Source organism: Pteropus medius, unplaced genomic scaffold, assembly GCF_902729225.1.
Source record: "Pteropus medius unplaced genomic scaffold, Ma_sr-lr_union100, whole genome shotgun sequence".
NCBI lineage: Eukaryota > Metazoa > Chordata > Mammalia > Chiroptera > Pteropodidae > Pteropus > Pteropus medius.
Genome location: NW_024349803.1, coordinates 7,350,754 through 7,489,702, shown reverse-complemented (window position 1 = coordinate 7,489,702; position 138,949 = coordinate 7,350,754). Strand labels below are relative to the sequence as shown.

Sequence of the window (138,949 nt, the reverse complement as noted above, 5' to 3'; positions counted from 1 at the left end):
CGCCCTCTGGATTCGAGAATCCCCTCCTTCCTCTTTCCCGGAAGCTTCTGGGTACTGTTTTAGGACCCCAGATTGCCTTTGGTTGCTTCCATTTCAGCAACTCTGCTCCACCGATGCTTTAGTTTTTTTGGTTGTTACTTGCTGCCAATAAAATCAGGTAAAAACCAATGGCTCTCCAGGGCTCTAACAGCAAAATCCAAACCCCAAGGCGACTTTCTCTCCCGGTTTCCCATCCCGTGCACAGGGAGCCGGCCTTGTCCTTCTCTAACGCTCCTGCACCCCTGGGCCTCCTCCTAGGCTGGTGCCTCCGCAGGAATCTCCCACCCTTGAGCGTCATCTCTCCATGGGCACCTTCAGGACCAGAGACCTAGATGAATGAGCCTCAGGCCTCACCCTGTGCCAACAAGGTGACTTACCGTTGCTCCATTGAGTCTTTACGTTAAGGAAATGCAGCCTGTCCCTAGTCTCTGTGACCCTGGGTTGAAATATACAAGAAAATGGGTCAAGTAGATCTGTACATTGGTCCACAGTGGAGAAATCACTATTGCTCCATGGCAAGGAACACTGCTACTGTTGGGAGTTGAGGCCCCCAGTAAGTTGAAAGCCACTGGGCTGAAGTTTTCTACATGGCGTAGAAACCCTCCACATTACATGCATACACACAACTGCACCATCATCAAAACACCACTGAAACATGTAAGGAAAATATAGTTTTACCCTGTGGATGAGAAAAGGATTTCTATGGAAAGTAACCTCACAGGATCATGATGGGTAGTCACACTGCAGGCATATAACTTTTTTAGTAAAGGTTTTATCTTTGCCTCGAGCAAGCTGTGCCCATTGTTTTTGTGCATTTAGGTTAGCACGCCTTCAAAATAACCACCCTCAAGAAACCGCATAATCTTAACTGTCCTGTAATGTGTAATCCAATCCCCACCTCGCTTTCTCCCACCCTCATGTAATATTTACCTTCGCTCCTTAATCTCAAATGTATAAAAGAAACTGCAAAACTATTACTCTCCAGAGCATTTGAGATCTTGCTCCCCAGTATATGTTATCAGTTTGGGCTCAAATAAACTCTTATAAAAATTCTCTGCAGATTTGGACATTTCTTATGTCGACAACCTCAAACGAGTACTGGGCTGTACCTGTTTAAGTGACTTCCATGGGGAATCCCTTGTCTCCATGGACTTAAAGGAGAAGAGTGTGTACTGTTTATTTCCTCCTCCATGAGGGGACAGGCAGCTTGTCTCCCCAGGTACCTGGTCACCAGGAATGTTGGACAGTGCCAGAAAGGCCTGGGCTTCCACCCATTTTCTGAGCTTGTTAACATTTATCTATTTATCTTTCTTAGTGGGAAAGAAGCTGCAGCCTAACAGTGTTTGCATGTGGAAGTTTGCATGTTTGTCAGCCCACAACCAGTTAGGACTTACCCTGTGGTTAAAGTGACACCTGAGAAGTCAGTAATGAAACAAGGCCTACCTGGAATTTGCATTGCTCATCATTGGGAAGGGTGGTGAATGTTGCCAGGAAAGGTGGGAAAGCAGAATCCAAACTCTCATTGGCTGAAGACTTGGCTGCGGGAAAAGGTGGGGAGTTAGGAGCTGGGTTGGAGGTTGGGCTTGATAGCTGGCTTACCTTGCTTGTTTGGTTTCTTGGCCTCTAAGAGGAAGAAAATACAACAGTCTCTTCCTACCTGGCAGGGGCGTTGCTCACAACATCTGGAAGTAGGCCCAGCGTGACAAGGTGGCAAGAGGCCATGCAGTCCTTGTTTGAAGTTGCAACCCTGGCTCTAGGTCTGCCTCTACTCCATGACACAGAAAATGCAAATTCTAGATATATCATACCATCCTGGCAGTTCAGCAAATGGCAGTGCCAGGGCTCTGTCTCAGTGGGGTATCAGGGTGCTTAGGTGCTAATGACTAAAATTAGACAAAAGAGAAGCCCCAGTGATGAGCCTATCTATTTTATAACCCTTTACTGAACCCAGGCCCTGCCCTCAAGAGGCTTACTGTCCACTGGGGGAGGCAGACACCCACTGGGCCAGTATAATGCGGTGTGATAAATGAGAAAATAGAGACAGGTGCAGGATATAGTGGGAGGACTGAGGAGAGGTGCCTGGAACAGAGCGTGAGTATAATGGGTCCTGTGGAAGGGGCTGTTCTCCAGTGAAGTCCTGAAAGGGTTGGGACTGGCCAGGGGGAGCGGGGCAGGAGGAAGTCTCTGCCAGAAGACAGAGCTCTAATTCTTGCCTCTTCTCCAGAGTCCTCTTTAGTGTCTGAGGCCACCATGCCATTATAGTGATTTTTTTAATCAAAGAATCTCTCTGGATTTTGCTTATCATGTGGCTGGCTTGGCTAGTCTTGAAGCCATGAGTTCTGAGATCACTTTCTGAAGATGAGTAAGACTGTAATTCCCACTGGGCCCAGGTGGAGATCTACTTTCAAGATGAATTTGCCCTAGAAATTCACCCCTTCCCATGGAGTTACTTCACACCAGGGTACTTTTCACTAATGTGTCGAGTGCTATCTCACTTCCCACAACCCCCTGTGTGTCCAGTATGTGTGACAGAACTGGGCAGGCCTCCCTCCCCACTTCCATCTGCTGTTAACGTTCCCTTGCACTTAAGTGAATAGCTGACCCCCTCTGAGCCTCACTCCACCCTTGTGCTTAAAATCAGTAGAAGGCTGCCAGTCCCTACCTTTTCCATATTAAAACAATGAATTGAGATAATAAACCCTTAGAAAAACTAGTTTTCAAACATATCATTCTTCAGAGTAATGTTTCTTAAACGTGGGTGTGCTTCAGAATCATCAATTGGTGGGTGGTGGAGGAAGGGTTTGTTCAAGATGCATTTTCTTTAGCCCACTCACAGTGTCTGACTCAGGAGATTGCAAGTGGGGCTCAGGAATCTGCTAACAAGTCATCCTAAGGACTCTGGATGCCATTGGTCTTTGGATGGCACTTTGACAAGAACTGATACAGACAACCTTACATCTGAGCTCCATAAGTTCACTTAAATGAACTTCCTCTGTCAAGATTTGAACAAATCCCATGAGATTTTTTTTTAATCTCTGCCCCTGAAAGGAAGCACATAGGGAATCGAGGCTGAGAGGGAGGCCCTGCATTGCACAGGATGGGGAAATGTGCAGTAAACCAGGGTGGACTCTCAGGAATCCATGAAAAAGAGCACAGCAGAGGGGCCACCTCCTCTCCTCCTGTTACAGGAAGCAGACTAAAAACAGAATCTAGATCAAATCCCAAAAGGTCATAGTTCCAATGTCTGGCACTTGATCAGTGTCAGGTATAGTCTTCACAAAACCCAATGCTTAGGCCTTTGGCTCACAGCGAACTCAGAATTGTCAGGACAGGAGGGCTGAACTGTTGGCAGTGGCACATACCAGTGATCTCCAAACTCTTTTGATCTGCACCTCAGCCTCCAAACATGTTTTTGCTTGCACCCCTGATATACTTACTATACAGTTGTACTCCTTTCACTAGCTACTACTGACATCAAGGCACAGCTGTTTTTGACATTATAGTAAGGCTCATCATAAATGATAATAGATATCATTTCAAAGAGTATTGACAGGTTTGAATTGGGGAGGCTGATGTCTTGTCAGATCTGTTTAGATTGTCATTGTTTTTATGTCATAATGCAACTAAGAGCTCATATAAGGAGTGGAGGTGACAGCTAAGTCATTTATCCATCTCTGATTCACTTGTGCAGGCACTGTTAGTATTACCCTCAAACCTTGGTTTCTTTATAGGAACCCTTAGAAACTACTGTTCATGCTGTAAGGATTACTTTAGTTAAATTATGTAATATACTCTATAAGTTCATTCCCACAGGAACACTTAAACCGTGCTAGGCCCTGTCACAGCGCCCCCAATCTAGTCTCAGAAGACCACACATACTTGACTGACACAGAGCTATTTGACATACTACGCAATGAGGGAGCAGGCACTAATCTGAAGACCAAATATAAGTGAAGCTACATTCTTATTTTTATTTTAAAAACATAAATACATCAATAAAAGTTTGAGTATTTTCTTCCAGTACCTCCAACAGATAACCTTGCATATTCCAATTTAGAGACTGCTGACCTTATTGGATCCTCCGACCCCAGGGGCCTACAGCTTTGAAAGCCAGCCTTCCTCTCTCAGGAAAGGGACCCAGCAGTTAGGCCCCTGAAAACCGTGCAGTCAGGCCCCTACAACTGAAAGAAATTCTGACAGAGCAGAAAAATCACATGTTCCAGTTCAGACTTCTACTTTGGCATCAGCAATTGCCAAGCTCCCCATACCCGCTTTTGTCAGGTTGCGGGGTAGGCAGACTGAAGACTGCGCTGAGGGCTATGGCAAGTTTGGCCGGGCCCCATAAGGTTTGGGGGACTCCCTTGAGGTCTCTATATTCTTGAGGTTTGTGGGGGAAAGTGGCCAGGATCCCGGCCCTAGCATGGGGAAACAGCGGCCCCTGGTGGCTTGGATACACCATACCTCAGAACCTCGGCATCCCTCCTGCTTTAATATTAACCAAACCCCCAGTTCCATGTTCAGGTATTGAGACATGCTTATTTATATAAACATGGGTAGGAAAGACTTAGGTTTCTATACAAGTGTATCTGTGTGATCTCAGGCAAATTAGCTTCTCTGAGTCTTAAAGTCCTTAGCATTAAAATGTGATAAGCAAGCATCTATGGCCATGCTAACCTGAACACACCCGATTCTGTCTGATCTCGGAAGCTAAGCAGGGTCGGGCCTGGTTAGCACGTTCATGGGAGACCACTTAGGAAGACCAGGTGCTGTAGGTGTAAATAAATAAATAAATAAATAATAAATAAATAAATAAAATGTGATAAGCAGATCTACTGCTTAGTGTTGCTGCTAGCAGTAAATGAGATGACAAATGAAAAGCAATAAACAGTGCCTAGCACGTAGGAAGGACTTGTGCTATAATGGTGGTTATGTTGATTGATGTTGATGCCTCTAGACATCTAAAAGCACCTAGAAAATATCTCTAGGCCCCCCTCTGGAGGGAGAGTGGGAGATTCTGAACAGGAACTCTTGGGTTTTTGTGCTAATAGACATGGGTGAGCAGTGAAAGTGTCCTGGACAAGTGTGATAAGTGTGAGCTTGTGTGTATGTAAGCAGGTGTGTATGTGTGCACAGAAGCACAGTCACAATAGAAAAACAGAGAGCTCTCAGAGATGTTCAGTGTACATCCCAGAGGGGAGCTATGGCGACAAAGTGGAAGCCAGCGTCACTTATTCATCTAATAACACTGCAGAACTAAACTCTGAGAGAGGATAAGAGTTTATTAATTCATGCAACAATTACTTATTGATGGCCTACTAAGTGCTGGGCAGGGTTAACAAAATTGAACAAACACCCACCACAAGATACTTTCAAATAGAGATCAGTGCTAAAAAGCAGAGCTGGTTCTGACCTAGTGGGGATGGTGGAGGGTAAATCCAGACTGGTGATTTAGGGACTAATAATTGTATTCCCTGCAGTCATCAGGATAGAATAATAGGAAGTGCACAAAGCCAGGCCCAGACGAAGAAAGGACTCCTCTGCTCAGGTAGCCTTTCAGAGTTGTGTTGCCACCCAGCTCTTGGGAATGTGCTAGGGCCTGCACAGTCCAGACTAAGCCAGAAAAAAGTGTGAGGTGCACTCTCTCGATCACCCTTGCTTCATCATTGAGACTCTATCCAACTAAAATTTGGTTTTGTTAAAGCTAATGACTTCTGAGTGTTCCCCAGCTTTCTCCTCACCACCTGCAGAAAGGGATGCAGGACTTGCCGAGGATTGATGATGGAGAAGAAGGGAGGAGCTGATACACAGGATCTGCCAACCCCTGGTGAAGCCCTTATGGGACTCTCACTTCTTCCACAACCCAGAAGAATTTACACATTTGCCCAGGTGAATTGAAAGATGAAAATGCATGGACTTTTTGTTGCTCTGCTCCCCATCCTACCCCTAAGTTACAAACCTCTGACTTATGAACATCCATCCCAACAGCCTTGAAAGGTACCCTGAGCTCATGATACTTATTAGATATATTACTTCTTAAACACCTACTATGTGCTGAGGAAGGTTAACAAAATTAGGGGTAGGGAAGGATGGGTACTGAGGTCAGGAAAGGGCTCCTGCTCAGGTCGAAGCTTCTCATGACTTTGATTCTCTCCCACCTACGTCACTTTGCCAGCTGGAGGCACTGAGGGCCTGCCTTTGGCCCACTCTGCCTTCACAAAACTAAACCATCATATATTCCTTCTGCCCTCAGACAGCCATTCCAGATATATGCAAAACCGTTGGTGCTTCACTGTTTCTGCTCTTTTGCCAGCTTGAAAAATAATACTGCTATAGTATTAGAGCTCTCCTGCAAAGGTCCAATATAGCTGTTCAGCTTAGGAGTGGACTGGAGTAGAAGAAAAGGGCTGAAAACGGCCTACCATTGAAAATATTGTTTCAATAGAGACATTCTGAGGTCATACAACAGGTTCCGAAAGCTCCTAAAGATCCCAGATTGCTGTGGATCTGATCTCCCTTTTCCAGGCCCCTAGCCTTTTCCTGCCCCTAGTCTTTCCCTGATACCCCGATCCTATCTTTCCTAGCTCTGCCCTCAAACCAGAATGAGAGAAAAAAAGGAAAGAGTCAATCCATGAAAAAGGGCTCTTCCAAATTCAAGTTTTTTACAATTTGTTTTGGAGGCTTTAGAATGCTCTAGTTAAAGGTACCTATAAATCTAAGGAAAAAAATTAATTAACTGCAGGAAAAAAAAAAAAAAGGAAACAACCACAATGAACTTTTTGACTGAGCCATAAACTATGCTCACATATGTATCCCCAAAGCGTAACTAATAATTTAACAAAAGTTTGGGACATAACTATGGCATAGGATGGAGAAAGGGGTAATGGGAACAGGAGATAGTATTAGTGCTAAATCTTCACCTTCTGTAATAGGAGGTCAAGATAAGGTCTAGAGTTGGGAAATACAGAAGTACATACCAGAAAAAAAAAAAAAAAGCTAAAAAGTTTAAGAAAAACTATGAGAGTAAGAAATTTCAGGACAGTGCTATCTATAAACTGTATAAGTCATATGTTATTTGAAAAATAACATGCGCTACTTTGTTTTTTATAAATAATAATCTAAAAATATTTTAAAAGCAAGCAAAATGTCAGAGATGATGTTGAAAAACATTTCCTTTAAGGTAGAGTGAAAAGATCAACAGATGGAAGATATGAGATAAAAATACAATGGCAAAGATAAATCTAGGTGTCTGGGTGCAAGAGAAAAGGCAGAGAAGATAGATGGGAGGAGACAATTGAGGAAGTAACCAAAGGACATTTCCTGAGGCAAAGAAAGACACAGGTCATCTGAGAAAGGATCCATTAAGATCAAGAACATAAATGAGAAGTCAGGAAAAAGAAATTCAGATGGGAGATAAACATAGAAAACTATATTAACCATACATTCAGCTAAAGAAATATACATGAAAATGCCAAAGTTTTCATCTATCCAGACTGGCAATGGCTTAGAAAGCTTGATAATACCTAGTATTAATAAGTAAGTGGAGAACGAGACACTGATAATCTGTTATTGAGAATGCAATGGTGCAACCTTTTTGCAGGGAACGTCGGCAAGAAATGATCAAAATTTAAAATGTCCTTACTCATTATTCCAGCAATGTCACTACTAGAAATTTATCCTTTGCATATACTCATTGAAGTATGGCAAGATATCTATAATCATTCGAAGGCATTTACTGCGGTATTGTGTATGTAGAAATATAAAACTTGAAATTATCTAAGTGCATCAACAGAGTACTGGTTAGATCCGTGATGGTACGACTATGGAGTGGAATGAGGGAAAGCTGTGTTAAGTGTGTGTGATGTGTACTTTTTAAAAAATGAATACTATATACCAGTATAAATATTTTTTCCTGCATGGATGGATACCCAATGAACCAATGAAGATGGAGAGAGAATTGCAAAACTGCGAGGAGTCGTATCTTTCATTTTTATACTGTACAGAACTTTTCCACTCTTTGCATAATATTATATTATGTCATGCTTTAAAAATGTTAACGAGTTATCTGGTTGATGATATTATTGCCATCTTTGTTTTCCTCATAGTACATTTAGGTATTAAACCAAATAAATGTTTTGTTTTGGTTTTGTGTTATTTTAAGGGACCCACTGAGGGCCAATAAAGATGAGTAAAAAAAATCACACTTAAATGAACTCGAGTAAAATTTAAGAAGTTAAAGCACAAAGAGAAAAATCATATAAGCTTCCAGAAAGATAAAACAGGCTACATATGAAGAAATGGGATTCAGCCTGACAACAGATTTTGCATCAGATTATGAAGGAAAATTAATTTGAATCTGAAATCATAGCTGGCCAAATCACTACCCAAAGTGAAGACAAAATAAAGATATTTTCTGAAATCCAAGGAGTCAGAAAATTTATCATTGAAGCACCACATATGAAGAAATTACTCAAGAAGATGTCCCACTAAAACAAAGTAGTTAAAAAAAATAAGTGAGATTTTTTTTAATGGAAGCTGAGTGTAAGAAGAAATATAAACATAGGAAAAAAAAATCAACTGATGCCTGGAACATGTCCTTTGACCTACAGATATTTAGTAAGTAGTCTAAGGTTATTTTCTTCTTAAGAGCTGGGTCATACTACTTGATTCTACAGCAAATAATATTTACACAATTATAACATCATAATTATATGTTGCAATAATGTTATTCGTATGGTGTTTACTATATTAGAGTCAATCTGTAGACAAAACACGTCACAAACCAAACAGAACAGAATGTAAATATTATAAAGTAAAGGGGAAAATAGTGCCGAAAGCCAGGGGGCTAAATTCTTTAAATTCCTTTAGCCGCAGTTAGTATATCAAAAGCCAGGCCTGGTTAATTAGAGTGTAGGGTTCTATTAAATGCAAAACTGGGGGAAGAAAGAGCCCAGGCCAGATGTAAAGAAGTGACTCCAGTGAAATTTTGGAGCTGTCTCTGCTTCTCACAGCTGACTGTCTTCATCTCTTCCCAGCTCTCATTAGCATTATATTGTTAGTTTGAAATTAGCCACAGTGGTAATATTTACACCACCGAAAAGGACAAACATTATATATGAGGACTTTTTCTCCTCCCAGGAAGCCTGTCATTAAATATTTACCAGCATACCCTTGGGAAAGTCTGATCCTTCTGGCCCAAAGGATAGTAAAAGGGAAAAGAAGAAGGTGGTGAAATCGTGGGTTTCCAGAGTCAAATCTGGGGATTAGATAGTTTGTGGCGGAACCAGTGGCATTCTTAGAGTGGAATCGTCTAAGACAGGAATCAGCAAACTTTTCCTGAAGGGCCAAATAGCAACTATCTCAACACTATTTAACTCCGCTGTTACAGCTCAAAAACAGCCACAGACAATACCTAAATAAATGAGCGGTGGCTGTTTTCCAATAAAACATTTATTTACAAGACAGATGGCCAGTCCATGGACCATATAGTTTTCCAATCCCTTGTCTAAAACAAACACCACAGGAAGGCCCTTCACATATGACACAGAAAATGGCTTAACAGCCACAGTTGGATTTCGCTGGATAGTTGGATATTTGAGCCAGATGTCCCATCTCTGTCTCCCTGATGACCTCCAAGTGGCTGGCAGGGATCCAGAAATTCCTGTGTCCCAGGTGAAGAGACATAAAGGTGCAACATCAGATAGGAATAGGTTTGACTTTAAAGTAGCTTGAAAACACACATTTTAATAGTGCCTTAGAACACACATGCAGATTTATTCTTTTCACATAAAAGCCTAAAGTCTGGCTCTCCAGGGCTGGTAAAGCGTGAGAGACCCAAGAGTGTCAGATCTTTCCCCTCTGCCTTTCCTACATGTGACCATCATCGACATAGTTCATAGTGGCTGCTGAAGCTGTGCCATTATACCCACCACTTCCATCCAGCAGGCAGGAAGAAGAAAGCAGGGATGAGCAGCCCTTCCCACTCTCAGCTTCATGGACATTCAACCTGTGCAATTGCACAGAGCCCCACACTAAGAAGGGCCCACAGTTAGTTTAATGGTGGATTGTCACTGCCTTGAAATTCTTAATAACGCTATCTTTAAATTCGTGTTTTGTAAATGAAGTCTGATGGGACAATAGAGCATGTACGTGAGCAGAGGAGATACATACAATATGCATGCGTGTCATCGGTCCTTAGGCCCTCGTTCTCATACAACATAGGTAATGCCTGCTATGCAGCTTCCATAACATGTTTACCTTGTATTTGGATCCACAGTCAGAAAGAAGGGCCCCCATGCAAGCACAAACTTAATGCTCTATTATTCCTGTTTTGAACTTTTCATTAATTTCATCTTTGAATTTGTGTGTGTTATTAGTGAAGTCCAGCAGGACAACGTAGCATGTGCAATCTGCCTGTCTTCTGTTCCTGGCCACACCAGTTGTATATGCATATAGTGTCTGCTATGCAGCAGGAGCACAGAATTTTAATGGACCCATAATGTGTGGGATTTTAGCAAGACTCAAAGTGAGTACCAGATAAGCATGTTTCCACCGTCTGGTATGAGTAAAATACAAATGTATGCACAATCTACAAAATATAAACTTTGTAATTTTCCTAATTCTGAATATGAGTTAAATGCTCTTATCTTTTAAAAAATTGGCATTGAACAATATGAAGACAAATAGTAAAATTCATAGTAATAGTTATAAAGTTTTCATTTTTCTATACTTAAACTATATTCACCGGCAAACAAAAACCACTATGACAAATCAAGAAGGAGATTACAGAAGATAGGAAAATCTTTCATATTTTAGTACCTGTAGTAGTACTTTTTTCTTGCTTTTTGAACAAGGGGGCCTGGGATTTTCATTTTGCGCTGAGTCCTGCAAATTATGTAGCTGGCCCTGGGAGCACGTTACCCCAGGACGCCGTATGGGACCAGTCAGGAGCCGATGCCCCTCTCCGCAGCAGAGGTCCAAAGGACCTGGACGTACTGAGCTCCCTGCCCCAACTTCGGTAGATACAGTGAGGGTCCTCATTTACCCAGATACCCAGATGGCATCTTGGGAAGAGGAAGAAGAGAAAGGGACAGAGCTCAGAAGACAGTGAGTTTTCCAAGTGTGAGAAACCAGCCACACGAGGGAGTTCAAGTATACTGAATACTCAGACTGAAAGGAGACTGTTCAATGAGAAGAGACCAACCTATTGTTAAAAGGCAAGCCCAGGTTTCCCCACTGCACAATAAAGTGGGACTGCCGAGGAAGATCCTAAGCTTTGCAGATTTGGATGCGATGTATCCATTTGCAAGCCTGCTACCCTGGATCCAAGGCAGTTTCTGTCTGAAATACCTTTCTTTCTGCTTCCTCTTCCCTCACTCTATCCCCTAATCCTATAACCCTTGGACACTTGACTAACTTCTCACCTTTCCACACTCAGCTCAGCTATCCCTTCTACCCGGAGATCCTTCTCTGACACCTCACTTTCACTCTCCCCTCCTCTGGGCACTCAACGTAACCGGCACACACCTAGTTTCAGAACAGCAGTCTGAGTGACAGCAGCCATGGCACTTGCCATAGGTGCACAGGCCCAGAGTGGAGGGCTTCCTGATGCTCGTTTGCCCTCTTCGAGACTGTTTCTCCTTGTGGAAAATGGGGGTGATAATAGCAGACCCAATGACCTCATAGGATCTTTTTAAATTTAGTTTTTGAACGGGTGCTATGTACACCTGGTACATAATTCCAGAGGTAGACAAGAGCATAGAGTGAAAAGTCACTCTCCCTCCCTCTTCTCTCCTCTAGGGTCCCAGCTATCTTCTCCAAAGACAATTCCTGTCACCAGTTTCTTTAGCTTCTTTCCATGTGTTTTAGAGCGAATATATTGCACATATTACCTATGCGCATTCTAGGGGAAAATGCACAACCTAAATCTAATTATGAGGATGCATCAGACAAATTCAAACTGAGGAATTTTTTTTTTAATGTTGGTTACAAAACATCAATATTACCAAACACAAAAATAGGCTGTGGACATGTTCCAGAAGTCAGGAGAATGGTAGATTAGATAAAAGTATCATATCTACGTTAAGTTTACAAAACTTGATAAATGTACTGTGGTTACACATATATGAGAATCCCTTTTTTAGGAAATACACACTAACATATCTGGGTAAAGGGTCCTGATGTATACAAGTTACTCTCATATGGTTCAGAAAAAAATGTGTGTTTGTTTGTACATGGAAGGGGAAGGGTAGGCACAAATGATAAAGCGAATGCGGTAAAATGTTGACAATAGGTGAATCTGGGTAGAGTGTTGATGAATATTCATGTACTATTTTTGTTTTTGCAATTTATGCCTAAGTTTGAGATTATTTCCCCTAAAAAGCTGGTGTTCATATTCGCAGGTTCCATATTTGCAAATTTGTCTACTGCTAAAGTTGATTCATAACTCCCAAATCAATACTTGAGGCACCTTCACACTCATCTGCAGACTTGGGCAGAGCAGTGAAAAATTTGAGTCACTCAACGTGCATGTTCCCAGCTGAGGTCAAACGAGGTGACCCTCTGCCTTCTCAGTTCAGCTCCCATACTGTAAATAAGAGTCCTGTTTGCAGTCTAGTTAGTGCCACGTTTTTCACATTTTTGTGTTTTTTGTTAATGATTTCACTGTTTAAAATGACCTCCAATTACAGTGCTGAGGTGCTATCTAGTGTTCCTAAGAACGTAAGAAAACTGTGATGTGTCTTATAGAGAAAATATACGTGCTAGGTGAGCTATGAGTTCAGTGTTAATGAATCAATGATATACATCAAATAATATGTCTTTAAATCAAAACACATATAAAATAAGGTTGTATATGTATTGACTTGCTGATGAAAATATTGTGACCAGAAGCTCACAGAAACCTAACCCTGTATTTCCCTTGGGAACAAAAGTTCAGTATCTGTGAATTCAGTGTTTGTGGCAACTGTTTAGAACACAACTACTATGAATAAGAAAAATCAACTGTTTATATACCCATATTTTCTGTACAAATGATGATATACAATACACATTGTTCTGTACCTTATGTATTTTTTAACAATATTTTTAGAGAGTTTACATTCGTTCTTTGGAACCGATGCCTAGTATTCTCCACATGCATGCATCCTAACTGGTCTAATCCTCTAGTGACAGATATTTGGGTTTTATCTTTTCAAAATGAAAATCTGGCCACGTCACAGTCCTGCTTAAAGTACTTCCATGGCATCTTCTGGCTTTTGGCATAAAAAAGTAAACATGTCCTTAAACATGACCTGCCAGACACTCTCACACAACATCCTCGCCTCTGCATGTGTCCCCTCCAGTCTTCTTTCAGCCCTCGGTATTAGCCATACTCCCTCCCACCACAGAGCATCAGCACGAGCTTTCCTCATGGGACATCTTCTCCATCCCTCACCCGTGACCCAGTTAACTATTCTTTTCCTTCAAACATCCACTTCACAGTTCAATCTTTGTTCACCAACATATCTTCGGGCTTAGTAAAGAAGTTGGCATATAGAAGACGCTCAATATACTTTTGTTGAACAATTGAGAAATGAGGCAGGAGGCAGGCAGGGAAGGAAGCCAGCTGGAAGGATTATGTTTATGTGGGTCTCTTTTGACCAAATACTTGGTCTTAAACTTGTTAGTGGAATAAAAACTGTACAGCTGCCTTATCGTCTTCTCTCAGTCTCTCAGTTCATTAGCACTGAAGTGATTTCTGCTGAACTAGACAAGTGATGGTGATGGGAAATCAGTAAGTCTTGCAAAGTGACCCTGAGGACGCTGCCATACCTTTCTGTGATGGTTCCTCATTCCTGGAAAGGGTGATAATGTCTGGATCTGGCTTGTTGTGAGTGACACACTCGGGACTGAGCACACTTAGCAAAGTGTTTTCCCACCTCTCCAGGGGCCGATCGCCATGTCCCTGACTGGGGGCACAGAGCTCTTTTGGAGCTGTCACCTGATCTTTGGCTCCTTTCTATCTTTGAGCAACTAATTCTATTCTCATGGATTCTCTAAAACTATATAAAACTTGTGGTAAAAACCACATCCTTCCCATATGCCAAAAGGCCCGCACCCACATCCTCCCACTGACTACTGCCCTTTTTCCTCTGTTTTCAGTTACAAAATGAATCAAAGTAGTTCACATAAAAGGAGAGAGAGAGAGAATGAGAGAGAGAGAGAGAGAGAGAGAGAAAGAGAGCACCTTATATACCCAGAATCCAATCAACTACTTCTCACCACCTACCGTCTACCTCTCTGGTCTGGACCACTCTCATCTGTCACCTGGTTTATTGCAACACCCCTTGCTGACCTTCCTGCTTTCACTTCAATGCCCTAAATCTTTCTCTGTGTATAGAGTTACCAGAACACTCAGTTAAATTTGTATTTTTGATAAAGAACAAATAATGTTTTAGTATAAATATGTCACAAATATTGTATGGGATATATTTCTACTAAAACTATCCATTTATATGAAATGCAATTTTAAGTGAACATTATGATGTTTTATTTACTAAATCTGGCAGCCCTATCCATGTAGCAACCAGTCATTCTTTTAAAACGTAACTTATCTATAATAACTCTCTGCTCATAATCCGCCATTAGAGCTCCATCTCTGAGCAAAGTCCTTACCATGAACTGCCTTTCTCAGTACCTCTTGGATCGCACCCTTCACTACTCTCCTTCAGCCACACAATCCAGGCTTACTGACGTCTCCGTTATTCCTTGCACCTCCCCCAGAGACCTGCATTGTTAGCTCCGCTACCTTCTTTATGTTTTTGCTCAGACGATATCGCTTCTTAGTGAGCCCTCTCTGACTACCCTTTAAAAACTGGAACCACCCACCTCCTATCACCTCTCTCTGCTTTTTCTCCATCACATGTATCATCTTCTAACATACCACATTACGCATGTATATTGGTTTACTCTCTATCTCGCCACTAAAACGTATAGTCCATGAGCTTAGGTACTGTGTTTTGTTCAAGCGGAATATCAACACCAGAACTCTGCTTGGCACATAGTAGACACTCGATAAATAATTGTTGAACCGGTGATGAAACCCAAGGGCAAGAGTTACAGGAAAGTCCAGAAACAACAGGCTTTTATTTTGTTTCTCTTTCTCTACAGTCTTGCTCTAATCTTTCTTCAGTCTCTCATCTTGCTTAAGGCCCCCTTTGACCACCTTACCATGTCTCACCAGGACTTTTCAGGGGAGACATCTAAAGACTCTCTCTCTCTCATGAATTTTAATAAATAAAAATAAAAACTTCTGCACAAACAATTCTCTCTCTCTCTCTCTCTCTCCCTCTCTCACTGTATATGAGATATGATGCCTGACATACATCTGGGATACAGCAAAACATGAGACAGACTCAGTCCCCACTCTCACATCTTCCATTCATGCTATCATCTCCTCTGCCCATATCACCTCTGCTGCCAGGAACCTTGTGAAACATTGCTGAGAACTCTGCACCTAGATAGTCTGCTGGTTTATGGCAGAGTGAAGAAGGGAGGAGAATGTTCCTCTCCTAGCTCTGCATGGCACTCAACCATTAGGCCCTGAAGCTACACTACTTGGAAATGGAATCTCACACAGACCTTTGTTAATTCTGTTCCTTCCACTTTTCTCATAAAGCAAAACCAGTAACACAGTCAGGCCTAGGGTGGTGGAGATTCAAACCCTCTTATCTCCCATGGTCCTCATTTTTAAGAACTAGAGAAAAGTTCTTCATTCTTCAACCCAAAATCCCAAAGCTGCCATGTACATTAACTGAGTCAAACATACACTTGCGGGGAGAGATGTGTCCCCAGTGCCACTATCCAGAAGCATTGTAGAACCAGGTCATGCAGAATCCCTTGAGATGATAGTAATACTCAATGCACATTACCAAAAAGAGCTTCTTTCTCCTTTTAGATTATTTCCCTAGGAGAAATTCCGAGATGCGGGGTAACTGGGTCAAAGTATTAAGATTTTTTTTTTATGGCTCTTAAGTCAATTTGACAAATAGTGTTCCAAAATTTGTACGAAGGATAAGCACTGTCTACAATAATATCAGTTTCTTGCACTGTCACTAGGATTAGGAATTACTGTTTCAAATTTCGTCACTGTGATGGACAAAAAACGTACTTTTTCTTGTTTTATTTTGTACTTCTGTGATTACCACAGGCTTTAACCTTTTGCCACATATGTTTATAGCAATGTTTTCACTTGCATGATTGGTCGGCACAGCTGTTGGTTCATTTATTTATTCAAGCCTTAATATCTTAAACCAATTTTTATAAGTTCTTTATATGACAAAGACATTGGTCTTCTGGTCATAGGTATGACATCTTTGAGCCTCCACCCTTCTGCCCTCATTCTGGTCTCTTTGACTTTTTATTTTGGTTATTTTATTTTCATTGTTTTTGCAGAAGTTTTGTATCAGTTTTGCACTGTTTGTGCAGAAGTGTTTATTTTTATTTATTAAAATTCATCAGTTTTTTTTCTCTGTGGCTTCTTCTATTTTCCTTTTTTTCTGTCTTTTTTGTTTTCATTTCAATGCTTCAAATATGTTTCCTGTCTATAAATTTGATCAATACTTGATTCTTTTTTCTTCTAATTTGTCTTCTATGATTTTGTTTTTTGATATTTAAATCTTCAATCCAAATGAAACTTACTTTAGAGCTGTGCCATTTCTTTTTCCAACAAGAAGGAAATGTAAGGCTTTCTACAATCCTTAAACCAAGCAAACAAACAAACAAACACACAAACTAACAAATAAACAAACAAATAAATGTGAAGTTTGACCAAAAGTATCTTAGAGAAGTATCATGTGCGATCCTGGAATGGGACTGGGAACAGAAATTTTCTTTGGCACTCCTCCTCATTCTGCGATTTCTTTGTGTTTCTCATGAATGAACAGTGTTGGGAATGGCCCATCTGGTCAACCCCTTTTCCATCAGATATATTTCAGAAGAACAGAATGAACTCCAATTAGCAAAATCCTTCTTTCTCTTTGAGTGTAACAAATATAGGATTGAGGGTTGGTGGAGAGGATGGAGTGTTAGGGTAGATGCTCTTGTTTCAGGATTCACAAGGCTTTCTTGCCTTAAGTTATCTATAATAGTTAATGATTTGGGGGTTGTGTCACAGATTAATATTGTGATTTGCATCATCAGGTACATTCAGGTCTCTACACTGAGAAAGCTGCAGCCCCCAGCAAAATCTTTTAAAGAGGAGATAGGGTGGGGTATGAGCCCAATGGTTACAGGGAGTTCATTACAAAGAACAAAAGTTAACTTTGATTTTTTTGTTGTTTGTTTTAATTGAAGGTACAGGATGCCTTACTGCTAATAAAATAGAGAATCCTAATACATCTTTCTAGTCACCAATATAAACTTTACTATATAAGTAGTTATGAGATGTAGGGGTAAATAAAATCCAGAGTATCTAAGGGAACTTTCTTTCTTTGTACCTGAATTTTCCTAGCTGAAAAATAGGATTGGCTTGGAAGCCTATCCTTCCTACATATCCAAAATAAATGGAAAAGATTACTTCACGTAAAACCCTGAAGTTATATATGTTCACTTGAATACTTAACTTTCATAAATTAATTAAACCTCAGAACATATTTTCCATATAACTCTTCCTTTTAAAATGCTATTGCTTAAATTTCCCAAATGTCAATCAATAAGGGACTGGGTACATCCACACAAAGGAATATTAAGCATCTGTAAAAAGTAATCAGAAATGTCAATATATTCCACTATGAAGCAATTTCTGGGATATACATTTAAGTGGGGAAAAAAACTGTAAAACAGTGTGCTACCTTTACTTTAATAAAGAGGCATGCAAAATATGGCATGGGTACATACACATATTTGATTATATGACATTTTTAAAAAGAAAAAAAAAATGGAAGAACAAATCAAAAACTACAGGGAATCAGGGCTCTTTGGCCAAATGGCTAGGGAGGGAAACATACAAGAGGAACCTGAAATATCTCATGGTACCAGAAAACAAAGAAGCTATTAGAGACTACTGGGTTTGTGCAAAAAAGACATAGAAGCCAACAGGAAGGATTTCCCATTAACCAAAGACAGAACAGTTTGGGTATCAAAAATAAACAACAGAAAAATAAAACCACAAAATATCTGGGGAAATAATGACATATGTATGTACTTGATTTAAACATGATAAATATATTAAATCATCAGTTCATATTGACAATAAAAATAATTCATTGGTCAGATAAGTGGATCCTAGGGAACCAACTCATTATTTTGAAAAGTAGTAAAGAAAAGGAAAAAATTCATTTTACCCCTTTTATTCAAACTTTACTTCAGGGTAACTGAAATACAGGGTAACTAAAATTCAGGGTAATTAATGAAGGGGAGTTTTCCATTATAGATTTCCAGCTAATGCAAAAACATGGTCGTCAGCCTCCAAGATCCTGCCCTCTTGGTGTTCACAGTCTGTGTAGTCCCCTCCCACACTGTACCAGTGTTGGTATGTCTGACCAATAGCACATAGCAGAAACGATGGTGTGTCACTTCTGAGATTAAATTATAAAAAACTTTGGCTTGCATTTTGTTCTTTCAATCTTTTTCCTTCTCTCTCTCTCTCTCTCTCTCATTCCCCTGCCACATTACTCACTTTGGCACAGCCACTACATTATAAGACATTCAAATAGTCTATGAAGAAGCTCACCAGATGAGGAACTGAGTGATCTAGTCAAGAGCCAGTGGAAACAGAGGCCTGCCAACAACCATATGAGGAGCTTGCAGGCAGATATTCCAGCCCCTAAATGATTACTGTCCCATTCAGCAGGCCGACAGCAATGTCATGAGAGAGACTGAACCAGAACCCCAGATAAGCCACTCTTAGATTCCTAACCCACAGAAGCTATAAATAATAAATGTTTGTTGTTTTAAGCTACTAATTTTGGGGGGTAATTTCTTATGCAGTAATAGATAACTAATACAAAGAATGATACTTATAATATCATAGATTTGCACTGACTAATGAAACAATGGATATGAGCAATGATCACCAATGACTGCTAAAACCATAAGGTGCAAGGCTAAGAGAGAACTTTATAATAGATGGATCTGCAAGCTAACAATATCTGAACTTAGTAATCACATTTTAAAAAACTTCTTTATTCTTATTAACTTTTTTCTTTAATAAAATTTATTGTGAACAATTTCCAACATATAAAAAGTATAGAGAATAGACTGAACTTATATTCCTATTACTCAGCATTAACAATCATCAGCTTGTGGCCAATCTTATTTCATCCATTACTACATTTGACTCTCATCACTCCATCAACATACTGGGTACTTTGAAGTAAATCCCAGATATCATGTCATTTCACCCATTGGTCAATCTTTACATCACAAAAAGAGAGACAAATGGACATCATATGTGATGCAATTAGAAGTTCCCAACACTATCTATGAAGTATTATTGCTAATATATATAATATATGTTATATATTATATATATTATATATATAATCTTAATTTAATCAAATTCCAACTACAAGTTTCCAGGAAATACAGAGAGTATGTAGGAAACTCTACATATAAGTGACTTGATTTGTTCAAAAAACAAATAGCCCAGAAGAGTGAAAAAGAGAATTGAGATATATCAACCCCAGCAATGAGTGAACTATATTAGTAATGACTCTCCAGAGAAACAGAACCAACACGATACACATAAAAGGAGATTTTTTTATAGGCACTGGCTCACACTGTTAAGGAGACTGAGAATTCCCATGATCTGTGTCTTCAAGCTAGAGACTCAGAAAGCAATTCAGTTAGAGTCCTGAGAATTTGGGGGACCTGTGGTATAAGTCCTGGTCTGAGTCTGAAATCCTTAGAACTAGAAGCAACAATGTTTTGAGAGCTTGGAAGATAAAGGTCTCAACCCAAATCAAGAGAGAAATTTGCCCTATATCCATCTTTTTGTTCTATTCAGGCCTTCAGTAGATTGGATGGTACCTACCCTGAATGGCGAGGGTGATCTTTTTCACTCAGTCTACTGAGTCAAATGTTAATCTTATCCTGAGACACTTTTCACAGATACACCCCGAAATAATGTATCCATCAGTGAAGCAGAAGGAAAATGAGTAAAATGTTTCCTGAAGAAACACTTTTTGGGGGCAGGGGCTGTTATTCAGTCTACTGTAGGATTCAAAGGCCAATGTAGCTTGTGGGGAATGGCTCCCTCTTTTCTACTAGACAGACACCATGCTGAACCCTAAGCTCCACTCATATGGGTGGTTAAAGGACTAAAGAAAGCCTTTTTCCAAGTTTAGCATTATATAATCCTTTCCCAGTTTTAGCTTTGCTCCAGTGTTTAACTTAACCCCAACATAAGGTAGGCAAGGATGGGTAGTAAGTGATTTTCAGAAGAAACACAGATGAACAGATAAGTTTAAATTCAAAGACATTTGTTCTCCATGGCTTTTTCCATCCTCTTCTGGTGGATGTCTTGGTATTTGAATGTCTCTCTAGGTAAATGCCAGAATAACACTGAATCCTTCTCATTGACTCAGAGGAAAGGAAGCACCACCTCCCTCAGTTTCTGATTTGTAGATGAAGAAATGCAGGTGGTCATTTGGGAGTGATTTGGGAGTGACCATCACTCCAAATCCCATGCTTACATGGTGTGGTGAGATAGTCTCCAAAGATGGCTGTCATTAATTCCTTATCTCTCTGAATGCACTTGCTGCTCCTCACATCATGATATGGAGTCTAATTCCCCTGCCCGGACTGATCTTAATGACTTGCTTGACCAATAGAATATGAAAGAAGTGATATTCTAGAATTTTTGAGGCTAAGTCACAAAGCTTTTACATAGTCCTCTTGGGCATTCATCCTTGGAATCCAGGTATAATTTTGCAAGAAGCTCAAGTGACATGGAGAGGCCAAATGTAGGATTTCCGGTTAATAAGACTTTCTAGCTCCCAGATGACAGGAGCATCAATGGCAAGCCACATGGGTGAGCCCAGTCAAGCCTTCAGCTGACTCCAGCCCCAGTTATTAGCTGACTGCAACAGCATGTGAGGCCATGAGGAAAGAACATCCACTTGAGCCGGGCCAATCCCCAGAACTTTGAGCAATACAAATAAATCGTAATTTTAATCCACTAAGTTTTGAGGTAGGTTTGTTACAAACGATATATATATAGGGCATACCTACACTTTTAGGAAACCCAGAACAGGTCTAGACAGTGTGCCAGATGCTGGGGAGGCTACCGAAAAGTGCAAGATATTGGTAGAGAAGATATTAAATATGTGATCAATAAATAATAAAGACTAAGTGCCACAGGATTTTGAAGGAAGGAGATATCACTTCTGGAGAGCTGATCAAGGAGGGCTTCCCTGGTGAAAGTGAAATTTAATCTGAGTCTTGAAGGCTGGGTAGGCTTTAATAGGTAGAACATAGGGATGAGAAAGGCAATATACCTAAAAGAAGTCACATGGACAAAAAAAAAACCCTAAAGAATGATGGGTAGATGAGAGCTATGAGTAGAGTTTGTTGAAAACACTCATCTTTCAAGATTTAGTGCAAGGGTGCCCTCTACCAGGCACAGATTGCCACTGTCCACTCCCTTCTATTTTCCTACTTTCTGCCCCACCTAAACAGATTTTTCCACCTTTGTCTTAGCACCAGGAATACTTTGGCCACTCCTTTGAAAAAAAAAAGAGCACCAGTCAGCTAACAACTGGGGCTAGAGTCAGCTGAAGGCTTGGCTGAGATAAAGGTAAGTGCCTATAATGAGGAATTCCCAAAATACAGTGGCTTAAATTATGTAGATGTTTATTTTCCTCTCCCATATAACAGTTATGAGATGAGTCCTGCCCCTCATGGTCAATCAAGGACCTAAGTCCTTCTAAGTCATCGTTCTGCTATTCCCTTGGGTAATGTCATTAACCACATTATAGAAACTTGGTCACCACCCGATCCAGGTTCTAGATAATCTGGAATACGAAAGAAAGGCAGAGGAGGCAGGCCTAACATCTCAGAACTGGAAGTGACACACATTTATCAAGAACTTGGTCACATGGCCTCACCTAAGCCCAAGGGAAGTGGGGAAATGCAGTCCAGCCAGGCAGTGTGGACGAAATAGGGGCCACATATTAAACCTGACAAGCTCAGGGGAGGCCTGCATGGCAGGCCTTACAAACTCAGAGACTGAAAGTAACCGCACAGGATGGTGTGAATATACAAATTCCTAACCAAAAGCGAGTCATGACAGGTAGTCACATCCTAGGTCTGTAGCTTCCTTGACAAAGGTCAATCTTTACCTTAAGTGAGCCTGTCTATTGTCTTTTTGCATCTAAGAGAACATACCTTTGAAATGTCAGCGTAATCTTCTTTTCCAGACCCCTCATGCCACAGCCACTGGCACTAGAGCACCAGGCCGCAGAACCCCTCTTTGTTATTTTGCCGCCCGCATACCATCTCTATGTGCTGTAAACGTTCATTATTAACTACCCTGTTTCCACCAATGTAAAAGGAGTATGTGTTTCTCCATTTTGCTTTTTTATCCAATCCCAGAGATTTCCCTTTTACTTTCTCCCACCCCTTTAATCTACCACCAATGGACTTCATGTAACCCTCCGCACATCTCCTTCTTTCATTCTAATATATAAAATAAGCTGCAAAACTGCCATTCTCCAGAGCGTTTTCTCAATCCATTGAGATATTGCTTTTCAGCAATTTTCAGTTTGGCTCAAATGAACTCCTAAAAATTCTCTACAGCAGCGGTCCCCAACCTTTTTGGCACCAGAGACTGGTGCTCCTATGAGAATCTAATGTCTGATGATCTGAAGTGGAGCCGAGGCAGTGATGCTAGCATTGGGGAGCGGCTGCAAATACAAATGAAGCTTCGCTTACTTGCCCATCACTTACCTCCTGCTGTGCAGCCCGGTTCCTAACAGGCCACGGACCGGTACCGGTCTGCTCTACAGGTTTGGACGTTTCTTACATCGATATTTACTTGGCATAGTCAGCAAGATTCCAAAGATACCCATCCAAGACCACCCTGAGGACCCAGACCCAGTGCCAGATACCAGCAGGAGCCCACTGTGTCTCACCGGCTCCCCACTGCATTGGGTGAACTTGGATGTTTTCTTGGAATCCTGGACCTCCATGTTTTAAGGTGGGAGGCCCTGACTTTGAGCAGTTCTTAAAAAAAAAAAAAATCCATAACGTGGGACTCAAGGATAAGGATTGAGATAACCCAGGCTAAGGATAAAGGTTGAGATAACCCAGGGACAGGAAGAAAAAAATGGGTGTCTGGTTTTTAATTTTGGCTTTTCAATTGGAATTGCTTACTGAAAGTTTGAACAAAACCTTTTGCTAGATAAATGAGAGTCTGACCTCTTTCAGCTCAGGAAATAAGGGGCATTTACTCCCTCCAGCTCAAATTTTGGGTATTCTTAGGTGACTAAGAACCTATGTGGAGGTATCTGAAGGTACACCTCAAGACAAGCAGGGCTTCATAGGGAATTCCAACATAATTGTAATTAAATGATTGACTTGTCCATGGACACACGCATAAAGGCTGATTACCTAGCGCTTTGAATCCTCATGATTGTATCAGTCAACCAGGGAAGGAAACCAAGACACTTAACAGGGTTGGAGCGACTTTGAGGTGACAACCCCTTAGAGCTCAACCCATGAGCATACACTTGAAGCCACCACACTATATCTCTAAAAATTTGTCCAGATATCAAAAGAAAACTAAAATTAACATGGGAAATTGTGCTCCCAAGGCTGACAATCCCCCAGTCCCCAGCTCCCATTAATACTCCTGCAGATGTACAATTCATTGAGAGGCTTTACTTGCAAGTACTTACAGAAATGAAAAGGTTTAATTAGAAGTGATATTAATTTAAGATCGCTAAAATTAAGCTCTTTCGACGCCTAAAGTAATTTTTTTGCAAGCACATCAGAAAAAAAAAAAAAAAAGAAGCTAGCTCAAAAATTAAACCGAATGAATGGGAGGCTTACTTCAATTGGCAACTTGAAGCCTCTGAAACGGAGCACAGAGAGACTTTGTTCTCTCCAGAAAGTTAGTAAGAAAATTTTTAGAGACTGTCTCTGAACTAAAGAAGGCTTCTGAAGCTGCTCAGTGCCAACACCCCACTCTTCCCTCTTCTCTAACTGCCCCGATGTACCCTTTACTTCATTGTCTAGACTTATTCTCCTTTTCTCCTTCTTCTTCTTGCTCTTCTGCACCTCCTCCACCACAGCTCCCTGTTGACCTAGGGGAGACTCAGAATAGAAAACCAGACCAGGATAAACTAGGAAAAAAAAAAAAAGAAAACCAGAAATTCTGGCAGCTCCCTTTAGAGAAAAGCCAGTCTCCGGACGAGGAGAACCAGCCATAATTTACTCTCCTTGTACCCGGACAGAATTAAGGAATCTTACTAAAGATTTCCCCAGCTCTCTCCAGGATCCTGATGAGTTCACAAAGGAATTTGATTTAATCGTTGGAACTTATGATCCTGGCTATCCTGACCTATTCCAATTAATATACCTACTGGTTTCTGAGAGCAGAGCAACAGAATGGCTAAATAAGGTTTGCCGAAAAACTCTTGTAGAGGACTTTTTTAAAATACAGAATGAGAGAGACAGACCAGGAAAAATGCAGAGAATTAGCCCACCGGCTTTACCAAGCCATACCTGAGGTTTTTCCCTGGAAAATGGACTGGGCCAAAATCCAGCAAAGTAAAAGAAAACCTGATGAACAAGTACTTGATTTCTTTGAACATGTCAAAAGAACTTCCAAACAATACTCAGGTCTGTCTCCAGACAGCTTTAAGGATCATCAAAATGATCCCTTACGAAATTCTGCATTTTTGGAAAGGCTAGATAAAGAGCTTGTAACTCTGATTAAACAACCTAAATTAAACTGGCCAATCACTTGTACTGATGAACTGGCAATTCTGGCTGATCAACAATCTTAAACTATTCAAAAGTGAGAAAAAGATAAAGCTGCCAAAATTATGAACTCACAGGTCCAGCAATTAAGCAATCAGGCCAAACTTCTCTAAATATCTTTTAGACGAGGGAATGAATAGAGGATGAGTCTGTTTTTATTGTTAAAAGGCAGGTCACCTTAAGAAGGAGTGTAGAAAACTTAAATGAAATTTAGAAAAAGAAAAGAAACAATCACAAGACTAGGGTTGCTCCGAGAACTATGAGAGGGCATTTCTCCTTCTTCTTACCAGTATTTCAGGAGAAATTGGAATTACCATAAAAGGGGAAACTACTGCTTGTAGATCCTGGAGCTACTTTACCTGCTCTTAACCCTGCCCAATTCGGTTGCCCTCTCCCTTGGACTAAGCTTCTATACAGATGGTAGGGATATTTAATCAATCAGTCTCTGTTTTTAAATCAGAACCTGTTCCCTTCCAGCTAGGGAATGTTATGAGGCAACATATATTTTCACTTGTCAAATCTGCCCCAATTTACCTGATAGGGCGAAACTTTTTTGAAAGTGTTGATGGCCACATATCCTTCTCCCAGAAGTGCAAAATGTATTTAAGACGAAATGAATCAGATACAGAACCAACTGGGAAAATAATGATTTTAAAAGAATTTCCACAAGAAGAAATTAATCTTGAGACTGAAAGTTTGTCGTAGGACGTTCCAATGCACTTTTGGGCCCTTTTCCAGTACAAATATTGGCAAGATTAAGTCAGCACTCCTATTAAAATAACTATTGACAACACTTCGCCTCTAATATTCACCAATTTCCTTTCAGATCTGATGAACTAGCTGGAATTAAGTGCATTATACAGGACTACTTTAAAAGGGGGCTTATAATTTCATGTATGAGCCCCTATAATTCTCTTATCCTTCCAGTAAAGAAACCCAATGGGAAAGGATGGAGATTTGCACAGGATCTCATAGCTATAAATAAAAGTTATTACCGGACATCCTGTGGTTCCAAAGCCACATACCCTATTATCAGCTATTCCTGTTGCCTGCCAATATTTTTCAGTGGTAGATTTATGTAATGCCTTTTTGAGCATTCTTAGAGGAAAAATAGACAGGAAATGTCTCTTTGCTTTCACCTGAGAAGATCACTAGTTTATTTGGAGAGTAATGCCTCAAGGATTATGTGGAGAGTCCCACCTATTTCTTACAAATACTGAAGGCTGATTTAAACGTTGAATTTCTCAGAAATTCTACTCTTATCCAGTATGTGGATGATTTACTTTAATGCTCTAAGACATATTAGACTCCCAAGAGTACACAATTTACCTATTACAACAGCTAGCCATGAAGGGACAAAGGGTCTCAAAGGACAAGCTTTAATTCTGTTTCCCCAAGTAAAATATCTTGGCCATCTAATATCTAAAGATGGGCTAGTCATTAATCCAGAAAAACTTAGAGGAATCTTATTCTTTCCTCTTCCAAAACAAACAAAAAAAACAGCTTAGAGAGTTCCTGAGTCTGACTGGATACTGTCACATTGGGTTCCAAAATTTTCATTAATGGCCCAGCCTCTATGTGTCTTATTACAATTAGATGGACCTGATCCAATTCAATAGAATTCCAAAGGGAAACAAGCTAAAGAAGCTCTAGAGGAACAATTATCTAAAGCTTCTATTCTGGCACACCTCAATTATAAACTTTCTTTATTCCGTTTTACACATGAAGATAAAGGAAATGCTTTAGGAGTTTTAGCTCAAAAACACAAAGATCATCATAGACCTATAAGATAGGTCTGCAATTAGACTCAATAGCCGAAGGGCTCCATCCCTGCATGATAGCTATCTCTACTCTACAGCCATACTATGCAAACGAACAGAAGAAATAGTTATGGGCTCTCCTTTATTTATGTTCCTCATTCTGTTGGATCTTCACTGAACTCTCATCACACTCAACACTTCTCTGTTAGTTGATTGGCTTCTTCTGAAGTATTCTTGCTTTCTGTGCCTAATATTACTTTAACTCGATGTAACAGCCTTAACCCAGCAACTTTGCTGCCTTCTTTGAAGGATGAAGACATCCACGACTGTATTTTGCTTACTGATCACCTTCTTGTTCCTGGGAATGATTTACAGGAAACACCTACGAATAATGTTGACTTAATTTGGTTTACAGATGGATCTTATCTGAAAGATGAACAGGTACCTTAGCAAGTTGGACATGAAATAATTTCCATGGTGGACATAATTGAAAGTTCTTATTTACCTGAATGAAATAAGATCTGCCAACAAGCTAAATTAATTGCTCTAACTCAAGCTTGCCAATCAGCCAAAGATCAAAGAGCCAAAACTTACAGTAATAGTCGCTATATCTTTGGTGTAGCTCAAACTCAGAATGTTGTGGAAGAAGTGAGGCTTCTTAACTTCCTCAGGGAATCCCATAAAAATGGAAAACAGGTCACAGAATTATTAGGTGTCATACAGCAACTAAAACAATTGGCAACTATCAAAATCCCATGACATTCTAAAGCTGCCATCATGGAAGCAAAAGAAAATAATTGAGCTGATGCTGCGGCTACACAAACAGCAATAATCAGCCAGATTATCCAGACTGTTATGAGAATGTTCTTTGCTCCCTAGTAAATCGATAAAAGACTCTTTTTTTCAGTTCCAATGGACAGCTACAGAAGAAGAAAAGAGAATATAGCAACAAAAAGGGGGAACATTTGACCCAGACAAATAGATAAAGTCTGGACTCAATCAGAAACCAATCTTACTTATAGGGGCTCAATTATCTATACTTCATCATATACATGAGCTAACACATTAGGGTCCTGAAAAGGTGATTTCAGGAGTAAACAATATTATTGGAAATATTCTCCTACTGTAGCTCATAGAGTGTATAGCAGATGTTCTATCTGTCTAAACATAACTCTGGAAAATCATTCCAAGGGTCCCAAGGACTTTTCTCACTTCTTTTGGGTCCATTTGAGGTATGGTAATTGAATTTTATCCAAATGTCACCATCTTGAATATGTGTTATTTATGATTTGTGTGTTTTCTCACTGGGTTGAGGCATTCCCTTGCAGGAGAGCAACAGCCTTAACAGTGGGTAAATTATTATCGGGGAAAAAATTTTCCAATTGGGAAATTCCTTCTGAATTGCATGACCAAGGGTCTCATTTTACTGGGCAAATAATAAAATCTATGTATAATATTTGGCCCATTCTACAGCATTTTCATTGTGCTTATCACCCCAGTCTTCTAGATTGGTGGAGTGTACAAATGGTACAATTAACACTCAACTAGAGAAATTTTCAGAAGCTTTTAATCTCCATTGGCCAAAAGCTCACTATATAGTGCACCTCAACCTGAGATCTATTCCTTTTGGTAAACACAGTCTTTCCCCTCATTAGATACTCACTGGTCACCCTATGCATCTGGATGAAAGGGACATATGAACCAATCTTACTAGAGGTATTATTCCCAAGGACTTACTAACTAGCTTAAAGAAATTAATAAGTTAATAACTGATTCAATTCATAGTGTGCTCTCAGGAGACACACTAAGACCATGACTTCCAATCAGGAGATTTTGTCCATTGGAAAAGACATCAATTAAAGACTCTCTCCAAGCTCATTGGAAGGGACCTTATCTGGTGCCTAACTACGAATGGACATCTGTCCCTGTCTCTGACACTTGCCTTCACCTACAGGGGACATCAAAGACTCCTCAAGGATGAGAAGCCGCTGATATCGGAGGTAAACAGCTATCCCAAGATATCAAGAAGGCTTGTTTATCTACAAATGATGTTGAACTTAAAAACCATTTGTTTTATTGTCTTTACCTGTCTGCTAATAATATTAGTTATAATGATAGTTATATTTGTTCTTTGGTCTTTTCTCAAACCTTGTTCTTATATAGTTCAACTCTTAATGATTGCTGGAAGTGTGTATAAGATAACTTTTGTATTATCAATGATACTTGTTTTATCATCTCTTCTGAAATTTCGAAGGAATGTTATTGCAGAAAGAAAAGGAATGCATGCATTTTTGAGAGAAGTGGAAAGGAAGTAGTTTGTCCTAATAAGTTGGTGATTTCTGAATGAGTAAAAAGAAACAAATTTAAAAAGACAAGGAGAGTTGTTATAGAATGTTTGTGGAAAAGAAATCTTAAGAAATTTTATGTATAAAATAACACTAGAACCCAATTATGGGAATGTGCTTACCCCATAATCCAACCAGGTCTACCATGTTAATTCAAATGGAAGCTTAAGTGGCTATAAAAAAAAAAAAAATGGCCCGCCCACTATTACGGCTGCTGAGGCACAGGAAATTTACTTATGAAACTCTTACTGTCCTCTTGGCCTCTGGAGATTTTTAGATGGTAATTGTAATTTACATGACTGTGTTCATACAGCCTTGGCCCTGATTAAACCTTAAAATTACAGTTCCCAATTGAACAACTAATGAGAATCAGATTAATAATGGATAACACTTGAGTGCTTCCAAAAGGAAGCCCGTGGGCCATATTAAGATGATGATGATGATGATGATGATGATGATGATAATAATAATAATAATAATTAAATGGGGACCCATCTCATGATCAGACTGTGAAAACTGAAGAGATATATGGTTGTGCCCTAAAACTATAAGTAAATGTTATGCTAGAAGCAAAATACAGAAAAGTGAGACAGCAAAATTTGGATCGTGATAGCTTGCAGGTTAGAAATGATACAATGTTTTGTTCTTTTTTTCTTTAATGAAGTCTCATAAGACCTGACTGCCTCCCACTTACCTGTCTTTCCCTTTTGAGAACAATTCAGCCTAGACTTCCATCCAAGGTTTCTGTCTTGCCTCATCCCCAAAGGTCTACCATTTCAATAAGACAAACACCAACACTAAGACTCCCTAGGAATGAGCCTTCCTAGCCCTGGGGGACTACATTATCCAACAAAGAGGCTGGTCATCAGTGCCTCCTTCAGACTGATTTATGACCAAAAGGGGGAATTGTAGACAAAAAAGGGGCCACATACTAAACTGAGATAAAGGTTGCGTGGTGGGCCTTACAAACTCAGAGACTGAAAGTCATCACACGGGATGGCGTGAGGATACAAATTCCTAACCAAAAGTGGGTTATGACAGGTAGTCACATCCTAGGTCTGTAGCTTCCTTGACAAAGGTCAATCTTTACCTTAAGTGAGCCTGTCTATTGTCTTTTTGCATCTAAGAGAACATACCTTTGAAGTGTCAGCGTAATCTTCTTTTCCAGACCCCTCATGCCACAGCCACTGGCACTAGAGCACCAGGCCGCAGAACCCCTCTTTGTTATTTTGCTGCCCTCATACCATCTCTATGTGCTGTAAACATTCATTATTAACTTTTCTGTACTCAACAATGTAAAAGAAGTATGTGTCTCTCCATTTTACTTTTTATCCAATGCCAGAAATTCCCCCTCTTTGCTTTCTCCCATTCCCTTAATCTACCACCACTGGATTTCATGTAACCCCCACACGTCTCCTCTGTTTATTCTAATGTATAAAATAAGCTGCAAAACTGCCATTCTCCAGAGCATTTTCTGAATCCATTGAGATTTTTGCTTCCTGGCAATTTTCATCAGTTTGGCTCAAATAAACTCATAAAAATTCTCTTTAAGTTTGGATGTTTCTTACATCAACAGCAGCCATATAGAACAGCAATTCTTTTACTAGGGAAGAGGGGGATTTGGGGTGGGCAGTGGTAATCTGTGCCACAAGTGCTTGTCTTCTCCTGAGTCTGGAAGCTCCTTGAGGGTAGGAACCACATTTTCTTCATCTCTGGCCTCAATACTGAGTCTGCTTCCTGACATAGAATAGTGTTCAAACCATGCCTGCTGAATGGATACAGCTATTGCTGTGGCCTAGGCTGGATGTGATAAAGGTGTAAGCCAATGTGGGGACCTGAGAAAGGACAGATGTGGAAGAATTTAATAGGGAAATGCATGGGCCTGATGAATCTTGCCAGAACAGAGAGCTTTTAATGTTACGATCTTTTGTGATCTAAGTTGACAGCTCTTTGGCACAAGTTTAAAGAACTTGAACTGAATACCTCACTTAACAGAAATTTATTGAACACATTCCAAAGTTAAGAAATTCCTCAACTGTTTCAAAATCACTTTAAGAAAAAGCATGCCTCGAGCTGGAAGACTTTCAGGGTTCTTGTTCAAAACTTGCCTCTGCTACTGTTTACAGGTTAGAGCACCTAACTTCATTGCACATCTGGGTTTTCACCTAGTGGCCATTCCACTCCTTCGACCACACCTTCCTGCTCCAACAACACCTTTCTGGAGTGCTAACAGACACTCCTCCACCCTACCCCACCCCCGACTCCCATAAAGTGAATGTGTGAGCTCATTCACTGATGTCCAGACACTATCTAACTTCTAGAAAACCAGGCTCTGTAGCTAAGCACAGTTTGAGAATCAGTACAGACAGAGTTAAAATTCTAGCTTTGCCATTTACTATCTATTTTGGTCAAGTTACTTTACCTGTCTAAATTCCAGCTCCTTCACTTGTAAAGTAGAGATCATAGTGGGGATCCATTACTGGGTATATAAGGTTCTGGGTGAAAAGCACTTGGCCCTTAGTAGGCACCCAATAACAGTAGCTCTTAAACTATTACGACAACTAGGTTTTCAGGACTCTGGGGCTTCTCAAGTCAAAGGATATTAATAAGTGCAATAGGAGTAATAGTTATGGCCATTCACAAAACTCAGGTGTGTAAATTGTAACCTTAGTAATTCCTAGAACTGGTCGTAATTTCAGACCCTGTGGTTCTGCTCTGTCCTGGCCTCTGGAGGACAATCTGACCCTGATGTATGTCATTCTACTCCATGACTCCTTGGCCATATTTGAGGTGATTATTAAATTGGAGCTTAAAGTTCCATTTCCACTTCCTCAGCACTCACCTCTAGTCAAGCATGAGAACTATGCTCGTCATTATGGTTACTGTGTAGAGGGAGAAGTGGGTCCCTTTTTGGTCTCCTATACTTCTGGGACCTGTGCTGTTGTCAGCTATGAATGTACTGTGGTCTGTGGTGCTCTCTCAGAGATGACAGTGTGGTAGTTCTGGTAAGTGGCACATTCTGTTCCATCCCAAGGAGTCCAGTCTCATCTTTCTTTCACTTCTAAGGAATAGGGCTTTCCCTCCGTTACCTCCCAGGGCAGGCCAACCTTATTTCCCAACCAGGCAGACTTGCCACTCACTCCTAGCCAACCTGTGGCTCCCTATGAGCTCATAGAAGCCCTCCAAGTCACACTTGAGCCTGAGAAAACTTGGGGCTCACTCACGTCTAAATGTACCATGCCGTCTCTTACTTCCCTTTATCAAAAGGTACAAGACCCATCTGAGCCACTGCAGCTGAGAAACTGAGCCCATAAATCTCCTTTCTCTTAGGTCCTCTAATCCTCCCAGAGACGCGCTTCTGTTTCCCTTCCTCTTCTTCCCACATCAGAACTAGTGTTGAGGGGGAGGTGTGATCTACCACTCATCACTCTTATTCTTCTTCTATAGTTCTGTCTCCTGTTTCCCTGTTATCCCAACACAAAGCTCTTTTTATGTAGGTAGAAGGGACACACACACACACAGGCAATATCAATACACACACACGACACACACACACGGTGGAAACCAGTTCCCCAAGTTTGTGCATACTTTCCAAACTGTTTTGTCTCCCATCCACCAGAGAACAGTACTTCTTTGAAAAGATAAGCTAACAAGTCCTTGTTGTTTGCAGGCTTTTTGTGGTGGTTGAAAGGAGTTAACATGCTATTTGAGGTCTTGGCTATTAGATTGCTTGCAAACTGATATTTCATGTTTGATCCTGTCTCATGAGGTACATAGGTTTTTACTAAGTTAATATAATTGGAAAGAGGTTTACCAGGCTGCTCAGTTTATGCAGTGGGCAGAACCCCCTTCATCCTATATCTCATTCCAATCTTTTAATTTTTATCGAAGTTATAGATACATATAGTTTTAAAGTCAAATTATTCTCTAAAACGTTAGAAAAATGACAGCCTTCTGTCCCCTCACCTGTCCTCCATTCCCAGTTTCACCTTAGCTGATTCTTTTGATATTTCCCTCTATATTGCTAAAAAATGGGATTATATTGCTACTTCTTGTTTTTTTTTAGGCATTATTTACTGACTTCCAAGTATGAGAGATGGAGATTTAGCTCTTTCTAAAGACTCCCACACAAAGTAACTTCCTCTCTGTCCACCAATACTTAGGACTTACATTGTTTTGACAAAATAAATACTAGTCACAGGTGAGCCTTCTTGTATACTTCAATTGCCTTTCCTTTCTCGAACAAGTTTTTGTTTTCCTTGGAGTTAATAATTATCCCTTTCTCCCTTTGCTTAATTTTCTATCTTAATCTCTAAATCGTTGTCCTCTTCTTGGAGACCACTCTCAGATCCTTCTGTCTCACCGTCTGGACTAGACCTCTCTCGACCTGCAGCACAGCTCATATTTATTTATCATCTCATATTTATTCTCTTATCTCTTCTCTCCTATTTTCTACCTCTATATTTTTGTTCTATTTTCTGGGATATTTCTTTAACTTTTTAATTTCGGCTTTGATATTGGCTTTAAAATTTTTATTGTCATAGTTTATTTTCTAAGAGTGGTTGTTTTTTGACCTTTTTTTTAAAGCAAACTTCTTATTTCACGGATTGTATATGATCTCTCATTTCTCTAGGAATATTATTAATCGTTATATTTTAAACATTTTCTTCTTGGCATTGTCTCTATTTATACAGATTTATTTAATTTTTTTCTGTTTATTTTGGTCTTTTGCCTTTCATGTTGAAGAATTACCTCAAATGTCTAGTGACCTTTCATATCTGTTGCCTTCCCTTTCATATTTAGGAAGGAAGCTAAACATCTGATTGTTGACTGGTGACCTTTACCTAGAGTAATAAAGGTGGAAGGAACACCAAATGTCGGTATCTTTAGCTATTTCCTACTGGACTGATCAGATTCCCTGGAGGAAAACCTGTCTGCCTCCTATCTAGATGCTAAGTATAGAAAGAGGGCTGGAGGTGAGAATGGTGGTGGTCTTCTCTATTCAGTGCATAGACTTTCACTTGATCCTCCTATTTTTAATATGGTGTCTCAGCTCTTACCAGTGGCTGATGTCCTCCTGTCCAAAGACCTCTGTTGTATCCTTTCCAGATTATAAACTTTTAGCTTTATGCTTAGATCGTGGAGAAGACCTGGGGGTCTATATGCTTCTCAAAGAGACAATTAATTCACCTATTCTTAGCTCTTCCTGCATTGCTCCTTTCAGTGGTACTTGGTACCTCAATTTCTGGCTTAGGTTTTAGCTAAGTCAGTTGTTCATCTGTTTTCAGCTTTCAAAATATATTTACTATGGTCTCTACTCCTATTTCCCTTTGCCATTTGGGTTTATGCTCTTAAAAAAATAAAATCCCTTTCCTGCCATTTTAGTAGAGTTTGGGGAGATTGCAGAGATAAAAGCTATGTTCTATTCTCTATCTACCATCACCTGTTTCCAGTTCAACCATCACCTGGTCCCAGTTCAATCCCTTGGGATTCATCCTTGGCCTCTGCCGCCTCCTCATAATCTTACTCAGTCTGTCATCAACCTTACTGATCCTACCCCATAAATATCCTTGATATCAGGTCCCATATTCCCATCTCCACTGCTCTGTCCTGCTCTCACCTAGTCTTTCAGGGAAGTCATGCTGCCTGGTTTCCCAACCTCTGGTCTTACCATTTCACTTGGTAAAAGTGAAGTTCACCCTTTAAATCTTCACCAAAATAATCCATCTAACATGCTTATCTGACTTTCTCTCCTAGGCATACTTCAGCAATGATTCTAATTATAGCAGAGAGGGAGGAAAGCTAATATTTAAAATCATAACAGGCTGCAGCTGCATCTTCCCCTCAGGCATGCATTACTCCTGAGCATAAGGCTCTTTGTTTGAACAAATACCTGGGTGAATGTGGAAGGTGAATAGCTCAGAATATTAAGCAAAGAAATAGTTAAAACTCCTCTGCAGAGGACATAAACCAGAATTGGGGAGTTAAAAGGCATCTAGAAAGGAAGGAGAATCGAGGAAAGCCTTGGTGGGGAGATACCATTTCAGCATCTCACTCAGTATGAGAGAAGTGGGCCACAGTAGGACTGTCATGTAAAGATTAGAGGTGTCTAATACGTCCTCTCAAGATTTGGATCATCCTGTGGTAGTCTAGAGCCCCTCCAATTCTGCCCTCAAACCCGGTGCCCTTTACCCTATGCATCTTTAATAAAATTTATTACATAAACACTGCCCCTTGTAATCCTGAAAATGGAAGAAAAAGATTGTGTTCTGTCTGGATCTGCTCAGAGAACTAAGAACAGAGGTGGAGGGTGCCCCTGGTGACACTAGGAATTCTAGGTAGGATGAAATTGGAGCCTGTAGATCCTAGAAACAAAAGGGCATTTTTTTGAGGGGGTGGGAGGCGGGGGGGTGAACCTAATTGGAAATGAAGGTGGGGTTTCAAATCAATTATATTTAAATTTCCAAGAGTGTTGCTATTTCTCCTCTGTGTGGTAGCATCACTAAGGCAATAATTTCACAGCTACATTTTCTATGGGCCAGACAATTGGTTGGGTGCTTTGCATACACAATCTCATGTCCTCCTTTCTGAATTCCAGTTGCAGAATTGATGTTCTTAAGCCCATTTATATCTAAGGACCTACAATGTGTCTGGGGCCACAGAGGTGGAGGGGGTCTGGGAGTTGGGGTCTGAACCCAGATCTGTCTCCTTGCTATTCAGTGCTCTCTCCTTACTCTTAGATAAACTCTCAGCTTCTCCATAGGCCCCAATTTTCTAATTATAATCAGATTCGATCTCGTCTGAATAAAAACATCGTTTCCACCTCACTTGCAAATGGAAGAGGCTGATTCAAGGAAACACAGTGACCCGCTCAAGGGGCTCAGGGGATGAGGACAAAGTTCTTCTCATTCCAAGTCTAATGCTCCTCCCTTTGCACCAGTTTCCCCACCTTGATCTACAGAACTGGTGATGCTCATAGGTGTGCCATGAGAAAAGCATCTCGTGATTAAGTATGGAAATTAGTGAGTTAAGTAAAAGTTAATAGGATTTCTCACAATCTTCAATATGTTAATGTGATTAATTCGATTCTCCAAAACCAGGCATTTATGTGCCATGTTTCTCAAACTTACTGGATAAACAGTTTTTGGTGGAACAACTCTTCACCTCTTACCAAACTGGTGGATCATGGAACAGAGTTTGGAAACTCTAGCTTCCCTTACAGACTAGCATTTACTTTGAGGAAATGCAGGCATTGCATTAAGCAGAGGTTTCGGTTAATGAAAACTGACCCATAAGGAGGATATTTTCTATGAGAAGAATGAAGAGTCATTTGAGTCCTGCAGAGTCTCATATATTTCCTGATAGTATTGAGTGGAGACAGATGCTGAAGAGAAGGGATATTCTAAGTAAAGGGAGGAATTCCACAGGCTTTGAGAGAAAGGACAGAATCTAGCAGAAGGAAACTGAGGCAAAAGAGCCCAGATCTAAAAGAACACATACCTAATAGGTAAGGACTACAGTATTTAAATTGCAGTGGTGGCATCCACCTTTATTTTTTTGGTCAAATAAAACCTGGCTCTGAAGTCTTGTGCCAGTCATCTACGATTCTTTCCCTTTCCCTTGGATCATATCAGGCTTATCTAGTCCAGAACAATGGAAAGAGATGAGTCTCTCAGTCATTGTGGACCACCAGAAGGGGTATTTATTCCTGCTGTGTAGATTTGGATTTCAGCTTGGACTAGCACTGTCATTCCAGGCAGGACTCTGAAGTGGCCCTCCCAGGGCCTTTATCACAGACAGGGCTTGCTTATAGGGGCCCCTGTGGCAACCAGGGCTGCCACTCAGTGTCCACAGATACCCAGCCTCCTCTTGAAACCTAAAACACTCCCCTTTCCCAGACTCTTCAATGTTTTCTTGGCAGCTGGATACATCTCTCCTTCCCTGGAAGCCCTAACCTAGACCCCAGCCTCACTTCGTATTTATACAATTTGGCTTCTTTTTAAAAAATATTCTTAATATTTCAATTATAGTTTGCATACAATATTATTATAGTTTCAGATGTACAACTTGGTGATTAGACATTTACATAATTTACAAAATGATCCCTTGGCTTTCACCAAGCTCCTGAGAGCACAGGTCTGGTAACTCTCTCCGGGGGTGAGGAGAGCCAGGCTGACCTTAAGCATTTAAGGATACCATAAGCTAAAGATCCTCTTGAATAGGGAAAAAACAATGTATTTTCTTTCTTTGGCTGATGAATTCATAGTAGACACCCCAACATCACCATTTAAAAAAGATATTTTCGAAGGATGCGTTGTGTTACAAATATACTGTTTATTTGTTGTGATTATATTTGTAGTAAAATAAATGAAAAGGTTAGAGACAGCTTCAGTAAAACAATGAAGCCAGTAAAGGAAATTCAATCCAGTGAAATCCTAGTAACAGTGGAGCTTTCCTGTATGTGGGTCTGGGAAAACCATGGAGTGATTATAACACAAGTGAAAATGACACCCTACAAATTCTTTGGTAGCATGGATGCCTGGAGTGCTGTGGCTGAGCACAGGAGTCAACATGTTGTGAATACATATTATTCAACGTCGACAAGAATAAATAACAATATATAGCCACATGCAGTAAAAAGGAAAAGAATAGAAAGGTTGGCTGCAATAGTTAATTTTATGTGTTAACTTGTGCCCAGTTATTTGGTCAAACGCCGGTCTAGATGCTGCTGTGGAAGTGTTTTCAGATGTGATTAACATTTAAATCAGTAGAGTGTGAATAAAGCAGATTGCTTTCCATAATGTAGGTGGGCCTCAATCTAATCAGTTGAAGACATTGAGAGCAAAGAATGAGGTTCCCAGAAAAAGAGGGAATTCAGTCTCCAGACAGTAGCATAGAAATTCTGCCTGAGTGAGTTTCTGGCTTGCAGATTTTAGACTCAAGACTGCAACATCAACCCTTCCCTGAATTTCCAGCCTGCTGGCCTGCTGCACAAATTTCAGATTTGTCAGCCCCTACAATCACATGAGCCAATTCCTTAAAATCATTCTTTCTCTATCTCTATCTCCTATTGGTTCTGTTTCTCCGGAGGACCCTGACCAATACAGTTGATTGCAACTACTAAGAGTAGAATATTCATTAAAAACAAAAAATAGTGTTTGAGACAAATGGTTCCCCATATGGAAAAAATAAAATCATGTCATATGCCATATATAAATACAAATTCCAGATGGACTGAGGAGCTCATTTTATAATGAGAAAAGTACAAAAGTATAAGAAAAATATTTAAAAACTATTAATTATGGAGTCCTTCTTAAGTAAGATGCAAAGTCCAGAAGCCATAAAGAAAATGATTGGTAGATTTACTTAAAATAAAAATCCAAAATTTAAATTGACAAAAGACATCATAACCAACGTTAAATGACAAGGGGCACAGTAAAAGAAATTATCTACAAATCTATAAGAAGACAAACAACCCACTAGAAAAACAAGCAAAAGGTGGACAGATACTTCACAAAGTAAATCGAATGGGCAATAAATATATATACTATGCTTAACCTCACTAGTAGTGAGGGAAACGCAGATTAAACGATGAGTTATTTTTCTTTCCCCAGACTGTCAAAAGCAAAAGGAAAAACACTGATATACTGTATTACCTTGTCTCATTCATATTATTGGTGGAAGTGGATATTGTTAAAGACTTTAAGAAGGCAATTAAGCAACCTATCAACACGAAAAGGTAATTCCCTTTGACTCATCAATTCCACTTCTGAGAATCTATCTTCATAAAATACACATGTGCACAAAGAAGCATTTGCAAGGATATGCAGTCTATCACCAGAACTGTAAAATCTATCATGGTCCATCCCAACCAAAAGAACACCATGACTAACCTTTGTATGTCTTGTTATGCAAGCATCCTCAAGACCTCGACTTACTTTCATCAGTGAAGAAAGCAAATCGTGTAGCTCATTTCCTTTTCTATGATTCCATTTCTGTAAAACCAAATAAAAGCACACATATTTGCATGTCTAAATACATGTATATGTAGGTAAATGTCTAGAGAAAGGGCTAAAGAACATAAACCAGACCGGAAGGGGTGGGAGAGAGAGGAAAGTTTGTGTCAAGGAAGACATTCATATTTCACTCTGTGTACTTCTGTGCCATTTGACTCCTTCACAACACAGTGGGTTAATATGCTCCTTGCGGAAGGATAACTTTTTAAAAGTAAACTGCCCTAAAGTACACAGAACAGCATCCCCAACTGCTCCTTGCAAAGGAAAGGGCTGTTTTTAGAACTTAAAGCCATAAGATCCAACCCCCAGCTGAGTGAGCGTAGTACGGGTTGGGGATTTGTTCTCAGGGCTCTCACGACTGGGTGTCTATCCTTGTGGACATGAGGTGGGACTCTGAGCTGAGCATCAGACTCCATGCATGGATCATCCCAGTCATTTCCATTATCCCTGAGGCCTCCCCACCTTCGCCCCCAGGGTTTCCACTCGCCCACCCTGCTGCACCTTAAGCCCAAGGCTAGCCTTTTTTAGGAGTAGTAAAGCAAGTCCTGATGACAGTATTTTCCAGGCCTTCTGAAATTTGATTCCTGGAGGAGCAGAATAAGGTCAACCACAGTGACAAAACAAACCAACAGTGGGGACAATGCATGAATTTTGGTGATGATTGCGGCCTTCATTTCCTCTAGGCAAAGAAACCTCAGGGGGTTGAGGTCAGAACTTCCCAGCATTTTCACGCTGAGTTTATTGGGAAATTTCAAAAGTTGCCACCCACACCTTGCTGAGGAAGGGAGAGGGGATGCCTCCTGGGACCCATGCGTGAGATGAAGTACCCTGCAGAGACAGGAGAAACCAGGAACTGGTTCTTTCTCTGGGGAGTTAAAGTGTTGGGAAGTTCACAATTTTTAATCTTATTTAGAAGTTAACATTTGAGTATAGATTTGAAGAAGTGAGAGATGAAGCCACGTGGATGTCAGAAGGAAGAGCATTCCACGTACAGGGAACAGCAGTACAAAGGCCCTGAAGTTGTATTGTGCCCATTGTGGCTGGAGCTAATTGAATAAGGGGAGAATAGAAGGAGATAAGATCAGAAGGGTAGAGAGGAAAGTGGAGAGTGAGCAATGACTTGATACCTTGTAAGGACTTAGGCTTTTATTCTAGATGAGTTAGAGAGCCATTGGTAGTCTAAGAGCCAGGGATCAACATAATCTGGCTGATGGTTAACAGCATGGCTCTGGCTGCTGCATTGAAAACAGACTAAAGGAATAAGGGGAAATCAGTGATATTAGTGAGGTGACAACTGCAATAATTCAAAGGAGAGATAGTAGAGCTGAAATGTTCTTGACAAAGTAGCCAGCATTACCTGGAGGGCTTGTGATGCTCTTTGGGGGACAGGAACTCCTTAGAACAAATAATGAAATGTGCATACCGCTTCTCTGTGCATTGCTGCCCCCCAAAGTTGCTACTTCTGTTAGTCTAAGGTGGGGTCTAGGAATTTGTATTTCTACAAGGTCTCAGGTGAGAATCCTGATATTCCGGGAACCAGACTTTGAAAACCACTAACATTTTCTTCATAGCACTGACGAAAATGTGCTGTAAACATCTGTTTCTAGTGTGTCCTCAAGAAAGCACCTTGCTCATCCCCGTGTTCCATTACCACACATGATATCTGGCACGAATGAATTCATCTCAGCTCTGGGCCAGGCTTGGTGCTATATTGAATGAAGTTCTCGAGGATTCTGGGTTTGAAAGGTTAGGAGATTATTGGTGATGAAACTTTCTAGGAAGTGGTCATGAGAGGGAAGGGATTAATCATTATAAAGATAACAATGGGTGTGACACCCACCCAGTCTAGAGGCAGCCTAGGAGTTTTACTCACATCTTCTCCAATTAAATCCTGTAAAAGCCCTGTGAGTCTGGCATTATTATCCTGATTTTATGAATGAGAAAACTGAGGCTTGGAGAGTTTAAGTAATTTTCTCAAGGTCACATCATTGACAAGTACCAGAACCTTACCAGGCCTGACTGAAAGCTCTGCTCTGTTTACATCACAGACTCTTAAGAAGAGATTGCCTTGAGGACAAGAGCTTCCTTACTTGGGGACTGTGAGCCATTTTCAAAAATGCTGGGAATATGCCATCCTTTAAAAAAAAATGCCTCCTGGCTGAATTGGGAGCCCTGTTCACACTGCACATTCCCAGTCCCAAGCCCTTGTCAGAGCCCTGGCCCCCTAAAAGCAGTGGCTGCCCCAGCAGAAGTATTTTTGCTGACCTTTGTGGTTTTGGCCCAGTGTCTGCTGCAGCACTTTTCCTCAGCCCTCACACTTCACTCAGCCTCCTCCTGTAGGATGATGGACACAGTATTCTTTGCTGAGGGGGCTGAAGCTTGATAAGCTGAGGCCAGCTTATATCTAAATGGAACCCATTCCTCTCCAGAGGGAGGAAAATCAAGTTCCAGGACTTCCGGCCTCATCAACCTCTCTCTCTTCTCCCAGCCTCCTCAGGGGATAAAAATAGCTGCCTCCTAGGGCCTCACTGCTAGTAGCAACTGCTATTCAAGCTGCTTGGCCTGGGAACAGCTGCTTCCCCAGGAGTGGGTGGGTGGGAGGCTTCGGATCAGGGCAGGGACCCTTGGAAACCTGGCAGAGAGAGAGGGGTACCTGGCACGGACCCTTGGAAGCCTCACCCAGAGAGAGAAGAGAAGAGCAAATTTGACCGTGATGGTGGTGGGTGGCTCACATAAACACATCAGGGGGCCCAGAGATCTGCCCACAGCTTTGCTCGGCTGCCTTTAAAAAAGCGAAGGTGTATACATGATTAAAAAAATTTTTTTTTCCAATTACAGTTGACATTCAATATTACATTAGTTTCAGATGTACAGCATTGTGGTTAGACATTTACATAACATGAATACCCATGATTCTTAACCTCTTTGAGGGACAGGGATTCCCTAGGACAAATGATGAGATGTACATACCGCTTCTCTGTGTGTGCTCAAGCATACACACAGCACACACAGACACAAGCACGCACTCAAGAGACAGACACACTTTTGCACACAACGTGACATTCTGGAGAGGGCGCTGTCAACGCCTGACATAAACCACATGTTAACAATCCCAGATGCAGGTTGATAATAAGGACGCAGAATGACTACAAAATATAAAAATGTGTAACGTGTTAACAATAGGTTACTAAAGTTTGCTAATATCTTTTAGGAGAATAAATGTACAGAGTATATATGCATGAGAACAAACAAATGTTAATGTTGACCTCCGATGGTGGGATAAAAGGTGATTTTCTATTTTTCTGCATTTTCTAACTAAATAGAAAAGTAAGTTTCTCTTTCGCAGCCAGAGCGACCTCATCTAGAGATTTTCCGTAGACCTGGGGAGCCCACTTGGCTGCAGGAGCGGCCCGAGCCAGCCTGCCCGCACTCTCCGCCGGGGTGGGGATGTTACAGACAATAGACAAGTAAACAGCAGGCTGGTGACAACGTGGGGCGGGGGCGGGCTCCTTTACAGGGTGACCAGAGAACCCTTCGCGGGCGACTGCACTTTAAAATCAGATCGCTCCCAGCCCAGCCCCGGCCCACAAAAAGCCGGCGGCGCGTGCGTGCGCGCGCTCTCTCGGGGTGGCGGCGACGCGCACGCGCGCGCCTCCGCGGCCAGCCCCCTGCAGCGGACGATGCTGCCCAGGAGGAGGCGGCGGCGGCGGCGGCGGCGCGCTCCGGCGGTCTGAAGCGGCGGCCGGCTGCCACGGGCCGGCGGCGCAATGAGCTGGGTGGCCGCCCCCGGCTCGGGGCTGTGAGGGGCTCGGGGCCGGGGGTGGGCGGCAGCGGCGCGGCAGGCGGCCAACGCTCCTTCCTGGCGGCGGCGGCGGCGGCGGTGGCCATGCGCGGGACGGCGCGGTCGGGGCCGCCGCGCCGGGGCCGCCTACCGGGGGCCCGCGGCCTGAGGGTCCCGCCGCCGCCGCCGCTGCTGCTGCTCCTGCTCGCGCTGCTGTCGCTGCTGCCCGCGCCCGGCGCCGCCGCCGCTCCGGCCCCGCGGCCCCCGGCGCTGCAGCCTGCGGCCGCGGGGCCCAGCGTGAGCCTCTACCTGAGCGAGGACGAGGTGCGCCGCCTCATCGGTGAGTGGGGCCGCCTGCGCCGCGGCGAGCAGGTCCGCCCGGGCCCTGGCTGCTTCCGGCCGCCGGTGGCCCAGTCCGCGCGCGGTCGACCGTGGGCTGTTCCTCTCCCAGGCCCCTGGCGCCCCCATCCCGTCCCAGCGCCCCAGGACTCCTGCGGGCCCCGGCCTTTGCCTGCCGTGCTGGCCGGGAGGTGTGGTCCCTGCCCAGCCTCCGCCCCGGGTCAGCCTTCTAGCTTTCCCCCTACGCCCTCGCTGCCCAGCCACGAAAAGACCCCGAGATCCCTCGGCCTCCTGGAAAGACCCGGGATCCACCCCATTCCATCCTCCATATAGCCTCTTCAGTCCTTAATCTTATTTCCTACAGGCAAGCAACCTTACAGCTTTTCTTCCCTGCCGCACCAAGTTTCTTTGACTCCTCCTATGTGTGCCACTCTTGGGCCTTGGATCTTGGATACCTCGAAATCCACGTTTTGTGTAGACTAAACCTGCAAACCCTTGGTGGTGGTTTTGATGCCCCAGTAGAGGACTCATTCCAGAGGTCATACTTTCTGGTTATGTTTTTTCCTTTCTCTTTTTTTAAAGAGAAGTATAGAAAGACATTACGTGTTCGTGCAGTCTCCGACTCTTGCGACCGATAAGCATACTTCTAAATCATGAAAAATCTCCAGGTAGCAGACCTTTTAGCTTTTTCATTACCTTCTTGGTTCTTGTCTGGGGCGTGTTGGAGTTTGGACTGATCCTGTGTTTCTGGGTCACTCTCCTACTTTGAATACCTTGTAGGGAAAGGAGAACTTGGCTTTGGATCAGTTGATGGTTCCATTCTATTTAAATAGCTTTGTCGTTTGGGAGGAATTTATTTGAAAACTAATGATGTTCTCTTGTTGGAAATGACCCCTTAGAGGTCTGATAGAAATAGCTCCAAAGAGAAGTCTTAGGTAGTTGCAGATTTCTTTTGTGTATTAATATCCCTTTATTTCATCTCAGATTTGTGGTCCATCTGAGTGTTTGAGGGGGAAAAATTATTCTCTCAAGCATCCATTATGTCAGTTTTATTATTTTAAGTTTTAAGACTTTCTGGAAATACGTTGAGGTGGACTCAGTGTTGAAATGGAATTGTTTTTAGCAGACTGTTTAGACACTGTTACATATATGGGTTTGTAGTCTTTAACCAAGGAATGCTGTGTTTTTATAATGTCTTGCCATTCTTAATCCCCTTTTTAGTCTAGCTGAATCAACTGAATTTAGTTTAGCGGAAGTAAAACTGCAAATTGGGTTAGTACTTGGAACATAAGACAAAGGTTATGAAAAATATTTAATGCTTAAATATGGACTCACATCACATTACTTTAAAATATTAATGTATTCATGGTTTTCTAAAGTTTTTTTTTTTTTGGTTAAAAGATTATATATAATTTGTGGCTTTGTTTATTTTAACAAACCAGTCTGGGTGGAGGTAGGGGACAGGGGACAACCAGAGGCTGACATTGACTGAGTGCCTGCCCTATACCTGCTCCTACATGTTTTTACACATCATTTCCTCTAATTTTCTTGTGACCCAGTGAGGTAGGTATCATTCTCATTTTAGAGATGAGGAAAGTCAGGCTTTAAATAACTTGCTCACACAATTTATAATCTTTTTTTTTTTTTAATCAAACAATGTTTACATAGGCTGCAAAGTTTTATTGAATGAAATGAAGATATTGTTTATACTATAGCAGTTTGATTTATGGCATGGTGGAAAAATAACGATTGCTAGTTAATACTTGAGATGATGTATTCGTTACTTGATTGGTGAGCATGCAGTTTATGCTCGGGAATGGGATGTTGGGAGCACAGAGGGAGGATCGCCTCACTAATCAACCTTGTACACCTCTGGGGCAAGAGGGACCTTCAGCTGTATTTTCTCTAGTGCAAATAGAGTTGACCTTTTACAGTGGGTATCTTGACTCTCTTGACTCTCTATCTTGCCAGATCCACGTCTTCTCCTTCCATCTCATCCATCTCCCTTATACATTCTACCTTTAAAATATTCCTTGGCCACCCGTGGGTAGGGAAGAGCATCTGGGTAGGGCTGAGGTGTATACCAGGCATCCTGAGTTCTCAGAATGCAGTTTCCCACAGAAACTCTTGAAGTAATTCTTTGTACCATATTTTTGTACCCTTATGGGTTAAATGCCTTCTGAAATCCGACTTGGGGATCTAAGCATCAATTTCATAATATTTCTAAGACAATGACTTTGGAATTCCAAGTAAGAAACTTATAAATGAAGTGGATAGTGACAACTTTATAAATTGAACTAATGGCCCTTGATATGATAATAAGTTGTTTTAATCCAGTTAATACAGGCACACAGTTTATAAAAAAACAAATAGTGCCAAAAGACTTGAAGTCAAAAACAGCAATTTTCTGCCTTTGGCCTTTTTTCCTCCAGTCCCTACTTTCCAGTGGAAGCTACTGTCTTAAACTAGTTTGTTTTTTACTTTAATATTTCTAAATCATGTAGAATAAGCATTTGACTTCCTACTATCATAATTGAGTACTTGCCCTCTTGTCTCCCACAAACTGCCCAATATAGTTACATAGCAATTTTCGGTAAAACCAGCAGTCAGTATTTACATTATTGTGTATATAATTGTCTTTTAAACTTTTTGATTAGTTTTTTTACATATCTATGGTACAGTCCCTCAGATACTCCAAAAAATGTGTTACCTGCCTTTTGATAGGTTTTTCCAGGTAATACATCAAATCATCTGTCAGTTCCACTTGTTTTTCTCTTAGAGACTTGCACCTCCAAAGCCTTCCATCCTCTTATTCTAATCTGAACAGTAGAATTGTTTTTCCTGTGACTTCTGTTCCTTTTTCTCTCTTCTTAGAGCCTCAGTTTCTTGGATCTCCTGTCTTCTTTTTCTTGGTTTGCTTTGTTTTGCTAGTGTATCCTCTTTAGAAGGGGTGCATAGGAGGTAAATTATTTGTGGCCTTGCATGTCTGAAGGTGTTTGTCCTATCATGCTTTCTAGATGATTTGGCTGAATTTAGTATATTAGGTTGAAAATAACTTCTTTTCACAATTTTGCATTTTCTCACTGTTTTCTGGCATTAAAGGTTTCTGACAAAAATCCAAAGCCATTTTGATTCTTTTTTCTTTTTTTCTTTTTGAATGTCTTTTTCAGGCTTTCTGAAATTTTATAAGCTTTTATGTGAGTCCTTCCGTCTGTCTGTTCTCCATCTTAAGTGGGCCTTTTCAATCTAGAGACTCATATCAGTTTTCAAAACTGAAGTTTGTTACTTCTCTGATAATTTCCTACCCCTTCTTTTTTGTTTGTTTGTGTTTTGTTTTTTTTGAATGTCTTTTAGTTTGGTTATTGACTCTCCTGGACTTGATCTTCAGATTTTCTTAACTTATATCTTTGTATTTTGAGGTGGGAAGTGGGTGAGGATGTCTTAATTTTGTCTTTCAGGCTTTTATTTTTAAAATTTTAATGATGATGTCTTTAAATTTTAGAAGCTCTTTTTGTTCTCTGTGTCCATTTCATTTTTCAGTTTCTATCTTATTCTTTATGGATGTATTATCTTCCCTTATTTTTGTGGTGTGTATGTTGTTTTTAATTTTTTTCTAAATGTTTAATATGTTTTTAATATTCTGCTTCCTCCAGTGTGCCTGTTAATTTCAGAATTCTTTTATGTTTGTTTATATCACAAATATCTGGTGATCCTTGGCTGCCTGTAATTAAGAGCGACATGCTGAAAAGTGGATTAGGGGAGAGAGAACATGCATGTGTATGCTGGTGGTCTATGACTACCCTTGAGGTGCAGGTGGACCTTTCTTTGGTAGTCTGTCCCACGTATCAGCACTTTCACATCTTTTTTGGGACTAGTCAGTGTCTGCACAGAAGACACTTCCAATTTCCTGCCTCTGGTGTGCTTGGTGATGCACCAGCTACCTGGATTTGGGATATTTGGTTGAGGGGGATGGAGGGTGCCACCGTTGAGGCTGTAGACTTTGAGTTCTCTCGTTTACAGTTCTCCTGCCTCTGTGGTTCAGTTTCTTCAGAAAAAACTTTAGGTCTCTTATTGGACCTGGAGAATACCCCTTGTTGAATACCCCCTGCAGAAGCTCCCCCTTTGTCAGGTCTGAGCTTCAGGCTGGCCTTGATTGGCCCTTGCTGGTTCCAGGGTTGAGCCCCTCAGAAGTCCTGACCATTTCTTCAACTGCTTCCCATCTTGCAAAGTTTGTTGAAATGTATAAAGTGTCGTTTTCATTCCCTTTCTGTTTGTCTTTGTGGTTTAATGTCTTTGTGATTTCATTGCTATCATTTTAGAAAAGTTTTCGGAAGAAATGGGAATAAAGACTAGTGGTCATTCCACAATGTGTAAATGGCAGTTAAGATTGAGTTTTGACTTGTGAAGAGCTGGTGTTAATAGCAGTATTTGATAATAATATTAAGGAGATAGTAGTGGTGGTTGAAGTAGTACTTGACACTTTTTAGAATGCTGCTGACATGCAGCAGTCTTTTGCCTGTGTGAGGCACAAAGGTAATCCCTGTGTTAGGTATGTGCTGTTGTTTCCATTATATAGATAAGGAAACAGATTGGGAGGTGGTATGTAACCAACCCAATTCCTTGCTAGTGGGACATGCGGTCCTAATGGAAGTCCATCATAGAGACTCCAAAAGCCTCAGTGGCATCCCTGTGTCCCCAGGCCCTGCTTCATTGCTCTCATTTACTTTTCTTAACAAGTTGCATAATAGGCATTTATTTCCTCATTTTACTGAAGAGGACTCTGATTTGAGGTCTTTTGGGTAAGAGCATCAGGTCTTGGCTCAGGCCTGCCTGAGTCTGGAATCCATACTGCCTCTTGGTCGAGCTGCGATCAACCAAAATAGTCAAGGAGTAGAATCTGCAAGCCTCCTGCCACATGTGCTTGCTTGTGGTCTGGGTCATTACTTGCATCTTCCCATGTTCTCTATCTAATTGATAATTCTGATAGTACTGAGTTCCCTAAGTCCAGGGCTTGTGAAAGTGGTACGTGGCTGGGGCAGTGGTTTCGGATAAAATGCTGGTGAGTGGGTGGAGAGGTATGATATAAACTGGTCATGGCAGCAGTTATGGTAGTGATAGGGAATCTGTAGAGGTCAGAGAGACTTCTGAGAATAGACTCTGCCTCCTACCAATTAGAAATTCACTTTGTATAACTTACTTCTCTCTTAAAAAATAAATGCTCCCTGTAAGAGTTTACATTGTTCACATCTTATTTAAAATCAGGTCAATACTAGTTGAGATCATTGCTCCCCAAATCAGTCAAGTAAAAAAAAAAAATTGAAGTCCAGCCAAGTACCATATATTGTGGTAGAAAATGGAGATTCAAAATTATTAAATTTATTTTCTTGAGGAACTCAGTTTTGTAGGGAGGACATATCTAAAACTATGACACTGAGAAAAGAATTATATTGCTGACTGATATGTTTTTTAAGAGTGACTTCTGACTACAGAAGTGGGGAAGGGAGAGAGGCTTAGAGTTTAGGAAAGGAGACATTTGAGCCGAACCTTGAAGGATGAATTTGATAGGCAGAGAAGAGAAACAGTTCATGCCAGGCAGAGAAAATAGTGTGAACAAAGCTATAGTCCTACGGAAGCAGATGTGTGTGAAATCAAGTAGTAGGAAAAATCTCATGTGGCCAAGATGAGAAAAATTGGCAAAGCCGGAGAGTGGTAAAATATAAAGCTGGAAGATAGGTTGAGATTGGATTAGAAACTTGAGTTTTATGGGTAATGAGTTGTTGAAGAATTTAGGACAGGAGACTGCACGATAAGGACTGAGTTATAGAAAAGAGAGCTTTGGCTCCAGTGAAAAGAGTGGCTTGAAGACTGAAAAGCTGGATCTGGGAGATGAGATAGAGTCAGCCTTGTGATAAGAGGGATCAACTAGGGCAGTTGAAGGGGTGGGATGGGTTTATGAGGAATTTGCAGGGAGTTTGGAGACTTAGTGGAGACTTGAGAGTTAAAGAAAAGGGAGGAGTCACAGGAATCCAGGGCTTCAGATTTGGGCAGCTGACCAAAGGACTCTTTTCTTTTGGGAAGTGGTTGAGGGAAAGAAAAATTAGATGAACCATGTATTCCTCTCCCAGCATCTCTCTTTCCTCTTAAACCCCAGGCCAAGTGCTTGGTAAGGGAAGGTGTGAGGGTATCCTCTCTGCTGATATGTCTAGCATAACTTGCCATTACCTAGATCCTGAGGAGGTGGGGTGCTGGTGAAGGTGGGTTTACACCCTCCGGCAGACTCTTAACCCTTGGCATTCGGGTGGGATTGGTGGCATTGAAGCAGCTTCAATTTGAATTCATGTGTTCTTCATCGGGAAAGCAAGGCTGAGACATTGTGCAATTGTGGGTTTTGAGTTTTTTCCCCCTTCTTCATGCTACGCATGTGGGAGAACTCTATCCAATTATAGCTAAACCTGTCCCCTATGAGTCACATCCTGAGTTGACTAGTCAGTTCTGAAGGAGCTGCCTAAAATACTGCTTGGATTTTAAGGGTCACTTTAGAAATAAATGAAAGCATATAGATTTTTTTTTTGAGCATCCTGAATTGAGACCGTCCATGGCGCTACTTTTGAAATTTTATGTTATGAAAAACACTTGCCAGCTCTGTATACTAAAACAAAACAAAATAAAAATTTGTGCATGAAACAGCTATTAGCTACTCTGAAATTATATCACACTTAAAAATATGCTTTTATGTGTTATCCTTGTTGATTTAAATCAAGCGCTGTATTTGTAATTGAAATGTTATATTTCATTTATGTAGGATCTCTTAAAATGTGATGTGCCAAAACAAATGCATGTGTATTGCTGAGTTACACAATAAACACTTATTGAAGGATTCTTTTTACTATGCCTAAGCAAGTGACAGTGCTGAGTGGTAGACTTTATGAAAAGTAATTTCATAGGTCGCATTCTTGTTCATAAGATAAATATGTTATGTCTTGTTCATAAATAAATATGTTCTTATATAAATATGTGTGTTTTACTATACTTCTTGCTATGTGGCAAGTACTCATATGTGTTCTCTTTTATTTTATCAACCATAGGAAGTAGGTGGCATTGACATTTTTTTACAGATAAAGCTGAGGTTCTGGGAAATTACAGAATTTCCTGGAGGTCACAGAGATGTCTGGGGCTATGTGACTCCAAAGTGCATGCTTTCTCTACTGTGCTGTCTCTGAAGGTTAGCAGACCAAAATCATCTGAGGGGTGTAAAAAAAATATCTGACCAAAATCATCTGAGGGGCGTAAAAAAAATATCTGACCAAAATCATCTGAGGGGCGAAAAAAAATAGATTCCTATACCTACCCTGAGCAATTTGTTTAGGAGATCTGAGATGGGCCTCAGCTAATGAACCTTTTGAATGCCATGTTTCCTTGATTCTAAGTAAGATGTATAGCTTTTCAACATTTGAACAACTCTGAAATTAGAACCATTTTACATTCAATGGAGAGTCATCAGATAATTGACAGCTTGTTTTTCTTGCTGCACTTAGGGGTAATTTTCCACCATTCCTTTCCCCCCCCCCACCCTGGTATCTGTCACAACTTTCTTTCCAGGTTGTAAAATTCACTGGTGGTATTTATTATTTGCTTGTGGTAATGGCTGTGTAGTAATGTCTTTGCAGGGAATCCAAATGGTTGCAGTGAGATATTACCAGTAGGTTCAAGAATAATAGCAATTCAGTTTTCAGCTAGGAAGTTGCTGGCAAGAGAAATGTCAGTGGTTCTTAGCCTTTTTTTGTGAAAGACTTAGGACCTTTTGCTAGACAAGGCATGGTTACCCACACATAATAAATTTTGTATACTGTGCTAGGGGTTCTTAGACTTTGGAGGCTTTGCAGGGACCCCTGATAAAAGTTTATGGATGCATCTGAGTTCCACAAAAGCTGGTTCTGGGAGGAAGCATCTGTTACATTCTGTATTTTATCCTGGGATTCCCTGACCTCCTGCAGAATTTTTTAAAATTTGCTTACATTAAGGTTTACTCTGTTATATGGATTTCGACAAACGCATCATATCATGTATCCATCAGAGTATTCTACAGAATAGTTTTGCCGCCCTAAAAAATCCCTTGTGGAGGTGGCATTTTTATTTATAAATACCATATTTTGAAGTAAACCCAGACATAAAATTTTATAAAACTTTTTAGCATGTATCTCTAAAAGATAAGGACTCTTTAAAAATTTATAACCATTATCCCACCTAAGAAATTAACAGTAATTAGTAAATATCAAATATCTAGGCTGTTCAAATTTTCTTGATTTACACATGAATCTTTATATAGAGATTCTTTCCTGTCACCAGTTTCCTCTCTCATCCCTGCCTCCCACCAAACCATATGTTTAGTTCCTCTGGTGCCAAGCTCTTTCTCACCTTAGGATCTGCATTAGATGATTGCTGTGCCTCCCATGCTTTCTACAGATCTTTACATGGGTAGAACCTTCTAGATCTCAACTTAAAATGCCACTTGCTAAGAAAGCCTTGCCTTTCTAGGTTTTACCCCTCAGTGCTACTCTGTCACCCTGTTTTATTTTAAGCACCTATACTTTTGTTATTTCTATCTCCCCCTTTAGGAAAGCTTCTCTTTGAGTAGAGACCTTTTTTTTATTTTTCCACTTTATATCCAGCACCTAAAATAGTACCTGGCATATAGTAGATGTTCAGTATAAGTTCAGTGAATGAATAAATAAATGAATCACTTTTATTTTGTATTCACTGTCTTATACTTTACTGGAGTCATCATTCTCTTCATCATTTCCTATTGTCTGCTAGGTTATTATCCAAAAGGGGAATCAGACTGAACTTACACTTATAAATGAAAGTTTAAATAAATTAGTTATTAATATTTTATTTTCTTTGAAGTTGCCTCATTTTCCTAAGTCTCTGTCTCTTGAACTCCCCTTTTTGAGTAAGGTACCTTCCCCGCCCCCATCTTGGCTTCCATAGCTCTATACCCTGTACAGACAAATCTGTATCACTGTATCTGCCACATTCTGTTTTTTCCTTGCTGCACTAAGGCCTCCTCATGGCTTGGCATGTAGCAGTCTCTTAGAAGACTCTTGGTCCACCCTACAGTCAGAGAATGTGAAATATTCAAGAGAGATTCTGGCAAAAGCCTTTTCTAGTAATTAGAGCTGGGAAATAGAATTTTAACCTTTTCATCTGAAATGCCTAATCTGCTGTTAATTCTGTCCAGTGTATTTTTTCATCTCATACATTTCATAAATTTGATTTGGGTCTTTTTATGTCTTCCACGTCTCTACTTTTTGATCATGTGGATTACAGTTATAATAGTTGTTTCAAGTTGTCCCAGTGTCCTCGTTTGCTAATTCTAAAGTCTGTACCAGTTCTGGGTTGTTTTCAATCTATGTATATATCCATCTGTCCATCCGTCTGTCTATCCTGCATGTCAGTTAGTTTTTGCCTGGATGGCAGGCACTGTGAATTTTCCTTGCTGGGTGCTAGATATTTTTGTATCCCTATAAATATTCTTGGCTTTTGTTCTGGGATTCAATTAAATTACTTGGAAACAGTTTGATCCTTTCAGGTCTTGTTTTTAAGACTTGTTAGATAGGACAGGAGCAGTGCTCAGTGTAGAGCTAATTATTCCACACTACTGAGTCAAGACCATTTTGTGTACTTTCTCCAGTGACCTGTGAATCATGAGGTTTTCCAGTCTGGCTCATGGGAATAGGCGATATTCCAGATCCTGTGTAGGTGCTAGACACTTTTTATCCTTTCTCTGTCCTTGCTCTGATCAATATTCAGTTGAAGACTGGAGGGTAACCTGCAGATTTTAGAAGTTCTTTCTGTGAAGCTTTCTCCTCTCTGGTTCTTTGTCTTGTATACTTGAGCTGTCTTTGTTTTTCTGAATTCTCATATATTATGTCTTTTTTTTGGTTATTTCAGATGAGATGGTTAATGTGATCCTGTTATTCTATCTTGTCTAAAAGCAGAAATGGCCAACAATTATCATTTTGATTGTTTGCATCTTTTCTAAAGTTGTGTAACTCCTTAAATTATTTATTAAAGGAGAGAATTTATGTCAATTTAAAGAAAAAAGGTGTAAGGTTTGTATATGTGTGTGTGCATATGTACATTAATGTGAGTATATAGTAGATAACATGATGTGGGACAGTATTGGATTTGGAATCTGCATACTGAGTTTTAATTCTGTTTCCTCCTTCTGCTATATGTGGGTAGGCAAGTAATTAATGTTTCTGAGTTTTGGTTTCCTCCAGTATAAGATGAGATGCTTTTCAACCAACAACAGGATGTCTGTTAACAGCAGTTGCTGTAATATATATGAAAATGCTACCTAATCCTCAAAACAATCTATTTTAGTTATTGGTAGGATATTTGCATATTTTCGTATGAAAATTATAGAATGTTAGAAAGAGAGGTCAAATATCACATGGTTGATTCATTGCCTTCAATAACATTTATCACTCACCAAACAATTATTTATTGAGTGTGTACTGGACCATAGTTTGGTGAATAAAACAGTAAAGATTCCTACCTTCACAGAACTAACTCCTAGCAGAGTGCTATGTGACTTGCCTGAGAAAAGAATTTAGGTAGCTTTGGAACTGGACTCCAGTTTAGCCCTTTGCGGTGCTTCCTGTTGCTGGCAGGGAGAAGTGATATTTGTGAATTTTCCATTGTGCTTTGAGACCCTGGACATAACAGCCAACTCTTAGTTACTAATGGCCTGCACTGCTGACTAAGATAGCATGCTTCTACTAAGAGTTAGCTAGGAAAGAAATTGAGTGGTGATTATGTCAAACTATGAGTAAATTATTCCATCTCTATTTATAGGGCCTTACCTGCAATGCTCATGAGCTAGTCAGTTGACAAATTAGTTCCCAAAGTATCTTTTTACCAGATTCAGGAACATTCTGACACTGTAGCAGGGCATGCTTCATATTTTATGTTACTGCACTGGAGATTATGGGTTGAGTTTTTGATCCTTATCCTTGGAAAAGATTTGGGAATCACCTTTAACATCTCTGCAGTTGTGGTACAAATCACATCTTTGAGGAAATTCTTTTATGAATTTGTTTTAGATGATATAGTATTTGGATGTGAAATCTTGTTCCCTAATCCTGTATTTTAGTGTCTATCTCTCTTTATAATTTCTTATTCATCTGCATAGTATTTTCAGATGGGAAGGTTATATCTGAGTTATCTGTTTGAAATCAAAAGTGACCATATTCTCCTTTTGATTTTGCCCAACTTCTCCCAAAGGTGATATCACAAGTACTAGAGAGGCAAACCTGAGCACACCATCCGTGGGGATAGCTTTGGGTTTCCATTCCAGGGATCACAGATTACAGTGAAAGTTACGATCTCAAATATAATCTCTGGAGGATAGTGGTGGGGAAATGTTTGTTCGGTGGGCCTTTGCACTCTGTAGCTTGGTTTGTTAAAGCAGTGGCAACAAATAGCCACTCCTGTGGATTGTTTTTAAGTGAGCTATTGATTTTAACCACATATTATGTTTTTTCCCTGCGGTGGCAAAGTGAGGAAAGGCACTCGGTGACTGCAGGTGCCCAGCTCTTCCTTGGGAGGATCACGAGATTCCCTTCCTTGAAGGTGACTCTCTAGTCACCTTACAGGGACTAAAAGGGTGGGCCTGCTTATCTTTCCTAGGAGAAGGCCGGTCTTAGGTAGGAGATGTTGAGGCATCCTGGAGGAAAGGGGTGGAGTGTGGGATCATATTTACACTGTCTTCTATTGTCAATAATGCATATCTTCTTTCTCTTAAAAACTCATTTTAATTCTTTTTATACTCTCTATGTGTATGTATATTATACACCTCAACCCAGTTCCATCAAGACACTTCATGCTGCATGAGAAAAATAGGAGGAAAATCCTGAATGGACAAGATTACATGAAAAATTTTATTTTATCTACAAGATTATTGTTTAAACAGCTATGGTAATTGAAGATTTATGGGCTTTTTCTTTTTTAATTATGAAGAAATGCCCCGTTCCTGTAGTCTAACATTTGTAAATTCCTTGTCTTATGATGAAGTTAATTTCTAGCTGATTTTCTAGGTATAATTTGACTGTAGCTAGATTTATTAGATTCTGCTGAACAAGTTGTTAGTTTGTTAGTTTCCATAAACTAGAAAAATTTGAAATAAGAGCTCTATATTTTCTTTTAGTGTCGATTAAAATATAGAGTATTTAATGGTTTTATACATAGTAAGTGATTTTGGCTTTTTTTTCCTCTGGCTCATATACCGCACTGTCCTCAGAACCTAGAAGATTTTCTTGACTAAATATATTTTTTACTTAAGCTTGACTAGTATTTGGAAACTGTGGATGACAGTCATAGAATAATAGAGTTTTGGCTGACATTTGGAAACCATGAATGATATCATAGAATAATAGAACTTTGTGGCGGAGGATACATTAACATCATCTGGTTTACCTCTCTTGTTTTATAGTTGAGAAAATTGATGCCTGGAGAAGGTGGTTAAGTCATTTATTGCCAAAGGTCACTCATCTACCTATTAGCAAAAACTCTGCTTTAGTTCTCTTTCCATGACATCACTTATTTTCTTGCCTTAACTAATTTCTGTTGTTTTTCTTTAAAATATCATTTCATCCAGTTCATCAAAATCCATCTTTGATGTAGTTGATGTTTATCAACAGCCAGCCATTCATTCATCTAATATTTGAATAGCTACCAATATGAAGACCCCAGCTCTGCTTGTGAGCTGTACAAGGTAGTAAGGAAGATAGATTTGTGAACAATTTCTTGGAATGTATTTTGTTAAGTGCTATAAAGGTTGCTGTTTTTATAAAGGGAGATGTTTGCTCATTGACACTAATCAACCATTGTTGTAGCTTTGGGAAACCAGTACTTAACTTTTAAAATCATTTCGAAAAAATTTTGAACTATTGAATTATTTGAACTTGAGCTAGACAGGCCAAGTCATGTAGAACACAGGCCTGAATTAAGTTTGAACTTAAGCTTGTCTGTCTATAGTAAAAAGATTTTTTCTTAATGAGTGTTTAGAGTTTTGCTGGAACATCTTTGGTTTTTCAGCTTGGATTTTGGGTTGTTTAAAATTATGAACAAAAAAATTATGAACCAATGTCATATTTTCTGATAGAGCAGGATTCCTACTCTTCTGGAATTGGCAGTGAGAAAACTAAGTCTGGTAATGGTAATTGAACAACTGAAGTGTTTTTCATGCTAGGTTAGAAGATAAAAGTTCTGTGCATTCTAATGACAGAATGCTACCTCTTGTTCATGGTTGTGCACTCTTGTTCCTGTCTGTCATCCGGCAGAGCCCCTTTACACCCTCCTCCCACTGTACGTCACCTGCTCTGGTAGAATTTTGATCTGCTCCATTTCCAACCTGGGCGGGTTCCCCCCTCCTTAGGTAACCTGGTGGTCCCTCGCTCCCGAGAGGTCACCATATTGTTGCCGATCCTGGTGCAGACACCAAATGGGCATAGTGCTAGTACTACAGCCTAGAACGCCTGGGCTCAAGTGATCCTCCTGCCTCAGCCTCCCAAGTAGCTAGCTGGGACTACAGGCATGCACCACTGCTCCCAGCATCTGGTAGAATTTTGATAGGGCTTGCACCGATAGATTGCTTTGGGTAGTATATATCCTATTGGGTAGCACCTTAACAATAGTTAAATCTTCCAATCCATGAAGATGGGATGTTTTTCCATTTATTTAGGTCTTCTTTCCCATGCTTATTCTCATTCAGATAGTGAACATGGTAGTCTAAGAATTTCTTCTCATATCAGTCTCATTGTCAATGTTGACTGTAGATATTCTTTCCAAGCTTTGATCTTCTCTTTTCAGTTCAGAGTGCTTTGCCAAATTTTACTTTTCAGTATATCTGGGTATTTTAAGGGAAAGTTGGAAGGTGTTTTAGTCATTAGTAATTTATCATTATTAGTATTAATCTTGACATATCAAAGATATTACCTTTATCAATGTGACTTTTTATTCAGTTTTGTTGTTTAGAGGCTTTCTCTCTAGCTCTTACTAGCCTTTATGGATTATTTTAGGCAGTAATTGGATTTTTGCTTAGTGAATTGTTGCAGCTATGTGTATATTTCTTTAAACATGTTTTTGAAAACTAATTTTTTTCCAGTTTAATTTAGCTTTCTAGAAAATTTAAGAGAAGAATAAAATAAAAGCATGTAGTAAAAATAACTCGTAATCCACCATTTATAATCAACCACTGTTAATATTTTTTGGTATTTCCTTCCCTTTTTTGAGAAATGGAGCACACACATTGTGTATATACATATACTTTTAACTTTAATTCGCTGGACATTTATTATTATTTATTATATACAAGAACTATTTTAGGTGCCAGGCATTATTAAAAATCTGCTGTTTATAGTTTGTATCTTGTCTCTTTTTATTTAGTGTTACAGTCTAAGCAAAGCCTAGTTCATTAAAATTTATTTGTAATATTCCTGTTTATGGCTTTGTAATCTTTTTCAGTGTTTTTTTTTTTTTTTTTGTCATTAAAACCTGTCTTCGAAGGAAAAGCTCAATATGTCACATAGATGACCAGGGAGAGATTTGATTGAAGGAGTGTAATGACTTGGGGTACCACCTTTTCTTCTCCAAAGAAAAAGTATTGAAAACTATTGTTATTTGTTATGGATGCATTATAGTTTATTAATCACTGTTCTATTATTGGTCATTTATATTGTTTCTTTTCTTCAACTTTAAATATTATTTTGATTAATGTGTTTTTACATGAAAATTTGTATCTGTATTTGGTTTCCTTAGGATGGATTTTTAAAAGTGGAATTTACTGGGTCAAAGAGTATAAATATTTGTAAAACTTTCATATACACAAATTGCTTGCCAGCCATACCCTGCCTGACATTCAGTATTATATTTAAATATGTAAGTATTTCTGTTACAACATCAAATACATTCCTAAAAAAAAAAAAACTTCAAGATTGCCTTTTCACTAAAAATAACAGGTCTTATGGGAAAAATAAGGTTAAGGGCAAACCCTTAAGACCTCTGCAATTTTCAAACCAAGTACTAGCAAAAGCATAATTGATACCTTATGACATAACTTGGACAGCCCAGTCAAACCACTTAGAATGGCTGGGGTTGCCTCAGAGGAGAGTTAAAGATATTAAAACATAATAGGATGGAAATGGCTGGTTTGCATGGTCTTGAGGTAGTGCAGATGAAAGTAGCTTTCTAAGCCAGTGAGACTGCCATAGAAGGTGACACAAGAGGAAGTACAGATTGCTGTGATCCAGGAACTATGCAGAGGCTTGGCAGTGCTCCTCTGAGGAGTGAGCCTTGGGTTCAAATGCTCATATTTCTTTAAATAGAGCTGAGAGGATTTCTGCCTGGCAGTAGCTGAGCTAAGCGAGGGTCTTTACTTTCCCACTGCAAATTATGCTTTTTCAGTTCCCCTTGCCTGGGAATATTCAAATGTGAACTGACACAATTTCTATGTTATACTGGCATTGTTATTTTATTTACCGGCCACTTATAAGCTAATTGGTGTTAAAGGAATCTGTCTTATGACAGAATAGATTGTATTTGCTCATTTGTTAGACAAAACTTTGAATCTCAATCTAATGGCTTCTTTGAAAAAATTTAAACTCTTTCCAACTAGGAATTAACTACCTTAGTTAATGAATGTCCATTTCAAAACAAATGTTTTCAAAACCTGTAGTCAGAAAACAGCAACTCTAATGATTGTATTACAATTTCAGTACCTCAATTTATGATAGTTAATTTCAAATTTTCAATTTTTTGGTGGCCATTAAGTGTTTACAGATATGGATCACAGGGTTCCAAACTGTCAGCAGCTTATGAATATTGATTTATTTGTTGAGGATGGGAGTTATGATTTTGTAGTGATTCTCATTTGTGGGAATGGCTTCATCCAGGTTTATGCAGCATTCAGTTACAGCACCAGAGAAGACAGGGAGTAGGAGAGTCAAGTCAAAGAGAACAAGAGAACAGCTGTTGAAACAATAAAGGGAAGGAGCTGAAGAGCTACTAGTTGAGATTTTACAGTTCAAGCTTTTGGAGGTAGAACAATTTATATATTGCTACTGACCATGGAAATGGATCGCTTTGTTAAAGGTGAAAGTTGTTGAAGTTGAAGAATAAAAGGAACATGGATGGCAGGTTGAGAGTGGGTTGGTCTCAAGGACACTGGGAGTCTGCCATAATAAGTCATAGGAGAAGGATGTATAGGAATTTTATAAACTGGTCCAGAATCCTCAGTGAATGAGGTAGCTAAGATACTGGAGAAGAGAGTGGGTGGCATAGTTTGATGGCATTTGCCCAAATGGAAACAGGACTTTTGATAAAGTTACTCAAGTAATCATCTGAAGCGGTCATAGGGATCCAGGGCAGTGTCCACTGATGGTGAGAGAATGAGTCCTCTGAGCTTTACAGGGCCAGCTGTGCTTCAAGAAGATGAGGTTGATAGAAGTCACAGTGGCATTAGGGGGTGACAGTATAGAAAAGGGTCATTGAAGAGAAGAAGTCATGGATGGATGACCAGGTAATAATTTAGCATGACAGCAAAAACTGAAGTCCAAATAGGTTTTCGAAGCTTGAGAAAGTTAGAGACACCAGTCTTTGCCCAGCCTTCAATTAGAATGTTGTGAAGTTGCTGATGTGTGTTCCCAGCGAGTGTTTTCTAGTTAGAAACCATGGTTTCTGTCTAGAGTTCATGGAAAGACCTTGAGTAATTCAGAGAGAACAAGATGTCCGCAGGACGCTGGAAAGGGAATTGGCTGTATCCCTCAGTCTCATGAGAGGTATGAATTCAGAGAATTTCAAGTAGAACTTAAACCAAAAATTATTAAATGAGTGCGTGTGTATCTTGAGGATGTGCTTGCCTTTTTGTTCTTTCTTTTCTGCTTATAGCTCTTTTTCATCTAGCTTTAAGAGAATCAAAGTTACAGAACCCCTAGATGTTCTTGATACTTTGAATTATGTTTGAAAATCTTAAATATTTACGTTATTGTTGTTATTACCAGTAATAACATTATAACTGTTATTTATTAGGACCTGAATTCTTTATCTCCTTGTGAAAGATGTCTGAAGTTTAAATTAGGAAGTTGTTGCTCACTTAAGATTATTTTTTTCTAAAACTTTGTTAGTGCTAGTAACATTCTATGGTATACAAGCTTTTTAAGATTAGAACAAAGAGGTAAAAACTGTTGTTGACTTCCTCCCCCCTCCTCTTAAAAATTTTAGGTAAACTTTACATATAATGTATAGTTGGTTGAGTTTTGGAAAGTGCATACACACCCCACTTAGAAATATAACATTTCCATCACCCCAGGAAGTTCCCTGGTGCCCCTTTGTAGTCAATTCACCAGTCTCTCTCCCACCTCTCTTCCCAGGCAACCACACTGATCTGATTTCTATCAGCATAAATTAGTTTTGCCTGTTCTAGAACTTTATATAAATAGAATTATATAGTATATGCTCTTTTGTGTATAGCTTCTTTTACTCATACAGATGAGTCTTTAAGATTCATCCCTTTTGTTACAAAGTCTCAACAGTTTCATTGCTAAATAGTATTCCATTGTATGAATATACCACAATTAATTATCCATTCGTCTGTCGATGGACATTTGTATTATTGCCAGTTTGGCTGTTTTGAATGAAAATGCTGTCAATATTCATGTACAAGTTTTTATTTCTTTTGGATAACTACCTAGGAGTGGAATTATTGGGTCATAGAGTAGTTGTGAGTTTAACTTTATAAAAACTGCCAGTTTTCCAAAGTAGTTGAACATTTTTTACACTCCCAACCATGTATGAGAATTGTAATTGCTCCACATCCTTGCCAGCATTTAGTCATTCTTGTGTGTGGAAATAGTATCTCATTGTGGTTTTAATTAATATTTCTCTGATGACTAATGATGTTTGATACCTTTTCATACAATTATTCATTTATATATCTTTTTTTTACAAAATGTGTGTTCATATCTTTTGCCTATTTTATTTAATTGGTTTGTCTTTAATTTGGGATTTGTAGATCTTTATATATTCTAGAAACAAGTCCTTTTTGTTTTTAGATGTGTTGCGAATATTTTCTTTTAGTTTGTGATGTGAATTTCTTTTTTTTAACAATGTCTTTTGAGAAGTTTTTAATTTTGATGGCAACCAATTTATCAGTTTTTTTCTCTTTCATTTCATGTTTTGTGTGACCAGTCCGAGAAATCTTTGCTTATTCCAGGTTGTAAAGATATTCACTTACATTTTCTTCTAGAAGCTTTATAGTTTTAGCTTTTACGTATAGGGCTATACTCAATCTTAAATCAGTTTTTGTGTGATATGTAAGATAGGAATCAAAATCCTCCTCGTCCCCCCATAACTTTATCTAGGTGTTTTAGCATCACTTTATTAGCACTGCCTTGGTGCCTTTGTTGAAATTTCATTGGCCCTATATTTGGGGGTTTATTTTTGGATTCTGTTCATTGATATGTCTAACCTTACACCAAAACCACACTGTCTTGAGGGCTATAGCTCTTCATTATATTGTGAAATCAGGTGATGAGTCTTCCAACATTGTTTTTTCTTTTTCAAGATTGTTTTTATTTAAATTTCATTTGATAATTAATTCGTTTTTTCAGAAAATCTGTTGACATTACTTTAAATCCATAGATCAATTTGAGAGACCTGACATCTTAATATTGAGGCTTATCTAAGAGAATGGAATGTCTTCACTTACTTAGGTCATCTCTAATTTTCCTTAGCCGCATTTTGTAGTTTTCAATGTAGAGGACTTACATATTTCTAGTTAGATTTATTTCTAGGTACTGGTGTTTTTTTAAATGTTAATGGTATTGATTTTTGAATTTTATTTTCCAATTGTTGCTAATATATAGAAATACAGTTTTTTAAAAAAATATTGGCCTCGTATTCTGAAACTTGCTAAGTTCAGGAGTTGATTTTAGTAGTATTTTAGTAGATTCCATTGTGTTTTCTACACACATAATCCTATCATCTTTAAAAGTAAGTTTAGTTCATCCTTTACAACCTTTATGCTTTTTGTCCTGTCTTAATACATTGGCTAGGACCTCCAATACAAGGTTGAATAGAAGAGATGAAAGTGGATATGCTTGCCTTGTTTCTGATCTTAGAAATAAGAATTTAATAATTCATCATTGAGTGTGATATTATCTATATACAGGGTTTTAATAGATACTGTTTATCAGACTAAGAAAGTTTATGTCTTTTCCTAGTTTGCTAACAGTTTTTACCATTTATAGGCTGTGAATTTTACCAAATGCTTTTTCATCTTTTGAGATGATCTGGGTTTTTGTTTTATTCTGTTAACATGGTGAATTATATTGATTTTTAAAGATTAACCTTTCATAAACATTTGATCATGATGTTTTATCTTTTTTATATATTGCTGTATTCGGTTTGCTAATGTTCTGTGGAGAATGTTTATATCTATGGTCACAAGGGATGTCAGTCTATATTTTTCTTATAATGTTTTCATCAGGTTTTAATATTAGCGTGATGCTGGCATCATAAAGTGAGTTAGAAAGTATTTTCTTCAACTGTTTTCTGAAAGAGTTTATGCAAGATTGGTTATTTTATCTTTCTTAAATGTTTGATAGAATTCATCTGGACCGGGAGCTTTGGGGGAAGATTTCTAATTATTTGGATTTTATCAGTTTTGGTAAATTGTTTTTCAGGGATTTTTGTATTTTATCTAAGTTATTGAATTTATTGTCATAAAGTTGTTCATAATATTTTTTAAAAATCTTTAACATCTATACGATTTGTAGTGATGTTCCCTCTTCATTCCTAATATTGGTAATTTGTGTGTTCTCTTTTTTTCTTAATCAGTCTTGCAAAAGATTTAACTATTTTATTAATCTTTTCAAGTAATCATCTTTTGGTTTAATCCTTATCTTTAGTTAACTTTTTGCCATGGTATTTAATCAGAAAAGGTAACCTGTATTCTTTCTAGGTACAAAACAATTCATTGTTTTTAATGTGCGTGGTCTACTTCATGATTAACACCCCCGCCTTGTTTCATATTCCACATTATATTGTTCAAATCATATGTCCACACTAAATTTTTATCCGTTTTGATCTTTTGTATTCTTAGAGGGTGTTCGTTTCCAACTATGATTGCGGATTTGTCTGTTTCTTCTTGATTTTCTGATCTATTTTTGTTTTCTGTATTCGAAGCTCTTTTGTTAGTTTGCACTACTATATCTTAAGTTTATTATTAATAAGAATTTTCTTATTAATTTGATATTAGTTAATGGATTTATTAATAGAAAACCTTTTTACCTTGAGTTCTAGCTTGTCTCATGTTAATACTGCCTCATCTACTTTTTTGTTTTTCTTCTGTATTTTTGTTTTTTTAATCTGGCATATATTTTAAAATTTTGTTCTAGGTGTATTTTTTGTAAACAGCATCAATTTAGACTGGAGTAAGACTCAGACTTTTTTTAAAACAAGCAAATTTATGCTATTTACAATCATTGTGATTGCTGACGGTTTCTTTGTACCCAGCTTTCTTTTGCTTTTCCCTTCTTTCTCCAACACCACCCTCCCTCCCCAGATATTTGCTAGCACTTCCTGTCCTGCCAATAGGGAGAGCCTTTTGCAGAAGACCTCTTACTCTCTCCCATTGCATTCCATACCTTCTATAGGATAAATACAGCAGTGCTACCCAGCCAACGCAGCAACTTTCCCCTATGTAATCCTCAAATCTCATTTCTGAATCGATGATTGTATTCGATTTAATTCAGAAATGAAAAGACTAATTTTATATAAGTGCTTGTAACAGTTGTTTTTACATCTGTATTCTTAGGAGGTGTGAGATCTACATCTTGACTCTGCATACCACGAGGTGTCAAAACCCTGGTATAAAATGAGTAAATATGAAATTTATATTTCACTTGGTCTCCCTGTACCATTTCCCTCCAACGTGTAGAATATGTATGTTTTGTATTACTAGAGGGACACCTGAACATAAATCTAATTAACAGTAAATAAGTTAGAGAAAGTAACTTCTTGCTTTAATTCTTTGATTATTTTCGATTATCATGGAGAAAAAGCCTCTGTTTGATTCTTTACCTCGCACAAACACTTGCTAATACCTCCCTCCTCCCTTTTTGTAAATAATGAGCTGGACTCAAGCTCTCTTTCTTGGTGGGCACCAGTATTAAGAATTTAGTAATATTGTTTGGTTTTCCTTTTTATTGATTTTTCTGGTTACCTTGTATTTTTTCACAATAATTACTGATTTTTCCACTCAAGATAGTGATTAAATTTTGCCTTTAAAACTTTTATTCTAAAAAATTGAATCAATTTTAAAGAAAAACATTAAGCATAGGTAGGATGATGGGATATGATAAAGTCGGAGAATGTGGTATGTGCTGGCCGTTAGACGTGGCCCTCTTCAAGAAGGTGGTATGGGAATGAGTGCAATTTAGGAGTTACTTCTCTAGCATTTCTCGGGCATCTCGATTACTTCTGCTTTCTCTGCAGCACTAACTTGTTTAACAAGTACTTACTAATTTTCTTTAACTGTCTGAGAATGCGAGGAGAAATATGGTGTTCTCCACTTTGGTATACATAGGGACGAGGACCTGGGTTTGTGCGACAAGTGGTGCGTGTGCCATGGTAAATGCTGTCAGAGTGGCCAGGACATCATGCTGACGGAGCAAGAGGAAGTCATCTCTGTCTGAGGGCTTGAGGCCTTGGCTCACACTATTTTTTTCACCCAGGTGCCTTTCTTCCATTTGAACCTCTCTTCGTAAATCCACATCAATTTTGAGGGGAAAAGGGCCTTATGTTTGTAGGTGTTATTTTGAGAAGCACTATGTCCAAAAGGAAAAGTGTCATATTGGCCCTCAGAAAACGGGGTGGCTACCAGAGTTGTGGTTCCAGCACACCTGTGTGTAGTCGGATAACTACTTTATTGTTTTGAGCCCTGGTTTTTTTTATTTTTTTATTTTTGTTGCTATTGATGAAACTTACTATTCTTCTTGCTTCATAAGAAAGCACATATAGGAGACATTTGTGATGTACATTTGCACATCAGTGTTATTTTCACTCTATTATTAGTATTTGAAATACTGATGGTTAATGATTTTGAGAGTATTTTAGGTGTTTAATTCTTTTTTCTCTCTCTTTTTTTTTCTAGGTCTTGATGCAGAACTTTATTATGTGAGAAATGACCTTATTAGTCACTACGCTCTATCATTTAACCTGTTAGTACCCAGTGAAACAAATTTTCTACATTTCACTTGGCATGCAAAGTCCAAGGTAAGAGGGAGGTCAACCAAAGATGTCAAGACAAGACCATCCAGGCCCAGAGGCTGTGGCAAGGCCTGTATCTGAGGGGTGGGCTGCCATCTGCACAAAAGGGTCAGTGGGCTGTGGCAATACTGGGTGTCTTCTGATTTATGTTTTAAATCTTTAACCTATTCCTCTAGACTTTCCCAAATCTATTAAAGTGATGGTAGCCATCATTATTTGCCTAGCTCATGAAAGAACACTTACATCCTTTCAGGCTTTTCAAACAGGGATGGTCTAGTTGGCAGAGGGGAAATTTGGATTTGCTGATGACTGTGCTGTTATGGTGAAGTGAGATAAGTGGAGGGTCGGGGAAGTGGTGGGGTAGGTATTTTAGACATGTTTGTGGTAATGGATATAGTTCTTCTATTTATGGAGAAACTGAAAGTAAGGTATAGCTGACTCAGGCATGTGTGCTGTGGCTAAGCTCCTTTGACTATAAGGAACCTCTTGCCTGGTTTACTTGTTGCTGAATTCCTCACAATTTCTCTAACTGTCTGGAGTCCTTGAACATGATAAGTTTTCTTGTAGGTCAAAGAGGGGGAGGCCGAGTATAGAGCCCACCTCCCCCAATCAACTTCACTTTCTTTTATTAGCTTTGTATATCGGCTTCTAAGCAGATTTTACTTTGGAAATAAAAATAGTTTTGCTGCTAAAAACAAGTAAGAATACCTATTATAGAGGATTTTTTAAAACTATTACAAAGTGGTATCTGTCCTGTATTGTTGCAAGGTGTTTAAATTTGACTAATAAGATTTTTATTTCTGTTTATAAAGCAGTAATGGTTATTAGGAAAATTCAAATATTATAGAATTGTTTTAAGAACTATTAAGACTTTGTAGGTATATACCCAGAAGTAATTATTGTTTGTGGTTTGGTATATTTCAAGGCTCATTTTTTCCCCTTTTTAAACAAAAAGGAGATTTTATGACACACATGGTATACAGTATTTTTACCCCTCTCTGATTCAATATCTTGGCATCTTTCCATTTCTTTTCTACTTACAGATTTAACTGATTTTCTTTAATGGCTTTATAATACAACATTGTATGGATGTATGATATACGGTTATTTATTAAGTGCCTCATTGACACGTGGATTTTTAATAGCATTTTACTACTTCAAACAATACTTCCTTTCAGTGCTACAAATTGTCTGCTTCATTTGGCAGGCAAAATCCATGGTAAGGGGATGACAAAAACAATTGGTAGTTCATCCTTTGTGCTGTTTCTATCTTTGTTACTGAATATAGAATCAAAAAAAGTGTGTGTGAATGTGTACATGTTTATATATGTATGTGTACATATATGTAGGTATATATGTATGTATGTGTATACATACATTAAGGGCATCTTTGTTCAGAAATTTTGGTGCACTTGTGGCATTATTTATGAATAGTAAATTCTCATTAAGAAGTGAAATAATCAGTCAAAAAATGTGCATGTTTGAAATTTTGATTGATGTGGCCAAATTGTTTTTCCCTTCCCTCACCCAAGATGGTACCAGTAAACCAACATTCCTTACAAAGTGAATAAGGATACTTATTTCTGTTATTCACTCCCTAACACTAAAAATTTTAAGTATATTTGTTTGTTAATCAGATAAGTAAAAATAATTATATAAATATGCACACATTCATATTATATATACTCATGCATAACATTATAGAAACATTATACACACTTATAAACACATACATTAAAACATAGCTGCACAGCTGTTGTGATTAAAGTTGAGTTAGCTTGGATCCTGGGTAAAGCATTAGTACCTTGCCATCTGGAGCACCCCTACTGTCCAACATCGTTGCTTTGGAGTATTCTAACACAGGGCAAGGGATTCTTTTAGGGGTGGATCAATCCCTTTTAGAGCGTAACTGCAAAAAACAGAGGTCAAGAGAAAAAAATTCATGTGAAACAATTAAGAACATTTAGTACTTGGATATGCTGACGTTCCAAAATTAGTAGTATAGACAATTCAGAAAAGGTTCGCCTGAGGCGTTTTAATCTGAGTAGGCACCTGAACTCCAAAGAAACTGGACTAACACGTTTTTAAGTATTCTTATATAACATTGTGTGATTGTATTATTATTTGGAGGAGAAGAGGTAGACTTAATTTTGACATAATTTCAAACATAAAGAAAAATTATAACAATGATATAAAGAATTATCACGTATCCTTTACTCACATTCATCAGTTGTTACTGGTTCGCTCTATTTGCTTACTTTACCATTCATTCTCTTTCTTTCTCCCCACTGTCATGTGTATGCACTTTTTCCCCTTGAACTGTGTGCAGGTGAATTGCAAACACTGTGCCCTTTACCTTTAAATACATCAGTGTTTGTTTTCTAAGAACAGGGGCATTCTTTACATAACCAAAGTACTATGATCAAAGTCAGGAAACTAAACATTGATATAATACTATTATCTAATCTATAGTACTCACATTTGTCCGTTATCCTAGTGATCTTTATAGCTCTATTTTCACCCGATTCAAGAGCATGCATGCTCCTGAATGTCCCTTAGTCCCATCTTAATCTGGAACATATTTGTGGCCTTTCTTTGTGTTTCTTGACCTTGACATTTTTTGAAATATACAGGCCAGTTATTTTATAATATGTCGCTCAGTTTGAGTTGTCTGAGGTTTCCTCATGGTTAGATTCATGAATGTTTCTTTGGCTGTAACGCCACAGAAGTGCTGTCCTTCACAGTGCACGTGATGTCTGCTTGTCCCATTACTGGTGTTGTTAACTCTGATCACTCAATTCACCTGGTTTCTCTATTGTAAAGTTTTCTTATTTATGATGGATAAGTAATTGTGGAGAAGTCATTCAAGATTATATGTAAAAATCCCATTCTCTTCATCACCTATACAACCACTAATTTTGATATCTGCGCTTAGAAATAGATTTCACTTTTCCACCAGTGCTATCATGGAAAGTAGTGTGTTCCCTCTCACTGCAAGAGGTCAGATCTGCACTGAGTAGTCACTTGGTGGGGGTGTTGTAGAAGGAATTCAAACATTTGTGGAGCGGCTGGTCTTGAATTTTAAGTTTCCTTGCAACTTTGAGATCTAGTGTTTCTGTGAACATCTTTCAGGCAGAGAAGTTTATGTTCTCCAAAAAAAAATATTAATTTTTGTTACTCTTTACACCTTTTATGTTGATGAATATAAAAAAAAAATTATAGATATATTTTAAAATAGAGAAAAATCTAAAGAAATAGTAGAGAGTCTATTCTAGGTACTCTACTGACCTTGAATAAGGTGTGATTATTTCTGGGCCCACTTAGGAAAAAAGAAGCTGATATATTCTGAGAATGTTTCAGCAAGTGTATGGGTAGTGACTTGTGAATAAAAAGGCAATGCGGGATGTGGCAGTTAGAATTGAACTGAATTAAACCTTCTCTTTTTTTCTTTCAAAAATATGTATGTACTGATGATTTTATCTGGAACGAGTTTCAGGGATCCAACATAATTAATAGTGGATGCTTGAGGAGTTTTCAGAGCCTGTCACAAGGAGGAATTGGAGTGGGGGAGAGTAGAAAGAAGAAGGGGCTCAAATGAATACATATGTTGAATGGGAAGCAGTGTTGGCATGGATACATGTTCTTCACATTATCTTGTAGAGCATAATTTCTGAACTACTTCTGTGGCAGGTATTAAATACCATCACTAGTGCACATTTGGGCTGCTATTGCTGGTATGAATTCCTGGGAAGGCAGAATTTCCCTGATGTGTTCGAGAGTGCCACCATATATATATAAGTCTAAGCCAAAAGCTTAGAGGGTATCCTCAACTCCTTGTCATATACCTTCCATGTCCGGTTGATTCTTTCTCATAATTATACCTTAAATTCATCTCCTGCCTCTCTCTGAACCTAATGCCTCATGCTTAGTTTGGGCCTCCATTGTTTCTTATCTAGATATGGAAATGGTCTTCTCACTGGTCTCCTTGCCTGTAGAATGGCTTCTCATTACACCTGGCACAAAGTGCTCCAGGGCAGGGGTCTTCAACCCCCCGGGGCCATGGACTGGTACCGTCTGTGGCCTGTTAGGAACTGAGCTGAAGAGCAGGAGGTGAGCGGCAGGTGAGTAAGCAAAGCTTCATCTGTATTTGCAGCCACTCCCAAGCGCTAGCACCACCGCCTCAGCTCCACCTCAGGTCATCAAGCATTAGGTTCTCATAGGAGCACCAGTCCCTGGTTCCAGAAAGGTTGAGGACCGCTGCTCTAGGGTTCTCAGTTGCCACCAGAATAAAGTTGTGATTTCTTAGGAAGCCTTCAGGATCTCACCCCTGCCTTTCTTTTCTGTGTGATCTCCAGCTAATTGTTTAGTGCCTTTTCTTGAATGCCCTGTGCTCTGTTACGTTGCTGCCATTTGCTCTGCTAGAAATGTGCTTTCCCTATTCTTTATCTTATTAGCTTCTATCTATCTCATAAAATCAGACGTGGTGTCACCTCTCCTTTGGCTGTGTCAGGTGTCCTTTTCTATACCACAGTGGCCTTTTTCCTCCTTCGTAGCACTCGTCATACTGTAAGAATATTGTAGTAGTGATTGTCTTTTCTGTCTCATAGATGCTGAGCACCTCAAGGGTAGGAATCCCTTTTCGTCTTTCTCTGTGTCCCCTATAGGTGGTATAGCGCCTGGTACTTAGTTACAGACGCTCCTTAACTGACTATAGAAGAGATGTAGGTAGAAACCACTGGGTACACAGCTCATCAAACGAGACTAGTAGAGCTTTTCAGAGTTGGAAGGTGCTACTGTAGGACTGGTGAATTTCCCTCTTCTAGAAGCTTAAAAACATAGGCTGGGTACCTTTGGCAGTAGTTGCGTATGTGGGCTTTTTTCAGGTATTTTACTCTGAATAAAGTTTGAAAAATTAATGGCATATGTAGATTGAATATAGTTAAACTAATTTCATCTGTAACAGGTATAAGAATTCAGAGGAAATAATCATTTTGTATCTTAAAACATTTTATAGTAAAAAACTAAGGAATATGTGCGTGATAATCTAGTTTCAGGCTTTGGCCACCATTATAGCTCCTAATTCGTTTTAGGTCATAATCTGTGGTGAGTTTAGTAGTTGATTAATTGAAATTTATTTTAAAAATTAATCTTTTGAGTGTTCAAGATATGCACATGGTACAAAATTCAAAAGACAGAAAGGGTATACAATGAAAAATAAGTCTCTTACACCTTCCTAGTTCTCCCCCAAGCAACCTAATTCCCTTTCACTGAGGCAACCACTGTACCTGATTCTTGTCTCCCCCTCTCGAGGTAGTCCTAGCATACAGAAGCATCTGTGTGTGTACATGCACACATGTGTGTATTGACAATTAATAGTACCATATACTTTTATACATTTTGCAAAGCAGTGAACAATGTATCCAGATAAAGATTCTCTGTCATTTTATGTAGAGGTGAACTTTTTTTCTCTTCAAATGACTGCATCATATACTGTCATATGGTTGTAGTTTGGTTTCTTGATCAGTTACTATGAGAGGAAACTAAAACCCAGATTTGGGAAGAGAGATGCTTAAGGTGGTAGTAGGGGCAGAGGAAGCCGGAAGTAGAGATGACTTGAAGTGGGGTAGTCACACAAGCGAGCAGGAGAGACATCGAGAAGGATTCTTCACCTGATCATTTGGCTGTGGGATGTAATAGTGAACTTTCACTAGGAGAGCCATGGCTCCCAAACTCTCTAACACTTTATCAGAAACTCTCAGTTCTTGCTTTTTAAGATTTTGTCAGAAGGTGAAATATTTGCTTCCAAAGAACTCTAGGCTCCTTGATATGTCAGTTCACACTGTAGATATTTTAACATTAGTTTTCACACATCAAAGCTTTTACTAATAGTGTTGTTCTCCAGTGTTTACACAATTCTGTTTTGTCTTGCCAAACAGATCGTGGTTCCTCAGAGGCTGGAGCTATGTCTTATTCTTGATATGTGTGTCACGTTCATTGCCTTAGTGAGTGGTCAGTAAATATCATTGGTTAATTGCATTTCCAGATGGGATGAGAACCCTGATACTGCTTCTCTTTCACAGGGCCACACATTCAAAAAAAGCAAAGACTACTGGGTGGTTTTAACTAAAAGAAACTAAAATAATTAGTTTCTTCTATATTCCAGACCATTCTTCAATATCCAGAAAAAAAAAATAACATGCAACTGCATCTCTTCTGTCAATATATATTTTAGATGGCTGAGAGGCAAAAACATACCAAAATGTAGCAGAATACTCCTTCTACCATCCCCTAGCCCATAGATGTTCTCTGGTTTGAGGCATTCTTTATCATTGTTAGGAGGGTCTGTAGGGAACTTGTCCAAAGTTCCTACAGCAGCCCCCGGGGCAGCCTGCAGAGTGGAGTTTCTATGCGTAAGGTAGCACTTCCGATAATTTCACAGAAATTAGAAGGCTGTTTGGCTGTGGGCAAGTGTATTCACTTTAAATCTGTATACTGTGTTCCAGAAGGAAATGGCTTTACTCATCAGTTGCCTACTTGCAATTGTCATTTGTTTCCAGGTAAGGGAAGATTACCAAAAATGTTTATTTTTTAGCTTATTCAAATATTTATACTTTCTCTACTTTCTTTTTTAAAGTATTTGGCTCATTCTTTCTTTCTGACAAACAGCTGCTGTTCAGATTTTCTTTGTTCCACTAGGTTATAAATGTTAGCTGTAGAACAGATCTGTTTCTTCAAAGGATTATTGGCAAGTGAGATTCCACATAGATTGATACATACCAAAGTAGAGAAAATGGGACTTTAATAATGGGCAATTTCTTCTCTAATCCCAGAAACAGCAGTTTTAACATTTATATCTTAAAGATTCTATAGAGGGAAGAGAACTGCCTTCTGCATGCCTCATATGTTTCAACAGTCCCTCAAAAAGGGAGCCAGCAAAGGGCAGGCTTCTACGCTTTTGTATTTATTCCTGCTGTTCTGGCCAGAGAGTTGACTTTCTCAGACCTCTTACTGAGCCCCTTTGCTACCTCTCCTCATGCCCCTCACTCTACCCAGCTCCACTCACAAGCTCACATCCCTCCCTCTTGCCCTTCTCTCCCCTTGTCACACTGAGATACTCTAGTGCTAGTCTTGTTCCCTGCAGTTAGGGCTCTTACCCATGAGCCGTTCTCTATCTGCTTTCCTAGGGGTTCTGGTTCCTGATTAGCTATGTCCCTGCTCATAATAACTGAGACCTAAAATAAAGGAGACAGTAAGTGTGGGGAACCATAATAAGTTTGGCTTTGAATCTGTTAAATTTGAGGACTGTAAATTGTTAGATAGATACATTTAGTAGATACTTGGACATATGGGAGAAACTGAAGATACAGGAGAGTGAGAGAGACTAGTTGATAATACAAGATCCCATCAGTGGTGAAAGGAGCTAGAGCCTTGTATACTAGGAGAGGAGGGCTTATCATTTGGAGAAGGAAACAGACCTTTCTTTGGGACTGGAGTGCAAAGGATGGGTGTTCTAACAGATCTGCCTAGTGCTACTATATAAGGAAAGGCAGAAAGGGGCTTCCTGTGTGCTAGCCAAAGGGGACAAGAACGTTGTCTGAGAGTGAGGAAGCAGGCATGGCAGAAGGTAGTGAAGTGGTGAGTTCCTGTGAGGTTTGGAGTGATAACACTAGGGAGAGAGGGTGTCAGTGAGGAAAGGATAGCTGAGCAGCGTTAAAAGCCTATCCTGAGCCTGGAGATCAACATTGTATAAGACCACCCTTCTCTCTTGGGATGTGATTTCTTCCAGAGGTGCTTGATAGCAGGTGTAGAGTGAGGTAGGGGTCAGGATGCTGACGCTGGCTTCTAAGGTTGTGGAGAGTGTGAACTAATTGAGAGTGCTGATGTTACTGTCAATAATGTCTTTTTTGGGGTACAATCTGTGGGAAAATGAAAGCAGGTTACTGGCTAGGCTGGAGGGGAGGAAAATAGCTTATTTAGCCATTATATCTCAGCTATGAACACAGCATTTGGTTTATAAATATGCTTCATAAATGTCAGCTGAATTAGAGTGGTGGAGACAAAGCACTGGTTTTGTAGGAATCACAAGTAGTGATGGGATCTCTGATAGAATGGAATTTTTGCATTGGTTTTGGTTATGAAGCTGTAGGAATATGAATACTGATTATGGAAGCCACCAGGAAGATGGCAGAAGACAAATTGAGTCAAGGGGCAAGTCCTCTTCAAAATTCTGTGTCTGTTGTCGTGTCAATGGTATGAAAGGTAGCCATTATGAGTAAACTTTGAGCTTCAGAGTATAGGTGATTTTGTATGAGGAAGAGATGTCCAGAAAGGACCAACTGATCCTAAAAAAAGCTGACTCCACTGCGTAGTCCCTGAGTGTTGGGTGTTGTAGGAACTGAGTGATAGGGGAAAGATGATTTCTGAAGAAAGTCTTCTTGGGAGATAAGGTGGGGAAGACATTTGTGAAGAGGCTAAGAGTGTGGGAGGCTATTTAGAATAGTGGGGTTCCCAAGATGGTGGACAAAGCAGAAGGGCTGTAGCAGTGTTCTTGATGGAGCACAGAATCTCTGCGGTCAGGAGTAGACTTGTGAGTTGCATTAATTATCCTATTTGATCCTCATAGCATGTTGTATTATCCTCATTTTACAAAACCTGAAAGTTAGAAAACTTAATATTATTTACCTAAGGGTCACACAGCCTCAGGTTCCACGTCCAGTTCTTACTGTGCTAATTTCTTTTTTGTACTTTCCCTCCATATGTCGTCCTGTTCAGAGATAGCATGGATGTAGGGATATAGTCTTAATGTTGGTCAATGACTGTTGCTGGAAATCCGGCTCGTTCTTGGCCCAGACTTGCTGGGCTGTAGCTCTCTAGACATGGTGGCAGTGATGTTATTGTGGCATGCTAAGGTGAGAGTGAACACTGCTTAGCCAAGGTACCAACCACTAAGACTGATATGCAGCAGCAAGAACATTTCCTTTGTTGTGAACATGGCATTTACCAAATACAGCATTTAACCAATTGTTTGTACACCTGTAGTAACTTGAAAACAGTAGTTTAACATTTGCATACCCCTATAGCATTCATGGACCTTCAGGTAAAATGTGAAAAGGGAAAGAAACCCAGAGAGGGAGTTAAATTCATTGGATTGAGCCCTTCTTATCTATGGGCAAACACTCCCTATTCCAGCCATGCCCTATTCCATTTCTTCTCTTATAGTCTGGGATGAGACTGTTTCCTATTTCTTTTCATGTTTATTATGTCCATTTTGTTGACTTTTTTGTTGTTGTTATTGTTGTTAGCATATAAACACATTTGAATATCTCCCATTGAAAAAAGCAGAAAGAAAAGCTTTGGAATCACCCCATCCCCCTCCAGCTACTGCTGATTCCATTCTTCTTAGTTAAGTTTTTTAAAGAATGGTGTCTTGGACCTCTTTCCTACTACCCTTTTTCCAGCCCACTGCCCCTTGGCTTCTGCCAATCCTAGCCCTCCACCAAAGCTTCCTTTGCGACCACTGAATGGGAGAAGGGTACTTATCTTCTCAAGACTGCATGGTCAGCACAAAGAGTAATGTGAGATATAAATCCTCATTGAAGATCTTGAAGGTGACAACCATTCTGAATTTCAGCTGTTGCTTTGCAGTTTGAGTTGTTTCTTCCATTAACATCTCTCTAGCAACAGGGCTATATTTATTTATTGATGCTTTGATTCTCTGAAGGCACACTTTGTAGACCAGGTATAGATAGATAATATTAGTGTTCCAGGGATGTTTTCTTAGTCACTTCTCTTCCCTTCTGGGTTCTGAATCACTTGAGAAATAGATCCAGAGGTTAAATAGGCATCCAACCATTAACTTTCTTAATGGTGAAAGTTGGACTGGAGAACGTAGCTTAGATATTTTATGAGAAATTTGTGCCTTGGAATCTTATTGTGGAGCAAGCGAGTCTGTAGAGTAGACCATCTACCAGCCATATGGAGCCCCTCAGAGCTTGGATTTTATCAACCGGAGAAGACATAGGTGACTAGTCAGTCTGTAAATCATACATCCCAACTCAGAGGTTCTTCATATCTGCCCGTCCAGGGCTTCTTTGTCAATGGGTGTGTAGTCCTCATCAGGATTTCTGAATTCTAGATGACAGATTTTGCAGAAGAGTGGTAGTACTGTTCTGGACATGAGGTTAGAGGGTGGCTTACTGGATTGAATTTTTATCCAATTGAAAATTCCTAGGACTGTTTCTGACAATTGAGAATTTTTTTTAATGGCTAGATTATTTGTACATATGAAAGGCTCATGGATTCATTAGTTAATGAGCCAGTCAGTAGGATCCAGCTATTAGCATCCTTTCTGTTATCACAGATCCAACATGTTTATTTCTTCATTTTACAGGTTGAGTATAAGCTGGGATTCCAAGTAGACAATTTCGTGGCTATGGATATGCCCCAGGTAAACATTTCTGCTCAGGGGGAAGTTCCACGCACTTTATCAGGTGAGTCTCAAAGACAGAGTTAATATAACTATTTTCAGCTATGTTGCCCATGTCTCAAAAAGAACAGTTTATATACTACACTGATGTGTAGTATATCATACTTGATAGACATAAGATGTATAAGTACTTTGAAGAGTAATTTTTGTAAATATTGATTATTTGTACTATGTTTTAAATCATTCCCTCTTTTTTCATCCCTTCTAGAACTGTCTCTGCTCAGCTCTTCCTTACCTCCTTTTCTGCATTGCTGGCACTGGCCTCCATATGCGTCCCTGTGTCTGGTCTTGTTCCTCTTGGAATAATCCCCACCCACATTGTGGCCCGGATGATCATTGAACACTCACATCTGACCATGTGACATCAAGCCTATCTGTGCCCCCCACCTCCATCAACTGAATACAATCCAGGCTCTCTAGCCAGTGTGCTGTATGTTTAACATCTGCCCCTGCCTGCCTCTCTGGCCCTGTGGCTGCACTTGCCCCAGCTTTCCAGCAGTTGCACACTACATGCAGTTCTGATTTCCATGCCTTTGCACGTGCTGGTCTCTGTATTTGGAACTATCTTTTCCTCTTTTCTGCTTGCAAACTCCTATTCAAACTAAACATTCTGTAAGACTCAAAATCTACACTATCCTTTTCCTGTCCGACTCGCCCTCCAGTTGTTAACTCTTCTGTTCTTCCTGCCCTGTAGAAGCTGTATTTAACTGTTTTTGAACTGATCACAGTATCTTGTAATTCTGTGTCTCTCCCTGCTAGCCTGTGGCCACCCTGAGGGCAGGAGCTGTCTTTTTCATTTCTACCTTTGGTGTCTAGCAGAGCATCTGGCTCAGATAGGCACTCAGGGCATGTCTGAGTAAATGACTTAAGTGTCATATTTATAGCAATTTAACTACTTTTGAGCCAACCTTTTGAGAAAGGCTCCTAAAGACGTGAGATATTAAGAAAATGAAAAAATTTTAAACTTTAAAATGTAAGCCACAGCAGTTTCGTGGAACTTTTTCTAGAAGTTTTAAGCTTTAAGAAAACATAGGAAGGCCGAATGCCCATCTCTCTCATGTGCTCATACAGATATATTCTAAATTTGTAGAAAAAGAATCTTAAACAGAAAGATTGAAAAAAAAAAAGTGCACCAAAGCCTGTTCTCCATTGCTACAATGATTAATTAAAGCCAATTTCTGTTTAAAAGGTTTTTTTGTGTTTTTCAATTCATAGTTGAGAATTTACAGATTTGTTTACAGGTTTGTTTTTTTTTTTAATCTCTTATTAAGAGCAATACATATTACAATTTGGTGGTGAGTTGTCTTCCTTTTTATCAAGTAATTTTTGTTACTGTTGATGTGACTAGTAAGGCAGCAGGGTTTGCCTTATGATTCTGTAGCTTTACTATATTATAATAAGAGGACTTATGAGACAAAGTGATATATTAAAAATCATGAACAAAAGTTGAAAGTAATCTTTTCATTTATGTCTTGGTTTGTTCTTTAACATTGTCTTTTATATCCATAATGAATGAAGTACTTACTATCTAAAGCTGTATAGTCTGAAGATAAGTTCTTTGAAAGTTTTTGCTTAGTATTTTATGTAAATGTATTATTTTTAGCTTCATTGAAACAAAAATCAAATACTTCTAAAATATTTAATGGGCATTAATGTTGATTTTTTTTTTTAATTAAGATATTTTTTCTTATTTTTTTTTAAACAGTGTTTCGGGTCGAGCTTTCCTGTACTGGCAAAGTAGATTCTGAGGTTATGATACTAATGCAGCTCAACTTGACAGTGAATTCTTCAAAAAACTTTACAGTCTTAAATTTTAAACGAAGGAAAATGTGCTACAAAAGTAAGGAATTTATTTACCAAAGTGTGTGTTTTATGCAGATGTGAGAAGGTCAAAAATAGATTTTGTCGTCTGTTTTACAGATTTGTAACCAAATTTTGATTATGGTTGCGAATGAGAAAAGAAAGAGCACTAACAGATGAAATTCCAAGCTTATTGCCAGACAGCTTGTAGCCAAGAATCTTATTCAAGCTCTACTCAGTCTCCATCTCACTATCTCCCTATCTTTTATCAGAATTACTGGGCATTTTATATTAGGAATGTGAAATAGCACTAAAGTAGCTGAATGCTTAAAAAGAAATCAGGTAATTCTGATAGAGGCCCCTGAGTAATGGAGTGTTAATTGCGTTTCCCTTATAAAATTTCTGTTATGCATTATGGCTCTGTTCTTGGCAAGAGATTGGGACAAATGACTTAAGTCTCAGTTTTTTTTTAATCTGTAAAGTGGGCATAATGACCTATTTAAGAGGTTTTTGTTTTGTTTTGTTTTTTTAAGATTAATCAAATCTAGCCTAAAGCTTGGAATACCATATGTGAGTACTTAATGAATGTTAGTTTTTGATTTTGAATAATCTATTACTCAAGAAATTACAGTGGATATGAAAAAGAAAAAAACGACGAATCTAAAAAAACCCCTCTAAACTTATGGAGTGCTTACTCTGTTCCTAGTGCTTTACGTGCAATAAACCCATTTAACCCTTACAATAACCTTAGACAATAGGTTCTCTCAGTATCTCCTTTTTCTGAAGAGGAAGCTATAGCTCAGAATCTGACCAACTTGCCAAGGTCACACAGCTAAGTGGTGCAACAAACCCTTAGCCTCATTGTTAAATTGTCTCTTAACACATTTTCTAATTGAAGTTAGTGCTGAGTGTTGTACAAACACCTCAGGCCAGCAAGTGAATTATAATGGCTAATGTCTGGATACATGTCAGTAAAAGAGCTGTATTGCATTAGAATAGACATTTTTAAAATAAAGAGTTAGCTTTGGTGTTTTGATACATTTTTCAGTTCTAGTGTATTCAGTATGAACTTACTTCATTTAATTTTAAAGCCAGAGTGGACTTTAGAGGCTCTCTAATTCAACTAGTCATTATATTATTAATTTGAGGAGACTGGGCCCTAAGAGGCCACCTAAGCTTGTACACCAGTTAGTGAAGAGCGTAGAGCCTTGTTCCTGATCCCTTTTTATTTGCTGGTTATACTAATGACCATACCATCATCCAGTTCATATTGATAACTCTTACTTTAATATGTGATCCTAATGTATTTATCTGGTTTTTCATCCTACAGCACTTTAAAAACTGTCTACAACAGAAAACATCTGTACTATATCAAATATTAATAGGTGTTACTGTCAAGAAAAATTTCCTTTATCATCTGAGGATGGGAATTACTGGATCAGACAAGTCATTACTCTAGAACTCCTCAGAGCCTTTACACTCTGCTAATGGGCACTGTGAACCTCCACAGAGGTCATAATATGTGGCTGTCCCCAAACTTCTTGACCACAGAAACCCTTTTTCATTGATCATCTATAAGGAACACCCTTTGGTTAATGCTGGCATAGACTATTGATTGATGATTATAGTGATTATCAGAATAGTAGTCTATCATTTATTATCTTGCAACAAATACCTTGTTACTTCAGGCAGTGTTCTGATAGAATATAAAACTATCTTAGAGAAATTCAGAAAATGTACTTTATAATATTTAAGGATTTTCATGGAAAAGAGTTTCTAAAGCATCTTTTATCTCCTTTTTAATTCAGAACTTGAAGAAGTAAAAACTTCAGCCTTGGACAAAAACACTAGCAGAACTATTTGTAAGTGTTACTTTATTATCCTTCTCCATCATTAGGGATGAAAATTGTTTCCAGTTTTGTCAAAAGATAAATGATGTCATGCTGTTTAATTCACTGATATTTGATAGATTGATATATAATTGGATGAAACTATTAGAATATTAAACATTTTGTGAAGTAATATTCAGACATATTTTATAACAACTGACCTAAAAAACTTTTATAAGCAAGAAGTCATATCATTTCAAATGGTCATAAAGTACGAGCACAAAATATGTGTAAGGTCTTCATCTATTTAGCAGAAGTTTAGAAAATCTGATTTATTATCTGGTCCTAATCCTCAACCAATTTTATCCAGGTAAGAATATAAGCTTAAAAAGATACCATGTTATTTAAACCTACAGAGCAGAATCTCAAAGTAGAATTTTTATTTTTATGGTAATGGCTATGTTTAGATGGTAACTTAGACTTCTTTTCTTTTGTCTTTTTCTGACATGGACACATCATTGAGTCTCACTTTTCCTGCAAGTTTTAATAGCAGTATCTTAAAATGCTACTAGATTCTCTCTGTGGAAATAAATTGAAAATTTTGTGGGGGGATTTCAAGTATGCAAAAGTTGAGAGAATGAGCTAATGAACCCCCATGTGACCATCACCCTACTTAAATAACAGCATTTTGCCAGTGCTATTCTATTGATCTTCTCTTCCTTTTCTGGATGGGTAGATGGGTGGGAAGGGTTATAGTATTTTAAAGTATATGCCAGGCATCCTATAATTTCACCCATAAATATTTCACTGTGGATCTCTTTTAAAAAAGACCATTCGAAAAATAACTACAATCACTCAACACCTATTCACTTGTATTTGATTTATTACATATAACAAAATTAACAACAATTACTTAATATCTTCTAATAATCCATGTTCAGATTAACTTGATTGCCTCAAAAACATCTTTTAAAATTTTTTCCTATATCAGAATCCAAATGAGGTCTACACACATTATATTTGATTGGCATGTATTTTATATTAATCAGAAACCACCCCTAACCCCCCTCCCCCCGACCCCTGCTAATAGCACTTATTTGTTAAAGAAATTGAGTCATTTGTTCCATAGAATTTCCCACATCTGCATCTTTGTGGTGTCATTTGACATGTTTTTCTCTCTTCTATAAACTGGTAGTTAGATTTCAAACTTGAGTCGATTTAGGACCAGCTCTTGACAAAAATAGTTCATGGATGGTAGTATGTACTTTTATTTTATCTTTTTCAACACCTCATAGATGTACCAAAGTAGACCTTTTTTGAAAGTAAAATAATATGAGATACTGTCTACTTTTTTTTAGAACATTTTATTTGGCTTTATCTTTAAGAAGAAAGAAAAGCTATTTAAAAAATATTGCTAACCCATCTCCCCAGTTTACTTTTAAAATTCTGGTGATTTTACCCATTTCTATGCTAATAGGATGTTATTTCTCACAAAGAGAGTAGAGTATTGCATATTCTTGGTGTCTGTCTCTTCCTTACTACTTCCTTCTGTCCTTCCTTCCCTTTCTATCTACCCATCCATCTAACATTTATTGAGAGTCTGTGATGTGCCGGGTGCTATGATTGAAACAGAGGATTAGACTCTGAGCAGAACAGACCCTGCCCTCAAAGGCTTGTAATGTAATAGAGGAGATGGACAAAGCAATAAGCAGTGATAACAATGTAGTGTGGCAAGCTGTGGGAAGGCAAGGTGCTTTGGGAACCCTGAAGAGGAGCATGTAATCTCCTCTGAAGGAGTAAGGGACACTTCCTGAGGAAGTAACATCTCATCCGAGACGCGAAGGGTTGCCATGTGTTGGCAGGTAAAATGTCAAAATGAAGGAATGGGAACAGTATATACATAAGCCTGGAATATGGAGGTGATCGAGCAGGGTGCATTTGGGGGACCTGTCCAGCAAAGCAGTGTCCTATTCTCTGCCCTGGAGTGTGTTTGGACGGTACTGCCAATGTCAGCCCTTTGAGACTTTTTTCCTTGCTCCTCCCAAAATTAAACAGCCCATGGCATTCTCGAGGAAAGTAATGCCTTCATTCAAGTCCCAGTCAGTGCCCTAGAAGCCATTCTGTCTCTTTGCATTATCTGTTCTGATTTGCCATTTGTTGATTCAAAATTTAAGTTTTAGAAAGCAATCTTATTTCCAAGTTTTTGAAAGCTATAACTTTCATCTTTTGTCCTAACTTATCCACAGAACTCCAAACTTGTATTTCTGTCAACTTGACATCTCCATGTAGTTATGTACTAGGTACTCTTAGACAAAACAAAACTCTTGTTTCTCTTCCCCCAGCCAGTTTTTTTTTTTTTATCTTTGTAAAGGTACCATTCTTCACCTAATTCTTTAAGCCAAAGCTTTGATTCCTCTTTGTCTTTGTACCTCAGTATACTCCATTATCAAGTTCTGTTGACTCTGCTTCCCAACCCATTAACTTCTCATCTTCACTATAACACTCTTGCTCACGCCACTGCTGTGTCTTTCTTGGACGACTCTAGTTACTTTCTCACTTGTTCCCTACTCCTGCCCTCGTTCCTTTCCACAGCATTCTTTACATGGCATGTAGTCATTTTTTCCCCCAAGTATGAGAGTGTGTGTCATTCCTTTACTTGAAACCTTGCAGTGATTTCCCTTCTCATTGAGGATAAAACCCAAATTCCTTAGGTTTAATTCAGTTGGATTATGATGTGAGTACTCCTTATTTAACTACTTGAATCTCCAATTTTGCTTCTATTTCTCTGTCTTCCACTCTGCTCAGTCGTTTTCTGGACCTTTGTGTGTCTCTTTCTCAGTTTGCCTCTCTGTATGTGTGATTACCTCTTTGAGTTATTTCCCCTATTGCTAAAGCTTGCTTGCTTTCTCTCTTTTTTTGAATAATATAAAGGTGAATATTATTTTATTTCATGAATAAATATCTTGTTTTTCTGCATTTATCTTTAGAAACAGATAAGCAAAATAATTTTTTTACCCTCAAAAGAGAAAAAGATTAAACATTTGCTGTCTTTTTTTAATCTTGCGAGTTGCTGTGTTGTATAATTTGTTCTCCTGTGAGTCAGTGGTGGTTGACAGCAAAGGAGTCTGATCTCTCTGCTCCAGGCATCACTGATGAGGAAGTATGAAAGATTTAAAGGTCTGTGCTGTCCAGTATGGTAACTACTAGCTACATGTGGTCATTTAACTATAAATTATTTAAAATGAAATAAAATTAAAACTTTAGTTCCTCAGTTGTTACTAGCTACATTTTAAGCACTTAAAAGCCACACGTGGCTACTCTATTAGCACACTATACAACATTTTCATCAGTTATGTTGGACAGCGCTGCTATAGGTGGTTTATTATATGTATACCACTTGGGACTTTTATACTGGTTAACCAAAAGTTCTATTTAAAACCCTTTTTTAAAACTACAACAAAACATTAAAAATTTGTGTGAACTTAACATCAGCACACTATTAGTAACTGATCTTATCAAGGAATGGACACATAAAATCTTTTTTACAAAGAACAGGTTATTCATTGTGTATACTAGGTCACAAAGCAATTGATGATATATTTTTTAAAAAGCTTAATTGCTTTTCATTTTTATTTCAGATGATCCTGTACATGCAGCTCCAACCACTTCCACGCGTGTGTTTTATATCAGCGTAGGGGTTTGCTGTGCAGTAATATTTCTTGTAGCAATAATATTAGCTGTTTTGCACCTTCATAGTATGAAAAGGATTGAACTGGATGACAGGTACTGTACATATCTTGGAAAAGGAAAAAAAATTAAAGCGGTTAATTTACTTTCATGGGAGCCCACAGACACCCATGCACACGGGTGCACAGGGGAAAGAGGGAGGATGATTAAGCTCTAGTCACATGGGAAGTTACTGTCTTTGTGGTTACTGTCATTGTGTTTCTTTCTTTTTTTTTTAAGTTAATTTAATTTTTTAAAATTTGTGAAGTCAGAAATTATACTTCATTAGTTAGTGGGGAAGAAGTGGAGATCAGACCTTTATCCCATCCCCTTTGACATGACTCTATTCCAGACTCCTAGTACCTTTTAAAAATAGCCCTGTTTCTTCCTCCTACTTCATCCCTTCATTATTATCCGTTTGTCCATCCATCCAATAAGCATTTATTGAGAACCTGCTGAGATTTAATTCATTGGTTCTCCTGGTTGCACATTAGAGTCATTGGTAAGCTTTTAAAACATGTCAGAACTTGGGTCCAACTTTCCAGAGATTCTCATAATTGGTCTGCAGTGATGTTTTGGCATCATTATTTTTCTTGAAGCTTCTTGAATGATTCTAATGTGTAGTCTTTGAGGTACACTGGGTTAGATATTATGCTAAGTGCTGGGAATAAAAAAATTAATGATATACCGCATGGCTTCAAATATTTAATCTTTGACATTAACCCATAATTATAAAAGTTTGTAAAGTTGATGATCATGATATATGTACTATAGTGTGGAAATACAAAAGGTGCTTGTCCCAGCCTGGGTGAGAGTCAGAGATGACAAGGGAGATATTATAGCAAGGATAGGCAAGAGGTAAAGATGGAATGGTAGGTTTATTTTCCCAAATACCCAATTCTCATTTTCCTCCTCAGTGATTCTCAGTTGCTGACTGAAGACATTCCCAGCTTTGTGACTTGGCTTTCAAAGCCCTCCTTTATGGGCGACGTATCACCCATATTCTTTGGACCTTTCTCTCTTTCTTACCATGTCCTCCAGTCAAATGATTACTTGTTCCTCACTTTTGCTCCACACTTTCCCCTTCAGGACTTTTGTTCATGCTTTCCTTCTACCCACAGGGCTCCTGCATTTTTCGTCAGTCTAAACCCTGTTCTTCCTTCAGATTTCAACTTCATTACTATCTGTTTCATTAAGTCTTTCCTAAGCCTCCCAACTATTCGTTTCTCTTTCTTCTCTTTGTTTCTCCCTCCCTCTCTGTCTCTGTTTTGGTAGCAATAATTATACCTTTTCCTTCTAAAATCACTTTTTTTGTGTGTACTTATCTCTCCTACTAGAATGTAAGCTTTTTCCTATTTGGGAGCAGTGTGTCTTACTCATTGTTGAATCCCCAGTCCTAACACAGTGTCATATGTACAGTGGGTAAGCATATTTATGGCATACAAACCCAAGGGGACAGGGAGCCGTCCCTAAGAACTTGCTGTTCCCACTGTTTTACTTCTTTACCTGAGTAGAGAAAAAAAGAGAATGATAAGAATGGAAAGAGAAATGCATGGGTGATGTTTTTCAAAATATGTTTTGTGTCGAAGTCAGAGTTAGGTTTTGTAGAGGAAGAAGTGGTATTTAGAAACACCGAGGGAGAAATGAGGTAACAGGAACATTTTGATAGGACTCAGAGAAGATAAGAGTCATTGAAGAGCGTGACATTTGGAAGTCAGTCTTGACACCCACATTTCCCTAGCATGCTTGCATGTATCCTGGGGCTGTGAACCCACATAGGCCAGAGTTTTGCAAGAACTTTTTGATTCTATGGGGTATACACCTCTGTCTGCTGAAATAATCTTCTACCACCCATGAATTGGTTCTAGTTCTCTCTAGTTTTCAGGTGAGGGTTTCCAGACATTGCCTGAAAAAAGTAGCTTACACTATCACTTGTTTTCAGAGCATAGCATAGTGATTAAGAGCTTGGCTCTGGAGCCAGAGCGTCTCTGGATTCTGGCTGCTCCACTTATAAGCTTTATGGCCTAAGGTAAGTTATGCAGCCTCTTTTTGTCTTAGTTTTTCTCATCTATGAAGCAGAAATCATAATGACACATACTTAGGGATGTTGTGAAGTTTTAACGAAATATACCATAAGCTCTCAGAACACAGTCCTGCATATAGTAAGTGCCATTATTTTGATTTTTGTTTTCAGAGAGGTGCAGTGTGCTAATAGTGATGGACTAATTTCTTCTTTAGCTCGTTCCTTTTCTGTTAGCCAGTAGTTATTATGTGTCAGGCAAGCTGACAGTGGTGACTAGAAAATTCCCATCCAGTAATCTGATACCATCTCAGAGACACTTGTTACTTCTCTCTCCATAGAGACCACTGAGATAACTATGGCTACCATTTTGTTGAGTGTTTATTGTTTACTGGTACTTTTTATTGTTTATTTTATTGTTTATTGTTTACTAAGCCGTATTATTTTATTTGATACAGCCACCTATGGGTATGATACTGTACTTGTTTTAAGGATGAAGAAACAGGCTTAAAGAGAATAACTTTTCTAGGATTGCCCTACTGGAAACAGGGTAGAGTAGCAGGAGAGACTCATTATTGTAATAGCTGTATTTTAATGACTGAGTATTATAATTATATAAAGCACTTGCTGTATGCCAGGCACTATTCCACATGTTTTATATCCATTAATCCCCTTAATTCTCACAACAGCCCTGTGAGGTTTAATGGAATCTATGGCTCCATGGAATTCCTTGGACAGAGATGGGAGAGAATTCTTCCATTCCAGGTATTCAGGAGCTAGAGTCCTGTTATACACAGAGCTTTTTAAGAGGCAGAGGGTAAAACTGCCTGAGATGTGCTCCTGCTAGGAGCAATTGGATGCCATGTATGTGGCTGTCCCTCTCCTGACACCATAAGGTTATCTTTTCAATCTCTCTGTTATGCCAGGTGAGTCTGTTCTGGAGAGGCAGAGCTTCTTTCCCTATTCACTCTAAAGTCCTTCCACAGAGGAATTGATCTGCCCCCTCTCTACACTGTAGTCTTTCCCTGGTAGTTTATGACTGCAGAATAGTTCATTCCTCTTTTATGGGATACTTGAACTTGTTATTTGGCAATATCTTCATTTTACTTTATTTCCATTACCCCACCACCCTCACCCTTACTGGTGACAAAGTCCCCTTTATTTCTCTGTAATTGTTTTTATATCCAGTGCCTAACAGGTATCAGTTAAATGAATGTTGAATGAAGAATTTGTTGAGTGAGGAATGACTAGAGGGAAGCAAAAAACCATTTTGTTATACCAATGATTCTTTGTCTCTTTCAATATATATCACCAGATCATGTCAGAAGCAACCATTGTCTGGTTTTTATCTTTTTTTTTCCCCCCCGAGGAAGTATAGTTTTCTGTTTGTTGATTGATTCAATAATTGTTTCTTGAGCTTTCACTGAGGCTCAGTTTGGCCCACTGGTGTCCACTGTCCAGGCACTGGCTTAAGTGCTAGGGAGGAAGGACTGCTTTCATTGTCCCTGCTGGAATGTAGGTTTCGTGAGAGTAGAGGTCTTTGTCTGTTATGTTCACTACTGTATCCCCAGCACAGTATCTGGCATGTAGTACACACTTAATAAATATTTGTTGAATGAATGAATGAATGAATGAATGAATGAATGAGTTACAGAGAAAAACAAAGAAATACAAATTGTAATAAGTTCTCTGAAAGAAAATGGGGTCATCTTTGCCCTAACTTCTAACTTCAACTCTGAAACAGAGTTAATATTTCCGTAACTATTCTTAATTGCTTATGAAAATCAAATGAGATAATTTATTTAGACTGGTTTTAAACTGTTAAGTGCTAGCAAATACACTTTCATTTTCTACCTCATGTGACGTAGCTGTGTAGATAGTGGTTTTAATAGTTGTCAGGGTGGATCCCTGACTGCTCCCTTCTCTCTTAGCAGTATGTCTGGGGTTTAAAAGGTTTGTCCTGACCACTTAACAGTGCTTTGCTCATTGTAGGAACCCACTAAATACCTGTTGAACAAGCGAAAAATTAACTTGGACGTACTCATAACATCTTTTTGTATGTCCACGATCTTTTCAAGAATTTTGAGGTGGTACAAGAGTGCCACCTACTGTTCATATATTGGAGAGAAACACAATAGTAAATAATTTGGGGTCTGTGTATTCTACCATCAGTGTTTATTGATCGCAGGGTGTTTAAGTAGTACTTTCACATATGTTATTATACAACTTGAGCCTCACAAAAATCCTGGGAGGCAGGTTTTTCTTAATCCTATGTTATAGGTAAGTAAATTGAAGTTTTCTATTTTACCCCTTTAGGAAGGGTAACGTTTCTTTTCCTTCCCCAGTTTTGAATTCTGGACTTTTAAAAACTCTGATTTCCAGTGCAATCTTTGAATAGTACTCAGAACTCCAGAAACAGGGTCCCTGTTGTTCCTTGTCATTCTCTAAGGATTGGGGATGCATTAATATTAGTAACAATAAAAATAATTAGTAATAATAATTTGTAAATGCTTAGTTATTCCCTCATCTGTATGCCATTTGATTTTGGACTATCATTAAAAGAGACTTGTCTTTCTATTCCTTTTCTTAAAAGCAATCCAATTGATTGGTATGGGCCTTTTTCCTAAGAGAGACTTCATAGTTCTTTATAGTTGTGTGAGGTTCAGAACTGCTACTATCTGTGGTATCTGAGGACTAGTACCTGCATTCCTGAATGACTGATGAAATGAACCTACTTGATGATTATAGAGATAGAAAGGAAAAAAAAATAGCTTTACTTTATGAGATAGATTAAAAATTTCCATATGGAACATTTGTGATGGCGATCCATGTATTGTGATCTCCATTGGGACTTTAAACTGGTTATAATGTCTACATGTATTTTTGTATGTACGGAAGGAGGAAATTTCTCATCTAAGCTAACTTGCCAGATATTTCTCTTTTAATAATTGTTTGCAGCATCAGTGCCAGCAGTAGTTCCCAAGGGCTGTCTCAGCCATCTACCCAGACGACTCAGTATCTGCGAGCTGACACACCCAACAACGCAACTCCTATTACCAGTAAGAGTTAATTTAATTCTAAAAATGGTTTACTAAAGTGGTCTATGTGTACCATACTATGTACATAATGTCTAATGAGTACAGAATTAGGCTTGATATTCAACTTTTGCTTTCTAGAGCATTTAATAAAACATTCTAAAATTAAGGTATTAAAAATCAATTTTAAGTTTAATTGCTAGATTTAATTTTGTAGAGATTTCCATAGACTAATTATATTAAAAGGGCTATGGAATCTCTTCTGTATAAATTCAGAAGGAAAGTTTTCAGGTAGTTAGAATAAACTATTGAACTGCATGATGACAGACTTGGATTTTAATGAATTGTTTGATGGTCTTACGGGATAGGGTAAGAACTTTACATTGTTTTCTAATCATGATAGGACACTAGCTGCCATCAGAATTGAGAGCATGGGATGAACTGATTTCCTTTTTTTGAACAAGGTTTTATACTTTAACACGTTGCTGTTTAGGGGAAAATAATCATTCTTAGAGTACAATTTATACATAATGAGGAATCATTCATCTTACAAATAAGAAACAACATAATCAGCAGGATAGATAGTGGGTCACAAGTCAGGGCTCCACTCAGTGATGCCATTGATTAATTAGGTTCCTATAGGCAATTAACTATTATCATCCTTGGGTTCTTTAGTAAACTAATATCGAGAATATCCGTTCTTCATCCAATGCTGTGTTGCGGTCTTTCAATACTGTTTCCCATTACAAAGAACCAGGATTCTTTGGAGAAATGGATAATTCTAGGACTGGGTCGGGAAAGTAGAGATAAACCTGGGACATGTGGCTGAGTCGGAAACCAGGGAACCTATTAAAGGCTTGGTGAGCTCCCAACGTGAGACCATTGGAGCATCTAAGAGAATAATGACTGCAGCGGATTGTAACATAAAATGTGTAAAAGTCCGTGAGTTTGTAATGATACTTTAAAAAAATTTGATTATTATGAGAAGTGACTGGGGCACCAGTAATACCTTACTCTGACAAGTGGCTACGTGGACTACATTTCAGAGTAACCAGATAGTGCTGGTTGATGAGGCAAAATGTTTCTGTGCAGAAGAACACCAGCTAATAAATAAAGAAGGAAAGATCAAATTAGAAAATCTGTTTGCAACCCCTAATAAATTATTTGGTTCAGGAAAAGATTATCATTATTTAAAACCCTGCAAACAAAGGGAAATGAGAACTTTACCATTTGAGGGACCAGACTTTTCACCGCCTGGATCCACTAATGAAACTTAGCATCTCAAGAATTAGGACGGCTAATTATTTCGCATTCCTAGATGTGATGTACCCACTCATGGAGTGTTGTTTCCCCATCCTCCTCTAAGAGTTAACCTGGATCGAATGAAGGCTATAGAATTGATTTACAGTTTATAGAAAATATAGGGATAGAAGAACAAATTAAATGATACTCGAAGAAGCAGATGCCAGATATTCTCCAGGATGATTAACCTGGTTTCTTTAATAAGACAGTGGCAAGAAAAAGGAAAGGGGAATTTAAAAGAAATTAAAAGAAATCCTAAAAGTAGATTAAAAGAAATTAAAAGAAATCCTAACAGTAGTTACCATCACCACCAACAAAAGAAAGAAATATATGCTCTTCAGAAAATATGATAGATATGTAAGTAGTCCAGAGACTATTCAGCATAAACACATCATTGCTTTTAATCTTTAGATGTCAAGCTTTGCTTATTAGAGTCAATTTGTAATTGTGGCTACAACCTTAAAGAGGTAGATAATTCAGTTATTATATATGCTAAAAGCAAAATACTTTTTTTAAAAAGTGGAAATACATTTATTTATGAAAACACTTTTAGTTACCATCATAGGAAATTTTCTTGTTTTTGTGGACATTACCTTAAATAGGTAATAATTTATTTATTATATATAATAAAAACACTTTTTAAAACCTCAATTGAAATACATTTGTTTATAAATAAAAGAGAAATGAGCAGAAAAATATTGAAGACATAATGACTAAGAATTTTCCAAAATAACAGAACACTCCAAACCACAGAGCCAAGATCAGAGGACTCCAGGAGGAATAAACATACACAAATACACAATACACAAATACATATACTCATACCACTAGAAATATCATGGTCAAACTGCTGATCAGTAGAATCAGGTGTTGTCAGCCAGACTCATCTGTTGTAAAGATCCCCAAAGCCTTTCATGTAGTTCTTCTAGCAGGCATTTGATGATCATTGCCTGGGTCTACTAATTCTACAGGGATTTTTCTTTCCAATATCTACCAAAGAAAATAAATCATTAGAGATACCATTCCAATTTCCATTTGCTAAACAGGATTTTCTATTTATCCTTTTTTTTTCTTGGAATAAAAATTTTAATTTGTAGCTAGAAATTTTGTTTTTGCTGTCATTGTATTAAAAATGAATGGAAGTTAAGGGAACTGAAAAACATGAATTTCACAATGTAATGACTAGGCTGTATGAATATCAGAATGATTAAATTGATTATATATCTTGTTACATATTTTTATAAGTCTCTCTTCATTTTGAGAGAAAAACAGTCCAGAAAAGAGATTAAATGAATTCTATGAATCAAAGCTTGTTTCATTTGTTTCAATTGAAGTGGTGGTAATGTGATATTATTTTAGTGTTTCTTATTTTAATTCTGCATTTTAAGATTTTGGGGTAGGAAAAGTCTTTCTTTAAAATTTAGTATGACCTTCATAAGAGATTTCTCCCTGTTCATGTGTGCTTTTTTTCCTTTTATGATTCTTACATTCATTCATTCCCGTGACTTGAGTCCTGATGTTCTAACTGAACTAGTTGACCCCAGTGCCATAATAAGGGTATTTATATTTCTTGTTTTGGCTTTGTTGGCTCCTCAGGTTATCCTACCTTGCGGATAGAGAAGAACGACCTGAGAAGTGTAACTCTTTTGGAGGCCAAAGCCAAGGTGAAGGATATAGCAATATCCAGGGAGAGGATAACCCTAAAAGATGTACTCCAAGAAGGTATTTGTTATCTCAGAATCAGGTCTCCAAGGAAGATTTAATGTTAGCACTGTAAAAATTTTTTGTTTCAAATTTTGAGAATTTTATCCTCATTTTGTGTCTCAGGATAGAAAGCAGTACACAGTTTATTTCCTTTATAAAACTGATTTTCATTTGCCCTGTCTTTATACCTTTAATTTGTCTTAATACAGCTTTGGTGCAATTCTTGATTTTCGAGTATATTAAAGCATATGTGTTGGCATTTGTTTAAAGTATATTTTCTGTTTAGTTCTTCTTTAAAGATGCTTGCTACCTAGCAGGCCTCTTAAGGAAATTCTTAAGTAATTTTCTCTGTGACAGATAGCATAGGGGTTCTAGCAGAAGGAGTGTACATGGGCTTTGGAGTTACATCAGAGTTCCAGTCTCAGTCTCAGTCCCATGGTTTATTATCTGTATGACTCTGGAGAAGTCACTTAATGTCTTTATGTTCCATTCCCTCTTCTGTAAATTTGGACTACATTGTTTACTCTTAAACTAGTAATGAAGTTAGATGAAATTATACACATTAAATGAACTAGCACATAATAGGTGTTTGATAGGTATTAGTGCCTTTTCTCTCCCCACTTGCTGGTCCTTGTTTTCTTTTTTGAGTTTTAGGGTATTGACTGGGGAGATGCTGAAAGATGAAGACAGAAATTAATAATAAAATATTTCATTGAGCTCTTGAAGTTGTTAAATAGAGATGTACTTTTTCTCCCTTCCATAATTCAGTGCGGAAAGTTTTGGATGCATGTGGATCATCTGAATTTATCAGTTGGTTTTGCTTGTAGCTCAGTCACAGCTAAGTGAGGGGCTTGAACTGTCCCCAGTGGCCAATTTTAATGAACAGAAACAGAGATCGCTTATGTCTGTTTTTGAATGAATGAGGATAGTTCATTTCTCTCCTTTTTCGTTGCTCTAAGGTTAAGCCTAGAAATTCATAAATGCCTCTGTGGATGCCCCATTACTGAGCTCCAGTGCTCTTGGATATATCATTAGTTTATTTGGGATAATTCAGAAAGAATTCTCATATACTTGTGAGAAATTTCTAAAAGCAAGATATTTTCATAGTTACAAAGAACCTCTAACATTGAAAAACAAAGATTTGGGTCTTTTTACTCTAGAGCTAGAGTAATGTGAATTACATATATTCTTGTTTCTTTAAAGGTTTATTGTGCTAAAAAGTTTTGCATTTACAATTTTATGAAGGTTATTTATGATCTCATTAACTTTCTTTTAGGTACTTTTGGGCGTATTTTCCATGGGATTTTAGTAGATGAAAAAGATCCAAATAAAGAAAAACAAGCATTTGTAAAAACAGTTAAAGGTAAGATTTTTCCTCCCATACTATTTTCATAATGCTTTCCTGCTTAAGTAGCTCATGCCAGCAAAATCTGCCTCAAATTCTGAGTGTGTGCCAGACCTTTAAATAAGTCCATGTTAATTTAGCTCATATGGAGGCTTTTAAGGATATTTGATTCTTCTTATTAAGGTATAGAAAATAGAAGTCCAAGAAATTAAGACATTAAACATTGATTAGATATTATGCAGGCTTCAGGTTAAATTTTGTCCACTTGACTTCATTGTTGCTGTATCTAATATTGTGTTTTTCATACATTAAAATTCTTTTTTTTTTTCCCTCCCAAAAAACATGTTATTTTTCCTCCTCTCTGCAACCTCCTCCAACACTGAGGGCTGTTAAGGAAAAAAATGACCCCCAGGCCCACTGCGCCTTATGTGAATAGCCATTGTTTATGTTTCTTCTACTCCCTCCTCCTTTTTTTGCTATTATTCATAGTGCTGCAGAAAATATCTGTGTGTGTGTATTTCTTGGTATAACTTTGGAGATACAGCCATATATGGAATTGCTGCCCCAAGTGGTGTTTACATTTAAAATTTTGATAGATGTTGCCAGATTGTTTCCTGAAAGGTAGCACTAGTTTATATTTTTATGAAGAGGGTACCTATTTTCATTTACATACCTTTTAGAGAAATGTGATACCTAATTTTTTGCTTATTGATTTATATAAATTTTCCAGCTAGAGATTCCTAATCAAAATATACTAGGATATTATGTATATATGGCTTATTCCCTAAAAGTGGTAAATTAGTAAGATCTTTTAAAATATTAGAATTTTAATTATTTGTAATCAATTATGTAAAAGCTGAAATAGTTCTTAGTTAAGTCTAAATGCTCATTTTAAGAGAAAGGAAAATGTGGTCATTTACAAGGTGCTTAATATCTGAGATTGGTTGGGATGACAAGATGTAAATTTGGGGAAAACATTTAGTATTTTGAATACAGAAATTGAGGACAAAATTAAATTCAGTTTTGTGAGTAGGAGGTGACAATTTTATGACGTTTACAAAGTTAATTTATAAGAACTTGCTTCTAAATTTACTTAGGAATTCATGGAAAGTGTGAAGGATTTATGTTTATTGTTTCTAAAAAGTTGGTTTGTACTAATGTAACAAATTTTTTAGAATTTAATTTCTTTTAATTTAGGAAAATTGATTGTTTAGGTGTGCTACAGACAGACACACACACACACCCCTTTTTTTCTAAAGTGTTTTACTATATCGTTTAGTATTTATTTTATTCACCCACCTCTCATAGCCCCAAAACAGTTTTAAAAGTTAATATTTAAGTTAAGTTAGGTCTCACTATATTTTCTGACTGGTTTTGAAGGTTATTCTACCTATTACTCTTTATAAATGTAAATTTGAACCTAAGTTTGATAATCGTTACCTTTCATTGCACTTTCTTTTTTTTTTAATAAAACATTTCCCCTTAATTCTAATATTTCTCTTGGAGTTTGTAAATATTCTATGGGCAATTTAGAACTAGGCTATTATTAATTTGTTCTGTATGAATCTTGAATTAACAAAAGAGATTTCTGTACAGAATTGCCTTGATTTCGGGTTGGAAGGGGGGAAAGAAGGAAATAATAGTGATAAGAAAACACAATGTGGCTACCAGGACTGTTTTACAAGATAAGATTCCTCTTTCCGTATACACTTGAATTTGGAGTCACTTGCTTGTTTCTACGCATTACCACTGTAAGCCAGACGGAAACAAGAGAAAGCACAATGAGTCCTTAGCCAAGATGTGGTAATGGTTTGCTTGGGAAACAGAGAGGAAGTGCATTGACTACAGTCCTTGCCTCTGAATTGTTAGATTACTCCACATAATTATCTCTGAGATTTATTCTTTTGGAATGTTATTTTTATTTTAATTGAAGCTATGTAGAGGTAACAACATTCTTTTCACAAATCTGTATGCTTTATTAAATGCTACACAATTAGAAGTGCCACTTAAAATGCAAAAAAAATATTTTTTAATGCTTGAAAACATTTTTATTTTTTTCCTTTTGTTATAAAAGGGTAACAAGTAGCATTTATTGAGGGCGCTCTAAATACACAACTGATTTGTGCGGAATTTGTTGTCTTTACTGATCCTTATCAAGTTCTCTAAGGTACACATTATTCAGGACTCGCTTAGTTTTTAATGGAAGTTGAGACAGGACAGGAGACTTGTGCATGGTTACACAGACAAAAATAATGGGCAGAGGTACAAATCCCAGATTGCACACCCCCAAAACTCAGGCCCTTTCCACTATACGTTATGGCTCCAAAATTATGTTTTTAAAAGGTCATTGACCTTGACCTTTAGGCATAAGCAGAAAATTGGAGTTTAGCTTCTTAAAAAAATTCATAATTTTGCACACTTAATAGATATTTCAATATAAATTTCCAGAGATTGAAATTAGGAATCTGAATTTCACACAATGACTATTGTGAAATTGAATTCCATAAAATAAATTAATTAATTTAAGGTTATTGGTATTCTTATTTTCTTTAATAGCTAATTTTTATAACTTGAGAGTGTGTTTTTTTATTATTTTGTTATTTCTTGTAACTTTTAGAATGCAAATTATTTTAAAGTATTCTTTTCAAATATATAGTTTCAAGATAGACCTTTCAGTATTTAAAATTAAAAGACTAGAACTAGATTGGGAAAGGAATCCAGAAAATGATTTTTTTCTTACTAAATAGATAAAATTATTTTTTTCTCTATTTCACAGTTTTCTTAGATCATCATCCAGTGCAAGTGTAATAGAACATGCTTATCTAAGTTAAGAACTTGAAAAATATTATACATGAAATGACACATTCTGAAATTGCCTTTGTTTTACCTGGATCTCTATACCAGTTGTTGGGAAGGTGAACTCTTACCAACTGGGTGTGAACCTCAGTTGGTGAGGTTCATTACCTTACTGGTTTTCAATTCTAATATGATCCTACCAGCCCCTAAATAGGCGTGGCTATAATTTCATTAAAAGTTATTTAGAGTACAGAAAGAAAGATAAAGGCGCATTCCCTCATTTACTAAATGATTCCAAATGTCAGTCAGTTTGTAGACAACATTGGTATGAAGAAGCACCTTTTCCAAAGAAGTACCAGCTGTTTTAAGTCTTTTGCTTTTTGTCCATCCATTTGACATTCCTACAAAAGTCTTGACTAAGTAAAGCTGTCTGGAAAGAGGGTGCTAATAGCAAGTAGTGGGAGAGGGAGTGATTCCATCCTTTAGAGTTGGAAGTAAATGAAATTTGTGACTTCTCAGCTTTGACAGCTTTACTTCTAAGGAATGAATGTGACATGTAATCATACTGCCTGAGTTCAGTGGTCTGGATTTCACTGTTGGTTCAACATTTTACTAGTTAGAGCTAGGATGTGGATCTTGGCTATCTTTATATCTTTTTTTCTCCCTCTTATTGCATTGGTCAAAAGCATTATAAATTATTATTACTATTTTTACTATTGGCAAAGAAATTACTTATTTTTTTAAGTGTGTTTAAGGATACACTGTACTCAGTTTTGTTTTCAATATCTTAAAACAATTTTTTAAAAAGTAACACTCATTTTTAATTTTATAATGAAAATATACTATTTATGTAATGAAAATGGAGAAGTGCCTCTTCAATTTTTTTTCTTGGTGATTTTGTGTGAGCTCTTTAAAGAAGTGAGACAGGAAGGAAATTAGCTTTTATATGCCTTATGTGTTGCAGATATTTTTCCAGTCTGTTATACTTTCTCTACTCTATTTATGGAATCTTACTTAATTTCTAATTTTTATGTAATCAAATTATCCTAATAGCTTCTGTTAATGTTGACCTATTTAATTAGACACTACCTACTGTAATATAAGGCTAGATCTGTTTAGATTTATCTGCGACTTATAATGAAAATTTATCGTATATTCTGATATAATTATTTACTAATAGCAGAAAATATGAATGTCATATTTATAGTATTATCATTCAAGACAATGTCTCTTTATATAGATCAAGCTTCTGAAATTCAGGTGACAATGATGCTCACTGAAAGTTGTAAGCTACGAGGTCTTCATCACAGGTGAGAGGAAAAAACCCAGCATTTAAGTGTTAACATGGTAACAATGTATGTTATTACACTTTTATTTTAGGAACATTCTGTTGTGTTCTGAATCGAAAGCTTTTTGGAATGGCTTAATTTTTTTCCTGAATATAAAAGTGAAATAAATGCATGTTCATTGCGCAACATTTAAAAACACAGTAAAGTATAAAGAAGAATATGTAAGCCCACATCTGGGTAATCATGGCTAAGTGTTTGAGAAAGAATTTATACATATTTATGTGCATATTTCTCTTTAAAAAATAGGATACTAACATACATATACTAAAAAATATTTGTAGTGAAATTTTTAAACATAGAGAATACTATAGACAGGAATAATAAACATGAATAAGTCCACCTCCTAAATTCAACAATAGTTAACATTTTGCCATTCATAAGTGTACATATATGTTTATCTATATCTACCTGAGTGTGGAAATATTTTAAAAGTAATTGGACATTTCATCACTTTCAATGCATTTTCAGCATGCATTTTTTAAAAAGGATATTTTTTCTATATAATTACAGTACTATTATCTTTAAACAGTAAACATGCTTCTTGATATAACAAAACAACATCTAACTTTTCATGTCAGTTACTATAAATTCATGTCTGCATTTCAAAAGGCTACATAGTAAGTAATTTATTGAATGGATGTACCACGTTTATTCAACCAGTCTCTTACTATTAGGTCATAGTATGATTTTTTAAATAATATTTGTAGTTCTTTATTAAGAGCATTTTCAAAAGCTTGATATTAGCCCTCTTCCCAGAGCTATAACATAATCTTCTACCTTCTGAGCCAAAAGGGATTTAAATATAGTATCACAGTGTGTAGCAGTATCAATACTGGGGCAACATTTTTGTTACTTTTTGTTTTTTAAAGTACTATATACAGTTAGCTTAATTTATAGCCTACTGAAAATTTGGTCACACATGTTTAAGAAATGGAACAGTGACTATCCCTGTTGGAAGATATTTATGGATTTATGAACAAAAAAAGATGGAAAGCGATACATTCAGAAGGCATCCTGCTTTTTAATTTCTCTGTACCGTGAGCAATTACTTGAGTTCTACTAAAAAATAAGATGACTATGCACAGAGTTTTATTTTTGAATTTTGTTTACCCTTTGGTTCATATTCAGAAGAATTTTAGCACTTAAAAAGAAGGCAGCTATAGTAAGATCAGTAAAATGGCAATGAAAATGAAACTCAGGTTTTGGGCATTGTGATGGTGGGAAAAAAAAAACAAATAAACCAACAGTAAGGAGACAAATATTTTTGCTGTGATTGAACTTAAAACAACTCTTAGCTTCTGGGTAACCAAGGCTGAAGGAAACATTAAACGTTGATAATTCTCAGTATTAGAAGGGGAAGAAACATAGATGTACCTTGGAAGAGAAAAACGTTTACAAATTCTGAGGCAATTGTTTCATTGTTTTCTCATACACTTGGAACATTGATTATATAATGATTGGATATACGTTTTAGTTTCACTGAAAATAAAAAAGCCAGGGATCTTTGAAAAACTTGAGCACACAGTATTGAGGGCGTGAAGATGTCCCTTTGAAAGGTTAAAGTCATGGTTTAAGAATGTTTCCTTCCATTGGCCTCATTCAGTCCAAGAACAGAATTCATTTGCAGAGGAATGGATGGATGGCTGGATGGATAATTTCTCCTTTCGATTCTATTTTTGAAAAAACACATTTTGTTTTCTCTAGATAACCAGACAAGAACTGGGTAATGATCAGTTGGAAATGTCATTTTTAACACTATTGGAAGTGTTTGATGTTCTGTTATGCTGATTTTAGGAGGAAGAGCTAAAAGTGTTTAATACTAGTATTAATGTTAACCTACTACTTTGGTACCTAGCTAGTATTATCCTGAGAGAAGGTCTGCACTTCTTCAACACAGAAGTAGGCGACAGGGATAAATGTAGACAAAACCATGATTTCCTCAAGAAGCAGTTTTATATCCACTGTAGCCCAAAGATGCTTTGGCTGAAAAATGTTTAGAGCAAGCATTTGCAGCATTTTGTCATGTGGTTTTAAGCTCTAGAGTTTTTCAGTATCCTACCAGGATGATTTAGCAGCCCCAAGATACCCTTAGATGATAGAATGGGATGACATACTAAATTGGGGTTATTTTGATACTGGATATTCAGTGATTGGGAAAAGTCTTCTAAAGGCAGGTTATAGTTCGATCATGGTTAATTGTTCTTCCTGGCTACAAAAAGATACCAGGACTCCTAGTTTCTAATGAGCAAAACACATTGTCAATATATAGAAAATATATGATTCTTTCCACTCACTGTAGCAGTTCATTTCATTTTTAAGGGGGCTAGGGCTTACCACGCATTTCTTTTTTAACCCCTGATGGCTAGACTACTCAGAGCTGTGTATAGGCATTTGTTCATTCTTTCATTCAAATTAAGTGCCCATTTTATACTTGGAACTCTGCTAGGCATGAGGGATAAAAATGAAATAATGATCTTCAGTGATCATATTATAGAATTTATCAGGCAAACAAAATATATTTAGCAAGAAATGACTTGGTTTTAGATTTTACCTTTTTTTAAACTAATTATATAATTCCACATGCGAAAACATGTTTCCTTCATGTTTTATCATTCTATGATTGAGTTGTAAAGTGTTGAAATATTTTTAAATATTTTGAAATTCTTTTTACGCTTTTTGCTACTGTAATTTGTGAGAATATTTTTTATTATAAGTTAAAATAGCTGTGTCAATAAAAGGTGGCTATCAGTCTTTTTTAATTACAGAAGTACTTCATAATAAAGTACTCTTTAGCTATTTCTACTTGTAGTTTGTCTTCATTGCCTCAAGGGCGCCTTATGGCAGGCACTTCTTACGCCCTGCCGCTCTGACTCTGCAAGCACACTCAGCAAGACTGAGAGCTGGATGCAGTTCTTGTCTCAAGTTCCCACAGAATCTACCCTTCCTCTGTCTTCTTTTCTATAGCATCTGCTTCTGCTCTCATCCACTCTTATAGATTCTAAACCTTCTACCTTTCCTTTATAGTATGGGCAGAATGAAGAGTAGTCATTTGTACTTTGAAATATTTTCATGCAGCTTGTTAACTCTCCTAGAGAGATTTGAATCCTTGGTTGAGAGAATAAACAGATCTCATCTAGCAAACTTACTGTGCCTGGATAAAATGCCTTACATTTTGCTCAGTGAATTGCAGTCATAAGGAAAAGAGCAGAGAAATATTTGGGGGGAGGGCAGTTAAAGAGATTGAGTAACTCTTCACAATATTCCTGAAACCATGGTATGCTCATTTAATCCTGAGTGCAAACTTGGTATTGCCATTTTTGTGTGAAAAGAAGCTCTATCATCATTTCTATACTCCCTCCTCCCCTGGGAGGAAATGTCCAGTTTTCCAGGGGAAAGCATAAAGGTTTTAGAATCAGATAAAGATTCGAACTCTTTTCTTTATGTACCTGCTATTCGTCTTTGACATATTACCTAACCTCTCTTTCTACATTGGTTTCCTCCTTTTAAAATGAGACTAATCGCTGCTACTCTCAGGCTCTCTGAGTCCTCATTTTCTCCTCAGGGTCAGTGTGTTCCTTGTTAGTAACTTCCACACAGCACCAGGGGAGACCACAGCCTTCTCTTCTGCGCTATTAGGCCAGAATTGTGTGACGGTGGTTTGGTTTCGTATTAGGCCAGTATTGTGCGACAGTGGTTTCGTAACAGTAACAGATACACGTACAACTGAGACAGTTTAGGAAATACAGAAAAGCAAGGTGGACATGATCCAAACTCCCACAACTCAAAGACAACAAATCTTAAACTCTTGGCATATTTCCGTGCAGAATTTTTTCCCCTTCCATAATTGTAATCATCCTGCAAATGTGAATTTTGTGTCTTGCATTCCTATAAGATCAGCTTTTACTCATTTTCTCTTAACATCTCTTTGTTACCATTTAATTGATACTTTCTTATTTTTTAGGTGTCCTCTTTACTTCCTTTTGGATTTTAAGTTGTTTGCTATTAATATTGCATTAACTGTCCTTGTTCATGTCGTGCTTTTTTTTTCTTTATTAAACATTCTTAGAAGCAGAATATTCTGTTAAGGAATATAAATGTTTTTAAAGCTTTGTTACTTGTATGTTTATCACATATTTATTAAATGCTTGTTTTCTGTGGTACAGAATACAAGGCATTGGGTTTAAAAATATGAGTCTATATTTTTGCCTTCTAGGAATTTTTAGCTTAGTGAGGAAGATGAGGTAATTATGTAAAAAGTTGTATAACCTTGGGAAATATTAAGAGTTATTTCAAAATACCAATAGAAGGGGTGTCATTAGGCAATAGGATGAAATGTATGTATGTGTGCCATAGAAATTTTAAAAAGAACAAAGTTGTTTACCACATGCTTAGCTTTATTTGCACATCATAGCAACATTTTATGGTTGGTAGGATTTCCATGTTAGAGGTATGGAAACTAAGGCCAAGAGAGATGATCACACAGACAGTAAATGATAAATTTAGGATTTGGAAATTGTATTCTAAATCCCATTTGACCATATCAGGACTTCTTGGCTTTTGTGGCAAATCATTCTCTTAGAGGCCTTCTTGATTATCATATTCTTGTCCATAGTCTGCATTTTTTTTTTTTTTTTAAGTATGATGATGGACAAAGTGGGATATTATTATAACATGCTCATGGTCAAGTCATTGTTTAGATGTCTGTGATTATCCTTTACAGTACAGATTTAGTGTGACTAGAGTATGTCTTTAGGAGAATCCAGTCCATAGGATATAACTGAGTTTATAACTTTCCCCAATCAAGAAAGTACATATAGAAGAAACATTAAAGTTTAGTTTAAATGAACATTTATAATTCTACATTTTTAATGATAGTCATGTTTTTAAGTATGTTTGAGATTTTCTTGTTTTATTTTAGGTTATCTTTATCTTACTGTTTTTTATTAAAAATAAGCCCCTGAGGTTTTAGATTTCACTTGTCTTTCTCCTGATTTCCTATTATTTTATAGAAATCTTCTTCCTATTACCCATGTGTGTATAGAAGAAGGAGAAAAGCCCATGGTGATATTGCCTTACATGAATTGGGGGAATCTTAAATTGTTTTTACGGCAGTGCAAATTAGTGGAGGCCAATAATCCTCAGGTGAGAAAAATTTGCCCAAATACCAGTTGTTAGTTACCAGTAGCTTCTGATATTATCTTTGAAAGCAGATGTTAACATTCTTAAATATAAACTGTTTAAAGGCCTACAAAAAGAAACTTAAAGTGAACCAGAGGATATTTATAACCTGTTGGTTTAGAGGAAGATGGTTTATGATTCCTGTCTGAAGGCTTACTCTTTGCTGATGCTGAAAGATTTTCCTTGTGTATCCATTGTGTATTTACTGATTATCGCCTCAAACCCTCTGTAACACCATTTCAGTTTTTCTGAGAATTCTATGAAGGCATTTATACTAGATTTCCCTCCTAGGAGTGGAAATAGACCTATTTAGTCCATATTCAGAGCCATTTGGTCCATATTGTACTAAAAGCTGCTGATGACTGTAAGCTTGACTATAAGATGTCAGTTATCTAAGAGATTCTTTTCTTTCATTGCTTGTGCACATCGCTGTGAAGCATTTGGTCACATTCCAAACACATTTTGTTGGCAGTAGTGGTAAAGCCTAGTGGGTGTGTTGTTGCTGCTGTATCTTGTAGCCCCATTAGTTGGTTTTAGGATTTATAATAATGTACTTAACTACAGTTGCTACGAGAAAATATATTCAAAGGCCACATTAAATATTTGGCTTTATAAGTATGAGATGCGTAAATTGATAGGATTAAAGCTGGGATTCCTAAGAAGTGGTTTAAGGCTGCAGCCCACCAGCATCACCTGGGGAAGAATTTCATTCCTTGGTCCACAATACTGGCTCCAGAGGAACATATCAGTAGAAAGAACTATAAACTTGTATTAGTTTGAAAATGGTCCCCAGGGGATAATCTCCTAATAAAAACTATTTTAAAAGAAAAGAACCTAGTTATTGAGTAATAAACATTTGAAATATTACTTTGTGAATTCAGCATCGAACAAATATGTATGAGCAGCTATTATACATGCTGGGTGTTGGGGAGATATACCTAACATGAGAGGAGAAGTAAATGGTAAATTATAGAATGATAAGGACTATAGAAGATAGTACAGGGAGCTATGGGAACATATTGTTCAAAAGTAGCTTTTTAACACTCAATGTGTAGGTATAAAGAAGTATTTTGGGATGGAGTAGGCTTGTGGAATAAAATAAGTAGCTGCCATCATAATTTTTGTGCTAACTGCAAACATTGTCATTTTTCTGTTACCACAGGCAATTTCTCAACAAGACTTGGTGCACATGGCTATTCAGATTGCCTGTGGAATGAGCTATCTGGCCAGAAGGGAAGTCATTCACAAAGACTTGGCTGCTAGGAACTGTGTGTAGGTACCACGGGCTCATCACTGTCATTAGGGCTGCCTGGATTTGTGTTTTTTCCAGGAGTTACAGTGGGAATTGTGTTGTATTTAAGAGTAACCATGATCCATATTTTTAAATACTCTGATTGCATTTGATGTTTATGTTTACTTTTCAGCATCGATGATACACTTCAAGTTAAGATCACAGACAATGCCCTTTCCAGAGACTTGTTTCCCATGGACTATCACTGTCTGGGGGACAATGAAAACAGGCCAGTTCGATGGATGGCTCTGGAAAGTCTGGTTAATAATGAGTTCTCCAGCGCTAGTGATGTGGTAAGTGCTGGGACCCCTGGATTTCAAAAAAATGGAAATGAGGTTTTCTGTTTTAAAATGTTTTTCTATTTTATTTAAAATCTAGTAACTAGTCCCTACATTTTTTCATTGAGCAAGCAAGTGTAGTTAGCTCCCAGTCAGCCAGTTTAGCGTGAAGCTGTGATCCAAACTATGGCCCATTACTGTGTGTAATCTCATTCTCAACGTAACTCTGTGAGACGGGACACTATTAATACTATGAGCTGGCTAGACACTATCCCAGTTTTAAAGGTGGCAGTATTTAGGCTTCGAGGGAGTAGAATATTTTATTATTTTTCTTTTCTTATTTAAGTCTCAGAATGACCAGGTGGTTGCCAGATCATAAAAATTAATTTTCTTTTTTTAAAATGACCTCTTCTAAGTATTGTGGCCTGTGAAATTTATAACTCCCAGATGTCATGCTTCCTTCTTGTCAGTTTCTGGGTGGTTCCACCCACTTGAGCATATCACATAATGAAATCCTTTAAATGCAGTGATATATAGTTTCAGAAGTCTCATATACTTGTGGGTATTTTGCAGGCATTTTTAATTCTTTTTAATTTCTTTTGTCTTTTAGTCTGATCTTGCATGCTGCACTTTATTATTTTTGTAGCTGAATATTTAGAGATTTGGTAAAACATCTGCTGATAAGGCCCCCCTGTATAATCACTCAATGATATCTTTTTGTTACATGTAAAATCTTAATAATTTGCTTCAGAGTTACAACTGTAAAAATTGGGCTTACTGAATCATTGTATCTTGTGTCTTTATAATAGAGTTATCCTTTTTCTTCTAAGTTTTCTTCTAAGTTTGTATGTATGCTTTCAGAATTACTCTTTAATATACTCTTTCCCTCAGTGTATTAGTGTCCTGTGACAAATTACAAGCTTGGTGATTTAAAACAACAGAGATTGATTTTCTCACGTTTGAGTTCTAGAAGCCAAATGTTTGAAATCCAAGATATAGACAGGATTGTGCTTCCTCCAGAGGCTCTAAAAGGAAAACCTTCCTTGCCTCTTCCAGCTTCTGGTGACCGTTGGTATTTTTTGGCTTGTGGCTGCATCTCTCCCTGCTCCATATTCATGTTACCTTCTTGACACTGCGTGTGTTTGCCTCTCAAAACTCCCTCTCTTTAATGATACACATGATTGCATTTAGGAGCCACCTCCATAATCCAGGATAAGTGTCTGTTTTCAAGGTCCCTAACTTAATCACATCTTTTGTCATATAAAATAATATTTGCAAGTTTCTGGGATTTGGATGTGAGCATATCTTTGGGGCCTGCATTCAACTTACTACACTCAATAATAGAAATTAGTTAAGATTTCCGTGTTGAAAAACTGATTTTTTAAATATACAATCCTTGAAATAAGATTGATAATTTTGATAAGGGGAGAAATTCTCTCGTTAATTAAAATCTAATTACATTTATTTTTCTTTTTCATAAGCTAGGTTAGTTTTTTGATATATTGTGCCATTTTTACATACGAAGTGTCTTGATAAAATGTGTTCACTTGATATAGATGAACAGTTTACTTATATTGTTTTTTGATTTTTTCTATTAAAGTCTTTTATTGTGCATATCTTCAAAATACTTTGTTTTAAGTTAATTTAAAATCAACCACTATCTGAAAAAAGGAACTTATTTGACACTTGTAGATGGGCAGAGTAAATATGAGTGATGATGAGAAGGAACGCTTTGCTTCATGAACAGCTGCAGAGGTTAACGGTGGATGGAAACTTGCTTTATGTTGCCATAGCCTTTCCCAGCCAGAGATATGGGCTATGTTATAGCGTGATTGGAGAGTGGGGGAAATACATCCAGACTCTTAGATACTAAGCCTGTATAGAGGTAGGGAACTAGGCCTTGTCCGTTTTTTCAGAGCTTTGATAATAAAATAAAACTTCTCTAACATTAATGTCAGAAGTTAAAATTTCAGGTAAAACAGTACAAATACGCAAAGCAACTTACAGTTTTAATGGTTATCTTTAAAAAACTGAGATTTGGGCAGGGAGGGGTTGCTTTTTTGTCTTTGATTTTTCTCAAATAGTATAAAAAAGGAAAGCAGAGTTTGATTTTAGGCCAGCACACACAGACGCTGTATTGAATGATAGTAAAGACCAATCGTACTGTTTGATAAGATGATTGTTTTCAGATTGCTAAATCTTTATTCAGAAGTTCTGGATTGTAGCTGGAATTCTTTACCAGTTTCTATATTAAGCAAAGCTGTTTTCACGGGGAAAAAAATGGGTTTAACTTTGTTTTTAGAACATACTTTTGAAACACAGTTTCAACTGGATTAGAGGTGTATGGTTTTCAATCTATGCCTTTAGTAGAACATTTTTGTATGTAGAAAAGTAAGAGAAACTTTCCTTACTGTTTTCTTTGAAAATCTCATTTCAGAGTTAATCTAAAAGGTTAATTCTCTCATCTGTTTGGGATGTTAACATTTTTTCTAATGGTTGATTTAAAATATTTATGTTTTTATTATTCAATTACATGAATAGCATAGTTGCCTTTAGCAGAAATTAGGTTGCAGTTGTGGTGAACCCAAAACTAGTCAAATGGGCAGAAATTAGAAGATATTTCTTAAACGACAGTCTGCAAGTATGCCATGTAACTTCAAGAGATTAGGGATTGTTTGATTATTGTCTTACAAAAAGGAGTATTGCCAGCAAATATTTCAGAGGGATGTGCAGGATGGCCAGTAGTGCTGTTTGCTTGCATGATGGGAGCCCCCAAAATATACATTGCTTAATTTAATGTTTTTGTTTATTTTTATATAGTTATTCCACTGTATACTTAAGCACTAATCTAATATGAATTATTTTTATAACATTTATGATCTAATATTTCAGAGGAACTCCAGAGTAAAAATTAAATTCAATAATACACTTTCAACCAATGAGACTATAGTTCATAAAACATCTTTGTGCATTGTTATTTACATTTCTTCAGCTGGGTATACTGCTCTGTATTAGCTGGTAAAGTCTGTGTTGAGGATACATGTTTCAGTTAAGCAGATATTTCAAAATCACACTTAAAATTAGTTATTTTTATGGTTATGATATTTTATAAATTTTTCAAGAGTTCGCATATTTTATATCGAAATACAACCGTGCCAAATACCTTATTACTGCTTGGTAATTTGACAGCTTTATTTAAAAGAAAATCACCATGAACTTAATGGTGAGAAACTTAACAGGAAAATTACTTTAAAATCATAATTACTTTTTGTATGTTTTGGCACACACTTACTTGAATGTTTGTGTGACCCAAATTCTTCTGAGCTGTACTTAGGATGTGATGGTTAGAATACTCATTGATCCACATTTATTATGGTTAACTTTTAAAATGTTCAGATTTTTCTTCTTTAGATTCTTATAAATTCATTTACTTAAAAATTCTTTCTATCTGTCTATCCATCCATCCATCCAACCATCTATCAGTCATCATCTCCCCCTCTAAATATCTTTGCCTTGGATAATTGAGATTGAAAGGAATAGGAGCACCCTTCTGTTTCCTATGACTATGGCGTGGCTATTAGTGTAAAAATCCTGCCTTTCAGTTTTGTGGGGCTGAATATTTTTTGAATTCTAGCATTAAAGCACAAACAGTAGAAATTGCTTTTTAACATTTGAATTGAAAATGTGAAACAGATGAACAAATGAACAAAACAGAAATAAACTCATAGATATAGAGAGCAAACTGGTAGTTGCCAGAGGGGAGAGGTGGGAGGATGAGTGGAAAAAGGATAGGGGATTAAGAAGTACAAACTTCCAATTATCAAGTAAGTCACAGGGACGTAAAGTACAGCATAGAATAGAGTCAGTAATGTAATAACTACGTGCAATGACAGATGGTTACTAGACTTATTGCGGTGATCACTTTGTAAAGTATATAAATGTTGAATCACTGTGTCATACACCTTGAATTAACATAATATCGTATGTCAACTATAGTTAAAAATAAATTTAAAAAATAATTCAAAAGGAAAAATATATGGATAATCATTATTCTCTGTTCTCACTTTTTCTTAATGAATGGAGTTGAGAGTTTAAAAGCTGTACTTAATATTCTATTTTTGGGCTGAAAAACTTCATGCAGAGTCATATGCAAAACAAGTAATATAACCTGACTCCCACCAGAGTCTCTACACATATAAAATGTTTTTTAGGTATAAATGTAACTTATACCTAACAAATTGTATTACCGCCTTGGGTGCCTTAGTGGGGACATTTTCTTTGTTCTTTAAAAGACCTTTAACGTTTTTGCAATTTTTTATAGTTAAAAATACATGATTTGTTTGGAAATACATTAGTATTTTCCATCTTATAAATAATACATTGTATTTCTGGGTTGTGTTTTTCACAATTTTTGATGGAAAGAGTCAGTATTTCAGTATGTCAAGATTCTTATAATGTTAATATCAGCTTTTAACTGTTGAACTTAGGAAATACGCACAACTAGATTTGACTAGTTATAAATCTTTAATATTATTTTAAGAAATGACGTCATCATGGGAATTCTTAAGAATTTCTGGATATTGTTTTTATTCTGTTTTCATCGAATGTGAATACCACCATAGGTTTTTTTGGTGACTTTTCCTTTATTTGAAAATAATTTTTTGATTTATATCTTATTTGAATTATTTAGCTAATTATAGTAGCTAACATAATTCTGTTAAGAGACTACCTTGTATTAAGAGACTAAATGCAATTAAGAATTTCTTGGTGGTTTTCTTGTCTTTATGGTATTACATTGTTTTTAAAAAGCATTTTCTTGGGAAAAACAAGTCAAGGAAATGATTTTCATGCTAATCTTATCAGTGTGCTTTATGACCATGAGGAGATCCTTGAAAGTATTTGAACAGTTTTTAGAGTGAAGGACAAATTAAAATGTGTTCCTTGTGCCTTTACATTACTCGTTTTGTGAATATTAAATATTACCTAGAAGGAGGGAAATCTGTAAAGTTTTCTAGATACTATATCTATAGCAGAGTACTTCTTATTACTCCTGTTTGCCCAGTGCCATGGAAAGTTATTGCCACATCCTGAGCAGACTTGAGCAGGAGAAGCTTAGATTTATAACATACCCATAAAGAATGATCTTCTGAACTACCGTAGTATCAAAGAGAAAGCTGTCATTTTCAGAGAATGCTTATTATTTTTAAAATTACAGAAAACTTTATATTCTCTTCATTATTAATTTTAGAATAATACTTAGATTCCCAATATTTTTTCCCAGTATGGTTGCAGATTTTACATATCAACAATCTTAGACTTATTATTTAAATGTTTAATTTGCATTAAGAGAAATTAATATTAAGACATTAAGAAAAAAGCTGGAGAGGTGACTATCATTCAGATATTAGGAAATAAAGATTTAAAGTTTAATAAGATGTTTAGTTTTATTTAATAATATTTTTAATCTTAATATTTCCTGGAAATGAGGAATAAATGAATTTACTTCAGGAGCAGTTAACATATTTTCAGAAGTGACCATTTGGCTGTCTTGATCTACTCGAGAGTAGTTGTCCTCGATGTATTTTCTGTATTTGGCTCTCCCTAAGAATAAATATTTTTCTTAAGTGATTTTGTAAACTGTCCTGCCCTTCCTTTCTATTTAACATTCCCTTCAAATAGACCCAGTGTTCTGGTGGAGCAGTGTCTTAGCATCTGGTACAGTGGAGGAAAATGCCGTAAATAGCATATGTGTAATGGCCTGGTAGACATTCAATATTAGCTCTTCTGTCTTTTATACTCACAGATTCTAGGATAGAGTCATAGCAGAAGTGGTCTCTTTTCAGTCATGTATGATATTCAGCGCCTAAATTAGATGATTTTTTGAAATTGAGTTATTTTTTAAATTGAAATTTGTTACCTGCATTTTATATGAAGTCATCTGGATATATTTTTTTGGTTGGAATAAAAAGTATATTTGTCACAGTAATAAATCTAGAGGAGTATTAAGATCTTTAAGTAACAGTTAACATTGAAGAATTGTTAAAAGGACCCCTTTAATAATAAATTTATTAATTGGATCTTAAAATTTAAATAGTAAAACTTTAAAAAATCCTATCATTATGAATAATTATAGAAATAATTATATAAATAATCTTATATATGTATATTTCAGTTATGGTTATTGAAAAGGCCTCGAAAATATGTGTCTGAAAAATTAAAATGTATAGAATAATAAAATCTTTTAAACTGGCTTTTTAGGAAGGAATTTGTACTAATAGAGCCTATACCTTGTGGATAGTGGAATGTCAGTTTTGAAAACTTGTGAAAATTGATTAGTTAGTAAGTTGAGTGAACTCAGGCTTCTGTTGCTAAGACTACCTCTGCATGATAGTTTGATCTTCAAAGTGAAGTCTTAATTAAAAGGAGTTGGTGAAGAAAGATCCTGTTTTTCAGAACCTTTTGTTCCTTGCTTTATCCTTCCTTTTTAGCTTCATATCTTCGACTGTATATTTCTTTATATTCTGCATTTCAGTCAATCTGTAATTCCTGCTGGGTCCAAACACACCAGGTACTTTTATGACCTTTGGTTTATGTATTCTTTGGCTCCCCAGAGAATTTTGTACCTATCTAATAGCACCTATCATACATTGCCTTACGTATTTATGGACAAGTCCTTCTTCTCAGAATGGGCAATGAGAAGTCTACCTTATTTGTTTTTCTTTAGCAGATGTTCCATAGTTACAAAATAGAAGTCGATGTACATATCTATACCTTTTTGGTCATTTATTTTAGGAACATTTGCAGCCAGCAGTGCTAATCTTATCCTTGGAGAGCTGTATTCTTGCCTATGTAAAAGAATGTTGAATGGCTTCATACTGTCCTCTTCTCCTTTCTGTTTCCATGCTGAATCTTCACATTTCTCCTTGTCTCACTCCCACAGACTTCACATCAGAGATCCCATGTGTTCTCTTGACCATGGTTGTTATTTGGGTAAATGATTTATTAATTCACCTTCGTGACCTGAGGACCCCCTGCCCCCTTAACTATTACACATATTGCATAGATATCTTTCTCTGCCTTTTTACCCAGGGCCCATGTTTGAAAACTTCAGTGCAGTCTTTGATTTGTACTTTTATTTTCTACTTTTGCAATAAACCCTAAGTCACTGTGAAGATGCAGCATGATTGAGGATAGTAGGTAGAATATCTGGTTTGGGGAAAACATGATTAATTTGATGTGGGGCATGTTAAGTTCAAGAGACTGATGGGTGAAATGTAGGTCTGGAATTCTGAAAAAGCATAGAAGCAGAATATTAGGAATTAGACATCAACTTCCTAAAAGTGGTGATTGAATGAGCTCAAGAGCATTTGATCCCAGAGGTAGTGAATATAGAGAGTAGGGAGTAGGGAATGTTTATTTTCAGCGAGAAAAGAAAGAAAACAGAAAGATGGGAAGAGAATCCAGAGAATGCTGTGTCATAGAAGCAAAGGAAGGAAATCATTTCAAAGATATTCTAGTCTGTGAATGTATCTTCAGTGGTCAGAAAGAATGAAGAAATCTTTGGGGGCTTTTGAACAAGCAGGTTTTGTAAAATCATTAAAGATAGATATTGTCAAGTGCTATGTGGGAGGTGAGAAAGTGGTGGCAATAAGTAGATTATACTTTGAAGTTCAGCTATGAAGAGAAGTGCAAGGATCATAGCTTGATGAGATGGCAGGATCAAGGGAGGCTCTATTTTTCATTTTTGTGTTTTATTTTATTATATTGGATTGTTTGGTTAGTTTTTAGGCCAGGGAAACAATGGAGAGAAAGAGATTGGATGTGTGGTAATTGGAGGGGAGGTCCAAGAGATGATGGGTGAATAGGCTCAGGCAAAAGTATAATTTTGGCACAGAGGAAGTATACCTCTCTCCTGAGATGGGAATAAAGCAAGAGATAGAGAAGATACAGAAAATGCTTGAAGAAGGATCTCTCATTGCTCTGTTGGACAGCTTCAGTTTGCTGAGTATATGTGTAATTTGGGTCCCCAAAGATATAAGTAGGGGCGGGAGTTGACAGAAAGAATGATGAAGAAATAATGACTGAAACGTTTTCATATTGGGCGAAAACTAAAAATCTACACATTTAAGAACTCAACAAAGCCCAAACACAGGAAGCCTGAAGAAACTAAACCACAGCGCATTATAATAAAATTGCTCAAAACTAGAGTTAAAGAGACAATCTTAAAAGCAGCCAGGAAAAAAAAAAAAAAAAAAAGGCAAGGGAGAAGACAGTGAAGCAATATCTTTAAAGTACTGTAAGAAAAAATCTGTGAACATAGAATTCTGTATCCAGCAAAAATGTCTTTTCAAAATGAAGGAGAAATAGACTTTTTCAAAAATATGGAAGCTGAAAGAATTCATAACCAGCAGATACACATGACAAGAAATGTTAAAAGGAAATTCTTTTGATACCAGATGGAAATATGGATCTATACAAAGAGACAGAAAGCACTAGAAATTGTAACTATATGAGTAAATATGTAAGATTTTTTCTTATTATTTAAATCTCTTTAAAAAATAATCGAACACATTTCAGTGCCCTTCTTTCCATACTTGATCAAATAGACAGAAAATCAGTAAGTCGAATGACAGTATCAAACAACTTGATATGATTAATAGTTACAGAACACTCCAACAACAGTAGAATGCATATTTTTTTCAAGTGCACATAGAATATGCACTAAGAAGGGTTTCGTGAACACAGTGTAATTAATTTGGAAATCATAAATAGGAATCTATAAAATCCTCAAACATTTAGAAATCAAAAGGGAAATTATAAAGTATTTAGATTTGAATGAAAATAAAAAAACTTCAAAAGTTTTGAGGTGCAGTGCAAGGGGGACATGTATACTATTAAACATCAATATTAGAAAAGAAAATTCTTAAATTAGTGACCTTAATTTTTACCTTAAGAAACTAGAAAAGGAACAAATTAAACTCCAAGAAAGTAGATGAAAGGAAATAAAGATTGGATAGAAATCAGTGAAACATGAAAGAGAAAAACGAGAGAAAATCAGTAAAACCAATGCTTAATTCTTCAAGAATATCATTTATGATAAATATCTCGCTAGACTAATCAGGAAAAAAAAGTTTCAAATAATATAATTAATGAGAGGTGATATTACAGATTCTCATGGATATTAAGTAATAAAATATGAACAACTATTTCCTAATAAATTCAGACACTTAGGTGAAATGGACAAATTCTTTAGAAGATAAGACCTTTCAAAGCTCGCTCGAGGATAATCAGAATAGCCTTATATCTTTCAAAGAAACTGAATTTTTAGTTAAAAACCTGCCCCAAAAGAAAACTCTAGGTACACAGTGAATTCTAGGGCAACTGGTGAATACCTCCAAACATTTCAGGACGAAATAATGCAAACTCTACACAATCTCTATTAGAAAATTGAGAAAGAATACTTTCTAATTCTATTAAGATCAGCATTACCTGAAACAATACCAGAGATCAATTAATTATCCCTCATGATCATAGATGCAAAAATTTTAACCAAAACTTTAGCAAAAGAATCCAAAAATAATAATTGCAAAAATTTTAACCAAAACTTTAGCAAAAGAATCCAAAAATAATTATTTTAAAAATAATATGACCACATAGGCTTTATCCCAAGAATACAAGTTTTACCACTTGAAAATCTAACAGAGCAATGAATGTACTGTATTAACATACTGAACATGAAAAGCCACATGATCATCTTAATAGATGCAGAAAAAATATTAGAAGAAAATTCAAAATTCATTCATAATAAAAATTTGCAGCAATCTAGGAATAGAAGAGAACTTCGTCATACAAAGGGAAGCTACAAAAAACAAAACTTATAGCTAAAATCATACTTAATGCTGAAAGACTGAATTCTTTTTACCTAGTAACAGAAACAAGGGTGTCCACTTTTATCACTTCTCATCAGTATTGTACTCAAGGTTCTAACCGGTGCCCTAATTAGGGCAAGAAAAGAAGATAAATAGCAAGAAAAGATTGGATAGAAAAAAGTAACTTCATAGATGACGTACTCATTTATGAAGAAAAGCCAATGTGATGTACAAAATAGCTACTAGAACTAACACATGAATTTAGAAAGATTACAGAATACAAGATCAGTGTACAACAATCAGTTGTATTTCTGTATACTAATAATGAAAAATAGAAATCAAAGTTTCATAAAAGCATAAAAGCATCAAAAAAATGAAATTCTTAGAAATATATCTGACAAAAAATGTGAAGACCTAAACAATGAAAGCTATAAAACACTGTTGAGAGAAATTCAAGACCTATATAGACGAAGAGTTTACTTTGTTCACTGGTCAGAAAACTCAACATTAAGATGTTCTCTTCAAGTTGATCTGTAGATTCAACACAGTCCCAAAGAAAATCTTTGCAGGCTTTTAATTTTTTTTGGTAGAAATTTACAGACTGATTGTAAAATTTATATGAAAATGCTGAGGACCTGGAATAGCCAAAACAGCTTTGAAAAAAGAACAAAGTTGGAGGCCTGATTTCAAATTACAGTAATCAAGACTGTGGTGTTGGCATTAAGATAGATGAGTGGAACAGAATAATAGTATCTAAAAATTGACCCACATAGGTATGAATAACTAACTTGCAACAAAATGCAAAGGATTATCTTTTAAATACCCAGTCCTAGAGCAATTGGATTTCTGGCTACAGAAAATGAACTTAGATTTATCCCTTGCTCCATATACAAAAGTTAAATAGACTTAAATGTAAAATCTAAAACTATAAAACTTCTGTAAGAGACCATAGAAGAAAATCTTAGGACTTTGCATTAAACAAAGATTTCTTAGATAAGACACCAAATCAAGATCTATTTGAAATACAGTTTTAAGAGAATGAAAAGACAAGTCACAGTTGAAGGTAAAATGTGCAAAGCATATATCTGATAAGGGTGACATATGCAGAATATATAAAGAACTCTCAAAACTCAGTAAAAAAGCAACTCAGTATAAAAATGGGTAAAATATTTGAACAGACACTTCACTAGTGAAGATGTATGAATGGCAAATAAGCACATGAAAGTATGATAAATATCTTTAATCATTAGGAAAACGCAAACCAAAACCATAATAAAATACCATCACACACCCATTAATATGACTAAATTGAAAAGATTGCAAGGATATGGAGGAGCCATAGCTCTCTTACACTGCTAGTGGAAATCTAACATGGTATATTCACTTTGGAAACAGCTTGGCAGTACTTAAAAAGTTAAATATATGTGCGATATCCAGTCATTTTGCTCCTAGATAAATGAAAGCATGTGCTCTTACCAATATGCGTACACATATGTTCACAGCAGCTTTATTTTTAGTAGCCGAACCTGGAAATAAATGTCCATCAACAGGTAAATGGATAAACAAATGACTATATTCATGCAATAGACTACTATTCAGCAGTGAAAAGAGGTGAACTGCCCATATATGCTGCGTCACGGATGAATCTCAGAATAATTATTCTGAATCAAAGAAGCTAGGTTAAAAAAAAAGTGTACAATTTGATTTCATTTATGTAAAATTATAGAAAATGTAAACTTCATCTATGGTGATATAAAGATTAATGGATACTTGGAGATGGTAGGAGTAGAAGGAAAGGATTAGAGTAGGGAGAATCTTTCAGAAATGATGAATGTGTTTATTACTTTGATTGTGACAGTGGTTTCAGGTGTGTATACACATGTCAGAACTTATCAAATTGAACATTTTATGTGCTGTTTATTGCACATTAGCCGTACTACAATAAAAATAAAAACTGCCCTTGCTATCTCACCACCACTGCTAACATATCTAAGACTAGTTCCTAAATTTGCTAGATTTTAAGATCTAGGACTCTTGTTAAAAATATTGTGTTCTAGGCTTCAGATCTTTCAGGATAGGACTGGGAAATGTGTACTTTTAACAAACACTGTATGTGATTGTTCTCATTAGTTAAGCTTGGAAAGCACTTGCCCAGGTTAAATTAATTGCACTTTGTTCATCTGAACCCATTTCCATGTGAGAAAGGGCTGTTAGGTTTCTAGTACACTTTTCTAGTACATAGGGCACTTGATTATGCTTTTACTGTGTTCAAATGAGATCATTTAGAATTGGACAAAAAATTTTTTCTCAGCATTTATAGTATACTGAGGTCAGCCTTGCTTTCTGATTTCCTGAAGTAACAGAATGGAAATATTTTAATAGACCCAACATTAGTTAACATTGCATAAAAGGTTTTAAAAGAATTTTATTTATATAGTTTTTGACAAGTCACATCAGTATATGTTGTTAGTGAAAAAATGTTTTATATCCTATATTTCAAGAAGGTGGGGAAAAAAGGAATAAGATGAATAGAAGAACATTGTTATTCTCTAAATGTTCTTGAAATGGACATAGCAGCAGCCTTTTATAAAACTCTGGAAAAAACAGCTTGACCTTCTTATTGCCCCCTTTCCAACAGTGTCAAACAAAAGAAAATTATAAAATAAGTCTGTCTAAATTTTAAATGGTTCAGTTATCAGAAGACTAATTTAGAGAGCAAGTTTGCCACAAATCATCTGTGTGCTATTGGTCTTGATTTTTTTTTTTTTTTAAAGAGTTGGTGAGCCAACATGTAATTAATCACTTTTGCTGGCTTATTTAAGGAAATGAAACTGCAGTGTACCCTTTGGTTTTATTGTTCTATTTTGGTGTTTTATTAGCATTTGCAATTTTTAATATGAGAACCTTAGGTGAATGTTCAGTGATGATAATGTGGACGAAACAATGTGAATGAAGTAATTTTAGTTAGCTTATACTTGTACTGTTATAGTACCTGTGTACGCACCAGAGCTCGGATACCACCAGCATTACTGTGAAAGTCCCTAACAGTCTGAAGTTGTTAGAATGTTCCTTCTTTGTCATTGGATGGAGTTACCCCGTGTACAAAGTGGTAGTGTCAACTTGTTCCCAGTTTCTGTTGTTCCTTCCTCCAGAATCTGGTTTAGGTTGATTATCCCTTCTCCACAGCTGCTGCCACAGTCAGTGAATAAGAACAGACACATCTCATCTCATGAAGAAGAGGTGGGAACACCTTTCTAGCCAGTTTCACTTCTTTGGGCTCTGTTCTGTGTAGTGAACTTACTTCCCTGTGGAAATCTTAAAAATTAAGCATTATGTTTATTTTACTAATCACTGTCAGTATTAAAAGTTCATAGAGAGTAAGGCTTTATGATAGACAAATACCCGTATGTAAGAAAGCAGCTTCCTTTAACTCATTAATTTGACATCATTTTTCCATTTTTAAGTGGAATAGGATGTTCCCCTTAAACCAAGAGGTTTGAGGGAAATTCCAGTAGGCTCTGTCTCTGTGGAGATTTAAAAACTATACATCCATCTCCATCTGTTCCCTGTACCCCTTCCCTCCACTCCAAAAAAAAAAAAAAAAAAAGACACAGGCCGCAAAAGGGTGGTCACTGTTAACGAAAAGGACAGTAAGTTCCCAAAGGCTGAACTCTGGTTTTCATATTTAAGGGAATGCCTTAAAATAAATTGAGAAGTGTTCCCTTCTCCCCTATTTTCTGAAAGAGTGTGTGTAGGATTGTGTTGTGGACTGAATTGTGGTTGCCCCCCACCCCAGTAGGTTGAAATCCTAACCCCAGCACCTCAGAATGTGACCTTATTTGGAAATAGGGTCATTGCGGATGTAATGTTAAGGTGCGGTCACACTCATTTAGGGTGGACTTTAATTCAATATGACTAGTATCCCTGTAAGAAGAGACACAGACATTCAAGGGGAGAACATCATGTGAAAACAGGCAGAGATTGAAATGTTGCAGCTGCAAAAAAAGGAGCACCAAGGATCGCTAGCAAACCACCAGAAGCTGGGAGTACGCAAAGAAGGACGCTCCCTCGAAGGCTTCAGAGGGGCCACAGCCCTGCTGACACCTTGATTTTGAGCTTCTAATCTGCAGAACTATGAAAAAGTAAATTCTGTTGTTTAAGTCACCCAGTTTGTGGTACTTTGTTATGGCAGTCCTAGGAAACTAGTACAGATTTGTATTATTTTTTTCAAATTTGATAGAATCCATCTGGTGAAACTGGATATAGAGTTCTTTTTGTGGAAAAATTTTTAATTTTGAACATTTCTTTAATAGATATAGGACTGTAAAGAGTTTCTGTTCTTGTGTCTGCTTTGGTAATTTGTGTATTTCAAGGAATTTGTTCATTTCATCTAAGTTATTAAATTTATGGGCATAAAGTTGTTTGTAATATGTTTTGATGTCTATAGGATCTGTAGTGATGTTCCCTCTTTCATTCCTAATATTGGTAATTTGCATCTTTCTATTTTCTTTGATCCTTCTAGCTTACTGGTTCTCAACTGGGAACAATTTATCTGCCTCTTGTCCCCCACCCCTCCATCTTCCAGGGACATTCAGCAATATCTGGAGTCCTTTCCACTTATGATAATGATAATGTACACCTGAAAATTATATGATTGTATTAACCAATGTTATCCCAATAAACTTAATTTAAAAAAGAAAAGAAAAATAGTAACTTAAAATTTAATGCATTATGCTTAGGTTTTGTAAACACGTGTTTTTGGCTTGTGTTTTTTTTCCTTTTTCTTTTTTTTTCCATTTTTTCCTTCTTTACTCCAAAAATGTTTTTTGGAGGCAAGTTACTTCTCTGAGCCTCAGTTTCCTCGCCTGTAAAACCATGCTGCCAATGATTCTCACAGGTTTGTTGTGAAAGTTAAATGAAATAAAGGATGCAAAATGTCTAGATCTTGAAAGGACTCATAGACACAATGCCATGATACACACGTATCCTCCTGTGAGCCTCCTTTCCAACCTCAGGATTTACAAGTGGCAGCAGATCACTTGGATTCCCCACTCTGTCTGAGTCCTTCCTGGCCACATGGCAGCAACTCTGCAGACATATCACCTGCCCTCCACACACTCCCCAGGAGTCCCGGTGTAGCATGATTGAGCCATGAGCACTGTTGCCACTGCTTGTGATTTCTACTCCTACCAGTAGTTCACATATTCATTTTAAATAAATCTGATGTTTTACTCAAGCAAGGTTGGAAGATTTATTTTTCAGGAGACTTTCACTTAAATTATTTGAATATCGTAAAAATCTATGTCATCTTTTATATAATTTGCGTATTTCACTTGTTTAGGATGCTCTTCCCTCCAATTAAGCTAAAGTTATATTCATTTCTACTTCTCAATTCATATGAGCTACAGCATTTAAAATAACAAACGTTTATATTAGGAAAATCTATAATCGACAGTTTGCGGTGGTGGGGCTTGTAATCAACAGTAAAAACAATTCAGTGGATCTAATTACCTTAGAATATACAGTAATGATATTCACATTAAAAGGATACATTCATTAGAATCCTTTTTTTCTGTTCTAGCAAGATAAACTGGATATGATTGACTTCTTTTTGTAGATAATATTTTGCCTTACTTAAGAGTTGGTTGATATGCTATTTTTGGTCCATACCTGGCCACAGGCATCAGCACTCTGACAACTGTTTTAAATATCTCCTCTTTATGTTACTGCTTTTCTTCTCAGTGGGCCTTCGGAGTGACACTGTGGGAGCTCATGACTCTGGGCCAAACGCCCTATGTGGACATCGACCCCTTTGAGATGGCTGCATACCTGAAAGATGGTTACCGAATAGCCCAGCCAATCAACTGTCCTGATGAACTGTAAGTTTTCTGAGCTTAAAGACATGAGTTTCATTCCTTTTACAATGTTGGGATAAAAGAAAAAGAAGAGGCATCCATATTCATCCAGAGACTTCCATTTTGAGAATAATGACTCTTTGGACTTGAATTAGACTCTTGTAGAGAACCACAAAGTCAGCCAGACTCATTTACTCTTTAATGCATTTGACATTAGGACTTTTGTAATGTTTAATCCAAGAGACTAATGTACATAGTGAGAAAACACTGAATGTTATGTGGGTTATTCTGTATAGAATGAGGACCTGATTTTTTACTTAAAGAGCCTTACGGACATACTTAGTTATAAAAAGCCTTTCCTATTGTCACTTGCCTTGCCAGTTGGTGTCAGTTGATACATAAGGAAGATGTTCTAGGCTAGCAAATGAAATAGTTCTGTTTTCTGCTTTCATCATGTAGCTAATCTTCCCATATAATAGAGTTGGGGTGGGCAGGAGACTAGTCAGGGGTGATGGAGTACACAGGTGAGTATGGTTTCAGTTCCAGAATCCCTTGAAGGTTTCTACATTGCGGCAAGGTGGCCACTTTCACACTGATTTTACAGTACATCCAGCGTTCTTGAGCTGAGATAAAGCTTCCTCTTCCTCTAAGTTCTTTCTGTCAGAATTTAAATACAGGAAAACACAGGTATTTACATGAAATCTCTGTATTTGCTGATATATTTTCATATGCTCTCGCAAATAATTGAAATCCATATGTAAAATCCAGGTAACTTGTTTTAGCTTCTTTTCATTTTAGAATTTCCAACAGATAGTAATATTGATTGATTTTTAATATGTCATCCTCTGTATGCCCACATTTAGACAGAAAACATAACTGGCATCAAATTGACCAAAAGATTAGAAGCACTATATCGTCACTAGCCAAATTTTCCATTTTTGTCACTGCAGATTTGCTGTGATGGCTTGTTGCTGGGCCTTAGATCCGGAGGAGAGGCCCAAGTTTCAGCAGCTGGTACAGTGTCTCACAGAGTTTCATGCAGCCCTGGGAGCCTATGTTTGACTCTCCTCTCACAGTCCCACAGCATCCAGGGAAGGTGCCTGTCAGGGCTCTCTTGGAGCCAGTCACGGACGCTTCATTCTTCACGCAACGCCTGCAGAAGCACATTTGTCTTCCAGAACACCGTGCCTTAGGAATGCTTTAGAATCTGAACTTTTTAAGACAGACTTAATAATGTGGAATATTTTTTAGATGTCAGTTTTATTAGGTTGAACTGAAAGGTTTTTGTAAATTTTTTGGCCAAAAATTTTTAAAAACATAGTTACTTTGGACTTGGGATACATTCTTACAAAATAAATAAACAGTTTTTAAAATTGTTTAAACACAGATGTTCGGAATAGCTATCTGCTTTTTATTTTTTGACTTCATCAAGGTAATGTAGGTGATTCACCTTTAAAGTTTCAGAAATATTTATCACTAGTCTTGGGAATGGTTTGTCTTCAAGATGCATTACTTTTTCTTAGGAAAAGAAAAACAACATAAAAAGACATCTGGTTTGCCTGAGAGGAAAAGGCAATATTGGAGGAAGAAAAGGTAGATTAAAAAAAGAAATTAAAAAAAATACTTATTAGAAATAGAAACTGCCCTTTTGTGAAAAATCGTTTCTTTCTTTATTTTTATTTTTTAATGAAAAGGAGTTCTGCTTTTTTTATTTGGGGGGAAGTAGGAGCTGAGTTTATTGAAACATCTTAAATTTGGCAGAAATTAACTTTTCCATGAGCCAGAAATGGATTTGGGGCAGGTGAATAGTAAACAATAATAATTTTATTTATTTTTACTCTCTGGAAAAGATGATAATACAATTTCAAAAAGTAAAATCATGTTTCTAAGGTTAAGAATCCCTTTTATTGCACCTAGAATAGTGCTATGCACAGAGTAGGTGCTTGAGTTATTGTGGGTTAAAAAATGTAAACTGGTAAACTTTGTGCTTATCTTCAAGGCTTGCTTAAGTATAAAATTGTTTTTTTGAAACACTTGAAAAATTAAAGGATTTGTTTTACATTATAACTATTGAAAATATTGTTCATAATGAATGATTGTGTCTGGTAAGTCTTTGAATATGCAACAGCTACATACTATGTTTTATTTCAAGAGCGTTTTGCTCAGGCTTCCAGCCCCTAACACAATTACAGCTAACTCTGCTCAGCCTCCAGGTTCTAATAAAAAGTTGGAATTATTATTACAAGGAAGTAATAAACCCCTGAAATTTTTCTCCAAAGCCATTAAATTAGGGAATGTATGTATTTATGCTTGGTTATAGTTGGTCTGAGGCATAGTTGAATGGGCCTCCTAAATAGCTAGGTCTGAAGGTGCTGGCCTCTACTCCTGTCCTCACAGGTGTACAAGGGAGGATGTGTAGCAGTTGGAGACTTTTCACTGTTATTAAAGAAGCTTTATAAATCCTGGGAAAATAGCTCACACAGTACATGTTCTGCCACAAGCAGACCAAGAGCATGATGTTTCTATGTACCATTATTAACACTGGTTCTTTGGTTTTATGAAGTACTCAGCCCCCTGAATGGCTGGTCTTTTAAAAGCTCTTTGAACTGTGAGTTATAGGTGTTTTTGTTCACAACCTGCAATCTTAGAAGACATTCAGTCACCAATATTATTTAGCACTAACTGAGGTATTATTCTCATAAGAGTGGTTCAACTCTAGCATCCCATCCAACATTCAGTGCATTTTGTGTGTGTGTTCAAGTTAGTGCATTGTTTAGAAATCACAGTTCTATGTATAAGATCATTTCAAAAGAAAGTACTGACGTTTGACTTCTACCCCAAATTAGCAAGTAGTAAGAGGGACTCTCAGCTGGGATGTGTGGTGTCTTTAACCTTATCTTTTTGTGTTTGTAAGCTGTTTTATTTATGTATATTTGTTTTAATAGCTGGCTTAAGAATTTAAATAAGAGTTTTCTTGCCGAACTACTTAGAGTCGTTGACATGGGAAGAAAAGAGCGGTTATAAGAATTTCATGGCTGGTCTTCTTCCAGTTGTTTTGTTGTAGATTGTGAACGTTTTTGAGAAGATTTTGCAGAAATATTATTTTTATAGGAAGGAAGCAAATTAACAAAGCACTGATGTGATATCACATACTGAAATATATTATGCAGCAACTGAAAGCTGTATTATATTGTCCTTTCTTATAACATGCTTATTATAAGAATATTTATAGAAGCAAGGAATATTGGGCTACTCATTCATTTTATATTTATTGAGTGCTTACTGTATATCTGGCTCTTAATATATGCAGGGAATAAGGCAGATAGGGTTCCTGCTTTTTTAGGTCTTATTCTGGTTAGGAGAAGTAAATAATGAGCATAAGATTTTAGTAAGACCTATGAAAAAAATACAAAGTGGTATCATAGAGAATAACTTTAGATGTAATGTTTAGCCAGGCTTCTCTGAGCAGGTGGCATTTCAGCTGAGATCTGAATGACAATAAGCCAGCTATGAGAAGATCTAGGCAGAAGGGACATAATTGCAGAGATGTTAAAGCAGGAAGAAACTGGCCTCCAGGCTCAGCCCTTGCTGTTTATCCTCCAGCTGCTGCTGCTGCTGGAAGAAAACAGAGGCTGTGTGGCTAGAATGTAGCTGAGGAAGGGAGGGTTCCACATGAGATTTGGGAGACACAGGAACAGATAGCAGGGCCTTGTAAGCCATGGGACACATTTACAATTTATTCTAAATACAATGGAATTTTACTCAATGACAGAGTGAGTGACATGATCTGATTTGTCATTTAAAAAAGATTATGCCAGCTCTTTTGTGAAGATTGGATAGTAGGGAGGCATGGAATGGAAGTAATGGGACTTTAGAAAACTTGCATATTTTGGGTAGTGTAAGAGATTGGAAGGGGCAGATGGGAGATATGTTTTGAAGGTAACAGAACCTGGATCCATGGGATGTTGAAGAGTCGGGTAGAGAAGGAATGAGAGTGATCAGGAATTAGTAGTTCATTTGGGGCTTGAGTATCTAGTTGTATGGCCAAATTATCTACTGAGATGGAAAAACCTCTAGGAGGAACAGGATTTTGCTTTGGCAGGGGGAGTCAGTAATTTGTTTAGGCTTATATTTGAATGGCCAGTTGGTAATCTAAGTAGAGATTTTGAGTAGATAGATGAGAGTCTGCAGCTCAGGGAAGAGGTCTCATTGAACATATAAATATAGGAGTGTAACCTACAGACTATATTTAAAGCCATGGTACTGGATGAACTTGCTTTGGTATATGGTATAGATGGAGAGGAGGACCTAGAATTGAATCCTAAGTGTGCCAACATTTAATGGCCTGGTGAAGAAAGAAGATTTTAAAAGGCTACAAAAAAGTCACTGCAGTTGGAAAAAGCAACAATAAAAAAAATGGAAAATACAGTGTCATGGAAATCCAGGGAAGAAAGTGTTTCAGAATGGACAAAGAAGCTTCTCTGGGATTTGACCTTATGGAGGTTAGTGACAAAAGTCGTAGGTACTGGAGAAAGTTGAAATATGAATATAACATGGAGAAGTTGAAATCCTCCTGCAGTCAGCACTGTTGAAGTTTCACTGTGAAGGGAAATGGCACAGTAACTGAAGGAGATCAAAGAAGTTTTGAGGTTTGGGTGGGGAGTGGGGGTAGGGAAGGGAGCACGTTTGTTTTCCAGGTAGAGATACAGGTGCCAGAACATGTTTCCCAGGTTGGTTACTGAGGACGATCCAGCAGGGAGAGAAAAATCCCTTCAGGGTATGGGACACTCCTTTCTTGCACTTGGTCCACAGGAATGAAAACCAATCTGCTCTGCCCCTCCCCTTCAGTCCCTTTGGTGGGGGTAAAGGTTATGTTTTTATTGGGGAAAAACATGTGAGGGCGAGGGTAAGAGATAATGCAGAACTTTAAATGTTCCCATTGTATGAAAACCTGCCTCTGTTGTCTTGACCTCCGTAGGACTTCAGAGCCAACATGGTGGTCTTGCTTGCTGCCATTTTTTGCCTCACTGCCTCCGTAACTGCTTACTCGGCCTTGTTCCTTAACCCATCCATTAAGCCTCTGCCAGAGTAATGCTTTCTAAAGCACAGCTGCTGCCCCTGCTTAAAACCCTTCAGCAGTTTCTCAAAGCCTTAGGGTAGAGTTCAGAACTCCTGGTTGCACGGTTCCACTCGTCTCTGCAGTTTCCCCAGCTCACTACTGCCTGAGTGCATCGTGCTGTTTCACACGTCCTTTCCTTTGCATGAGCTGCACCTCTTAGAATGCCACGCCTCACTTTAGATTGCCCCAGCGCCCAGGAGACCCCTCTGGCACCTTACCCTGCTTCCGTAGGAGTTTTTCAGCTTGTTCCCTGGGCTTCCACTCTGACAGAGGTAAGTTTTTTTTTTTTTTTAACCACTTGTCTGCATTTTTTGAGGATAGGAACGTGTGTTTCACTCAGGTCTGAATCTCCATTGCTTAATTAGCACTTGACATATGGTAGGTTTGAATATTTAATGAATTGATGAGTAAAAATATCTAAATTTACATAAGAGAACAGTTAGGCTTGAAAGAAAAAAGTCTGCCAATTCCTCTAAGGCATTATCTCATATTTAAAATACTGTTTTATCAGCAATGTGATATTTGTATTAAAATTTGAAGAGTTTAAGTTTTATGCAATATAAACCAATAAGGTATGAAATAAAAAGAGAGAGATTGGTAGCGAAGACCATATCCCACCCCAGTGCTGGCTTAAGTGCCCTCCATCTCCATCCCCCAACACCCTTTTCACTTCATTTTCCCTGCTTTTTCTTCTATCACAGGAATAATTATCCTAATTGCAAGTTTTGCTTCATACTTCTACAAGGTCTACTTTATTTGGAGTTATACATGAAAATAGTTATCCCAAATGAAATAATTCATTGACTTTAGTGGAAGATTGTTTTCCAGGTTATTCTTCTCTGCCCCTTACTCACTCCAACTCCATTCAATAAAAAGGTCATATAGTTTATGGAGCTAAAAAAGAAAAACATAAACAGTTGATTGTTAACAATTATTGTTTCTACATTAATTTTTGCCTTTAATATTTCAAGGAAACATTGAACTTAATTTTCTGGGACACCTGAACATCCTGCATAAGTGTATTGAGTACAGTCATGTGCCACTTAACCAATGGGGATACATTCTGAGAAAGGTGTCATTAGGTAATTTCGTCGGTGTGTGAACATCGTAGAGTGCACTTACACAGACCAAGGTGGTAAAACTTACTACTGTAATTGTGCATACTATACTTTGGTATGACTAGCAGCACAGTAGGTTTGTTTACACCATCATAACCACAAACGTGAGTAGTGCATTGTGCTACAATGTTAAGACAGCTACTGTATCACTAGGTGGTCCCATTATAATCTTATGGGACCATTGTCATATATGTAGTCCATCGTTGATGGAAATGTCATTATGCCACACATGACTACATTTTATATATAAGTAAACTGAATTTGTGGGCCTGTTTTCCTTTCTGAGAATGTTTTTTAAGTAATTAGGGCTAACCAGGCCTAGAGGGCTAAATGGGAGATTTCTCCTAACCCTTCAAAAAACATATTTAAAACTTATTTAACCCTTTTCCTATTGAGAAAAAGAAAATGCAGATCGCTGCCAGCATTAATTTAACATCAGGCATAGGAATGCTACGTTTTCTAGGATTCAGCATTTTTAGTGCTGAAATACTATATTTTATAAATGGAAATACCACTACTAAACAGAATGCTATAAATAGAATGTTGTCATTTGTTTCGATATACTAGAGCGATGTGAAAATAATAAAAGGGAGATGTTTTGTGACAAACTTTGGGGATAAGGTTAGGACTGTAACTGTGAGTTATCTCGGGGTGAACGCTGAAACTGCAGGTGCCACTGGCAAGTATTCTTGGGGCAAGAGGGAAATGGGTTAAAAAAAGAAATGGAAATTAATGATATTTGAAATTATTCTGCTTTGGGCAAATAATAATATGCCATTTGCTCATACTTGGTTTATCAGTGTTTCAAAACTAAAGCATTTTTTAGTGATTTGTCTTTAGAGAAGGGTAGCACTTCCTGATGACATATCAAAATTGGGGAAAACATGAATAGTTTGAAAATAAAATGACTATTTGCCCTTAAAAAATTTCAAGGCTGACTCCATGGTGCCTGAATGTTATATTTGTAATCGACTTTTTTTAATTTCTCTGAGTTTTTGGCTTTTGCTTCTTGGCTCCAAGAATAAGCACAGGCTGATATTAGATAGCCATGCATCGTTAGAGATAGCATTTGACTGCATGTGATAGAAATCCAGCTCTAATCACTTAGCCAAATACAAGCTTATTTCTCTCCCATAACAAATCCAAAGAGGGATAAACCAGGGCTGGTGCAGTGATTTCTGGATATTATCCATTACCCCATCTCCTCAATTTTTGCTGCTCTGCCATTTTTAACATGGTTTTGTTCTTAGGTACCATCAAGGCCTAGACCTTTACTAAGTAAGAAGATGGGACAAGACTGAAAGGCAAAAGGCATGAGTTAATGGAGTCCTTTTTATGAAGAATCTATTAACTTTCCCATAATATACTTCCAAACTAACATCTTATTGCCCAGAACTATATAGAGCACATGGGCACTTATAGCTGTTAGGCATCTTGGAAAACTAAGTTTTGTTGGTGTTTTTCTAACAGTTTTATTGAGATAATAATTTACATATCACCCATTTAATGTGTACAATTCAGTGATTTTCAGTATATTCACAGAGTTATGCAACTGTTACCACAATCGAATTAATTTTTACCATCCCAGAAAGAAACCCCACACCCATAGCAGTCACTCCTAATTCCATTCTATCCCTAGTCAGCTACTAATCTACTTTCTGTCTTTCTAGGTTTACCTATTCTGGACATGTCATATAAATGGAATCATACAAAATGTAGTCTTTCCTGTCTGGCTTTCACTTAGCATAATGTTTTAGGGTTCATTCTTGTACCGCATATTAATATTTTACTTCTTTCTATTGCCAAATAATATTCCATTGTATGGATATATACTGTTCATTTGTCAGTTTATGCACATTTAAGGAAATTGAGTTTTTACTTGAGCACATTCTTACCATTAACAAGATTGGGCTTCCCTTGTTAAGGAAGTAGGGGTGACTGTTGGTGGGCAACTAAGCAGTGTCTGCTTCTGTGCAGAAATGGGGTAATGAATTGGAATCTGGCCTCCTTTAATGTTTAATGCTTCAAAAGTTCTCTCAGAGACAAGAGGAAGTACAGTGATTGTGGAGACTTACTGAACATAGGGAGTATCCAGTTTGATTTTAGATTGGCAAGTACTGCCTTTATTTGAGAATAAAGGAGAAAGCCTTTTTAGCCTCTAAGTCTATGTTCAGAAAACCTACTATTCCAGTATGGTTGCTGTTACTTTGGCCTCAGACCCTACTGTTTTCCATCACTCCATTATTCTGCTACCACTTTATAGATTTGGGCTTGCAAGGATATTTATGTTCTCAGTATTTGGCCTGACGTATTTCTCCTTGGGTGCCTTTTTTCTAGCTTCGTGGTCTATCTGTATATGGCCTTTGGAAGTAAGCCAGAAATTGGCTATATGTCTTCATAAAAATTCTTATTAAAAGAACTTACATAAACATTTATTCATTTACTGCTAGATTGCATGAATTTATTGGACTACCTTTATATTACCTTTATTTAGACAATTTTTGCATTCATGTAAGGTTCGTTAATTTTTGTATTGAAACTGGCCACATCATTGCATAATATACATCCAAAGAACACTTTAGAATTTGTCTACATAACTCAGAGAACAGGATAATCTGGAGACTGGTGGACTTGAGGAGGAATTGGTTATGGGTCCTGGCTCCAGAAAAGCACCAAGTTATTTAATATTCTGAATAAAGTTTCTCTAACTCTGACTTTGCTCAGGCCATGTAGGTTTGACTTGACCTTAGTCTTTTCATCAGGAAGTGCAGTGTTTTGATAATTCTGTAGTTTAAGTTTTGTATTGGAATCTCTAGGCAGTGTCTTTTTGGCCTTTGTTTTTTTTCTTCCTGAGAAAGACTCACAGATGACTTAGCAGAAAGAAGGGCAGTTTTATTTGACTTGATAGACATTCTTGGTCAGCGAAGCAGACTCTTGTCTTGTGGTAAGTACTCCCTAGGGTTTTTCATGCCCCTAGAAGGCAGGAAAAGGAAGACAGGCTGCAGCCTGAAGCTGCTGGGCTTTGTGGAAACCTGGGGCTGGCTTAGCCTTGAGGGCCTTCCACTGTCTCCACCTTCCTCTGGCCACTTGGGACTTCTTCCTGTTTTTTTTGCATCCTTTCATTGCTAGCCTCCCAGTCTGGCTCATGTATCATATATCCTCCTTAAAGGAACCTCATTCCCTTTCCACAGGTTGTAACATTTCAAGTGCATTTAAACAATATAATAAGATTTAAGAGTAGCTATAAAGATTTTTTTCCCCAGTGATCTTAGCATAGTATCGTATTTTAGAACTAAAAGGAGGGGTAGCGTAACTCTTTTATTTTACAAATAAGGAAACTGACTTCAGTATTACTTCCTAGACACAAGATGAAAAATAGACTTGCTCGTATGTTGGTGATTTTTAAGGAAGTGGATGTTCTTTCCCAGGAAGGGGAATTAATATATTGGAGTAGTCACTAATGCTCCAAAAGTGGGCATTTTAATATATACCTGTCAAATTTGTGAATGTCGACTTTATTTTTTTACATCTTTGGGCAGTTTGGTATTATTGGAGCATAGCGTTCAAGGCAGAGAGTGGCAAGAGAGAATATTCCAGAGATGACAGATGTGTCATAAAAGGCCTAACATATTGAAAGATTTAGACTTTGTTCTGTAGGTAATGGAGATTCAGTGGAAGGCTTCCATCTGGTAGTGGTATGGTCACATTTGTTTTAGCAATGTTACTGATAGGTGGCTTTTGCTTACTATATACCAGACATTGTGCTAGTAACTATACTTGCATTATCTCATTTAATCCTCACATACCTGTTAAGTAGTATTGTCCTCATTTTCATTTTAAAGTTGAGGAAAGGGAGGCTGAGATAGGTTGCACAAGTAGCACATAGTGGATCTGTTATTTTAATCCAGGGAGCCTGAACAGAGCACAGAGAAGACACTTATGCTGTTGAGATATGAGGAGAGGACTGCAAGAGTGGGTGAGGTGTGGGAGACCCTACTTGGTGGTCTCAGCATTTGTACTGCATAAGAGATTGGATAGACCTCTTAAACATCATGAGAGTTTGAAGCCTTTGCAGGGGGGATTTTGCAAGGGGGCTGAACAAGATCAAATGAAAATGGAACTGCTGAGGTTGGTTATGGCATTTTTCTCCATGAATTTCACTATAGGAGAATCTGCTGTAACAAGGAATGGATTTAATAAGGTAAATGGTTATTTCTCTCACATTGCAATCCAAAGGGAGGAGGTCCAGGCTAATGGAATGGCTTAATTTCTAGAACCACTCAGGGTCTTGTTCTGCCATTCCATAGACTGTGCTAATAGGGCTGCATGGCCAAAGCTGGAGTTCTGCCACATCAGTATTCCAGCTCCTGACGGGGTGAGAGAAGTGGAAAGCAAATAATTTCCCTTTAGGTAAGAGAGAGAGAAGTTGTATACATCACTTCTGCTCATATTCCATCAATGAGAACTTAAGCACCTAGCTGCAAGGAAGTTGGGATTGGGTCTAGCTGGGCAGCCATGTTTCCAACTAAAACTGTTACTATGGAAGAAGAGAATAGATTTGGAGGACCAGCTAGCAGTATGTCAAAAAAGATAAGGGTGATTGTGGGGTGATAGAGGATTGGACTTTTTCTGGACAAGTGTAAGGACAGCTGTGCAAGCAGTTTAGGGAGTTGATGAGGTATAGTTGCGATGATCAGCTTTGAGCTCCAGCTGGGCAAAGTGGTTAGGCCAGGATATCAACGGCCTGGAAGCCTTGAGTCATTGGTCTGTTCATTCAACTAGAACAGCTGAAAAACTCTGCCAGGCCCTGGGAATGGAGAAGGCAGGGAACCATCCTGTCTTCACAGTCTGGTGCTGGGTGTAGGGTGAGTAGGGGAGGGGTTAGGGCACAAAACCAGCCAGTTATGGTGTAATGTGTGTGGGAGGAAAGGCTGAAGATATGGACACCCCCAGGTTGCAGCCCTAGAGAGCCTCCCTCAAGGGCCTTAGTAAAACCTAAAAGCCTGAACACTTGGCGAAAGACATAGGGAGACATGAGGAGGGGTACTGCCCCCTCCGGGATCACGGAGGGGGCAGTACCCCTCCTTTAAAGAAAATGGCTTAAGCCACTGCTTGGGAGTGGCTGTCACTTCTGTCCTTGAGTTTGGTTTTCTAATTGGCCTCCATGATGTGAGAGACTGCACCTTTGAGCCTCAAGGACCCCTACTTGTCACCCTTCTAAACCCAGTGGCTCAGACCTGGTCCCAGGGTATGACTGCAGCTTTGCACCCACCTGGAGTTGGGCCTCATACTGACAGTAAGGAAACCACTTATGGCATCAGCTGGAATCGGTCAGGCTGCCTTCCTTTGTTTCTCCCTTCCTATTTTTATTAAAACTTTTATTTGCAAATCCAGTCCTTTCTACTCAAGAATCTGCTTCTTGGAAAACAAATACTCCATTTCCCAGAGGTAAAAGCCAAAAATGCCTATATTTTGGAAAGCTGCATCAAATTAGGTCAAGGGGGATTTCTTTTCTCAGGATGGTGAGAGATGTCCAGCCAGGCCTCCAGTCCCTGATTGCTGCGGTTACACCAGGGCAGGAGCTGGAAGAAGTTGAGGGGGCTGGCACTGAAGTGGTCCCACAAGGCTCGACCTCTCACAGCCTCCACAGAGCTGGCTCAGCGAGTTTGGCCCTGAATCTTTCAGGGAAGCCCCTGCAGAAGTTGGACATAAGAAGTGGCTTCTCTGTACTCTCATCCAGTCATCCAGAAAGCCCTGCCCACCCTCTTCACCCTCTAAGGAAAAAAGACATTTGCTCTCTTCTTTGAGGTTTCCCAGGCATGGAAAAAACACTGAGTTGTCACACACCTACTACACCTCTTACATGGAAGTCTGCTGTTCAGATGACTGCATTCAGTGTCACTCAGTATGAGAGACCAGCCTTGGTTTGTCTCTTTGTCTTATCCTCATACTCAATCCACTACTAAACTGTGTCCCTGCATCCCTCACTTCTCTTCACTCCATCATCACCCCTCTGGTCCAGGCCTCTATCACTCCTTCCTGGACAACTACAACCTCTTCCTAATAGGGCTGCGCTCCAGCCACCCCCATTCCAGTCCATTCTCCTCACAGCTGCCTGAGCCATCCTGTGGACAAGTAGAACAGCTGGAGACTCCAGAAGCCTGGGCAGGAATTCCAGAAGGAATTGCACAGAGGCATCACTTCCCTACCGTGGAAGCTGTGGGTGAGGGAAGGAAGCTCCAGGGAACAAACCAAAGCCAGGGTGGTTATACCAGACAGAAGGACTTCCTGGGCTTTCAGAAGAACTTTCTCATCTCTCCATGTTGCCAACACTACTGTCATCTCCTACCCTGGATCTCTTGGGCCTTCTTCAATTTACGGTCTTCATTCCCTAAGATTTTTTCCATTTTTGGTTGGCTTCCTCTGTCAATGCAAACCAGGCCATGACTTCCCTCCACTCTCCATTGGTGTCTCCCCTGCCTGATGATATCGCACAGCCTGGAGAAGTTGATAGCTCAACTACTCCTGGTCCATCTCTTGGCTTGCTTGGGGTATTAGCACCCCCTGACCGGGGGCCACTATTCTTATTTTTGGAAGTTATGCCCTCTGCAGGTCCGTTTACTCCCAGGGCTGCCAGATTCAGTGGCCTTTTCTCAGTCCTCATCCTCCTGACCCTAATAACCATATCACAGTCCTTGAAACCCTCTCTTCCCTCAATACTTCTCTCCTGAGTCTTCCTCTTACCTTCTACACAGGCTTCCATCTCTCTCCTATTCCCTCCAAAATGGATTCCTAAGGTTCCTGTCCTAGTCTCTTGTCCCTCAGTTGTCCCATGTGTGCTTAGGTAACTGCTCTGTGGCTAGCACCCCCACACCTGGGTCTCAGGTCCAGAACTTTTTGAATATCTCTTCCTGGACATCCCCACCTGGATGTCACACAGCTACCTCAACTCCAATACGGACAACACAAAACTCATCCTCTCCCTTCTTGGTGCTCCACCAGGGCCTCCCCAGCAAACCACCTACTGTTGTTCTTACTGAGTCATCCGAGGCAGAATTCTGGGTCTCTGACAAGCCCTCTCCACACCCCTGTCATCCTGAGAGTGTCTCCAGGGTTAGCGGGGCCAGCCCCTTCTATCCCTTCTGCTCCCTTCCTAGTCTTCGACAATAACATTCTCTGGGCCTCCTGCCCCTATTTTCTTCCCAGTGCTACCCTGGCTGCCAGAATAATTTTCTTCTTCCTTTTCTTTTTTTTTTTAATCAAGCATTTATTTTAAACATTCTGAAAAATTGTTATGAAAAATGTTTTTCTCTCAACTAGTATGGATGCATAGAATCATGTGAATATCAAAGACTTTTTTTTTTTTTTTGATGGTACATTATAAACTCCCTAGGCAAAGAAGGACCACTTCACCCCCTCTGCAACTTCCTCTAGTACTTAGAGTTTATTAAATATATGATTTCTTGGAGCAAAGAGTAATTTTACTGATCAAATATAATTTTCCCAATGAGAAGTACACACACATGGAATTAATTATTCCAAGAATTTCTACTGGCAGAAAAAAATATATAAATGTATTCAAAAGGCATAGGGAAGAAATGAAGCAGGGTGGGGGAGAGAAGAAGAGAGGGGAGGGAGGGAGGAAGGGAAGGATGGATGGACACAGATGGACCTAATCCTTAATGTTGGTCTAAGGGCGAGATAGATGGCTGTGTGTGGGAGTTTTTACATGAACTCCACTGATGGAGTACCTTCCTTACAGCTGTGTCCTTGACATTGAATATCTGGCTCATCCATTCATGTATTCACTCATCTTACATTTATGCATGTACACAATCCAGCTACTTTCTGGAGTTGCTTTTCTGGTAGTGGTAACGACTTCGGTCCAATGGCCCTGACCTCTGGACCCAGAGCTGAGACCACAAGGCGCCTACTGAGGTTGGGTTGCCGCCTATAGCCTATGGCCATGAGCCACTAAGGAAATGACCCATGACCTAGACATCACCAACTCCTTGCTCTAATTCACCAGCACAAACACTACTTAGAATGTCATTCAGAAGAGTTGACACTGTTGGCTGACCTACCATGAAAGGCACTGACAACTGCCATGGTGACTTCACTATTAATAGCCTTCTCTCCTTCCTGCCCCAGGAACTAGGTTCCTTGATTTATTTATTAAAAAATTTATGCAGTGAAATTAGAAAATGCACAGTATCTTTGTTACAAATATACTTTCTCTTCTAGGCACAGGGTACCAGGAAGTGGCTTTGAAATTGTTTTCGAAGATGTAAGGAAAATGTTTTTTATAACACATGTGCTTGTTACAATAAGCATTTGATTAACTTCTTGTTTAAGAGAAAATGCTATGCTGTGGATATAGGACTAGAGTTTATTGTCGGGTTAATTAAACCCTAACAATAAGAGGGAGAAAAAATATTTTTGAAGGATAATGTTGACTCTTCCTGTTCTATCTTCCATGTCTCTTAACCTCTCTTTAATATTTTTCCTCATTTTAGCTTTCTGTACTGCATTCTGGGTAACCTACCTTCTGATTCACCAGTTTTTTTTTTCAATGGTAGCTCTCCCACTTTTTAATTAGAGTTTTAAAGTTTAATGGCTGTGTTTTTCATTTCTAAAACCTTCCTTTTTTCTCCTAAAAATAACTCTTTTTACCTAAGTGATTGCAGTGTTTTTTATTGCATCTTTGTTTCTTTAACCATTGTATATGTACCTTTTTAATAATCTAGATCTGTTATTTCCATTTCTTGAAGTTTTTGGAAGTCTAAAACTTCTTAGGCTTCTGCTGACTCTCATTCTTGGTGGCTTCTTTTCTCATGTGGTCTATAAATTTGGATTGTGACCTCATGTTCTCCCTGGACTTATTTGTCAAAATCTAGTGGGACAGTAAGATACGAACAAGAAATGATTGGGGGAGAGAGGTAAAGTTGTAATTTTTACGAATGATTTCATAATGTACCTAGAAAATGCAGGGGATTCAAACTATTAGCAAAAACAATCAAAAAAAAAAAGGAAAAAGGAAAAAGCCCTAGTAAAGAAAAACCAGAATCACTAGCCTTTTAATAAGCCAATAATAACCAGTCAAGGTACATGTTTGGTTCTTTTTCCCCTCAAGGGTCCTATTAAAATAGCTTTAAAAGCAACTATATAATATTGTTAAGCATAAACAACTAGATAATATCCTTAAGAAGGTCAACAGATGTGCAAAGCTTATATGAAAACTTACCAAACATTATTGAACTTATTAAAAAGCAACCCTGAGAAAATGGCAATGTCAACCGTGCCCCCGGATTACAAAGATCCAAAATTATAAATGTTAGTTCTTCCCAAATTAACTAATACATTCAGTGCAGTTATAAATGTGAGCTTTTAAAATTAATTTGATGTGGGTACTTCCAGTTTCCAGTTCCACATGTAAGGAGCTTGGAAGTTGCTATTCCATCCCAACAATCAGTAAACTGAACAGACTGAAAAATCAACTTTTCTTGGTTCTGTAAGAGAGACGAGGGCACAGGGTAAACCATTGACCCCAGGATCGTAGAGACAGACAGGCAAATGCAGGGAGTCATGGCTTACCAGAGCAAAGACTGCTGAGCAGGAACTGCCGTGGGAACCAGTACCTTGGTAAGGAAATGTGAGCTATAATTGACAAATTTCTGGCGGCTCTGTGTGGACAAGTATGAGAGTTCAAAACTCCAGGTTACCCAGTCGTAGGAAGGCCCCCATACTTTTGTGAGTTTTACCTCCAGGAGCTTGGCCAGCTTCTCCCAATAAAAAAAAAAAAAAAATCCTTTTATGCCTCTATCAGGGAGAAGGAGGAAAGGAAGCATTTTGAAACTTGTTCTTCTTTAGGGCTACCCTTGGGGGAAGCTAGCTGACCAGAGCCTAATTGACCTGGGGAAAGAAAAATACCCAACTCCAGCCTTCCACATGACAGAAGGGAAATTCCCAGCTCTACCGCTTCTAGCCATCCTTTCTCACATAAGAGGAAAGAGAAAACTGAGAGATACTTGTGAAGTTCACAGTCCAGAGGCATGGACTCAATAAAAGACTGAGCCCTAATTATAGGACTGTGGAACGCTTCCCTTTCCCCCATAAGTTACCATCACATTACTAAATGCCTGTTTAGAGCCGTTCCTTTTACCCAATACATCACATCTAGCTATCAAGAAAAAAAATCACAAGGTATACTAAAAGGCAAAAAACTATTTGAAGAGACAGAGCAAACATCAGAATCAGACATGGGAGAGATAATGGAATTATCAGACCAGGAATTTAAAATAGTTATGATAACATGCTAAGGTCTCTGGTGGATAAAGTAGACAACGGGCAAGATCAGATGGTGACGGTTTTGAGCAGAGGAAGAAATGTTCAGAACCACTAATGAATGAAGAATTCCTTTGATAGGCTTATTAGATGGGCACAGCTGAGGAAAGAATCTCTGAACTTGAGACTATCTCAATAGAAACCTCCAAACCAAAAGCAAAGAGAACAAAGACAAGGAAAAAACAAAAACAAACAAGGACTGTAGGACAACTATAAAAAAGTATAACATGTGAAATGAGAATACCAGAAGGAAAAGGAAGAAAGGAACAGAAGAAATACTTGAAACAATGACTGAAAATTTTCCCCAGATTAATGTCAGACACCAAACTACAGATCTAGGAAGCTCAGAGAACATCAAGCAGGATAAATGCCTTCCCCCCGCCAATAAAAAGCTAGACTTAGGAATATCAGTTTCAAACTATAGCAAAAATAAATTCTGAAAGAAGCCAAAGTGAAAAAACAGCTACAGAGGAACAAAGATAAGAATCCGACTTCTCAGAAAGCATGCAAGCAAGAGAGTAAAATGAAATTCAAGTGTCAGGAGAAGAAAAACCCCACCAGCCTAGAATTCTTTACACTGCAAAATTATCCTTCAAAGGTAAAAGAAAGAAAAACTCTCAGACAACAAAAATTGCGAGAATTTGTTGCCAGTAGACCTGCCTTGCAAGAAATGTTCTTTAGAGAGGAGGAAAGCAATATAGGTCAGGGACTTAGATCTACATAAAGGAATAAGTGAATGTAAAATAAAAAGAACTTGGCAAGCTTATTCTGAAATTTATCTGGAAGAGAAAACAAGAATAGCCAAGAATATTTTGAAAAAAGATAGTCAATGGTGGTGATGATAATAGTAATGATGGTGGTGGGGGCTTACCAAGGATTTGAAAACTATATCACTGGAATAGAAGAGACCAGAAAAGGCAGGCATATTTACATGTGAAAATGGGGAAATGATTTAAATGAGATTTTCTTAAGATGGAAAAACACTAGTCTGATATTGGTGTTGAAAAATTATTTGGAGAAAACTAAAGTTAGGAAGACATAACTTTCTCAAAATTTAATATTAAACTACTTTATGCTATAAATTTTTTTTTTATTAAGTAAAGATAATTAACAGACTAGGAGATAAATATATTACACATATAATAGACAAAAAAAATTTTTCAAACTATATGACACTACAGATCAATAAGTAAAAAACAACCTGATAGGAAAGAAACTAGATGAAGGATTTGGATAGAAAATTTATAGAAAACATATAAACGTTCAACAAACACAAGAAAGGTCACCCGACCAGAAGTCAGAGAGATGCAGTGAAATGTAGCAAGAAGGATCTTTTTAGAAACGAACTATTAGAATCGAGTGAAGTGTAAATTCTATGTAGTAATTAAATCTGGAAGAACTGACTTTGGAGAACTTCCTGTTAAAATACAAAAAACTAAGTTGCAAAACATGTATAGTAAGATGAACTTTATGAAAAAAGAAACTGCAGACAAGATTCTGTGCTGGTGTAGAGAAAGGTCTGGAGGGATGCATGTCAAATATAAGCAGTGATGGGGACAGTAACAGTGACTGAGTGTTTACTTCCTCCTGTGAAGCTTTTTAGGTTCTTCTGCGTGTACTAGCCCTAATCTCCCCAGCATTCTGAAGGGTGAGACTCCGAAGTTCTTAAATCTAAAGATCGGTATCTTTCTTTAGTTCAAAGACTTGTTCTGAAATATGTATTTATTGTGTACTCCCCATAGGTCGCTGTCTTCCCTTTCTATAATTCTTCCTCAATTGATTCTTTAGGTCTTTACTTTTCTCTCGTTTTTCACCTCTTTGTCTTTTTTGTCCTGTTTTAGGTCAGTGGTTCTCAAACCTGAGGGGCATCCCAATCTCCTGAAAGGCTTGTGAAAACACAAGTTCTTGCTGGACCCCACTCTCGGGGTCTGATTTAGTAATTTGGGCTGGAACCCAGAAATTTTCACGTTAAAAAGTTTCCCAGGTCATACTGATGCTGCTGGTCGGGATCACATTTTCAGAAACATTGTTCTTAGGTATTTTTTTCACTTCTTTGCATTTTTTTTTCAGTTTGACAATTACATATATAATGTCTCAAAACTTTTTATTGTTTTCTTATTTTTCCTTTTTCAATCACTTTTTTTTTTCTTCATCTATGGAAGAAAAACCTAGAATTTCAATGAGGATACTAAGATTTTTTTTAGAAGTTATTTTCTGTTTCCCAAACTATATTTCTCCTAGGTTCATTGTTCTGTTTGTTTATCTTGGTTCTTTTTTGTAGACAGTTGGTTTTACTCAAAGATGTGTGGGTCCTGGGCTATCCATTGATATCAGTGAGTGAAGGATTTCTGTTTTAATGTAGGTAGCTGGTATTGGTCTTCTCTACCATCATGTGGATCTGTTTCTTCAATGGCCCTCTCCAAGTGGGAGGTTTGGGCATGGTTGACCGGCAGTCCTTGACTGACAGGATTCTATTTCAGGGCCATGGCCAGGACACACACACCCCTCGATAAGATGTGGAAACCTTTTCTTGGAATGCCAACACAGGCGCCAGGGGCCCTATCCTTCCCCAGAGATCCTGTCCAGTTTCTTTTAGAGGGCACCTCAACCTGGAGTAGACACCATCTTGGCCTATTGTTCTGCCTACTCAAGACAGAAGCAGGTGTAGGGTGGATGTGCTCTTGGACACAACTCTTTCCAGATAGACCTAGGACTCACCCTGATTTCTCCTCCCCTCTGTGCATATACCTTCGGACCACAAAGTCTTCCCAGACCCCCTGTGAGCAATGGCTTTTACCTTTTCTGTGGCTGCTTTCTCTGCTTTGCTTTGCCCATCAGGAGGGTTCCATCTAATTTTCTTCAAACTCCACTGGTGGTTCCCTCTCCCATGCTTAGTGCTATAATTTTTATTTCCTTTTGCCATTTTTTTT

General features: G+C 37.8%; 1 protein-coding gene and 1 pseudogene across 2 annotated transcripts; both read left to right on the top strand.

Annotated features, from left to right (window-relative positions):
• The first annotated feature begins 4,695 nt into the window (after positions 1 to 4,695).
• On the top strand, positions 4,696 to 4,814 carry LOC120582565 (uncharacterized; annotated as a pseudogene).
• Positions 4,815 to 42,791: 37,977 nt separating this feature from the next.
• RYK (receptor like tyrosine kinase) lies at positions 42,792 to 121,683 on the top strand. Of its 2 annotated transcripts, none has more exons than XM_039837182.1 (15): positions 42,792 to 43,244; positions 65,460 to 65,581; positions 75,966 to 76,065; positions 77,767 to 77,901; positions 79,670 to 79,723; positions 83,329 to 83,473; positions 88,395 to 88,495; positions 91,370 to 91,495; positions 92,754 to 92,840; positions 96,859 to 96,928; positions 101,977 to 102,109; positions 103,308 to 103,417; positions 103,570 to 103,729; positions 119,326 to 119,462; positions 120,389 to 121,485. In XM_039837182.1, the coding sequence occupies exons 1-15, from the start codon at positions 43,010 to 43,012 to the stop codon at positions 120,498 to 120,500; spliced, it is 1,827 nt and encodes a 608-aa protein (XP_039693116.1). In that variant the 5' UTR covers positions 42,792 to 43,009; the 3' UTR covers positions 120,501 to 121,485. The 2 variants fall into 2 exon arrangements, with proteins under 2 accessions (XP_039693116.1, XP_039693115.1); XM_039837181.1 differs by having other exon boundaries at positions 42,995 to 43,244; positions 91,361 to 91,495; positions 120,389 to 121,683.
• The last annotated feature ends 17,266 nt before the right edge of the window (positions 121,684 to 138,949 follow it).

Coding starts and splice junctions, on each gene's coding strand:
- RYK (XM_039837181.1), top strand. CDS start 43,010: ATGCGCGGGACGGCGCGGTCGGGGCCGCCGCGCCGGGGCCGCCTACCG. Junction 65,582..75,965: donor CTTGGCATGCAAAGTCCAAG/GTAAGAGGGAGG, acceptor TTCATTTTACAG/GTTGAGTATAAGCTGGGATT. Junction 88,496..91,360: donor CAACGCAACTCCTATTACCA/GTAAGAGTTAAT, acceptor TTGGCTTTGTTG/GCTCCTCAGGTTATCCTACC.